Consider the following 101,386-nt stretch of genomic DNA (forward strand, 5'->3'; position numbering starts at 1 on the left):
CACAGTCACTCAAGTTAGAAAACAGGCCGTGCATGTCTATTTGCAGTTTATTTGCTGGCTTAACTTGGGTGGGTGCCTGTTAGCCTTGGGATACTGCAAAATTAACAGAATTACAATAGCGGACACCAGTAACTGTTCTGCTTCTTCAGGGTGCAGCCACCCTCTTGAATCCAGAATTTAGAGAACTACCACTCAGGGAACCACTTGGCAAACCTATACCTTGAATCACTAACTGCAGTGAGCTCTCCGTAAGAGTGACAGGGCAGGCTTTGGGATTCTTAGGGCTAGTACGCGCTGTACCCTGGGTACTGTAATGCTTCTTGTAGTATCAGACAGTTTCTGGATGCCTCTGGCTTTGATCCTATGCAAAACTTCCTGCACTGCTCCAGGGGGCTCTGGATGTGGTTCCCCAAGCTCCTTTAGCTGAAGCTGGGACCACAAAAATATTTTTTTCTGCTCTATAGCTGATGCCCCCTGGAGCATAAGACTGCTGTTCTAAACTCCAGACTATTTATACACCTCACATACCCCTGTTGGTCACTCTCATGACCAAGGATTGGCTTAGGCTGTATGAATATTCAGGCCAGGGTCTGCCTCTCCCACCCTCTATATTCCAGAACTCATTGGAATGCAGGGGGGAGTAGTTGAACCTGCGCCAGCAGCAATCAGAACAACCAAACTAAACTGAGTACTGATCCTCTATGGGTAAGCCAATAACTGAATTTACTTCAACCATAGCAACTGAACTAGGAGGGTGCTATATACTGTATATATATATATATATTGGCAGAACCTGGAACACGCTGTCTTATACGCCGATCCAGAACATGTTAAACATGCTTAATGGTGACATGTCCGGTGAGCATGCTGGCCATGCAAGAAATTGGATGTTTTCAGCTTCCAGGAAATGTGTACAGATCCTTGCAACATGGGGCCGTGCATTATCATGCTGCAACATGAGGTGATGGTCGTGGATGAATGGCACAACAATGGGCCTCAGGATCTCGTCACGGTATCTCTGTACATTCAAAATGCCATCAATAAAATGCACCTATGTTCGTTGTCCATAACATACGTCCACCCATACCATAACCCCAGCACCACCATGGGCCACTTGATCCACAACGTTGACATCAGCAAATCGCTCACCTACACAACGCCATACATGCTGTCAGCCATCTGCCCTGTACAGTGAAAACTGGGATTCATCCGTGAAGAGAACACCTCTCCAAAGTTCTAGATGCCGATCAAATGTGAGCATTTGCCCACTCAAGTGGGTTACGACGACAAACTGCAGTCAGGTCGAGACCCCGATGAGGATGACGAGCATGCAGATGAGCGTCCCTGAGACAGTTTCTGACAGTTTGTGCAGAAATTCTTTGGGTATGCAAACCGATTGTTGCAGCAGCTGTCCGGGTGGCTGGTCTCAGACGATCTTGGAGGTGAAGATGCTGGATGTGGAGGTCCTGGGCTGGTGTGGTTACACGTGGTCTGCGGTTGTGAGGCCAGTTGGATGTACTACAAAATTCTTTGGAGATGGCTTATGGTAGAGAAATGAACATTCAATTCACGGGCAACAGTTTTGGTGGGCATTCCTGCAGTCAGCATGCCAATTGCATGCTCCCTCAAAACGTGCGACATCCGTGGCATTGTGCTGTGTGATAAAAATGCACATTTTAGAGGGGCCTTTATTGTGGCCAGTCTAAGGCACACCTGTGCAATAATCATGCTGTCTAATCAGCAGATTTGTGAACAATATTTGAGAGAAATAGGCCTTTTGCTTACGTAGAAAAAGTCTTAGATCTTTGAGTTCAGCTCATAAAAAATGGGGCCAAAAACAAAAGTGTTGCCTTTATAATTTTGTTCAGTGTAGTTAGACATCTGCACATTCTTGATTGCTCAAAGCATCCTGTGACTCAATCAGTGGATTTAAGTGCAGGAATACATCCATTTTTCCAGTGCGAAGAGGGAGAGGTTGACAAAGGGTCAGACCTGTCACAATCAAAGAGATTGTGCAACAAGCTGTAGAATTTTTGTGTGCAATGATGGGCACTTCCTACACAGCCAGCTGTTCATTCAGGCATCATATTTGAGAGAAAAAAAAAATCACTTTTAACTAGCCTTCCAGGGGTGGACTGTTTCCGGTGATTGGGTGACAAGAGACAACTGCCCTAAAATGGCCTGTTCTTTATCACGGTTTGGCAAGGTGCACAGATTGTACCCCGCTGATAGACATTGGGATGACATTACTAAGACAGCTAGGGTCATCTATTATCAACCTGTCCCCGCATGCCAAGGTGCTAGGTGTTATTTTGGACTGAACTGTTCTTTCAGCCCCACATTTAAGCACTGTCCAAAGCTTGCGGCCTCAACCTCCACAACAAAAATACGCCCTTTCCTGACCAATGATTTCACAAAGCTTCTAATTCACTCCCTGGTTACCTCCTGCCTGGACTACTGCAACTTCCTCCTCACGGGATTACCTTTACATAGGCTATCCCCCCCTTCAGTCCATCATGAATGCTGCTACCAGACTCATCCACCTTATCCACTGTTCACTGTCTGCTACTTCTCTCTGCCAATCCCTTCACTGGCTTCTGCTCAACCAACAAAATAAATTAAAAAATACTAACAACTTGCAAAGACATCCACAACTCTGCCCTTAGCTACATCACTAGCCTAGTCTCAAAATACCAACCTAATAGTTCACTTCGTTCCTCCCAAGACCTCCTGCTCTCTACCTCCCTTGCCACCTCATCCCATGCTAACCTCCAAGACCTCTCCCGAGTCTCTCCCATCCTATGGAATTCCCTACCCCAATCTGTCCAACTATCTCCTACTCTGTCCACATTTAGGCGATCCCTGAAAACCCATCTCTTCAGAGAAGGCTATTCTGCCCCCACCTAATAACTGTACTTTATTTTCTCCATCAGCTCATCCCCCCCAGTTATTATCTTTTGTATCACTTAACCCACCCTTTTATGTTGTAAACTCTAATGAGCAGGGCCCTCTGATTCCTTCTGAATTAAATCGATCCCATAAGGAGACCATCAGACAGACGCACTGTTGAATAGGAGCCATATACTGTATACCACAAACAACCAGCAGGTCCAAGTCAGGCCAACTTGTGGAATAACTTCACGTGTGAGGCCCCTCCCAACGCACGTGTTTTTTTGTAACCAGCATAATTTGGGGATATGAGGCTCACTCAAGGTGAGGTCATAGCCCCAGACACTGCCAATAAGTGCCCACCAGGTCTGCCAATCAATGACCATCAATGATACTAATCAGTGCCCATCACAGTGCTGCCTGTCAGTGCCGTATATTAGTGCCCATCTGTGCTGCATATCAGTGCAGCCTCATCAGTGCCCATCAATGCCGCTTTATCAGTGCAGCATATCAGTGCCCATCAGTGCAGTTTATCTGTGCAGCATATCAGTGCCTATAAGTGCAGCCTCATCAACGCACATCAGTGAAGGAGAAAAATGACTTATTTACCAAATTTTAGAACAATTTTTTTTTTCAAAATTTTCGTTTTTTTTTTTTTTTTTTTTACTTGTTTAGCAAAAAATAAAAATCCAAGTGGTGATTAAATACCACCAAAAGAAAGCTCTATCTATCTAAAAAAATGATAAAAATTTCATTTGGGTACAGTGTTGTATGACCACGCAATTGTCATTCAAAGTGCAACAGCGTTGAAAGCTGAAAATTGGCCTGGGCAGGAAGGGGGTAAAAAAATTCCCAATAAACTAATATCATACGATCTGATATCATACAAGTACATTTTTTGTGCTTGTCTCATCTGATAATTTCGCATGCATTTTCCTGATCAGCTCTCGAAAGCTTTGTACTAAGGATCAGATTATTGTATGATCGCATCGAAAGCGGTATTTTTTCTGACAATTTTCTGATTGTGTTTTCGGGCCTTAAGTGTCATTTCTTTACGTTGCTTCTTTCCTCTTCTATCAGCATGATTCACTTCTGGCAAGTTTTCCTGACACCAAGAGAAAAAAGGTGACATGGGAGTTTCCTCCAGATGATTGACAGCCTCAGCTCTGTTCCTATGTGCTGTGTGAAGGGGTGGGTGTCTCTTCTTTTTCCTCCAATAAACTCTCAGAGCTCTCCACACTGAGCTCTGCAGAGTGTAACTTAAACTCTCTGCCCCCTTTTTTGACAGCGCAGACAAGTTTTATAAATTCTGTACTTTGAACAGAGTTAGAGAAGAGAAGACAATGACAAACAGGTACAACTTATGTAGGAGGATTTGTTTAATCTCTGTATATTACCTGAGGCCATGTATGTAAAGTTTCACAACCACATAAGGCACTTGTGCTTTGCATCATAGTTTAGTGATACTTCATTTTGCACCAATAGGTGGGCTGAGCCAGAGTTATAAAGGCTAGAAGGTTAGGACTGCCTCAAGTCCAATGTTCCCAGTCCCCTTCGGCAGCAACCCAATCCAACTTGAAGTCTCTTCTCTTGAGTTTTTATGTAGAGTTCTGTTTTTACCCAGAGCCACAGGGTTCGATGATGTGCTCTGCTGATTCATTCTGAAGAAGTGTGAGCAAGTTTGGGCAATGGACATTACTCCCTGGATATCACTGCCTGGCACCTACAAATATATATAGCCTAGATTATGCCCATTGCACTGCAATCTCCATGGCCATGAAAGGAAATGGCTAGCACTGAATGTACAAAATGTTAAACATTTGGGAGCACAGGTGAAACATTGAGAGTTTAGAACAGTTTTTCAAAGGAGAGAAAAATAAATGCAGGTTATATGGAGATTTAAAGAAAGGATAAAGTGATATATATTTTCTACTATTTTATCTTTGATCCTATTTTAATGTCGTTTTAATGTTTATAAATTCAATCTTCTCCAAAAAAACTGTTGCACAGGAAATGTAACAGTATGTGTCAGTGACAGATTAGAATCTGTCACTTCCTTTAACTAGTACTGTCATATACCAAAACATTTTATTAAGCCCCATTTGAAAAACATAAAAATGACATTTAGCAGAAATAAGATGGCAATAGGATAAATCTTTTGCTATTCGTGGGTCCCCCTTTAACTGGTATACGGTGTAATCATTCCCACGCCCTTATTAGTGATGATACTTTATACCATAGGTTTTCATAGTGACCTCATGAGAGCTTCAGTGAAACTGTCAGAATGACTTAATACTCTAAACAGAGCACCTGTGCTCACTGATCCTGAAAGCCAACACTGTTGTGAGTCCTGAGGCAGAGCCTGGAAACCCCCTACCTAAGGCTATATGAACGCTGGCTATGACGCTGAAAAGTCCACCTGCATGTTTGTGGAGTAAGGAGAGGCGATTTATCATCTAATGCAGCTTTTCTCAGCCCTGTCCTCAGGCCTTAGGATCCCTTTCCAGGTGGATGGATGAAGTTGGCTAAACTATTAGTCCACCTGTGCTTCTTTAGGGGAGACCAGACAGCTAACAATTGGGCTACAAAACAGATTTATTGTTTATAGAAATTCACTGCTAAATGATTGTGAAATCTACAGTAAATAGGAAAAACGTATTCTCTTTATTTTAGGAAAGCATTTTTTTTCCAGAACCACAAAATCCTATATTTAAAACCACTAGCAAAAAAGCACTATGGGCTACAGCAAAATGTCTTTATTTGAAAACTACAACGGGTATGCAGCTACATACTACAACATTGCTTTCTCAAGAAGGAAAGACTGCCATACACAGCTCAAAGTTTAAGTGATTCATGCTTGATAAGCCAAAATTCAAGCCGTGGGTGCCCCTGTTGCTACCATTCAACTAAACAGAAGTCAGTTGTTCAATCAAATTTTGTCAAAAGAGCCAGGTAGAGAAATTGTTGACCAAACAGCTCCTGCATCCAGTTAGATGCAGGCACTGTTCAGGTATCCTAACAGCCAGTGAAGCTGGCCAGGAAAAATTCCTCCATTGAAGGAATTGATTGAACAAGAAAAATGTAATAATATACAGTATGTCTACCTTAAAGCTTACCATATGGAGATTATGAAGGAATCGTTCATCAGAACATTCGATCTTGCTGTCATTGAGTCATAGAATTTTGTTCAAAAGTCCTTTGAATTTTGTGTTGACCTTCTACTTAAAACAAACATTGATTTGATCCCACTAACCGTCAAAAAATGTAACAAATACAAAAAAATTGGATTTTTAACTTACCATAAGATCCATTTCTCTGATGTTCATTGACGGACACAGCTCCTTATATTCTTGACCAATGGGTTATACTGCCCCTACAGGAGTAGGACACTAGACAGGAAAAAGCTTGACTATGCCTATGGGGCAGTCCCAGGGGTTATACTCCCACCCACTCTCATGTTTATTACAAGCAGTGTCAGAAGAAAGCCAACTCCACAGAGGGGTGGGTGCTGTGTCCATCAATGATCATCAGAGAAATTGGTTTTACGGTAAGTCAAAAATCCCATTTTCTCTTTCGTTCATTGACGGACACAGCTCCTTATCTTTTTGACCATTGGGCCGTCTCAAAGCAGTGTAAAAAAATGAGGGGTGGGAACAGCAAGAAAAAAATACTCAAGGCTAAACCATAGCCAACCAGGTAACATGTAGCTCAACCATAAACAACTTGAGTTCACCTGAAAAAAACAATACACCCTCAAAGTTGACCAGCTCCTCTAAACAGCAGCCTGCAAAAACTTGCGGCCAAAAGAAGCATCCGCAGATGCCAACACATCCACCTTATAAAACTTTGTGAAAGTGTGCACAGACGACCCGGTGGCTGTCTTGCAAACCTGCAACACTAACGCCTGATGGCGGAAGGCCCAGGAGGCACTAAGCTCCCAAGTAGAGTGCGCCTAAACAGGGAAAGTAGGAACCTGACCCGTAATTGAATAGGCATGAATAACTGTCTGTCTGATCCATCTGGAAATGGTCGCAGCAGAAACGGCCAACCCTTTCCGAGGTCCATTCGTGAGTACAAATAGTGAGTCTGACTTCCTAAAAGACTCCATAGCTGCCAGGTATACCCTGATTGCCTGAACCACATTCAGGGAATGCAAGGCAATTTCCTTAGGATGTTTAGGCCTGGGACATAGGAAAGGCAACACAATGTCTTCATTCAAATGGAATTTAGAGATGACCTTAGGAAGGAACGACGGACAGGGATGAAGAACCACCTTATCTCAGTGAACCACCAGGAAAGATGAACGACAAGACAACGCCGCCATCTCTGACACCCTGCACGTAGCAGTAATAGCCACAAAAAAGCACCACCTTCTGGGACAAAGTAAGCAGGGGAACCTCCCGAATAATTTTGAAGGGAGGTTTCTGGAGAACTAACAACCAAACTGAGGTCCCACTATGGCAATGAAGACCGCACTGGAGGATCCAAGTGTCGAACTCCCTTGGAAGAAAAGGGGGAACCCCCAGAGACTCACACCACGCAATGTACTTCTTCCAAGTACGATGGTAGATCTTCCTAGAGATAGATTTTCTAGCCTTTAACGGCATGGGAATCACAGACCTCTATCTTTCAGCACCTGGCTTTAAACAGCCAAGCCGTTAAAGCCAGCAACTGTAATGCAGGGTGGAAGATTGATCCTTCGGAACAGCAGACCTTCCCTGAGAGGAAGTCTTCAAGGAGTATCGGCGACCAGCCGTACCAGACTGGCGTACAAAGACCGGCGAGACCAGTCCGGAGCCACTAGAATGCGTCTGTGGCATCGGCCAGAGGATCCCGAGACTGTGCCAAAAACCTCTGTACCATCCTTGGAATGTGTACAGCAGAAAGGGCTGGAACTAATCGGTCTGCCAATTTTAGAATAACGGCTACTTCCCAAGCCGTCAGGACACTTCTTGTGCCCCCTTAGTGATTGACATGGATAATGCCTCTGCCGTGGTCTGATTGAATTCATACCAGACACCCCTGAAAACAAATTGTCCATAGATACAGACAAAGTCTGATCGCTTCGAGTTCCAGTACATTAACCGGCAGTCTGGACTCTTCCAGATTCCAGACCCCCTGAGCACAATCTGTGTCGAGGTCCCCACCCAGACAAGCTGGCATCTGTGGTGACAACTGTCCAGTACAGGGGAAGAAAGGATTTTCCCTGTCGAAGTGCCGGAGAACGAAGCCACCTCTAGAGACCGTGGATTCTTGTCCCATTTCACCAGAATCTCTTTTTCCAGAGATCTCGTGTGGAACTGTGCAAACGGAACCGCCTCGAAGGTGAACACCATCAGGCCCAGCACCCACATGCAGCCCGGAGGGATGACTGTCTACTGGACAACAGAAGCTGAATAGCCTCCTGCAATGTCTGGAATTTTTCCAGAGGAAGAAACACTCTGGCTAAGGCCGAGTCCTGAGTCCTGAGTCAGATCCAGATAGTCCAGTTTTGTGGACGGAACCAGAGCAGACTTCTGAAGATTCAGAATCCAAGCGAACTCCCTCAGAGTTTGCAGAGTAATCTCCAAGTTGTCCATCAGAGCAGTCGGAGGCTCTGCTCACAGAAGAAGAATGTCTAGGTACCCCAGTACTGCTATCCCCTGCTGGCGCAACAATGCTAGCACCAGGGCCAAAACTTTTGTGAAGATCCGAAGAACAGAGGTGAGACCAAAGGGTAATGCCACAAACTGATAATGCTCCTCGCCCATGACTAAGCGGAGGAAGCGCTGGAGACCAGCACATATTGGAATGTGAAGCTAAGCATCCTTAATGTTGATCCAAGGAAGCTCCAAACAGGTGATTACCTACAAGGGGAAGATCAGATAAGGCCTTCTTAAAAGTCTGGTCTGCCGACCAGCAGTTCAGCCAGATAATACGCTGAAGGACCACTGATGATACAGACAGCCTAGAATCAAAAGAGCTGCATTCAAAGAGGCATCACAGATAAACTGTAGCTCCTGGACAAACTGATCCGCCAGCTCCGCAAAGGCAGGGGGAAATTATTTCCCCTCCATGTCCTGGCGTAAAAGTTTAGTCCACTCGGTCAGAGTTTGTGACACCAGGGCAGCAGAAAATACCAGCCTAAGTGCTGAACCAGCCCCAGTGAACATATGGTGGGTAAGAGCCTTCAACCTCCTATCTGCCAGATCTTTAAAGGCTGGGGACTCCTTGACCGGAATTAAGGTAGCTTTATTTAACCTGGAAACCGGCGAGTCCACCACAGGTGGGACCGTCCACTTTTTAAGCAGGGAATCCTCATAAGGATACCGCATAGCAAAACGCTTAGGGACCACAAGAGTGCGTTTTGGACAACCCCACTGTTTTGTGACAGTGTTGTCAAAGTAAGCAGAAAAGGGGCAACACCCTCGCCGCTTTGAAGGGCCTATGGGTATCAAAAGGGACCGGAGCATCCGACGCAGCATCAGCCACATCCTTCATTTTTAAAGTTTTAGTCACTGACACAATCAGTGCATCCACCAGCGCCTTTTCATGCATGCTAGAGGGGCAGTGGAATCATTCTCACCATCTGAGAACTCAGGGTGCCTGGACGCAGACCCAGTAGGGCGACTCGCATCCGCGGCAGCCGAAACAGATTCAGGATCTGATGAGACAGATGAGGGCGGAGGGTACTATATACTAAGCTCCCCCGGAAAACATGACAATCAGGGGAGGGCCGCCAACTGCGATCCCACAAAGGGGACACCGACCAAAGGCCCATAAATGGACAACCTACCAGACCTTGCAAAAAAACAAGGGGTCGCCCTCCGAGCCCTTCATAGAGGCCCACATAATAGGAAATAGCCCCCTTAAAAGGGTGCCACCCACCCTGACGCGCAGGTCCCGCAGCACAAAAACGGGCAGGTGCCCTACACAATAATGGCGGCATGGCTGCCATCAAAAAATAAACAGCCCCCACAGCGTCAACCCTTCCAAGGGAGGCGCCAAGTTGGCCGCATGGCCTGGTAGGCCGCAAGCCGCGGCCTAAATTTTTGCACAAATCCCAGCCAGGCAGATGCCCAAAAGAAGAGCGGGGGCTTCAGCTAACCTCATTGGGGCTGCCCCCCCCCAATGGAGGCACCTGACTCGACCGCAAGCCGTGGCATAAATTTTTGTGGATGCCCAGCTGCTTGGGCGCGAGCCCCAGCGGAGCTGACCACCCAAGGGCAGCAGAGGGGAGGGCGGATGCCAAAACGGAAGGTAGTGGCTTCAGCCACCCTCACTGGGGTCGCCCCACATACCTCCCGACCCCAAGGCTGCAAAGCCGCGGCCTAAATTTTCGACCGGACCCGCCTGCGTGAGGCTCAGACTCGTGGATGCTAAACCATCCGCCCCCCTCAGCCCAGCAACTGCAGTAGGGAGCCCAGAGGACATCCCTGCCCTAGTCACCAAACTCCCAGGGTGGCTAGAAACCCTGCTAAACCCCCTGTTGCGCACCAGGAAAAACCCAGTCAGGAGCAACTCCAACAAGCCCCCCTTAAAAGCATGTAGCAAAAGCCAACTCATAACCTCACCCAGGAAGGGGGGGGGGGGAACCCACAGTGACCACCGAAATTTTAGAGGGGCTGGGAGGAAGGAGGGGAACCCGAGGGTCCCACCGTCCCAGGGTGGGGCCCACATCTGCCCCAAAACCCTCCAGGGGAAGTGGGGAGATAGCTACTTACCATACCAGGAACAGGGTGGGCACCGCTCCTGAGAAACCACCATTCCATCAGAATTGGGGGAGTCTGTTGGCCAGGAGAAATGATACAACTCAGGCGGAGGCCAGATCGTATATCGCCAGACATTTAACTCGCAGGCCAGTGGGGCTATGTCGCAGCTGACCAGACTGGGGAGACCTTCTGGATCTAGATTATCCAGTCCATCACCCAGTCCGGCAATTTATTGTAGATTCTCACAGGAACCAAATAACAAAGATAGGAAAAGTTCCATTCAAAGGGAAAATTGCCAGGACCAGTGGTCCCGGCAAGGAACTAGGTCCTTACTCCTGACTAGGCAGAAAAAACTGAGTGACTATAGCTGAGAGTGGGAGTATACCCCCTGGGACTGCCCCATAGGCGTAGTCAAGCTTTTTCCTGCCTAGTGTCCTACTCCTGTAGGGGGCAGTATAACCCAATAGTCAAGAAGATAAGAAGCTGTGTCCATCAATGAACAAAAGAGAACTTCATTTTCAAACTTTTTATTCTGGGAAAAACACCTTTTCCTATTCCTGCTGCTTTGCTCTCACTTTCATTGTTATGTTCAGTGAGGGTAGAAAATCTATAGTCTGTACAGGTTAATCTAATGGGGTGATTGGATGGAATAAAGCAAGAATCAGTACCCACCCATTTTGAATAAGTATGATAAGGCCAAATCAATGAAACACTTAAATCCCTGGGAAGAACCCTAGTTCAGCACCATATCAGAACTAGCATAAAAGAATAGACTTTTGTATCATCCTCCAAATATGAGCTGACCAATCTAAAGACGAGAGGTGGATAAGAAGCTACATCGTATCAAAAGACGAGAGGTGGACATGAAGCTACTTGTGCCTACAGTGTGGCTAGCTTACCCACTGCTATTTTTTTAAGATTAGGTGACAGTATTCTTCTTTTCCATCCATTGATCATAGCATTGGCAGTGTAGTGCTAGTAGTTTTTGACTTGAACTTGCTGGTGGCCAGAAAAAGCCTGGATATACTCTATGACTAAACAATTGTCTCTTACTCTAAAGCACCCCCTAATGCTTAACAAAGGGTCTTATCTCTTAACCTCCCCCAAACACTTAACCCAATCATTTAATCTCATCCCCAGCATGCTTACCTTTCCTTCATTTACCCTCTGCTGTTTCAGCTGCTGTGAGCAAAAAAAGCTACCTGTGTAAGCTTCAAGTGACCCAGTGTTGTCACATGAAGGAATCAGATGCTTTTCTATCCCCGGAACTACTGAGTGTATAATTTTGTTCCTGGCAGATAAACAGTGGTGGGGAACTGAAAGAAAACTTTGTGCTGCTTTGTCCCATATCACAAATGAAACCCCAATACCTAATGCTAAAAAACTGACTGTAACACCCCCCCCCCCCCCCATCCCTAATACTAAGAATTAGCTAATTCCTAAAGTATTGTCTAACACTAAAGCAACTCCCTCACTGCTTCTTCAATAAAGAAGCAGTGTACTTTTTCAATCCACTGGCTAGGCCAGCTATGTCAAAACCATCCGACATATACCTGACTGGAGGACCAAGAAGACCAAATCAAGACCAAGAAGAACAAATCTGAGATTTTTTAAAAGGTTTACTGAATACGATCCCTACTGCATTGGTATGGCCTATCTACAAAAATGAAATTTTTCGTTTACCCATAAAATCCTTTTTTTTGGAGTACATCTCAAGCCACAGGACATCCTTATATCCATTACGACTGGTGATTTGACATTAGCAAACAAAAACTATGAACCACAAAAGAGAGGTGGGATCCCTCGGTCCTGTGATGTACTGCAATCATATAATCTTCCAAAGCATGACCAAATAAATGTTCCTCTTGAAAAAGTAAACTTTACACATGCTTGTTACAGGGAAATTCTGATGACCAACACTTCAGTAATAACAACCTGTGGATACTGACAGTACTCCTAGACCAGAAAGTTGTTGAAAGCAATCCTTCAAGACTTCCACAGAGAAGCTAAGAGCATGTAGGAAATCCTCTAGGTTTCTGCTTGTTTTGTTATCTCCACTAGATGGGTCTATTTCTCTTGTCATGCGATGTACCCAGTTCTTAAGACACACACCTATAGCCACAATTGCTGGTTGTAGAGCTGCTCCCACCAGAGTAAATGATGCTTTAAATAGGGCCTCCAGGCATTTGTTCGAAGCATCTTGCAATACCAGGACATTGTCCACTGGTACAATTAAACGTCTTGTTGAGCTAGGAGACCACGGATCCAACAAAGGAATAACGGAATTTTTGTAAAATCTTACCTGTAAAATTCCTTTCTCTGAGTCCTCCGACAGTCGCCGCCTCTTCATATTCGTCACATATGGGGTATTAGACTTTGCTCCGAAGGAGTAGCTAGGCAACAGAATATGTTAACAATAAAGCTTTTAACATATCCCACCCTCAAGGGGTGGTCCCCTCAGTCAATACCCTCCTACTTCCTGCAACCATATCTCAGTTTTAGTGGAATAGCAGTAGAGTATACAACCAAACCCCAAAAGAGGGGCGGGGGCGGCGACTGTCGGAGGACTCAGAGAAAGGAATTTTACAGGTAAGATTTTACAAAAATTCAGTTTTCTCTTACGTCCTCCGACAGTCGCCGCCTCTTCATATTCGTCACATATGGGGACGTCCCAAAGCAGTGCAAACATGAGGGGTGGGAAACGCATCCGCGCCGAAAGGCAATGCAGTCTCCGCATCAAAGAAAGGAACCTTACCAAAGGAAGGAAACCAGCTGGGCAACAGCAAAAAACAAGTGCTCAACAGGAGCAACAACCCAGGAAAAGACAAAAAACCAGGGGATACAAAACTTATCCCAACAGCCAGGAGTCCCCAACAAGGGACCCTAGGGAACAGCCGCACTAAGAACCTTGCGGCCAAAGGAAGCATCCGCCGATGCCTGAACATCTACTTTGTAGAATTTTGTGAAAGTGTGCACGGTCGACCAAGTCGCCGCCTTACACACCTGGGCTACAGAAGCCCCATGACGACAGGCCCAAGACGTACTCAGAAATCTAGTAGAGTGCGCCTTCACAGGTACAGGGGGAACCTTCCCCTGCAAAGCATAGGCCTGTTCAATGGTCTGCCTGATCCATTTGGCGATGGTAGAGGCCGAAGCCGCCATGCCCTTCCGAGGACCCTCTGGAAGAACAAACAAGGAGTCCGTCTTTCGAAAAGACTCAGTCGAGTTAAGGTAAACCCTTATCGCCCGAACAACATCCAGAGAATGCAATCTCACCTCCTTTGGATGTTTAGGCTTCGCGCACAACGAAGGCAAGACAATATCCTCATTAAGATGGAATTCCGAAACTCGTTTCGGAAGAAACGAAGGATTAGGTCGCAAGACCACCTTATCCAAATGAATAACCAGGTACGGAGACTTGCAGGACAAAGCTGCCAGCTCCGACACTCTGCGAGCCGAAGTGATCGCCACCAAAAAGGCGACCTTTTTGGACAACATAGACAACGAGATCTCCCTGATCTGTTCAAAAGGAGCACGTTGTAACACAGATAGAACGAGATTCAAGTCCCAAGGGGGCAGAGGATCCCGCCTAGGGGGGACCAGATGCCGCACACCCTGAACAAAAGTGCCAACCAAGGAGTTGGAAGCCACGGGACGTTGAAACAGAACGGCCAGTGCAGACACCTGACCCTTTATCGTAGCCAGCGCCAAACGCTGATCAACACCCGTTTGAAGGAAAGACAGCACACGGGAAACAGAGTACGTGCGGGGTGAAAACCCCCTGGACTCACACCAGGCAAAATAGGCCTTCCAAGTACGGTAATAAACCTTCCCTGAGGAAGACTTCCTCACGTTGATTAAAGTATGAACGACCTCTGGAGAGAGACCCCTCTCCTTCAGGACCTCGGTCTCAACAGCCAGGCCGTCAAAGTCAGCGACTGTAAAGCAGGATGGTATATCGGTCCTTGAGACAGTAGATCGTCTCGAAGAGGCAGACGCCACGGGGCGTCGACCGCCAGATTCACGAGGTCTGCGTACCAGGACCGGCGAGGCCAGTCCGGTGCCACAAGAATCACCGTGCTGCTTTCCGAGTGTAACCTGCGAAGGAACCTGGACAGCAACTGAATCGGTGGAAACGCGTACATCAGCCTGTACTGATGCCACGGGGCCACTAACGCGTCCGACGCGTCTGCCCGAGGGTCGCGCGTCCTTGCCACGAACCTCTTCACCTTGTTGTTGAGACGAGACGCGAACAGGTCCACATCTGGAAGACCCCACTTCGCGCACAACATCTGGAACACAGCCGGGTGGAGAGACCATTCCCCCTGATCCAGGGTCTGGCGACTCAGATAGTCCGCCTGCCAGTTCTCCACCCCCGGAATGTGAACCGCCGTTATCGCCGGGACATGAGTCTCGGCCCAAGACAGAATGTCGGCCACTTCTCGAGCCGCACGGGCACTCCTGGTGCCCCCTTGGTGGTTGATGTAGGCCACCGCCGTGGCATTGTCCGTCTGCACCCGAACCGGGCAACCCTGCAGCCGGTCCGTCCAGCGATGAAGACAGAGACTTATCGCACGCAATTCCAGAATGTTGATCGGAAGGGAAGACTCCCCCTCCGACCAAGTCCCCTGGGCGGACAGAACGCCCAGAACTCCACCCCAGCCCGACAGGCTGGCATCCGTGGTGATTACCGTCCACGAGATCGGACGAAACGACTTGCCCCCGGACACCAACGGGGACTGGAGCCACCACAGAAGGTTTCCTCTGGTGCGATGACTCAACGAGATTTGAAGATCCAGAGATTGAGTTCGCCCGTCCCACCTGGACAGGATCTCCGCTTGGAGACCCCGCGTGTGAAACTGGGCGAATGGAATCGCCTCGAAGGCCGAGACCATCAATCCCAGACATCTCATACACGTCCGCAGAGACGAGTGCGGAACGTCCCTGAGGGACCTGACTTCCTCCTGGAGAGTCCTGAGTTTGTCTTCCGGCAGGAAGACCTTCGCCTGCACTGAGTCCAGAATCATTCCCAGATAGGGAAGACGAACCGACGGACTCAGTGTCGACTTTGGAAAATTTATCGTCCAACCAAACTCCTGCAGAGTTTGCATCGTGACAGACAGGTCCTTCTCCAGACCCTGGCTGGTCGCAGACCGAACCAGAATGTCGTCCAGATACCCCAGGACAGAAACGCCCTGGGCCCTCAATAATGCCAGAACCGGTGCAAGCACCTTGGTGAAGACCCGCGGAGCCGAGGCGAGACCAAAGGGCAACGCCACGAACTGGTAGTGATCCTCCGCAATGGCAAATCGAAGGTATCTCTGGTGACCCTCGAAAATGGGGATGTGAAGATACGCATCCTTCAAATCGATGGAGGCCATGAATTCCCCCGGAACCAGGGCAGCCACCACCGACCGCAGGGATTCCATGCGGAACTTGCGAACCCGCACAGAGCGGTTCAGAGCCTTCAAGTCCAGAATTGGACGAACCTTGCCCTCCTTTCTGGGCACGGTGAACAGATTGGAATAAAACCCCCGAAACCTGTCCCGATGAGGCACCGGAACCACCACTCCCTGAGCCCTCAGGTCCCGCACCGCCAGGTGCAGGTCCCGCAAGCGCTCTGGAGACAGTTGAAGATTTGAGGGAAAAAATCTGCTCTCCGGCCGAGAGAGAAACTCGATCTTGTAACCAGATCGAACGATTTCCTGAACCCATCTGTCCCGCACACGGGCCAACCAGGGCTGAAGAAAACCGAGCAAGCGTCCCCCCACCCCAAAACTGGGTGAGGGCGCCCCTTCAGGCCGAACTGTTATGGGCTGCAGATCCGGATTGGCCGGACTTCTGTTTACCAGACCAGGGCTTCTTCTGAGAGCCTTGACCTTTGAACGGTTTGCCCTTGTAGTGCGGCCGAAAGGCACGAAAAGACCCCTGAGGGGGCCGAAAATTAGCATGCTTCTTCCCAGAAGCCCCCTTAGCCTTGGGGAAATGGGGCAAGAGAGTGCTCTTACCCCCGGTGATCCCCTTAATCAACACATCCAGGGACTCCCCAAAAAGGCGAGACCCATCATAAGGTAGATTGGCTAAGGTCTTACGTGAAGATTGGTCCACCGACCAACATTTTAACCAAACCAGGCGGCGAGACAACACCGCCACGCTGTGCACACGTGCAGTCAACGGAACCAGGTCCAGGTCCGCATTCACACAGATACATGACACCCTGGTGGATTTGATCCACCATATCCAGGGTCGCCGGCGAGGCCGAGTCGGCCACTAGGACGCGCCTAAGCATCTGCGTCCAACTTGCGATCTCCTGGGCCGCCATGAGAGAAGCAAACAGAGCCTTAAGCATAGAACCCGTAACAGAATAAGTATGACGGGCAAGAGACTCCAGTCTCCTATCCGTGGGTGGCATCACGGAACACAGGGGAATCCTCTGCAGGAATCGCAGTGGCTTTGTTCAAAACCGCAATTGCGTGATCCACTGGGGGAGGCACACACCACCTTTCATCAGTGGAAGGCAAAAAAGGATAACGCAGCTTGAATCTACTTGGTACCGCAAAAGGTTTGCGCAGATTGCGCCATTGATCCTTAACAGCGCGCTGAAAATCATCATTGCAGGGAAAAACCTGCGGCGTCCTGCGTTTTCTCTGCGTCCCATAAGCCGCCAAGGCAGCGGGGGGACACACTTCGTCCTGCAAACGCAGCGTTTGCTTAATGGAAGCAATCAACTCATCCATGATTGCAAGCTCTTCAGGCGAGCCAGGGGGAGAATTATCAACCCCCTCAACTTCAGCCTCCACCTCAGACCCCACTAGATCAAGAGAGGAGCGGGACCCCGATAAGGAGGCCCCCGCCATAACAGCCCCATCACCTTCACCCTCAGAATCAGAGGAAAGAGCAGCTCTGGGCCTTTTAGTAGATTGAGCAGCCACCAGCATCTGCACCTGAGCAGCAAGGCCAGCCACAATAGTGGCTAAATCCCCCCCTGGGGGGGAAACAGCGGTCCCCTGGCTTTCCACCAATGCTGTAGGAAATTTGCCCTCCTGAGAATCCATTGCCCCTGTAATGCCAGACAACAAAGGGTTAACTGCCCCTTTTAAGCAAGCGCGGCAAGCGCAGCCCACCGCACCACACTCAAGCACAATAAGACCCCCACAGGGAATATGCAAACTGAACACAGGCAATGGATAGCAAGAACAGAAGGATAAAACCTGAGGAGACCCTCGCCGCTGCTGCTGCCTCGATCGGTGTTCCTGGAAAGAGGAAGTGATGCTGCCAGGGCGCTCTATGTAAGCCTATGGAGGCTACAAGAAAATGGCCGCCATGCATGTAAAACATGCGGCCGGAGCGAGTGTAGGCAAAATGGCGTCGTTTGGCGCCGAAACCGCCGCTCCACAGTGCATTAAAACACACATTACATTCCAAAATCAGAATACATGTCAGATCGCCGCAGCGATCGCTGTATATGCCCAAACATGCCAAAAAAAACATGCCCCACAGCACACAGCTTCTCACACTGACCAGCCTGACACACACAGTGTCATACAGCTCCCCCCCCCCCCTTGCAGCCCACAGCATGCAGCCGAGAGATAGGGAGACAAGCAGTGTGAATAGAGGCAGGTTACACAGTCCCAGACTGACACCCCCCCAGACAGACAGGTCCCCACATAAATACACTTACCTCACATGGCGTGGGGGACCCGCACAGGCGAACAAGCCGCTGCACATGAGGCAGGGAGAGTCGCATTCAAGACGCACACAATGGAGGTTAAGAAACCGCACAGCGTCCAGTGAGGTAGCCACCTCACCAATCATCCCTGCACCGAACAGGGATGGGTCGTTCACTGTGCCAGGAGCGTTACCTGGCTGAACGCTCGATGGCAGACTGGGAAGCCACTGACCCACGACCTGCGACCAGGGGGATCAGCCCGAGACCCAGTCCGCATGATCCTCTTCATCCGAAGAACTAACTAACGCTGACAAAATAACAGCTAAGTAAAGGTAGAGAAAAAACTCAAACAAAATTTTAAAAAGAAGAAAGAGTCTGGGGCAGAAAGTCCCAGCACAGAGAGAGCCAGCCACTCCTGACAAGCTAGACATTAAAACTGAGATATGGTTGCAGGAAGTAGGAGGGTATTGACTGAGGGGACCACCCCTTGAGGGTGGGATATGTTAAAAGCTTTATTGTTAACATATTCTGTTGCCTAGCTACTCCTTCGGAGCAAAGTCTAATACCCCATATGTGACGAATATGAAGAGGCGGCGACTGTCGGAGGACGTAAGAGAAATTCAGTTTCTTAGTGAACTCACTTTCCGTGGCGTTATGCTGAGCAAACCTCTTTGGCGCAACAAACACCTTGTCAGGGTGAGTCCAGTCCACATACAGTACAAAACATTCTTTAAATGAGGATGTACAAGAAAGGATTGAGGATGTTGCGGCAGACGCCATGATCCAAAGTGACCTTTGGGGTATAGGACTCAGAAAGCTGTAGCTTCAGATTAGTCTGAGCCACTTCTGAAAGAAAACTCACAAAGGCCTTTGGGGTCTGAGATAAACTCTGACCCTGGGGTTCTTCTGGAATAGATTCTTCAGATATAGATTCTTCAGAGTTCCCTTCTTGTCCTCCTCTACCTCCACTGGTTAATATAGAAGGGAAGGAGAGGTGGAACGCTTTTGCTTGCGAACAAGATGGTCCAAGCCAGCAGATATTCTGAAAGGCTGATGTGTTAAACCAGCAATAGCAGATGAGAATTTATTCCTTGACACAAATGAACGAAAGTTGCTCCAGAAGTAGTGGAAACACCAGATAGGTGGAAGGAGTCAGAACCGCAGAGAACAAACTTACCCCCAGGGGTTTATGTTGCATGGAGGACTAAGCCCAGGTTCTTCCCTACCTCAAGAAGGTATTCTGGGTCCCTTCTGTCATAACCTTATCTCTTTAATGCAGTAAAAAGTGTCCTCCCCTTACATCCATTCATCTCTACTGTCAATGGGACATGGCTCATTGAAAAATATAAAAGGGACCCTTGCTGGGAACCGCAGCCTGAGTCAGCCAAGAGGGCACTGTGCCACTGTGCACCAGTGTGCTGGTTGCCCCAGAAGATTTGACCACTTCTAATCCTGCCAGTGCTCCCACAAAGAAACCTTGTGTTGCCTCTTTAATAATTGCTGCAAAATTTAGCCTCACAAAGGCAATCGCTCTGCTGCAAACTGTAGTCCCACAAGGGCAATCACTCCGTTGCGACCTGTTGTCCTACCAGAAGAATGTTCTGCTGCGACCTGTTCTCCTACAAACAGCCCACTCTGCCACCTCACTTGTGATGTCACTGGCTGTACTGCGCATGCCGTGTGGCCTAGCTAGTCTAAAGTGAATGCAGGGGGCAGAGAAAAAATATCCACCTCCTGCATTTGGTACCCTGAGCCTGCCAAGCCACCTCTAAGCTCTGCTGCTGCTATGTAGTATTTAGGCTGGGTGGGGGGGCCTTATAGTAAAAAGCACACACCAAATCAAAGTAAAACATTTTAGTGCCACGTGAATTTTTCTTGTCCTGCTTGGACACCAGAGAAGGGTAAGGGTATCAGCAGAACTACCCCAGAGCATTCATCATTCCATGCCCACCTGGGGGGTCCAATCTTTACCCACTATGGCAAGCAATTCCACAAGGACCTTTAAGAACTTGACCCTCCAGCTGGGGATCATCGTTCTACAGCTGTATAGCACCTGTATATATCATTGCGCAGGGTTCCATTCCACAGGGTTCAGTGTTAAATTTGAAAAATTACAGACCATGCCTGTGTGTCCAGTGTGGCATCTAGGAACCATTCCTCTAACCATAGAAAAGCCGTAAAAAAATAGATCCAAAAAAAGCCAGTCTCGTAATTCCAGATGGAAATGTTAAGAAACTTTTTTTGCAGAGACTATGCAAGCATGGACTGAAGAAACTAGCAAAAGAACTGATGCATTCTCTGGATGGGAGGGGTTATGCCTTATTCTTGTAGTTTTCACCAATGTCCAAACACCCGAAGGTAGCAGCATAACCCCTAATGGATATGAAGATGCTCTGTGTCCTGGGATGTACAATATAAAAAGTATTGTCTGACAAAACTCAATGTGACATAAGTGAAAAGGCAGCCAAAAGTTCTATAGGAAAAATAAATGAAAGTAGAAAACTAATTTTTTTGCTGCAGTTTTTTTACCACCAGAATCTACTGCCATTACACTGATGCATATTCCATAATGTGAAATAGAAGTGAGGTTGAGACCCCAATTTAAGTGTTACTAACCCCGCAATAGTGTGTATTTGCAGTAAAGCATGCTTGTTTTACTCACTGTGGAATCTAAGGGGTTAATCCTCTGCATTGTGTAAAAAGGCTGTTTGATCCTAATCCTGTCTTCTCTGATTCTCCCCTTCTTTTACTGTCCCAAATCCATCTCCTGATAGTACAGAGCCTTGGAAGCACTCTGCACATGCTCAGTTCTGTGTGTATTGCTAGAGAGTTGCTTTTTGTCTCGGAAGGGTGCAAGTGATCAGCACAGGGCCAATCTGCACTGTCCAAACAGAAGGTCAGGAGTCATGCAGCTTCATAGGACAGTCAAAGGAGAATGAAAACTCCTCCTACAAGTTTTAATCCGACACTGATAGAAGTCATATGTATGTACTGGTATATACTGCTGATGAGAAAAGGTATTTAGAAGTTTATATTTACTAATAAAATTGCATTTCCATGTTCTGTGTACTGTGGGAGACCAGATATAGTGAATGCAGGGTTTTAGTCCTGGGTTTAGTAACACTTTAATGGCCATGGCAGGCACTGGGAAGTTAGGAAACAGTGGAGAGATAGAAGAAGTGGGTGTTTCAGCCAACCAGCATCTACTCCATAACATGTTTATACAAGTACGTACACAGATTTTTATAAATTGAGTTTTATTTACGAACATGTATAAAATATATTGCAAATATAAAACATTTTCAAAGGTCAAAATTTAATTCTTAAAAACATGCTCAATAATTTAGTGTTTCACCTAATATTCTAACTAACAAAGGCTGATAAATCATCTAATTTGGCACAATAACAAAGAAAGAAAAATGACATTGTACTGTATATAAATCTTTTTGTTCCTTTCAGGAAGATAAATAAAGTTACTTAGTTTTAAAAACAGATGAAAGCATCCTAAAGGTGGAGACAGGGTCATTTATATTTTCTCTCCTACATTGCAAGACCTGTAAGACTGGTGCTAAGGATTTTGCATAGTATGCACAGTAAACACCAAACACTATATTGGCACATGACCAACTGGCTTGCCGAGTTTGTGATGTATATATTTATGTTTATCTATACACTGCGTCTCTATGCTGGTGACAAAAATAATAATTAATTGTCAAAGCAGATGGCATTTAGAGTGTTTGTTGTTACAGTGATCAGCATGTGAGTAAATGTGACTGAAGTGCCAAGGGTAAGGTGACCGTGGACACTGAGATAAAACTGCCTGGCTGAACCACAGCTGCAGACCAGTTGTCCTGATGTTTGGCCTTACATTATCCATTATTCTGTGCATATTACTAAATCTAAAGCCCAGTACACACGTAAAGTTTTTTTTATTGTTCAACCCAGCAGGCTAAACAACAAAAAAAACAAAAAAACTGACAGGTGGAGTACTAACAAATGCAATGTTAGCATGGCAATCTCCCCTGCTGTGCTTTTGTGTTAATAGGGGGGTCATAACACACACTCTTAAGCAATGCTTACAGGGGGACACACTGATCAGCCATACTTTTTTCTTACTACCCCATTCACGTGTATGCAATGACCAGTTGACCAACAGACAAACCTCTAGGCAGTCAGATCATGCCTGCATGTCTAACTGTCCCTCTTTGGTTTATGACCGCTTTAATGTAGAAAAAGAAATACAGGAATCGCAATGGTTTTACAGTACAACATTTTTAGAACTGAGGTCATGTCCATAAGACATAAAGTGGTGCATAGTAACATACTCCAGACACACAGATCCATTTAGATGAATCCTACAAATGTTAATCTGCTGGATAAGCCTTTTTGATGACAATTTCTTGTATTAAAAAAGACCATTACTATCAATAAATGTTTGTTTTGTAAACTGGTGAAAAATGCCAGTAGGTATTAAACCTAAATGAATATGTATTGTTTATGGAATAAAGCCAAATATTAGTGGTATTGGTATACAACTTACCTATTTAAAATGTTTAATATAATGCAGCTTACCAGTCCTTAGATATTGTGACTGCATTAGTCTTCATTTATCATGCTTTTTTATTTATTTTCACCTGGTGATCTTTCTAGTAACACTTCCTGCGACAGTGACAACTATTATTCACTGCACTGTATCTATGAAAGAGCAATGTTGTCAAACTAAGCTGATCTGGTCTATTGGACTACAAATCTTCATTACGGGGTTTGGTGTATGTGTTTGTTTTTTTTTTGGGGGGAGGTCTGGGGTGGAATAAATTAGTCTGGGGTGGAATAAATAAGAAAACGAATACAGCCACCACATCTGAGGACTTGTAAACTGCAGTATATACAATTTTTGCTCTTGGCTTTAGTTATACTTCGTCCAATTTGACAAGCAATATTTTTAATTTTCTTAACCAAGGTCTTGTCATTGAAAAGTAATCATTATAAAGCAGTATACCTGTATGAAGTTGTTTTTCCTGTTTTCACTATTTTTTACACACTAACCGTATAGTGCAAACTTATGCTTTTTAAAACTTTGTTTTAAAGAATGTTGAATTTGTTGGCTTATTTCTATATTTACAGGACAATGACTATGTATAGTTCTTGTTTCCTGTTATTTATTCAAAGTTTGGGCCCCTTATTGCAGAAACAAACTTATTACAAAGCCCAGTGAAAATACAAATTGACTTATGCAAAAAACTTCAGTCCTATTTTGTGCCTTCAGTAAGTGCCACTTTCACTTTGTAATACTTAAGCCTAAATCATAAAAATGGTGCAAGGGAAATTGGATACAGTACATTGTCCACAGCAGCCTGTAATATGTCTCCTTTCATTTTATACTATTAAGTCAATGAAAGTGATTGTTTGCTATGAAGAAGTGTACTTTTTCATAGATGTTTATACATTTTGGTAAAAGCAACAACAACAGCAAAAACTAACTCAAACAGCTCAAACTTGGGCTGATTCATGTTGAATCATCAGAAATTCAAACTGTAGGTGGAATTGTCACACACCGCCTAGATCAGTGATGGTAAACCCTACATTTTCCATGATGCTCATGCTTTCTGCAGTGTAGTTGAGCATAATGGGAAATGTAGTTCCAAAACATCTGAGGTGCCAAGGTTCGCCATTGACAGAAGTTGATTGTTCAATTGACTTTTGCTTTAGAAGCTGTGTAAAAAAGTTTTGGCCAAACAGAGACTGCATCTGATCAGATGCAGACACTGTTTGGGTATGCTGACAGATTCGGGTGCTGGCTTTTAGAATATAATGGCTGTCAGGGACGATTTGTCCATCTGTGCTGTTTAGCATTATTAGAAGAATGTGTTAGATTTTTTTTTCTGCCCACAGGCTAAACAAAAAAATGTATGCCTGTAAGGCTATCTTAAAGTGGTTATAAAGCCTAAATATTTTTTACTTTAATGCATTCCTTGCATTAAGTTCAAAAATGCTTAGGCATCAGTATCCCCCCCCCCCACCCTTTTATTTAGCTGAGCCCTCATTTGATCCAGCACTATGCTTATCAGCAGTACTTTTCTCCCCTCACTCCCTGGTCTCACAGGCTTTGCTGAGGCAGCGGGAGGCATTGGCACCCTCACTGCTGTCAAAAAAAGCCAGTGACAAGGGAGCAGGGTGAGAGGGCTAAGACCCGCTCTCTGTATCTATGCCAAAGAAAGCGAGGCTCTGCAATAAACCAGCACAAGTGCCCCCCATAAAAAGAGAAGCCAGAAGAACCGACGGGGGACCCAAAAAAAGGAGGTTCAGGGCCGCTCTGTGCAATTCCATTGCACAGAGCAGGTAAAAATAAACCTGTTATTTAAAAAAAAAAAAAAACATTTACAGTCATTTTACATCAGGCAAATCTCCTATTTGTATAACATTCTGGGTCTGGTGTGAAGAAAGTGCTCATTAGTTTTCCTTCTTCAGGTGGTTGTAGTTACGGTCACAAGGTGTCCCTGCATAGCTTTCTTTTACAGAGACAGATCTTTTTCTTTGAGGTAAAACCATGATTAGAAAGATAGGAAGAATGTGCAAGCAGAAGAACAAAGACCTGCAAGGAGAGAGAGAGAGTCATAAGTCTGCATCACCTATTATAACATAAACAAAGAAATCCAATTAGGTCCTCAAGAAGGCATTATCTCATTTTACCATGATTTAGTGGAAGGCATTGAAATTAATATGTTAGCAGGTTCTCTGTAAGGTATTACTATAGGACAACGTGAGAGAAAACAAAGAGCAGGGACATAAATCAGATGGAATATTTCCATAACAGAAAACAAAAGCAATAAATATAAAGGGGAAATTTGTAGATTGTAGAACCTTTATAATGAACCTGATCTGCAGCAGCTTGGTTCATTGGTTGACTGGTTTCAGAATAATCTACCTTATTCCCACCTGTTTATAAAGCAGCAATCTTTAGGTCAGCAAAATACAGTGCACTGAAGTGGCCTCTGAAAGTTAAAAGCCACAGTGCCAAATTTCTGGAAACGTTGGCAAACTAAAACTAAACAGGACAATGTCCACAGGAAATGGGGACACCTTGTATTACAATCAATTATTTAGGCCACTGTTCTACTGATGTCCTAAAGTTGCAATTGGAATTTTTTTTAAATTCCAGTACAGCAGTATTTAAACGTAAATAAAACAATAAAATACTAGAAAAGTGGTTAGAAAACTATGGAGTAGGTAATTAATGAATGGTTGTAAGGAATAAGCTTGCAATAAAACAGAATGAACTGGAAATAGGAAAAAAGAGAAGTAAAAACAAGCAAACTAAACATGCTTAAAGAAGAATTACAGCCAAAGCTCATTTGGCTTTGCTTCTCCATGAGATAACAGAAGTGCAGTTCATTCTACACTCCTGTGATCCATTTTCAGCAGACCGAGGGCTGAAGCCTGCTGTCGGCTGATGTCACAGAGCCAGTCAAGGCTGGGGCAAGATCGTGACAATAAAGTCAGGATCCCGCCCACAACCCTGAACCGGAACGTGGCTCAGCCTGAGAGCTTGTGCCAGCCGCTCCTGCCCCCTCCACAGCCCAGTGCTCCAGTGGGGTGGTGGTGGGGGGCAGAAATCAGTGACTAACAGCCACCAGCTCTCTGCTAACTGAGCTCTGAGAACCGAGCGACCAGTAGTCTTTGATCGCTCGGTTCTCAGTTTTAGAGCCCGCAGGTGACACGTTCAGCATTGGACTAATGCTGCATCCACCTAGGTAAGTAGGATTTTTAAAAAACCTTATCTTTTAAAGTGGTTGTAAACCTTGAATATGAACAAAGCATATGCCTCCATAGTGTGCACGGGTCTCAATCCAGAGCACTGTCATTTCTGTCTGCTGCTTTGTTCCTCTGCTATCAGCATGAGTTACTTCTGACAAGTTCTCCAACACCCAGCCTGTGATTGACAGGTCAGCTATGTTTCTGTGTGCTGAATGAAGGGGGTGTGCTCCTTCCCTCCAATTAGCTTTTAATTAGTCAGAGTTCTCCTCATTGAGCTCTGCAGGGTGTCATTTCTGATCTCTGCCCCGTTTTTTTGACATTTCATACAAGCTTTATAAATCCTGGACTTTGAATATATGTAGAGAAGAGAATACTTCAGATAAACAGGTACATCTTATTTAGGAGAATTAGTTTCATCTCAAAGTACTGCCTGAGGCCAGTCACTTCACTGAGTATATGTAAATGTTTACAACCGCTTTAAAGGGAACTCATGCTTTGCCTCTACATGGCAACTGCTGGCCACTGTCAAGCTTAGACCCTGAGCAGTCTATACTCACCTCTCCTTCACTTCTTTTTACTCTCTTCAGCCCCCAGGAGTGAGGAAGTCAAGCCCTAGTTGTACCTCTAGTCGGAGCTTACACAGGGCTAACTGTCTCTTTGTACTTATTAGACAGAGCTGAGCCATTCAGCAATGCTGTTAAATAAGATAAAGGGCAGTGAGTCACATGCTCCAACATGCCCAGAAGTACAGATGAGCAGAGAGAACAGAAGAAAGCTTTCACCCTCACCAAATCAGTAGCTAAGCAGCCATGATAAAGGCATTCACTACTCAGCAGCCACGTGCAAAAAAGGGCAATGTTAGGTCAATGATGTCACAACCATCCCTGCCCCTTTATTACATGTAGCTACTGTGCCGAGGAATTCTCTGGTCATGGCTGATTGGGTGCTGATTTAGGTTATAGCTTGCTTCCAGATTTGGTCCAAACTTAAGTTTTGACCATACTAATGCCTATCTCTACCCAGATGTATCTCTACCCAGATGTAACAAATATTTTCAACGATCTTGGCAGATGAACAAAGCAGTCAGAGCGAAGAAAAGACAAGTTTATTTTCCTGGGGGCTTTAAAGCGGACCTGTTGCATTACATAGCATCAAGCACAGGTTTGCTTTAACCTTTATAAACAGCCCTGATAGTGAACTTTCAGATTTACACATTCAATACCAAATACACTTTTTCCACACTCCGTCTATTACCTGTACAGCTGCAGTGATGGTCCAAGCTCTAGTAGTATGAAGGGAGCCACAGTGTAACTCATTGTTATTTGTGTAGAAGCCCAAGTTATTACAGCATAAACAAATCGGTGTAATGCTGTATGCTGAAACAATGGACGTATGTTTTGCCTCACCTAGTGGTAGAAAAAAAATAGCATATGTATTTTTCACACATTCTTTACATAACTGACAAATGTGTGGATTAATTATACTTCTGCTTAGCACATATGGAATCCCTGTCAATTTTTAAAAAAAAAAAGAAGTTCAGGGTTTAAAAAAAACAAACATTTATACTCACCTAAGTGGATGCAGCATCGATCCGATGCTGCATCTGTCCCCCCGCGGGCTCTGCAGTGAGACCTGAGCAATCACACACCTCTGAATGCTCAGTTCTCCCCTCCAGTGCTCACTGTGGAGGGGATGGGAGGAGCTGGCTCAAGCTCTCAGTGAATCACTGAGAGGCTGAGGCAGGTGCCAGTCTAGGTCTCTGGTGGATCCTGACCATATGGCTGATCACTATCTGAAAACGAGTCAGAGGAGTGCAGAACAAACTGCACTACTGTGATCCAGAGGAGAAGTACAGACAAAAAAACTCTGGCTATACTTCTCCTTTAAGTTTTTGATGGAGTGGACAATAGTTAGACGTTCTGTCAGGTCAATAAAAACTACACAGAGGTTTTATCCTCCCCCAATCTATTCAAAGAAATAAAGGTTTGGGTGGTAGATTACCCCTTTATGTTTAAACCCAGAAACAGTTTATGAAATAATAATAATTGCATGTTGTGTCAATATTACATATCCTTGAATATTGCATAAAGACTTGCAAAGTTTTTATTCTCTTAAAACAAAGAAAATTCACGTTTAATTAGCAGCATGTATGGGCAACTTTTATAAATTGGGGGAATGTAACTAGAATTGAATTATACAGAATATGTAGCAGCTGTGCTTAGTAACCAGTCAGCATTTACCTTCAGCCTGTTCAGATAAAGAGGAACTTTACCTAAAATGTGAAGTTCTGCTCATCCTCCTCCCCACCCACCTTCTGCCATTGTAGTGAACATTTTGTCCTCTGGTAGCTGGTACCTATTTCTGACAGGTATCCACTCTCACTTCTGCTCTGCTTGCCTAGGTGAGCAGAGTGTAGGTTGAGTTGGAGCTAGGAAGCAGAAAGTGCAGGCTCTGGAGGAGGACCAGAGGTGGGTAAGAGTCTGCTGAATGCTGAGACCAGGAGAGATGGAGAGGAAAGGCTGCTGTGGCTGCACAGAGAGGTGCAAGATCTGTAGGAGGAGTTCTGTCCTTCTCTCTGCTGCCCATTGTTTAAAGGGGAGGGACTGCAAATACCAGCCTCTCTGTGGCTGCATGGAGAAGTGTAGGATCTGGTGGAGGAGTTCTGTCCTCCTCTCTGCTCCTGATTGCTGATACAATGTGAGGGCAATGATAAGGGGGTTGGTGCAGCTGCAGTAGAAGTGCGAGGGTCACATAAAATGGCCTGGAGGGCTGGATTCGGCCCCCAGGCCTTGTGATTGACACATGTGCCATAAAGTTGCACTTTCTTCCTGACCATCGTATCATCAGACCTGATTGTTATCACACAGTGAAGAGCATGTTTAATGTGCCATGCAGATATTGACTTTCAGGAAAGCCATTATGCACTTAGCGAATTTGGGGGCTGTAGCGATCAAGGTGGTAGGCAGAAGCGTAAAGCCACTATGTTGTACTAGAGGGTTCCTGTTCTGCACTGCAGCTACAGTTTGCGTTATCTGAATCACACAAAATGTTACCTTTAAATGCTTTTCTCCTGTCTGTAATATATCCCTCCAGCCTCTGCTTCACACTAATCACATGGTATCAGGCCAGACTATCTAGAAACCTTGTGACTTCCTTTCAGATTGCCTTTGGCCTCACTATATGCAGTTATCTTAGCATGTTATTTGCGTTCACACACAACCTCACTATATAGCATGCTATCTCTTCATCTTTTATTTACAGGTGGCAAAGGCTTGGAATGTAGGTGAAACTAGCATGTACATAATTTCCCTTTTTAAATGATGCCTGTAAACTTTTATATATTATGTACACTAGAAGCAGCAAGTTACCATTCCCCAGTTTTTTGTAGAGATGGATCATATGGAGTGGAAGTATATTTGGGGCCTCTACTGTGCTTTTAAACTTTTTTTTCTTTGCTTTTTTCTAGGAATGCATTGTGTTGAACTATAATGTCCAAACAGCCCCAAAGTTAGTAAAGCAAAAAACTTCATAGGATCACAAGTGAGGTCCATTAGTGGTCCATATAGTCTACCGACCACTGATACTTTTCTGTTATGAGAAACTACTGCATCTGTTTTTTGCAGCAGAGGACAATTCAAATTATAGTGAACCCTTAAAGCAACCCAAGAAATGGGGGTGGGGATAAGCTACTTCTAATTTCAAATGTACAGCATTTTTACAAAAAATGGACTGTTCAGTGCATATTTAATGAATTCCAAATTTTCAACCCTAAGTGCTTGCCATGGTCAACACCATCAAAAGAACTGCTTTGAGAAATGCCATCCTGTCATTGATGGAATGCATGTATATGGACAGAAAGGGGCTGCAACAGATAAGATGAAGCAAAGGATGAAAAATGGTAAAAAAAAAAATATATATATATATATATATATATATATATATATATATATATATATATATATAAAATAAAAATGGCAATTGTTTATAATACACAGTGCTTTCGGAAACCAAATGTCATTTAGTTAGGGTTTTCATTTACTTTGTAACTGTCACCTTCATAATCTATCAAGCTAATATATGACTTACCCTACGGGCTACTAACGTGATTGGCACAGCAGTGAGGAATGTGCAGTAATATCCTGGGTGTACACCATGCCAAGCAGCTGACAGCACAAAAGTGGACAACAGTGGGTTGTATGGACTTCGGTCATAACACACCCTAAATGAGAAAATTTAGTAAAAAATGTGGATGATTAGGTCAGCCAAACACAAGCTAGACTGTAATTAAGGAATGACAGGAGTTAAGAAATCTACACAAATGAACCTTGCTAGTAACCACTGAAAACAAAATAAAAATATTCTCCTTTCAAGAGAGAAAACCAACCATCCTATACAAGCAAGTTCTTATTAGTGCTTACAATTTAGCCTTTTTTGAAAGGGGGTCCTTTTTTTGGGGGGATTTCTGTTTAAAGCATTTACCTGATAATATGGAACATATGAACAATACTATACGAGTCCTACATAATCCTTTCCCTGCATCTAAGAGGATACCAGCCCATATGGCTAGAGTGCCCAATAATGGGGAGCAGGCTAGGTTTTTATTTTGCTACTAAATGAGACGATGACTCAATGACCTTCCTCGGACTGGCCTGAGGGTCTGGTTTACATATGTGTTGCCCATCAACATTGGGCAGTTTTTTAGAGGGCATTTGACAGGCGGTGAGGAGGCATTATATTGCCTCATCACTGCCTGTCATAATCCCTAAACCCTCACAGCACTACATACATTGCATGAGGCTGCAGGGCACCCCCATGTGCTTGACAGGCGGTACTGCCCACTGAGCTTGACAGCAGGGTTAATTTGCTACGCCATGATGCAAAGTATTGTGGCCGTGGCATATGTACACCCTCTTCGCTGCAGCTTATGAGGGAATGGTTGGAGGCAGTAAAAATGCATCTCAACCGCACATTTTTGCCACCCTCCAATAACATGTGTAAACTAGGCCTTAGATATCCAATCAGCCTGAGACGGTTCTCTCATATAGAATCACTTAATAGCATAGGAATAACCTTTTAAAAAAATGTCCTCATTTGTTGAAAACAAATCAATTGTCACCTGCTAATTCTTGTAGTGCCACTCTAAACAAAGAAGGCGAGTGTAAATAAACCCACTAGTACTCTGGAATAGGGTGCTGGCTGAAATATCACCATCCAGTAGTGTGTGGCATATTTACAAAAATCGCCGCTCAACCCTATCCAGTCTATGTGGTTAACATGTGTAAATTGGCCTCAGCCTTGCACGTATCCACAAGCCACACCCTCTGACATGTTTCACCCCACCCACTTACATATAGTAACCACATAGACTGGATATGGTTGAGCGGCGATTTTTCTAAGTGTACAAATCAATTGTCAGAGACAGAATTTAGTCCAATAAGGCCCCTTTCACACGGGCCAGTCGGTTTTGATGGACTCCGCTAGCTCAGCGTGGATCACTCCGTTGATCCCCGCTGAGCAGGCAGGTGACAGGTCCGTCTCTGCTCACTGTGCGGAGACATACCTGTGAGAGTCCCGCTCTCCTCTATGGGGAGATTGGATGAAAACGGACAGCATCCTATCCGATCGTATCACTATCCATCTGTTTTCAGTGTATCTTGTCAAATCGGATGCCAGACGGATGTTAGCGGACCCATGTCCACTGACATCGGCCTCCCCATAGAGTAGAATAGGTGGCCCGATCAGGTCCGCCTGAAAAATGGACAGGCCGACTGGATCGGTCTGATGGTGTGAAAGGGGCCTTATGGTTAAGCAATCTTACAAAGCAAAGATTCTCAGCATTTTAATCTTTCTATCCAAATTCTGATTAGAAAATAACACCTGACACCGAGTCATTTAGAAGGGCTATTTCTAAATTAGATGGTGGTATATGGTGTGTTATTTCCCTAAAATAGGAAGTCAGGCTGCTTAGAAAATCAGAAGTATCTGTAAGTCTCACTTTCAACATAAATCCCCCCATAAAAGGTTTTTATTCTACATTTTAGGAAAGTGGGCAGAGCCATACAACTGTGCATGCAGAACTGCTGGGTTATACCAGCACCAGACTTATTTTCCTCTCAGCTACAAGAATCTATAATCAGAAAGACACTCATTACTCTATAGGCCTTGTGTATCAAAAGGACGTCTTTAAAGACATTTGCAGGATTATTACAGCGCTTTTGGTGAGCTGTATATCAGTGGGTAATGGTGCTTACTGTACAAATTATCCTATATAACTCACAACACACACATTTATTCTGCACAGAAGGCAGGCTATATTGGTGAATAATTGCATTTTTAATTCAACAATTCGATTCTTACTGATGGACACTCACTGTCCATAATGCTAAGCCTGTTTTTACATATTTTCTTTTTTTTTTTTGCATGAAACATGCCCACATTCCCAATATTACCAGTCTAGTACATAAAACATTAAAACATTTGGCAACCCTAGCAACTGTGAAGAAAAAGTCAGCAAAACGAGAAGGGGAATAAGAACAACCTTTGGACACCAGGTTGGCACCCTATACCTGGTGAACTGGTCCTTTGGACTCCTTACCTGTTCACCAGTGTGTGTGGGTCTGTACATAGCTGAAAACAATGCTGCATAAATTAAGAATTGCATTTTTTAATCTGATGTTTAGATTTATTTTTATCTATTAAATGGCAGGGAGGTCTTAGGACTGTCAGCTCAGCTGACCATGAGGAGTTAGAAAATTACTTGCAACCCACAGGGAGTAAGTAATATGTAAATAAATAACCTCTTATATTAAAGTGGTATTAAACCCAAACCCCAAAATGTAATATATAGCAGCCTACTAATCCTTAGATGTGGTGGCTGCATTCGTTTTCTTTTCTTAGGATTTTTTCTCCTCTGTTTTCCCCTGGTGATTTGGCCAGTAATACACCTCCTGTATTAGAGTGCCTTCTTTTTGGATTAAGCTACACAGGGACACCTTTGGACAGCAGCATTGTTAATTTTGAGGGAGGGGGGTGTTAGATGTATTAGCATATTTAGATTCACTAACAAATTGAAGCCAAACTCCAGCTCACACTTTTCAAGCAACATTTTTATTTTCTTTTTGGGATAAAGGTTTTACATAGACATACAAACTGGCCATTGTAAGTGCCCCTGTTGGTGTTGAATGGTTTGACTCACCCCTCTAAGTGCTACATCTGTAGAACAGCTTGTCCTGTTGAAAGGCAAAGGAAGAAAGCTAATGCAGCCATCACACTTAAGATTTGCTAAGCTAGCTGCAATATACTAAACGTTTTCTTTTGGGTTTAATACCACTTTAATACCCCTCCTAAAACTAGAGGTGCCCAACTTTCCTCACCATCAGGCACCAAGGGAACACATTTTTTCAGTTGTACTTAAAACATTTGCTAGGTTGAGCAGTCCCTGGAAGCATGTTTGCCAATTACAAATGTGATAAATGTTGCAGACAGATATCCAGATTGATGAATGTGTTTGGATTTTCTAGGGCTTTAATAAATATCAGTCACCAACGATATACATATAAAAAATGACACTTGGAATCAAAGAGTACTTTTTTGCTGATACAAGCCAAGATTTCAAAGCTGATCGACTGAACTAAGTTCACATAATTCTAAAAGTAATGTATTACTCTGTAGGAACTGGGAGTTTTGGAATAACCCACTGATCTATTAGAACCTTGTTTCCACTGTACCTATCAACAGAATTCATTTTGAGGCCAATACTTAACTCTTTTAGCCACACTGCTGTTTGAATGTTCCAGTTGTCAATAAACATCTTAAAGCTAGTAGCTGTCTACAATGAAAAACATAGAAAGAACACAATTGAATGTAATGTATAAAGTAACTATAACCACAGTATATAAGTTTACAAAACAGTACTTATTGTCCTTAGCAAAATGTAATTATACATACACTGTACAAACAACATATTCATATAAAGAGGCACTGTCACTATGACATTTAAGATAAAAGTGACTGTGTCTTTGAATATAAAGCCAACCTAATGATTCTCTCTGCGAACACCACCACTTCTTCCTCCATGGCAGCTGGCACCACATTGCTTGGGGTCATCTCCTCGTCACCCCTCCGTCATGTGACAGTGTTCGTGCCGTGTGACTAGCCACTAAACCCAAACACTAATTAAACAAAAATAACTTATAAAGATTAAACTTCACATCAAGGGCCAGTTCACGGCAGATACAGTCCAGTGCATTTTTTTGTCTGCATCAAAAATGCATAGACAGTAGATTATGTGGGTTTTAATGGCATAGTTCACAACAGTCCGGTCAGTTTCAGTAAATTCCAGTGCAGAAAAAAAGAACACGCTGCATTTTTTCTGCACAGAACTGTACTGGAATGCGGCAAAACGTATCAAAAATGCACCAGAACGCATCACATGAAACCCCCAAGAAACCTTGGGAAAAACGCACTGGAACACATTGGAAAAGTATCAAAAACACATTGAAATCATGTATGCAGAAATGCATCTGGAGTGAGTTTTTGTGGTGTGAACTGTAAGCAAAAATACACCCGGAAAACATATTAAATGTGTGTTTTTGTGGTGTGAACCAGCCCTAAAAGTAATCACATCAATATCCCAACCTCCCTACTGTATTAAAAAAATATATTGCCCAGTTCTGCTTAGCCTCTCCACACTTCAAGCCAGCGTCAGCCAGTCCATTAGGGGCGCTGTTCCCCTAATTTCCATGCATGGTGCCGGACTTATAGGTTTATATACGTTTTATTTATTTTTTTTGGAACCACATGATTAGAGCCTGAGGCTCAAATTGGCTTATAAAAGGTTGGGCTCCAAACCCACCCAACTGTGACATTAGCGAATCAATATGTGCTTTTGTCTTCCAGCCAATCAGGACAGGAGGCAGATCTTAAGACCGGATTAGCCGGGTGGAGAAGCTGGGGAAGCCACGACCGTGGATGAGGTGAGTGCGGACCTAGAGGGGTGTTTGTCCCCCCCCAAAAAAAAAAAATTGAGCACTAGCTGCCATAGCTGGTCTTCTTGGGACAGAATGACACTCACTTCACTCTATCCATTTCCTCTGAGCTCAGTCTGTCCTATACATGCTGCTTAGGAGTTGCATCATCATGCAAAATGGGCTAATGTTATTACATGATGCTCAGAATGCCCACCCTCTACCACCAAATAAGAAGAGAAAGCTTCTGTGATGTCACTGGACTTGCTAGAAGACTGCAGGAAAAAGTTATGTATGGCAAAAAATGCCAGGGGGAAGGGGTGTGTGAAAGTGAGCACACAATGAAAACACATGCATGTAATCCCAAGCTTAAATTTACAGTCCACCTTTACCAAAAAAACATGTTAAGAGACACGTGTAGATAAAAACAGGCTGTGCAGCTTTGACCAAAGTTGAATAATGGCCTTACTATAGTTGTAGGCCACTTACATAATTCATGAAGCCTGACTAGAAAACCCCCTAGGACGTTGCTAAGAAAAGCCTACCCGTCTTGTTCACCTCCACTATCACAAAATTTAGCTCTCAATCACTGAAATCAGAGCTACTGGATCATTAGAAATGAAGCGCATTTGAGGGGGTTTGAATCAGGGAAAGAGCTAACTCCTGTGATGGTGGAGGTGAGCAATAACAGCTAGGTGTCTCTAAGAGTTTTCCAGCCAGGCATCATGAGGCATGAAAGTGGCCTAAAACTATAGCAAGGGCAATATTCAACATTGGTCAGAGCTGAACAGTTTTTTTTTTTATCTACAGACACCCCTTATCTGCACAGGAAGTGTTTTGTGAACTAATCTCCTTCAAGGGAAAATGCCATGTAAGAATGATAAGTTACGTGCTTCCATATTTATTTAGTTAGTTTTATAGAAAGAAAAATACATATATCCAACAAGTTAAACAAAATGACAACTAAAACCTCATATCCTTAGAACCATAATCTCACAGTTGATTCAGAGGAAGGCAAAACCCTCATAAAGCATGGTCAGATTTGCTCTTAAGAGGGAAAAAAATCCTGTGAATGTAAAAATCTACGATGTTATTTGATTTATAAATATTAATAGCCAGTTTATCTTCGTGCATTTTTTTAGGGAGTGGGTACCTATTTCTGGCAGGTACCCACTCTGACTTCCACAGTTCAACACCCCCCCCCCATCCACAACCTCCTGGGACATGTCACCTGTCCCAGGAGGCTGTGGGTCTATTCATAAAGCACAGTGGGGAGCAGGATGTGAAACATTAGGAAGTCACAGCTAATTTCCGGGAATCCGAAGACTGAAGATGGGCCAGACCCGGTGAAGACAGCCCTGGAAGTTGTGGCTGAGAAGTGTCTGTATATTAAAAGCCATCAACTACAATATTTTAAGCTGCTGATTTTTAATTTTTTGTTAAACTGAAGTTCCCCTTTAAACCTTTATATATAGTAAATGCATCACTACATCCATAGATATACAGTATAGGTAGATAAAGTTTTTTGCAAAGTCGGCGTCACACTGATTTGAACAGTTCCATTGCTGACAAAAGGGTGCGATTTGTCATGTGATTTGGACCTGTCAAATTGCATGACAAATTGCACTGGTGTAAACGTAGGCTAAAGGACCAATAGGCAAAGGGAAGGGCCAATATGACTTTTATAAAAATAAAAAACAAAACTCCACATTTGCATAGAAGTTGGTGGTTTTCACTAAAGATTAGCTCTGCTTATGCATTTGTTTTATCAGATGCTTAGTTTGAATTGCCTAGTTTTATGGAAAATTTACTTTAAAGCAAACATCATAGTTACAGTATTCTTACATGAAAAAGATTTCCTAATTTCAGAAAAACAATAAAGAATAAAGCTTTTTCAACAAATTGCAAACGTTTCCAATTGCACACTCATCTTGACTTTCTAGCTACTCATGAATAGTCCATGAATCTCCAAGGAGACTAACAACATATAGAAAGGTATGTTATTGATAGAAGAAAAATTGTCAATAAATAATAAATAAAAATGAACCATCATTTTGTTTAACACGTTTAAATGTTAATACTTTCCCTATTGTAGATGTTTAAGATATTCTCACCTCAATTCTTAAAATATTTAGGTTGGTCAACAGATCCCATCTCTCCTTTCCATCTTCAGAGATTCCATTAAACCCAAAGCCAGCTGCATTATTTATGGCATCCGCTAAAGGCAAACAAAAATAATTAAATAATTTATATATATATATATATATATATATATATATATACACACACACACACACACATACTATATTTATAGACTTAAATTCCAAAATTGTAGGAAAAAAAGAAATGAGACCAGTCATCCTTTAGCTAGAGCAATACAGGTGGGTTGCTGCTGCTGAAAAGTGCCAGTCTCCTATTGCTGTATTTTGTATTCCAAAAAAGGGGAGACGGAAAGCTTTACTTGGTCTAAAGCCATATGACACAATAATGGTTCTACTATGACATTGTGGCACTCCCTGAAACCTCAACAGGAAAATTTCCCACAGAAACATAAAAGGGACAGGTGTATCATCCCACTAAACTGGCATATATTAGGTATTTAAGTCTTCCATTACTCACCTAGGGTCCAGGCAAAATAGTACTTGGGTCTTCTTGAGGCTGCTGTTAGATAGAGATTTGAGAACTGACCAAATAATGAACGTTCTGGATCACTAGATATAGAAAACTGATCCGACACTGAAACATGGATAGCGAGCAGAACACAGCATAGGGTCAACTTCTTACATACTGCCACCTAGTGCCAGAAAATATTTAGGTATCATGTTAAAATCACTCTCTGTGTAAATACTCAACCTCAGCCAGCATTACTTTATATTGTATACAATACATCACATACTGTTGATATATATTCGGATCTACCACCAAGTATTGACTTTATGGTTAAAGGAAACCTGTCCCAATAGAAATATGGAAACTGTCATTAATTACTGCTTCAAAAAATGCTACTTGCCTGGTTGTCAAGCTGACTCATTAGCTTCAGAATGTCCTGGGGTTCTGGTCTAAAAAAATATGCCGAGTTAAGAGCTCTGATTTAATTCTGACCCAATTTGCCTTTATGTTCCAGTCCAGTGATTAATGAAGTAGTTAAGCCAGGGATGGTCAGGCAACTAGCATTTTTAGAAGTAGGTCAGCAATGACAGCATTTACATTTCTATCAGTACAGGTTTTCTTAAAAGTAATATACTCATCAATCCACTTGATAAACATTGTTCAGCATTTACAAGATATTACACAGATCCATGAAATATATCTGAGGTGGTATCCAAAAGTTTCGAGACCAGTTCTGTAACACGCCAACAGATGGTGGCACAAGGCTGCATGCACAGTCACAGGGAGCATTGACCTTCATAAGTCAGTGTGCCAAAAGACATCATCCTGTGTACATCGGGAGCTGTGCAACTGGTGCTATTCTGTCCACGTGCGTTACCACTTCTGTTATTTCATCATGGACAGCAAGTTAAAACAAAGATCAAATGTGAAATTCTGAATGAAACAGGGGAAATTTGCCACAGAGGTGTTTGATATGATTTGGCAAGTTTACTGCAATGCTGCAATGATCCAGCTCAATGATCCAGTTCAAAGGTCGCCGTTTTGACACCATTACGTAGATCCAGCGAGAATAGCAGAAGATGCTCCACACACTTCAAAATGAAGACTTCCAGGATGCATTTCAGATGTGGCAGCAATGCTGGGACTACTGTATTGCTGTGCAAAGGGACTATTTTAAAGGTGATCGTGTGTAAACGTAGATAAATAAAGTACTTTTCCTGTAAACAGACCTAGTCTCGAAACATTTTGATACCACCTCGTAATATATCAATATTCTCTACAGTATATATAATATGCTAAATTCCAAACATAACAAACCACTGGTTTAAAAAGAATTGCATGGCTTTAACTGAAGGGAAAGAGTTGCATGTACTGTAAATATACTGTACAAGCCACCCTTATCATTCCTATATTCCATAAACAAATGTTATTTTATGGGGTAGAAACTGTCACTTCCACAACAGAAAAACTTCTTGTAGGAAGTGTGGACTCTCTCCTGTGCAGCTGTATCTTTGCACTTTCCTATCCTTTCACTCTCTTGTGCAGTTGTGTCTTTGCAGCTTCTCACCCCTCATCTCTCCTTGGAAGCGGTGTCTCTGTAGATTCTCACCCCTCCTCTCTCCTTGGAAGCGGTGTCTCTGTAGATTCTCACCCCTCCACTCCCCTTGGAAGCGGTGTCTCTGTAGATTCTCACCCCTCCTCTCTCCTTGGAAGCAGTGTCTCTGTAGATTCTAACCCCTCCACTCCCCTTGGAACCGGTGTCTCTGTAGATTCTCACCCCTCCACTCCCCTTGGAAGCGGTGTCTCTGTAGATTCTCACCCCTCCTCTCTCCTTGGAAGCGGTGTCTCTGTAGATTCTCACCCCTCCACTCCCCTTGGAAGCGGTGTCTCTGTAGATTCTCACCTCTCCTCTCTCCTTGGAAGCGGTGTCTCTGTAGATTCTCACCCCTCCTCTCTCCTTGGAAGCGGTGTCTCTGTAGATTCTCACCCCTCCTCTCTCCTTGGAAGCGGTGTCTCTGTAGATTCTCACCCCTCCACTCCCCTTGGAACCGGTGTCTCTGTAGATTCTCACCCCTCCACTCCCCTTGGAAGCGGTGTCTCTGTAGATTCTCACCCCTCCTCTCTCCTTGGAAGCGGTGTCTCTGTAGATTCTCACCCCTCCACTCCCCTTGGAAGCGGTGTCTCTGTAGATTCTCACCCCTCCTCTCTCCTTGGAAGCGGTGTCTCTGTAGATTCTCACCCCTCCACTCCCCTTGGAACTGGTGTCTCTGTAGATTCTCACCCCTCCACTCCCCTTGGAAGCGGTGTCTCTGTAGATTCTCACCCCTCCTCTCTCCTTGGAAGCGGTGTCTCTGTAGATTCTCACCCCTCCACTCCCCTTGGAAGCGGTGTCTCTGTAGATTCTCACCCCTCCTCTCTCCTTGGAAGCGGTGTCTCTGTAGATTCTCACCCCTTCACTCCCCTTGGAACCGGTGTCTCTGTAGATTCTCACCCCTCCACTCCCCTTGGAAGCGGTGTCTCTGTAGATTCTCACCCCTCCTCTCTCCTTGGAAGCGGTGTCTCTGTAGATTCTCACCTCTCCTTGGAAGCGGTGTCTCTGTAGATTCTCACCCCTCCTCTCTCCTTGGAAGTGGTGTCTCTGTAGATTCTCACCTCTCCTCTCTCCTTGGAAGCGGTGTCTCTGTAGATTCTCACCCCTCCTCTCTCCTTGGAAGTGGTGTCTCTGTAGATTCTCACCTCTCCTTGGAAGCGGTGTCTCTGTAGATTCTCACCTCTCCTCTCTCCTTGGAAGCGGTGTCTCTGTAGATTCTCACCTCTCCTCTCTCTTTGGAAGTGGTGTCTCTGTAGATTCTCACCTCTCCTCTCTCCTTGGAAGCGGTGTCTCTGTAGATTCTCACCTCTCCTCTCTCCTTGGAATCGGTGTCTCTGTAGATTCTCACCTCTCCTCTCTCCTTTGAAGCGGTGTCTCTGTAGATTCTCACCTCTCCTTGGAAGCGGTGTCTCTGTAGATTCTCACCCCTCCTCTCTCCTTGGAAGTGGTGTCTCTGTAGATTCTCACCTCTCCTCTCTCCTTGGAAGCGGTGTCTCTGTAGATTCTCACCCCTCCTCTCTCCTTGGAAGTGGTGTCTCTGTAGATTCTCACCTCTCCTCTCTCCTTGGAAGCGGTGTCTCTGTAGATTCTCACCTCTCCTCTCTCCTTGGAATCGGTGTCTCTGTAGATTCTCACCTCTCCTCTCTCCTTTGAAGCGGTGTCTCTGTAGATTCTCACCTCTCCTTGGAAGCGGTGTCTCTGTAGATTCTCACCTCTCCTCTCTCCTTGGAAGCGGTGTCTCTGTAGATTCTCACCTCTCCTCTCTCCTTGGAAGTGGTGTCTCTGTAGATTCTCACCTCTCCTCTCTCCTTGGAAGTGGTGTCTCTGTAGATTCTCACCCCTCCTCTCCCCTTGGAAGCGATGTCTCTGTAGATTCTCACCACTCCTCTCTACTTGGAAGCGGTGTCTCTGTAGATTGTCACCCCTCCTCTCTCCTGTGCAGGTGTATCTTTGCACTTTCCTATCCTTTCACTCTTTTGTGCGGGTGTGTCTTTGCAGCTTCTCACTCCTCCTCTCCCCTTGGAAGCAGTGTCTCTGTAGATTCTCACCTCTCCTCTCGTGTGCTTCTGTCTCCACTTTTCTTTTTTCAACCTTTTTCTCTTTTTTACACAGGCTGCATATTATGAAATTTTCTTTCATTCAACCAGGGGTTGAAGGAAAGAACATTGCTTGATTCCCCCATCAACACAGTCCGTGTAGTTGGGGAAATTCCTTACACAGCTCTATTGTGTTCTGCTGGAGGGGAGAGCAGGGAGCCTTCCTCACTGGCAAAATACAATAATCACTTCTTACAGCTATAGCCACCGACAGTAATCTGCCGAAAAAAACCCGAAAGGCTGGTTGTACTGAAGTTGATTGATGGACTGACTTCAGTACAACCAGCTTGCCCATAGACCGATCGAAATTCTTCAGGTTTCTGCTGAACCAGACGAATTGTAATCCCTCAATGGCCGGTTTTATTACTAGTTATCCTGTGAAAAACATGTTTCCTGCCCCAGCCATCAATATTTGCCTTTGTTCATCTACATTATATGGGGGCGATGTGATTACATTATAAGATAATATTGTTTTTCCTTCCAGTTCACTTCAGAGGAGCATTTCTAGAACAATCAATAGGTAATCAATGAAAACATCCATAGCCTGAATAAGGAAAGAAATGCACTTCCATTTTTTAAGGACTGGTAATCTGCAATATGTTATCATTTTTGTTCTTGGTTTTAGTTATACTTTTTACTGAGTTTCTTCAGAAATATGGCTTTCACTGATGTAGTTTGGATAAATGGTATAGTTTAAAAAAATATTTTATGATTGTAGTACTCCACAATATCCCATGTGCCCAAACAAGCAGACTTGCTAGTACAGTATATCATATGGTGAATGCTTAATATGTCATCAAATAAATGGAGAGTCCATCATATAAATATATAGAAATGCTCCACCCAAAAGGTCTCTATAGTATGCAAACAAAGTGCTTTTTTCATATCATACATTCGTATATTCATATCATATTCAATTTCATTTTAAAAAATGGGCTGCAATTCTCTACCTTGTGTTACTCACATTTGGGTTTCCTATCTTCTCATTACCATGTATAAAAATTTGGTAGTCATTGAAGGAACAAAGAGGACCAGCAAGAAGTCCTAAAAATCCCACAGTGTAACTGAAGTATGGGAGGAGTCCAGGTGAAGACCTAGAGACAAGGGCAGTATATGGGAGAACAAAATGAGTATTTAAAAACAAGTATTATGAATACAGTGTATGCTATATAATAGGTCTATTTTTGTAAATATTTCATTTTTTAGTGCTGGAGTTTTCTATACAGAATGCAGCTCATTTTTTTGCTTAGCTGAGCATAGAAAGCCAGAAAACAAAGTAGAGGAAAGAGAGATTAGAGACAGAAACTCAGGGTGTACACACACTAGTGTGGCCAGTGCTAAGACAAGGTCCTTTAGTGCCCAAGTCAAAAAGGCCTAAGTGCACTACCTCATGAGCTGTGAACTACCTTAGCAGCATAGGTTGCAGGTCCTGTCCTATTTGTGGCCTCATCTCCTTCTGAAGCTCCCAGGGCAGCTGCCTCTTCTGCCTACTTAATGCAGACTGACCCTGTGTGGCAGATACAGTGTGTTTATAGCACATAGACCATATCTAATTATTCTCATAGTGCCACTAATAAGCTTTAGTGGCAATGTAGTGTATAATCAGTACACATTCAATGCGCATTGTTCAGGAAAGCAGAGCAAACCAAGAACCTGTCTGGACAGCTCTGAAGTGCAAACTGCTTACCTGACTATATAAATGTTTACTAGCCATGTAGCTAGGATGCACATATTAAGCCAAAGGACAGAGATAGTGAGGTTGGGAAAACTAAGAGCAGAATGCTTAACTGTTACGGTAGCAAACAAATGAACTGATTAGGACTTGAAGTATATCCTCAGCCAAAACCTTTTTACCATTTTGGATAGGGAATGATTAAAACCCCCTTCTAGTTTTTGTCATCGGTTTCCATTCTCTTGCTGCCATGCAGTCACAACAGTAAGTGAGAGGAAATTTCTTCACAGAAATCACCTCTTCGATAATTCTCACAGAAACAAGTGCCCTCATTGGAAGATTTCCAATCTACTCCTGTTCTGATAACACCTCAAACATCGTTTACTACTGCTTTCAGTCATGGTAATCAGAATTAATAGAGAGTAAATCTCCTTAATGAGGACACAGCAATACCAATTTGACTGGGTTTCTAAACCCTCACCACTCCACCAAAAACTACAAAAAACATTGGCTTTAGACAGAAAACGGCTGGGATATTTTGCAGTTATAAAAATGTTGTAGATTAGGAATGTTTTTTAGAAATAGAAGTGTTAGTCCCCGTTCACACTGGGGCGACCTGTGAGGCGACCTGGTCGCCTCACAGGTCGCCGTAGGTCGCCTTCCATAGGGAAGCTGCGGACCCGTACTAATAGGAGCGACACAAGTCGCTCCGACTTAGAAAAAGGGTCCGGAGCTTCTTTGGGGCGACCCGGAGCGACCGTCATAGACTTCAATGTTATGAAGTCCTTGCCGGCCGCTCCGAGGTCGCGGCGCGCTGCTCGCACCGCGACCTCGGAGGTCGCCCCGGGAAGTCGGATCGCCCCAGTGTGAACGGGGCCTTAAAAGTTTATTTTTATCACTTAACAAAATTAAACGTATACAGTGCCTTGCGAAAGTATTCGGCCCCTTTGAACTTTGCGACCTTTTGCCACATTTCAGGCTTCTAACAAAGATATAAAACTGTAATTTTTTGTGAAGAATCAACAACAAGTGGGACACAATCATGAAGTGGAACGAAATTTATTGGATATTTCAAACTTTGTTAACAAATAAAAAACTGAAAAATTGGGCGTGCAAAATTATTCAGCCCCTTTACTTTCAGTGCAGCAAACTCTCTCCAGAAGTTCAGTGAGGATCTCTGAATGATCCAATGTTGACCTAAATGACTAATGATGATAAATAGAATCCACCTGTATGTAATCAAGTCTCTGTATAAATGCACCTGCACTGTGATAGTCTCAGAGGTCCGTTTAAAGCACAGAGAGCATCATGAAGAACAAGGAACACACCAGGCAGGTCCGAGATACTGTTGTGGAGAAGTTTAAAGCCGGATTTGGATACAAAAAGATTTCCCAAGCTTTAAACATCCCAAGGAGCACTGTGCAAGTGATAATATTGAAATGGAAGGAGTATCAGACCACTGCAAATCTACGAAGACCTGGCCGTCCCTCTAAACTTTCAGCTCATACAAGGAGAAGACTGATCAGAGATGCAGCCACAAGGCCCATGAACACTCTGGATGAACTGCAGAGATTTACAGCTGAGGTGGGAGACTCTGTCCATAGGACAACAATCAGTCGTATACTGCACAAATCTGGCCTTTATGGAAGAGTGGCAATAAGAAAGCCAATTCTTAAAGATATCAATAAAAAGTGTCATTTAAAGTTTGCCACAAGCCACCTGGGAGACACACCAAACATGTGGAAGAAGGTGCTCTGGTCAGATAAAACCAAAATCGAACTTTTTGGCAACAATGAAAAACGTTACGTTTGGCGTAAAAGCAACACAGCTCATCACCCTGAACACACCATGCCCACTGTCAAACATGGTGGTGGCAGCATCATGGTTTGGGCCTGCTTTTCTTCAGCAGGGACAGGGAAGATGGTTAAAATTGATGGGAAGATGGATGGAGCCAAATACAGGACCATTCTTGAAGAAAACCTGATGGAGTCTGCAAAAGACCTGAGACAGGGACGGAGATTTGTCTTCCAACAAGACAATGATCGAAAACATAAAGCAAAATCTACAATGGAATGGTTCACAAATAAACATATCCAGGTGTTAGAATGGCCAAGTGAAAGTCCAGAGCTGAATCCAATCGAGAATCTGTGGAAAGAACTGAAAACTGCTGTTCACAAACGCTCTCCATCCAACCTCACTGAGCTCGAGCTGTTTTGCAAGGAGGAATGGGCAAAAATTTCAGTCTCTCAATGTGCAAAACTGATAGAGACATACCCCAAGCGACTTTCAGCTGTAATTGCAGCAAAAGGTGGCACTACAAAGTATTAACTTAAGGGGGCTGAATCATTTTGCACGCCCAATGTTTCAGTTTTTTATTTGTTAAAAAAGTTTGAAATATCCAATAAATTTCGTTCCACTTCATGATTGTGTCCCACTTGTTGTTGATTCTTCACAAAAAATTACAGTTTTATATCTTTATGTTTGAAGCCTGAAATGTGGCAAAAGGTCACAAAGTTCAAGGGGGCCAAATACTTTCGCAAGGCACTGTATGAACAAAAGAAATTAAACCAACTACGCTTTGCCTTAAAGTGTTACTAAACCCAGGATCCTGCATTCACTATATCCGGTCTCCCACAGTACACAGAACATGGAAATTATTTTAGTAAATATAAACTGCTAAATACCTTTTCTCATCAGCAGTATATAGTAGTGTTGTCACTTCTATCAGTTCCTTGTAAAGCTTGTAGGAGGGGTTTTCATACTGCACTAAGCTGTCCTATCAGGATTCAGGACCCCTAACCCTCTGTCTGGACAGTGCTGATTGGCCCTGTGCTAATCGCATGAAAAAAAAAATCTCTAGCAATACACACCAAACTGAGCATGGGCTGCCTGACTCCAAAGAAGAGGAGGATCAGAGGATACAGGATTAAGCAGCCTTTTTACACAATGCAGAGGAATAACTCCTTAGGTTCCACATTGAGTATAACAAGCATGCTGTACTGCATATACAGAATGATTTTACTGTTGTGGGTTTAGTAACACTTTAAAAATAGCATCAATTCTTTTAGGTACACTTCCACACAGTTTTTGAATAAACTAGGCTGGTAGGTCATTCCAAACATCTTGGAGAACTAAGCACAGATCTTCTGTGGATGTAGGCTGCCTCAAATCCATCAGTGTCTTCATGTATTCCCAGACAGACTCGATGTTGAGATCAGGGCTCTGTGGGGGCCAAACCTTCCAGGACTCCTTGTTCTTCTGTACAGTAAAAATAGTTCTTGATGACATTGGCTGTATGTTTGGGGATTGTAATCCTGCTGCAGAATACATTTGGGGCCAATCACACTTCTCCATGTTGGTATGGCACGATGGATAAGTATCTGCCTATATATCTCAGCAATGAGGACACCATTAATCCTGACCAAATCTCCAACTCCATTTGCAGAAATGCAGCCCCAAGCTTGCAAGGAATCTCCACCTTGCAAGCTAGTCACTCATTATTCTTCTGGTCTCTAGCCCTTCAGCAAATAAACTGCCTCCTGCTACAGCCAAATATTTAACATTTTGACTCATCAGTCCAGAGCACCTGCTGCCATTTTATGCACCCCAGTTACTATGTTTTCATGCATAAGACATGGCTAAGCGATGCATGAAAACATGGTTTTGCTCCCACAGAGTGCAAGTATACCTAGAAGAATTGATGCAAAGGGTGGTCACCAAATATTGATTTGATTTGGATTTCTCTTCTGTTCATTTACTGTCCATTATGTTAATTAATCAAAATAAACTATTAAACACTTTTTATTTCTAAAAGCATTCTTCGTTTACAGCATTTTTGTCACACATGCCTAAGACTTTTGCACAGTACTATATGTGGTACTTATATGTCATCAATGCATCAAATACTCATTGTGCAGAAAGCAGACATACAACAAAAGTATGCATATACTATTAAACTGGTCATAAGCCCCGGTTCACATTAGTGCGATCACGGAGATCGCATGTAATTCGGAGCGTACTGCTCCTAAATTACATGTGATCTCATGTGCGGTGAAAATTTCAGCCATACACTTTGTATGGCTGAATTCGCACTGCATCCGCACTAAACTCGCACATGAGGCTTTTTTTTATCCGCAGCAGAATCGGATCGCATAGTGGTTCACACTAGTGCAATCTGATTCTGTGCGAACTTGCAGATCGCACTGCGATATGCGATCGCAACTGGGGGTGTCGTTAACTTTTAATTGACACCCCCTGTGTATCGCATATGGCAGTGTGAACTGCCAGAGGTGCGGACGCGATGCGGGATCACGCTGCATATTCGCAGCGTTCCCACATCGCACAAATGTGAACCGGCACTAAATGTAAAGACTTGATAATCTGTCCCAGAGGAAACAAAAGATCAAAGTAAAATAGTATTCTTTAAAGTATATTTGTGATCCAAAAACAAACAAAAACAATAAATTGTTAGAGTATAAGATACAAACACCAAAGACCATTGGGTGACAACTTTGGCACTAAAATTGCCAGTAGGGTTGTCACCTGTACAGACACAAAACTTTGCTGCACTACAGGCAGAGTAGAATTCATAGTAGGAAAGGAAGGGGCAGCACTTTAAGGCACCATGCACACTAACGTTTTTTTCTTTAAGCTCCTAGAAGCTGTTATTAGCATTTTGTTTCTGCTCCTAAAAGCTAAATAGTGTTATCCTTTGTATTTAGGCACACTACTTAAGGGTCCTTTCACACGGGCGGTCTGTATGTCCGTTTTTCCTCCCATCCCTTTGCGAATGTATGTCTATAGGATTGCAGACGTTAGCGGATCACAATCCGCTGACATCCGTTTTGCGTCCATTCCGTTCAGTTCCGTTTTTTGAGATGGAAGAGAACCATATTTTTCTTCCATTTAAATAACGTAATGGACGCAAAAACAGATGTCAGCTGTGTCATCCACTAACGTCCGCAATCCCATGGACATACGGAACGGACCCTACAAAAGTGTCATCCGTGTCCGTTTAAAAAAAAAAAAAGTGCCTGAGCGGAAAGGACGAAAAACGGATGGGATGAAAAACGGACATACGAAACGCCCGTGTGAAAGAGCCCTAAGGCTATTAGCATTTTTTGAACTTCAGCATCTAAGAGCAGAAGAGTAGAGTTTTTTTGGAGCATTTTTACAGCAAAAAAAAAAAAAAAACGCTCGATGCTCCTAAATGCTTTTTTTTTAGCTTTTTTTCCTAATGTACTGCAAAAAAGCTAATAAAATGTTAATGCTTCTAAAAGCTACTAAAATGCTACTAGAAACTGGGAAAAAAAAGCTATGATCAGCATTTTTCATCCAGCTTTTTTGAGCTTATTAAAAATGCTAGTGTGCATTGAGCCTAAGCCTCTCATGTTTTACTACTTTGCATAGGTAGCAGGCTGATAGGAGGGAGGAAACAAGGATGAACATATCAGTGTAAGGAGTAGTAACAAAATTATAAATTCATCCTTGTCCACTATCCAATCACAGGCTTAGGCAATCATTAACCAAGCGTGAAGAAAAAGTGAGGTCAGAACCTGTCAGTGCTGTCTGACAGGAATTTTTGGATTAGAAATAGAATGACATATTTTTTGGCAGCTAGAACTGTTCATAGTTGTGTATCAGGACGGTGAATATACCGTAGCTATTAACCTACATTTACACTTTAAATGTCTAGCACACATGCTGTTTGGTCCACACTGCACAAGAACATCTAAAACTTGGACTTTGCCTCTGATTTTCCTCTGGGCCCAAGTAGCACTTACATTTTAGAAGAATCACAACATTTCCAGACTGCCCGATTTTGTATTTTTTTCTGTAGAGTAAGACCCCGTTCACACTGGGGCGATCCGACTTGCCGGGGCGACCTCACAGGTCGCGGCGCGCAGCTCACACCGCGACCTCGGAGCGGCCGGCACGGACTTCATAACATTGAAGTCAATGCAGGTCGCTCCGGGTCGCCCCAAAGAAGCTCCGGACCCTTTTTCTAAGTCGGAGCGACTTGTGTCGCTCCTATTAGAACAGGTCCACAGCTTCTCTATGGCAGGCGACCTACGGCGACCTGTCAGGCGACCAGGTCGCCCCAGTGTGTACGGGGTCTGAAGCTTCTACAACTGTTATCTGTAAACTCACTATACAGCTGTTTTACAATGAACACAAATCTTTATTCTTGTGCAGCCACCCAAAGCTGGCAGCAAATGAGCAGACCTGGCAAAAATGAGTTATACTGCTGAACACCTAAGGCTGTCCATATATTACACAATTTTCACATTCAATTGCCTTTAGATTTACCTTTTACTATGTAGTGCAAAGGTCCACCTGACTGCATACAAATTGAAAGTGTTAAGGTCTGACCTCATATATGGTTTTGGTAAATCAAAAGCTGGCCATAGACAGTTTGAATCTTGGCCAGTTCAGCAGGGACCGACTGACGTTCGAACTGTGCATGGGCAGGCTAATTGTACCCAAGTTGATTGATTGATCAACTTGGGTAAAACCAGCCTGTCTGATTTATTAATGCAATTATTGTTAGCAATAATCACTGTGTTCTCTAGGTAGGGATGGCCCCCACACCCTTCTGCCGGGAGAACACAATGGCTCCGCGCAAGGGATTTCCCCATCAACACTGACTGCGCCGATAGGGGCAAATCGAGTGATTTTCATTTCTGCAACCCGTGGTTACCGTCTATGGCCGGCTTAAAGGAAAATTGTACAATGTATGGCCAGCCTAAGACACATTCACACAGTGAAAATTCCCTTTGCAAAGTGAACAGTCTAATTGCCTTCAATAAATCAACCCTCCAAGGCTTTAATTACAAAATATAGATGTATTTCTCAAAGGAAGTGGCGTTAAGTGTGGTAAATTTGTAAATGACCAATATACAGTATGAATACAAGAAAGATTACCTTTCTCACGTCAAAGTATCCTTAAAAAATAGGATTGATTTTTATGCCAATGTATAACCATGGACCTTGGCAGGCAATACCATCAGACCAATCTTTTGAAAAAAAGTAAATGGGTTGGGTAGGTTATTCCTTGCTCAACATTAAAGAGGAGCCACATCTGTCAAGTGCCAGCATAATTTTGAATATGCATTTAGGATAATATGAACGTTTACACTTCCTTCAGCCCAAAATCTGAACATTTTCTAAGAAAAACGCCATTTTCTGTGGGACAAACGCTTCACCCTAAAAACCTATACACATTTTTCCTCTGTGCTTATCATGAGAAAGCTATAAAATTTCAATAATATTGATCATGTAGATAAGAAGGGCATGACAAGGAAAGAAGGTAAAGGAAGACAAAGTGAGGACAAAACCATACCAGATCGCAAGGCGTCTCTGTGAGGGGCTTAGGGATTGGTCATTGTGGATAGCACCTGTAACACGGTATATAATATCTGAGATATACTGTATGGAAACATTTCTAATCAACAGAAAAAAACAATAAATACTTGTAAAGCAATTTCTCAGTGGCTGCTCTGGTAGAACAGGATTACAATTGTACTGTATCCTACACAGGATTGCAACAGAACCTGACAAGGGTTGGGGGAAACCCTCTCCTACTGTAGTATTTGCACAGTGATGGTGAAAAAAAGTGCGTGTCACCGTACCATTACATTAGTCTTAACAATGTGCACAGAAGGAGATAATGGCTTATAATTCAACTTCAATAAGAAAAGCCCAATATAATGTAATATTTCATACATCATCACAGCTAAGTCATCGTCTCTGGTATCTAAGTGACAATTTTCAAAGGAAATCATTTTACAGAAGTTAAAGTGTTACTAAACCCACAACAGTAAAATCAGTCTGTATATGCAGTAAAGCATGCTTATTATATTCACTCTGGAACCTAAGTGGTTAAAGTGGTCCTAAAGGCAGAAGGATTTTTATCCTAATGTATTCTATGTGTGCAGCAGCCCCCCTAATACTTACCTGAGCCCCATCTCGATCCAGCTATGTAGCATGAGAGTCTTAGCTGTCCGGGACTCTCCCTTCTCAATGGCTGAGACGCAGCAGCGGGCACCACTGGCTCACGCTGCTGTCAATCAAAGTTAGGGAGCCAATGAGGAGAGAGAGGGTGTGGGGCCAAGCCATGGCTCAGTGTCTGAATGGACACACAGAGCAGCGGCTTGGCTCAGGTGCCCCATAGTAAGCTGTTTGCTGTGGGGGAACTCTGCAGTAGGGATGGTCCAGGAGTGTCAACTGGGGACCCGGGGAAAAGAGGCTCTGGGCTGCTCTGTGCAAAACCACTGCACAAAGAAGGTAAGTATAACATGTTTGTTATTTTTAACCAAAAACCCCCCAAGAATTTAATATCACTTTAGTGCTCTGCATTGTGTAAAAAAGTTGTTTGAACCTGTCTTCTCTGATCCTCTTCTTTTTTTTACTGTCCCCAATCCATTTGCTGATAGAACGGAGCCCTAGGAGACACTCTGCACATGCTCAGTTTGGTGTGTTTTGTTACAGAGTTTTCTTCTTTTTGGGAGGGGGGGTGTGCTTGTAATCAGCACAGGGCCAATCAGCCCTGTGCAACCTCATAGGACAGTCAGAGGAGAATAAAAACTCCTCCTACAAGTTTTAACCAGTGCTTGGCCGGACTCCGATAGCAGTTTATATTTACTAAACTATTTCCATTTCCATGTTCTGTGTACAGTGGGAGACCAGATATAGTAAATGCAGGCTCCTGGGTTTAGTAACACTTTAACACAATGAAAATTCATTTGATTAGTTGCTATGCATTACAGTATTTTGCATCCTGACATATTAGTAGATCTTGCATTACAAGCATTATCAGCATTCTATACTCAGTGCCCCCTCCACTATGCCAAAATGCAGCATACATAAAAAAAAGCTGACAATTATATCGACCTTACTTCAGCCTTTGGAACAGCAGGAGGTAATCAGCAATGACAAGTAGTCCAAATCTTGCAAGATGATGCTCCTGCACAGAAGACAAACGTCTTTCTTGCAAGATTTGGGCTATTCAACCTTCCGTGATACATCATCTGAAGGATGGATTGTGATGTCATCCTTGACTAGGTGCAGTGAGCAGAAACTGGATGTAAAGTATGTATATTAGTAGTTAGTATATACTAACTTTTTTTAAACAGTTTTTTTCCCCTTTTTTTAGTGCAGTGCTTTAGCATGGGGAAGGAGGAGTTGGGTAAAAAATGGAACCTGCTTGGTCAGCTTTAATTAAAAATAGGCTGATATCCTCAATCGTAACTGGGGTGTGCACGTATGTCCTCACTGCTGCTGATCAGCCTCCACCCTTTGCATCCTTTACATAATTTCTCACATACTTTTGTCCACAAAGGAAAACCATTCATTACATATAGGAAGTCAATGCATAGATCTGCAAGTGTTAGCGTGATCAGGAACACTGTTATTATTAGCATGGAAGTGAAGAGTTCCTGTTCTTGGTCAAGCTTTATTTTCCATAATAAGGAAGAATGCTTGTTGGCTTACCATCATGGTATTCAAAAGCCACCCTGCTTAATTTTTGGGTCAGCGTCATTAAAGTCCTGAAAGAAACACACACGGATTGATTTAGATAAACAACACAGTAAAATAAATATAATGTGGAACATAATAGGTCCATTTTTGACATAATACTTACACAGTGAAGTCCAGTTCATCTACAAAGGGGTTTGCAAATCGTCGTATGTGGAAAAATGTGAGATATGCCATGGTCAGGAACAAGGTATATCTGAAGAAAAGCAGCATATATGTTGTTATGTTCTTTTAAATCACAGTACAAATTATCTTTTTTCCCCTTAAAGTAGAACTATAGGCAAAACTTTTTTTTTTCATTTTGGATAAAGGGGGGGGGGGGGTTATAACTAGAGATCAACCGATTATCGGCAACACTGATATATCGGGGGCCGATATGCACTTTCCCTTGATATATCGGAATCGGCCCCTAAGGTTCCCGATATTGCCGATATTTAGGGAAAGTGCTTGTCCTGGGGTGATGCCTGAAGCTAGAGGTGTCCATAGTCGATGGTTGGCTGACTTGTAATGACAACCGATGCGGCTGAGAAGACGCGGTGTAGCATGAAGATGTGTCCCCGTGAAAGCCGGTATCCCTGCCACAAGTGCGCATGCGCCGGTCTCCGTGTAAAAAACCCGGAAGTGATGTCATGACATCACTTCCGGGTACTCGGCGCCAAATTCAAAAAACTGACAGCATTCAAAACAGCCAAACTTGGCGTTTTGAATGCTTTTCAGTGCCGAGGAGGGGTTTGGGGTCTTTTAGACCCCCAGATCCCTCCACAAGGAGTACCTAAAAAAAAAAAAAAAATAATAATTTTTTAATGTCTGAAAATATCTGCAGATATCGGCCGATACCGATATCCGATGCCCAAAATATCGATATCGGCATTAAAAAAACGATATCGGTCGATCACTAGTTATAACCCCTGTCAGGTTAATTTTTGCCAACTGTGTCCCATTGGGAAGACTTTCCCTTCACTTCCTGTCCCATAGCCAAAACAGGGAGTGAGGGGAAATCCCTGCAAATTAAGGGAATTCATTGGGGCCCCCAGGACACCAGAACCAGTGTCCCTATAGGAAGATTTTCCTTCTATTATTGTTCTGGAGACAACCCAAAATGTGGGATTTTCTTTTACATTCACTTTTGTTTTTTAATGGTAAACAGGACAAATAGAGAGGGTAAATCTCCCTAACGGGGGCAGAGGTAGTAATAAAAACCATTGTGTTCTAATCCATCTCCAATCTGTCCAAAACTACAATACTAAAAAGAAATGTTGCTTCTAGTTATACTTTAGGGCTGCATTTTAAGCATATATAATGAACCATGTTTAAAGCAAACCATTATGCATACAAAAAAAAAAAACAGTTTATTTCATGCAACACTATACAGTAATCTATCTATCTGTACTTAGTTTAAATTTTGCCCTACCTGCCGTAAAAAGTACCTTTAAAGCCTGCAGTATGTAAATAGTATAAGTCGCACCTTAGTGACATGTAGTGACATGACAAGTATAACAATATATATAAGTATAGTATAAAAGGAGTATTTAGAAATCAACAGGCCAGTCGTTGGCAGGTAATCACTGCATTATTTATCCAGGTAGAGAAATATGATAAGGTCTCTAAAGCCCCATACACACTAGCAGTTTTTTTTTTTTTTTCGTTTAACTCAGCAGGCTGAAAATAAAATGAAGAATTGAGGAGCTGCTATACTAACTATCCCATGTTAGTACAGCGATCTCCCTGTTGAGCTTTTGGGTTCTGATAGGGGGACGCCGGCACCCCCCCCTGCCAGAACACACCAGTCAACGTTCTCCGCCATTGGCTGAGAACACTGATCAGATGCTGATTGGCAGTCCCATTTTGGTCATGCTCCTTCAACAGAACCCGGACGTTTGGCTGGCTTCCGTTCACACTGGCTGAATTTCAGGCCGGTTTATACTGCCCTGCCTGATTTTCAGCTTGTGTGTACGGGCTTTAGATTGTAAGCTCTAATGAGCAGGGCCCTTTGATTCCTATTGTATTAAATTGTATTGTAATTGTACTGTCTGCCCTCATGTTGTAAAGCGCTGCACAAACTGTTGGTGCTCTATACACTCACCAGCCACTTTATTAGGCACACCTGTTCAATTGCTTGGTAACACAAATTGCTAATCATGTAAACACGTGGCAGCAAATCAATGCATTTAGGTATCTAGACGTAATAAAGATGACTTTCTGAAGGTCAAACCGATCATCAGAATAGTGAAGAAAGGGAATTTCAGTGACTTTGAACATGGCATAGTTGTTGGTGTCAGACAGTATTTCAAAACCTGCTGATCTAATGGGATTTTCACCCACAACCATGTCTAGGTTTTACAGAGAATGGTCCAAAAAAAAATAAAATATCCAGTGAGCGGCAGTTGTGTGGACGAAAATGCATTGTTGATGTCATCGGTCAGAGGAGAATGGGCAGATTGGTTTGAGATGATGGAAAGGCAGTATTGAGTATTGTTGCTGACCATGTCCATCCCTTTATGACTACAGTGTACCCATCTTCTGATGGCCCCTTCCAGCAGGATGATGCACCATGTCACAAAGCTCAAATCATCTCACCACTGCTTTCTTGCACATGACAATGAGGTCACCGTTCTCCTATGGCTTCCACTGTCACCAGATCTCAATCCAATAGAGCACCTTTGGGATGTGGTGGAACAGGAAATTCGCATCATGAATGTGCAGCCGACAAATCTGCAGCAACTGCGTGATGCTATCATGTCAATATGGACCAAAATCTCTGAGGAATGTTTCCAACACCTTGTTGAATCCATGTCACGAAGAATTAAAGGCAGTTCTGAAGGCAAAAGGGGTCCAACCTGGAACTAGCAAGATGTACCAAATAAAGTGGTCAGTGAGCGTATATCCTGTATTATAATAATAATAATAATAGTATACCTATGGAATATATTTGCCTCTGGCTGGTAGTCCCTGATTTACCTTAATTGTGCTTAATCATATAGGTCACATTGGAGTTTTGAGTGGCGCTTGTCTCTGGGATTTTTTTAACAGCTGTGTATATTTTACGAGAATTTGCTGCCTAATTATTTTTTAATAACAGAAAAACAGGATTACACTTGGGGGTATATTTATAAAAAACAAATGTATAGTATAGGAATTTCCTATGATACTCGGCTCCATCTAGTGGCCAATTGTGGTATTATCTGGTTTAAACCAATGGAAAACGTTTGACCATCACAGGAAATAGCCTAATAACATTTGTTTTTTCACACATTCATTTATTTGCATACAAGAAATGTACATGAACTTTTATTGGGCAAATTCATATGCAAATCTTTTTATAAATACACCCCTGCGTGTTGTCTTTGATGTTGTATAACTGGAACTCCTGCCTGGAAAACCCTGAGAAAAGAGTGGAACGTCTATTGTACTTCCTAAGAAAAGTGAGTATTTAGGGGCATTTGATCTTCTCCTTTGCTCAAAGGTCCAGCTAAGAAGGTAAATATATGAGCCCTATAAGGGTTAAAGTGAGTGATTTTGAAGTGGAGTACAAAGTTTATCAGGTACTCCAACATTACATTTCTTTTTGAAGAACTGGCTTACACATTTTAGGATTTCTTAGATGCTTTATCATTTCTTACATGCTGCACTTTGCACTGGTTTTAAACATTTGTGAAGGTTATGGAATGGGTTTATTGAGTATATAAAGTTAAATACAATTAGTTTTTTTTAATCTAATTGTACTTTTGATTTAACATTAAAAAAGTCAGATTTGCATTATGTTATTTCGCACATATTTATTAAGTATCGCAGTGATAGTGTAAAGATGTGAGCTATTTACAGTATCTCACAAAAGCGAGTACACCCCTCACATTTTTGTAAATATTTTATTATATCTTTTCATGTGACAACACTGAAGAAATGACACTTTGCTACAATGTAAAGTAGTGAGTGTACAGCTTGTATAACAGTGTAAATTTGCTGTCCCTCAAAATAACTCAACACACAGCTTTTAATGTCTAAACCGCTGGCAACAAAAGTGAGTACACTCCTAAGAGAAAGTGTCCAAATTGGGCCCAATTAGACATTTTTGCTCCCCGGTGTCATGTGACTCGTTAGTGTTACAAGGTGTGAATGGGGAGCAGGTGTGTTAAATTTGGTGTTATCGCTCTCACTGTCTCATACTGGTCACTGGAATTTCAACATGGCATCTCATGGCAAAGAATTAGCTGACTATTGGAAGAAAGAATCGTTGCTCTACATAAAGATGGCCTAGGCTATAAGAAGATTGCCAAGACCCTGAAACTGAGCTGCAGCACGGTGGCCAAGACCATAGAGCAGTTTAACAGGACAGGTTTCACTCAGAACAGGCCTCGCCATGGTCGACCAAAGAAGTTGAGTGCACATGCTCAGCGTCATATCCAGAGATTGTCTTTGGGAAATAGACATATGAGTGCTGCCAGCATTGCTGCAGAGGTTAAAGGGGTTGGGGGTCAGCCTGTCAGTGCTCAGACCATACACCGCACACTGCATCAAATTGGTCTGCATGGCTGGCGTCCCAGAAGGAAGCCTCTTCTAAAGATGATGCACAAGAAAGCCCACAAACAGTTTGCTAAAGACATGCAGACTAAGGACATGGATTACTGGAAACATGTCCTGTGGTCTGTGAGACCAAGATAAACTTATTTGGTTCAGATGGTGTCAAGCGTGTGTGGCGGCAAGTGAGGAGTAGAAAGACAAGTGTGTCTTGCCTACAGTCAAGCAGGGTGGTGGGAGTGTCATGGTCTGGGGCAGCATGCGTGCGGCTGGCACTGGGGAGCTACAATTTATTGAGGGAACCATAAATGCCAGTATGTACTGTGACATACTGAAGCAGAGCATGATCCCCTCCCTTCGGAGACTGTGTCACAGGGCAGTATTGCAACATGATAATGACCCCAAACACACCTCCAAGATGACCACTGCCTTACTAAAGAAGCTGAGGGTAAAGGTGATGGACTGGCCAAGCATGTCTCCAGACAAAAACTCTGTAGGGCATCCTCAAATGGAAGGTGGAGGAGCGCAAGGTCTTTAACATCCACCAGCTCCATGATGTCGTCATGGAGGAGTGGAAGAGAACTCCAGTGGCATCCTGTGAAGTTCTGGTGAACCCCATGCCCAAGAGGGTTAGGGCAATGCTGGAAAAAAATAGTGACCACACAAAATATTGACACTTTGAGCCCAATTTGGACATTTTAACTTAGGGGTGTACTCACTTTTGTTGCCAGCAGTTTAGACAATAATGGCCGTGTGTTGAGTTATTTTGAGGGGACAGCAAATTTACACTGTTATACAAGCTGTACACTCACTACTTTACATTGTAGCAAAGTGTAATTTCTTCAGTGTTGTCACATGAAAAGATATAAAAAAATATTTTTATATACAGCTGCAAGAAAAAGTATGTGAACCCTTTGGAATGATATGGATTTCTGCACAAATTGGTCATAAAATGTGATCTGATCATCATCATCTAAGTCACAACAATAGACAATCACAGTCTGCTTAAACCAGGGGTGTCCAAACTTTTTTCAAAGAGGGCCAGATTTGATGAAGTGAACATGCGTGAGGGCTGACCATTTTACCTGACATTTTTTGGACCATTCAAATTAAATACAAACTAACTATTTTATGCAAAGTTTATTGCAAACGGCATACTTTTCCTTCCATCACATGGATGACAAATCTAAACGGATAAAAATAAGGGGGAATAGGGGGGAGCAATAGGGGGCGTTGGGACTTTAAGTGAGGTCAGTTTATGACTGACCTCACTTAAAGTCCCAACGCCCCCTATTGCTCCCCCCTATTCCCCCTTTTTTTTTATATGTATATCAGGGATGGAGGTCTAGTCATTATTACACCTAAGATCATGTCCCCTTTTTTATCCAAATCTAAATGGATGTTAAATCGCTCTGCCTTTCATATCTGAAGGCTAGATAAAAAAAAGAATCCAGGAAGCTGAAATATATGTCAGGAACATTGTAAAGTACATTACATATTATTGGTAATAAAGGTTGTCTGTCAACTTTTAAGTTAAAAAAAAATATGAACAAGAACATAACACCAAGTATACATGTTGTGTTCAAATATATTGATAACTGATTTAGACCAACTGACATTAACTGAGATTTTACAATGTATTCATCTCAATCCGGAGCATGCGGGTTAACCACATATAAGCGCTATATGAACCCACCGATGATGATTAATGATGGCAGAAAAAAAAGTCATGAATGATGCCGATGTATTTCTCCAAATTACCTGTGAGGCTGTTTTAAAGCAGCCCGGGGGCCGCATTTGGCCCGCGGGCCGGACTTTGGACATGCCTGGCTTAAACTAATAACACACAAAGAATGAAATATTGCCATGTTTTTATTGAACACACCATGTAAACATTCACAGTGCAGGTGGAAAAAGTATGTGAACCCAGTGGTGGGATTCAAAGATTTTAGTAACCAGTTCCGACTTTCCCAGCAGAATGACCAGCGTGCCCCCTTTAAATGCACAGAGACCAGCGTACCCCCTTTCAATGCACAGTGACCAGCGTGCCCCCCTTTCAAAGCAGAGAGACCAGCATGCCCCCTTTCAATGCATTGCCCCCAATGATTGCAGAGTGCCAGCCACACATTGCCCCCAATGATTGCAGAGTGCCAGCCACACATTGCCCCCAATTGCAGAGTGCCAGCCACAGCATTGCTCCCAATGATTGCAGAGTGCCAGCCACACATTGCCCCCAATGATTGCAGAGTGCCAGAACACAGCATTGCCCCCAATGATTGCAGAGTGCCAGCCACAGCATTGCCCCCAATGATTGCAGAGTGCCAGCCACACATTGCCCCTAATGATTGCAGAGTGCCAGCCACACATTGCCCCCAATTGCAGAGTGCCAGCCACACATTGCCCCCAATGATTGCAGAGTGCCAGCCACACATTGCCCCCAATGATTGCAGAGTGCCAGCCACACATTGCCCCCAATGATTGCAGAGTGCCAGCCACACATTGACCCCAATGATTGCAGAGTGCCAGCCACACATTGCCCCTAATGATTGCAGAGTGCCAGCCACACATTGCCCCTAATGATTGCAGAGTGCCAGCCACACATTGCCCCCAATGATTGCAGAGTGCCAGCCACACATTGCCCCCAATTGCAGAGTGCCAGCCACACATTGCCCCCAATGATTGCAGAGTGCCAGCCACACATTGCCCCCAATGATTGCAGAGTGCCAGCAACAGCATTGCCCCCAATGATTGTAGAGTGCCAGCCACACATTGCCCCTAATGATTGCAGAGTGCCAGCCACACATTGCCCCCAATGATTGCAGAGTGCCAGCCACACATTGCCCCCAATTGCAGAGTGCCAGCCACAGCATTGCCCCCAATGATTGCAGAGTGCCAGCCACACATTGCCCCCAATGATTGCAGAGTGCCAGAACACAGCATTGCCCCCAATGATTGCAGAGTGCCAGCCACAGCATTGCCCCTAATGATTGCAGCGTGCCAGCCACACATTGCCCCCAATGATTGCAGAGTGCCAGACACACATTGCCCCCAATTGCAGAGTGCCAGCCACACATTGCCCCCAATGATTGCAGAGTGCCAGACACACATTGCCCCCAATGATTGCAGAGTGCCAGCCACACATTGCCCCTAATGATTGCAGAGTGCCAGCCACACATTGCCCCTAATGATTGCAGAGTGCCAGCCACACATTGCCCCCAATGATTGCAGAGTGCCAGCGATCCCCCCGCACTTACTTCTCTCGCAGCTTCTCTTCAGTCCCCGGCTCCCCGCATCTCCGAGTCTTCAGTCCTGAGTCCTCCCGCGGCGCCTCCTCCTCGTCCAATGGCACGGTGTTTGCCTTTCGGCCAATCAGGAAGCGGGAGGACCCGCTCCCTGATTGGCCAGGAGGAGGATCCGTGTGACAATAGCGAATTCTCATTCGCTATTGTCACAGAATGGGCGGGTCGGGGGGCGCACTGCTCCGCTCCTTGGCCGCCACGTCTGCGACTGCGCGGTCCGAGCGCGGGACATTCAATTGTACTGCGCTCGGACGCGCAGAGGGATTCAGCTGGTTCTGCGAACTCGCAGAATGTTAGTAACCGGTTCTATGGAACCGGTGCGAACCGGCTGAATCCCACCACTGTGTGAACCCCTAGACTAATGACATCTCCAAGAGCTAATTGGAGTGAGATGTCAGCCAACTGGAGTCCAATCAATGAGATGAGATTGGAGGTGTTGGTTAAAGCTGCCCTGCCCTATAAAAAACACACACACCAGTTCTGGGTTTGCTTTTCACAAGAAGCAATGATTCCTCGCACAAAAGAGCTCTCAGAAGACCTACGATTAAGAATTGTTGACTTGCATAAAGCTGGAAAGGGTTATAAAAGTATCTCCAAAAGCCTTGCTGTTCATCAGTCCACAGTAAGACAAATTGTCTATAAATGGAGAAAGTTCAGCACTGCTGCTACTCTCCCTAGGAGTGGCCGTCCTGTAAAGATGACTGCGCAGACTCCTCAATGAGGTGAAGAAGAATCCTAGAGTGTCAGCTAAAGACTTACAAAAGTCACTGGAAAATGCTAACATCCCTGTTAGCGAATCTACAATAAGTAAAACACTAAACAAGAATGGATTTCATTGGAGGATACCACAGAGGAAGCCAATGCTGTCCAAACAAAACATTGCTGCACATTTACAGTTTGCACAAGAGCACCTGGATGTTCCAAAGCAGTACTGGCAAAATATTCTGTGGACAGATGAAACCAAAGTTGAGTTGTTTGGAGGAAACACACAACACTATGTGTGGGGAAAAAGAGGCACAGCACACCAATATCAAAACTTCATCCCAACTGTGAAGTATGGTGGTGGGGGCATCATAGTTTGGGGCTGCTTTGCTGCATCAGGGCCTGGGAGGATTGCTATAATCGAAGGAAAAATGAATTCCCAAGTTTATCAAGACATTTTGCAGGAGAACTTAAGGCCATCTGTCTACCAGCTGAAGCTCAACAGAAGATGGTTGTTGCAACAGGACAATGACCCAAAGCATAGAAGTAATTCAACAACAGAATGGCTTAAACAGAAGAAAATACGCCTTCTGAAGTGGTCCAGTCAGAGTCCTGACCTCAATCCGATTGAGATGCTGTGGCATTACCTCAAGAAAGCGATTCACACCAGACATCCCAAGAATATTGCTGAACTGAAACAGTTCTGTAAAGAGGAATGGTCAAGAATTACTCCTGACCGTTGTGCACGTCTGATCTTCAACTATAGGAAACGTTTGGTTGAAGTTATTGCTGCCAAAGGAGGTTCAACCAGTTATTAAATCCAAGGGTTCACATACATTTTCCACCTGCACTGTGAATGTTTACATGGTGTGTTCAATAAAAACATGGCAACATTTCATTCTTTGTGTGTTTATTAGTTTAAGCAGACTGTGATCGTCTATTGCTGTGACTTAGATGATGATCAGATCACATTTTATGACCAATTTGTGCAGAAATCCATATCATTCCAAAGGGTTCACATACTTTTTCTTGCAGCTGTATAGTTCATCAGACTATTGTTCTCTCCTCAGTAGCACCCCCAGGTCTCTGTTCTGCACATATATTTGGTATCATATGTGGGCATTTGTCTTTAGCACAAAAGAGGCTTATAGTTGTCAGGTCACCACTACATCCTGCATAGGTAAATGTTATACTCAATGCACTGAAATATCTGATATGAAAACTCATTGAACCGGTGTATCATCTTATCACTATTACTTATCAGACATGTAAAGATAATAATGTACTTATACTAATCTTTTTAGAAAAAAAAAAGATTTTCCCTGCTTCTATTCACATGGTCTCTGTCATGCTATAGATCAGCTGAAGCAGACAATTGTCAGTAACATTATCAACTTCCCCTTGTCACATGGGGTGTCATCTAAAATTATTTATAAGTGTTTACAGAGCTCCATGGCAACACAGTAAACTGTGCACAATAGCTTTATAACTAAAGAATCTGGCAAACAGTCCCTTAAAACAGAAGACTCCTATTTTCAATGTAGTACTGCCACTTCATCATAGCGATTCACTAGCAAAGGATGGGAAACGTGCAATCCTCTAGGGAGTTTAGGGTTTTGATCAGCACTTCCTTTTTATTTCAGATGTAAAGATAAAGCCCCGTACACACGTACCGATTGTCGCCCGTAAATATTTGGCCGCCGACCGATCGGCCGATTGTAGGCTTGTTAGTATGATGCTTCCGACAGCGCATTTTCGGCCGAACAGAATCTGTCGTGCAGACTTTAAAATATTTGTTGGCCGTCACCAGAACAGCCGATTGTTCGCCAGTCAGTACAGAATTCGGCCGACAAACAGCAGATTAGCAAGACTGGGCATGCTCAGAGAAGAAAAAACACACGGAAAGTTAACCATCACATGACATCACTTCTGCAGTCGGCTGTTGTTGGCTGACAAAATTCGTGTGCAGTCTTTAGCACTTTTCAGCCGACAGGACAGCACCGGACAAAAGACGGCCGATCGTTCGGCCGACATTCGGTACGTGTGTACGGGGCTTTAGACTCTAAGAGCCGGTTCACACTAATCCGACTGAAAGTCGCCCCGACTTTGGGCGACTTTGAAGTCGCCCGTGCAGCTTGACTTCATCGCGGCTTGCAAACGACTTCTCATAATAGAAGTCAATGCAAGTCGCTCCGACTTCGCCAAAAAATAGTGCATGAACCTTTTTCAAAGTCGGAGCGACTTGAGTCTCTCTGATTAGAAGGGTTCCATTGCACAGCATTGGGAGCTACTTGGTCGCCTGACAAGTCGGAGTAGTGTGAACCAGCTCTAAGTGTACCTTATTATTTATTTATTTTTAAAGGTGATTTTTACATTATTTTGCAAGGTAATAGTTATGGTTTGGAAGCCAGTACTGGCGACTCATAGGAAATTCACACATAAAAGAAAACCAACTATGGCCCCTTTCACACCGTCCGCATTCCGTTGCTGACCGTGCTCTGATCAGCGGGGATCGATCCGTCGATCCCCGCTGACCCGGCAGATGACAGCTCTGTCTCCGCACTGTGTGCGGAGAGGGATGGGTCAGAGCCCCGCTGCTCTCTATGGGGGAATCGGATGAGAGCGGACCGCCTGTCTGCTCTCATCCGATCCCCAGGACGGATGGAAAATAGGGTTTCCATCCGTCCGGATTTCACGGACAGGATCGGATGCGGATGGCAGCGGGTGTCAGCGTATGTAAGTAGAAAAGAGAGTGGCACTTCCAGACCCAGGAACTTGGAAACTTGAGTTTTATTCTTCAAATCAAAGGTACAACATCAGACAGGAACACAAGACAAACTGGACAGCAGACGCGTTTCACACCTTGTGCTTATTCATTCATGAATAAGCACAAGGTGTGAAACGCGTCTGCTGTCCAGTTTGTCTTGTGTTCCTGTCTGATGTTGTACCTTTGATTTGAAAAATAAAACTCAAGTTTCCAAGTTCCTGGGTCTGGAAGTGCCACTCTCTTTTCTACTTACATGGACTTCTCAGGTTACGGACCTTGGTGAGCACCCATTCCTGCAGGACTGCCACAGTTGCTCGGGACCCATCCGGCTCAGCTGGCTGCTTTCAGAGCGGTGATTTGTTTCTAGCGGGTGTCAGCGGACATGTCACCGCTGACATCCGCTGCTCCATAGAGCTGCATGGAGGATCCGATTAGATCCGCCTAAAAAACTGACAGGCGGATCTGATCGGAACGCCCGTGTGAAAGAGCCCTTAATCTAAAAAAGTAAAATGATCACACCTGAAAGAAACATCACAAACAAAATCATTAAAACCTTAAACTCTATGGGAACTTTTCATTTAAATTAGCTAAATACATTCAAGGTGCATCAAAACAAAAGGTGTGCAAAGTCTTATAATTCATTTATTCTAAAAAGCAACTACATCCTAGGTAGAAGGGTTTGTCTCTGACCAACCTGCTGTAGAAAAGGTCCCTTGCTCTATGCATAAAAGCAGTGGCCTCTCTGCGAAGGATCTGGCATTTCTCCTATGTTGAGTCAAGGATAGAGCGCTACAATCAACAGGAAGCATGATCTTTGATGATTGCAAAGCTACAGGTCTGACTCAGCAGGGTCATGTCAGACCTCTGCAGAGTGGATTCTGCTTTCACACTGAGAGCAGCATTTTTTCTCTACAGCATGGAATGTATGTTATCTAAAGAAAATGTTTTGCTGCACCTGGATCACATATACTTAAAGTTCAATTGAGCTTTAGCCCCCGTTACATCTGCGTGATGTGACATGCAATTTGAAGGGTCACAGGTTTGCAAAATGTTACCTGTACCCTGAAGGTGAGGGATAATTTCCCCTAGTCTCTTATTGGCAAAATCAATGTAATCAAGATAAAAATTCTCCCTGTCTTTCTTCATATTCTACGGCACTCCCCAGTGTGGATCCCTAAGACATTCTTAAAACAATTTGATTCCCTTTTTTCTAAATTATTATGGAAATCCAGCCCTCCTAGATTTAGTAGGAGGACTCTCTAGGCCTTGGACTCAGAGGGGATGGCAGGCCCTGATTTACATACTTACTTCCTTGCTGCTCTCCTTACACGTTCTCACAATCGGTTAGTTTCGGACGATTCCAATTCAGCCGTGATGCTTAAAGCAGCACATCTGGGATCCTATGAGGCCCTCATGAATCTCCTGTATCATGGCCTCCATGCCCCCTTCAGCCTCACGCTTTCTATGCAAGCTGTACTCAAAGCCCCGACTCAAAGTGGGTCCCCTTATACCCCTCTTTGGTTTAATCCAATGTTAACTGTGTTCCAGTTGCTCCCTGATCCGATTGCCTGGGATTACAAGGGCATCAAATCTCTAGGTCAAATTAGTGTCCAGTGATCCTTATTGCCACTTGATAACCTTTGGGCTTCCTAATTCCCACTTCTTTCGCTATATGCAACTCTGCCATTCCTACAACTGCCTTACCTTGGATCTTATTCCTTCTGATCTTGAAACCTTGCTGCGGGATACTTCCTAACCATATCACTTTCTGAAATATATAAGACACTCCACCATGCCTTCTGTTCATTTTGGCATGGAGAGTCTTCGCTCCAAATGGCAGGTGAGTTTTTCTAAATATGGATGACGAGCATTGGGAAGATGTGGGAATACCCCTTCTCAAAGTTGGTTGCCAATAGGGATAGCTTGATCCAATTCGAAATACTACATAGAATATATTTGACACCACAGAGGCTCCATAAGATCTACCCAGGAACTTCTCCTCAATGCTGGAGATGCGAGAGTGACTGCTGAATTTGATCATATTTTTTGGTCTTGTCCCCAGATCTCTGCATTTTGGTCTGAAATGACGCAATTTATTACCCAATTAACTACAGTCTCCATTCTGTTGAAAACTGACATTTGCTGGCTTGGACTAGTGGATTCTCTGGCCATTTGACAAAGGAGGCTCCTATTTTGACTGGTTGGAAATCCTTGATAAATACAGTCATAACTCTTTACAAGTCCACCTATCTCTCTCGTGGTTGCCCTGTAGGTTTAATAAAGTGTAGGATTTGTGGTTAAATTCCCCTGCCACTAATGATTATGCCTATTTGTTGACTTCCTGGAATTGGTCCTACCCACCAGCTCCTTAGATACAGGGGGTGGGCTTATCTACTTCTGTAGTTCGATATTTGCATTTGGAGTGCATGTCGGGACTGCCTTGTATCCTATCCTAAATTGCATTCTTATTGTGGGCAACTTGGAGACTTTTTTGCTGTTTGCACTTATGAGTCCTGATTATCTTCTGAGTAGACACTGGATTACTAGTTCTTAGGTTTTTAATTTTGTTATTGTAATTTTGAGCCCGGGAATGCCCCAGAGGCTTTCTTCTGTATCTATTCATAAAGAAATTAATAATAACAGTCTTTATTAAAAAAAATAAAGTACATAACTACTCTGGTTGACCACACTGGGACATAGTGGTAGCTTTTCCTACATCTTATGTCTAACTTACTTTTCTATTGATCAGGTCCTCCCTCCTTTTAATTTTTTTTCAGTTGCATATGTACATTTGTTTCAGTATGTTCTGATTAACCTCTGCATAGATGTGTTGTATTTGGCATTTGGCCATCCAATAATTAATTTTGTATGCTATGTTTCTGGTTCCTATCCATGTATGTGCCATATTGTTTTCTCTTTATTAAAATCTATGCTAAAGAAAAATATATAACTGTGCAAATAGGCATGTATTTCGTAGTGGACTCCAGCAAACTTCAATGCTAGAATGCAGCATGCAGGGCTTTTTCACAATGCGTTGTAATGCATTGAGAATAGTGTGGTAGAGGGAATAGTGTGATAGTGAGAATCCTACAGAAACAAAATACATTCTCTTTTGTCTGTGCAATTTGTACTGCACAATATATGGCACTTATGTGCCTGTGGTAAACGAGCCCCAGGATCCACCATACAGACAGCGATACTGATGTAATAAATGTAGAATAATGTAAAACTATAACACTGTTCCAAATCATTTGGTGGAGAGCGGATTATGGTATGGGGTTGTTTTTCAGGGATTGGCTAGACCCCTTAGTTCCAGTGAAGGGAACTCAAGACGTCAGCATACCAAATAATTTTGGACAATTTCATGCTCCCAACTTTGTGGGAACAGTTAGGGGGTGGGGCCCCTTCCTGTTCCAACATGACTGCACACCAGCGTGCAAAGCAAGGTCCAAAAAGACATGGAAGAGACAGTTTGGGGTGGAGGAACTTGACTGGCCTGCACAAAGTCCTGAGCTCAACCTGATAGAACACCTTTGGGCCTTCTTGTCCAACATCAGTGCCTGACCTCACAAATGTGCTTCTGAAAGAATGGTCAAACATTCCCATAGACACACTCCTAGACCTTGTGGACAGCCTTCCCAGAAGAGTTGAAGCTGTTATTGTTGCAAAGGGTGGACCAACTCAATATTAAACCCTACGGACTAAAACTGGGATGCCATTAAAGTTCATGTGCGTGTTAAGGCAGGTGTACATACATTTGACAATAAAGTGTACATAATAAACAAGCAAAAAATTGGGGGAGCAAACCCCAATAGACACCAATAGAGTACAGGTGTGTGTGGGGGATGGGAAGTTGCTTGGTCCATAGCTGCACCGGCTTTAGATATACATGTTCAGGGTTTGCTCCCCCAATTTTTTGGTTGTTTATTATGTATTCGGTCTGACCAGACTTATGGGGTTGAGCATCCCATCCCCCACACACACCTGTACTCTATTGGTGTCCTCTATCAAGTAGATATAGGAGGAGTCCCCTGCAGTGCATTAGCACACCTTCCCAGCAAGGAGTGTTGTCTCCAAGGGTAAGAGAGGCTGGATTCACCCCTTTTTTATGGATAGTGTAGGACCCGATAATGGGGTACTTTGACGCAGTGGTGGGCTTGAGCACGATATGGCCATATGGTGGAACTAAATCCCCATTTTTATTTATGGATTGTCTCCATATTTGATAGTCATTTCTTTTGCATGGTTGCACTATTCTTTTTTAATAAAGTGTACATACATACTAGAATATTATGGCATAAACCAGCAGGGGCATTTAAAAAATAAATAAGTAAAATTTCAAAGTGTATGTGAACCTTAACTAATAACTTTTCTTTTACTGCCGTTTGTTCTGTAAACTGTACTATTTAAATCGTTTTATTATATTTATTCAATGAGTACAAAAGAACCTGTTGATACTTCCAGAAATCTTGTGAGCTTATAACTTCCTGTTCTCTCTGCTTTTACTAAACTTTTATTAGTTAGCATTGCTTCCAGCTCTCTCGGTGGATGACAGAAAACAGACAGAACACCTTCCCCATGTTATGAAGATGAAAAGAGGGAGGCATTCTATGGTCACATCCTTGAGTGACAACGCTGCTCCTCCACTGATACAGTATGTGAGAAATCTTTGTCATCCTAGAATATGAAGTGTGTTACTGGCGGGATTATTTGGTTAAAATAAGGATAAAAATGCCTAACAAATAAAACGAATGCAGCCACCACATCTAAGGACTGATAAGCTGCAATATATAATACATTTCTGTTCCTGGGTTTAGATATGTTTTAAGGACCAATCACATAAAACTTACACATGTACTTTCCTGGGATCAATAAAAAGAAGCATGAGGTAGCATAAGAAAACTTCTCCTATCAGGAATAAGGTAAGCCTGGAATATAAACAGAAAAAAAGCATATAAAAGTTACAATCTTGCATCTTTTCATGTGTTCTGAGCTAGACAAAAGCAGGTGTGTTTTCTATTCCTTTTAAAGAGAGGAGTTTGTTAAAGTGATTCTAAAGTCAAATCATTTTTTACCTTAATGCATTCCTTGCTGGCAGGAAGAAGATGCGGACAACACTGGAGAGGGACTACTTATGAAGAGTAAAGGGATCGCTCTGTGCAAAACTGTTGCACAGAGCAGCTAAGTATAAAACACTTTTTTGTTTCAAGAAAAAAAACACTTTAAGGTATGCCCTTAGTCGTACAGTGTCCTATACTGATGTCTTGACATCCCCCCCCCCCTTTATTTCAGCTTTGTTTTAAAAGTGCAAAGCATAACTTAGTGTACTACTATAAATAAATCCAGACACAGCACAGCAAAGTCATAATGACAAGTACCAGCTTTCCATTACTCAGAGCATTGCTGGAAACTACAGCAACTCTGTTGGACACATAAATCCCTCTGTTTTAGAAATACTTTTGCCAATAAATAGGTTCAAATCTAAGGCAGAACAGTACTTGTTTGCCAGGGAGATCCCAAGATTCAGTTGTACAGCTAAAACAATTTAGAAAAAAAAAAATATTACTTCATGCATACACAGAATAATGAAATGCAATTGAGAAACATTTCTAAACTGAATGGAGCTGTTACAAAGTCAGAAGCAGTGCTATCAGCTAGCTATCAATTGAAATCATTCTGCATAATCTTTAATATGGATTTATACTACTTTTTATTGTTCTCTGAGCCCTACTAGGTAGATTTTCCTTCACTTCCTGTCCTATGATCACCTGTCACCAGCACAGGAAGTGAGGAGAAATCCTTCCAATCTACACACGATAACAATAATAACCCATGTATGCGGTAAAAAGAAGAGGGCTTCACAAGTAGGTTGAAAGTTCTGTAGTTTTATTAATATTCAAAGCGACAGCAAACACTTGGGGTGCAGAAGCCTCTGAATTAACCTGGCTATTTGCTCTTTTTCTTTACTATATATATATACATAGCTTGCATCTTAGGGCCCTATGTGAGCCTGTCCGTCTCTAGAAAGCTGACTCTGCTCTCAAATCCAAACTTATATAGAGAACTTTATACTGGGGCTTGATGTTCTACCCACACTGTTTTTTGAACAGTAAAAACCTGACTGAAATTCTTACCCTTCCCATCTCTACTAAAAGGCAGCTTTTCTTTCCTTTTTAAAATAACAAACATGTCATACTTATTTGCTCTGTGCAGTTGTTTTGCACAGAGCAGCTCGGTCCTCCTTTTTTTTGGTCCCCCACTGGCTCTCCTGGCCCCTCTCTCCTGCTGAGTACCCCCATAGCAAGCAGCTTGCTATGGGGGCACCCGAGCAAACTCATTCCCAAGTCGCTGCTCTGTGTGTCCATTCACACACAGAACACGGCTCGGCACGTCCCCGCTCTCCCCTCATTGGCTCACTGGCTGATTGACAACCAATGGCTCCTGCTGCTGTCTTAGTTAATGAGAAGGGAGAGACCTGGCAGAGCCGAGGCTCCCGTGCACTATAGCGGGATTGCGATATTGCGGCAGACATTCTGACACTAACTGACACTTTGTGGGCACCAGTGACACTAATACAGTGATCAGCGCTAAAAAATATGCACTGTCACTGTACTAATTACACTGGCTGGGAAGGGGTTAACCTTAGGGGTGATCAAAGGGGTAACTGTGTGCCTAACTAGTGTTTTACTACACTGTGGGAGGTGCTTTTACTAGAAGAGATTACATTTATTACCTGCTTTGCAGGGACACAAATTTAATCTCTTCTCTCCTGTCAGAACGGCGATCTGCCTTGTTTACATAGGCAGACCACTTTTCTGCCTTTGTGCCTGATGATTGGCAACATCGTGTCCGTGGTACCCGCTGCTCGGCTCACGCTGTTTGTAAGCGGAGCAGAGAGCCGGTGACTGACAATCACTTCTCTCTGCTCAGTGAAGACCAAGAGTTGAGCGATTAACAGCGTTTGATCGCTCTGTTCTTGGTGTAGAGGTGGCCGAGGACAGATGCAGCATCGGACCAAGGCTGAATCCACCTAGATGAGTATAAATGTTTGGTTTTATTTTAATCCTGAACATCTATTTTAAGGATAATGAAGTAATACAGAGGTGTCCAACCGCTGGCCAGATTGTGGGTTCCCGACTCGCCGCCCCAGAGTCAAGAATGGAGCTGGTGCTATAGGAAGCATTTGGCTTCAGTAGATAGCAGACCTGATGATTCCGGTATAGCGCCGGCTCCTGCAACAGTCAAAATTATACCAAATGCACTCCACCTGGGACCACAGCCACCAGCGATACCTGCCCCGGGGGACAGCCAGCACCAGCTGCCAGCCATACCCATGAAAAACAGAAAATTAGTGTGCTAACCGTGAAGTAAGCTGCTTGCACAAACCAACTGACAAAAAAGTTGAACAATGTAAACAATATAAAAAGTGCAGTGCTAATTACACAATATATACGTATAAGCATATATGATAGAATGAAAATCAAACATAATAATCAGTCCCAAGTGAAGTTGAAAGGAAAATCCAACATAATTATCAGTCCCAAGTGAAAATGGTGAAAGGGAGATGTCCAAAATACAATTGCACGTCAGATCCCAACACCAACAGGGATGATATATGGCTGACCAGAAAAATAGGACCCAGAGTATCGTATAGTACCTGGGTCAAACCGGATTATATGGTGCATTGTGGGTTATCCGGACCGGTGTGATGTCCTCGAATGTTCCAGTGTGAACTTGTAACGGGTATATATATACACACAAAAGAGGCTCCAACTCAACCGATGTTTAGAAATAAACCGAAAAGGAGCAAAATATAGTGTAATACCGCTAAAAAATTATTAATTAAAATAAAGCAAGTACACTTACAGACATCCCAGGAATATGCACACATCAAGAATACATAAATAGGCTGTGTCAGCGGTGTGGCCTTGACGTATTTCAGCAGAAATGCCTTTACCAAAAGATACAGCCATTCCCACCCTGGCATACAGCCAGCAGTAGCTGCCAACCATATCTACCCTGGGGGATAGCCAGCAGCAGCCATACCCACCCTGGGGGACAGCAGCAGCTGCCAGCCATTCTTGCCTGGGGGACAGCAGTAGCTGCCAGCCATACCAGCCTGGGGGACAGCAGTATATGCCAGTCATACCAGCCTGGTGGACAGCAGCAGCTGCTAGCCATAACCACCTGAGAGACAGCAGCAGCCGCTAGCCATACTCACCTGGGGGACAGCAGCTGCCAGCCATACTCGCCCTGGGGGACAGCAGCAGCCACTAGCCATGCCCACCTGGGGCCAGCAGCAGCCACCAGCCATACCCACCTGGGGGACAGCAGCAGCCAGAGATACCTGCAGAATTCCTGAGCAAGAAGTGAAGACTGAGGTCAATTTATTAATTAAAATTAAACAGCAATGGGCATATCTGTTCTCTACAATAGTGCACAAGCTACACTGGGCTGTTTTCAAACTGAAAGGTCTTAGACTTCTGTTATTATCTGTTTGGTACGCTTTCAGAAAGTTCCCCACACCTGCAAGAAATAATAGAATTCTATGGCAAAGTGCAGCTAACCCACAGGAAAGCCACAGGTGCACTGCGCTACACCTGTGGTGCAGGTAAACCACAGCCCATTAGTGTGAAAGCAGCCTTAGGCCCCTTTCACATGATCAGTCCAATCAGGTTCCCCTCTCTGTCTTTAGGAGGACTCAATCGGACCCTCCATTCACCTCTATGAAGCGGCAGATGTAAACGGATTTATGTCCGCTTCCACCAGCCTACTTCCAATCCGATCTGCTTAAAAAAAGAACAGAAGGGGATCCGTTCCTTTCTGTCTGGGCAGATTGGATTGCAGGGCCCATAGAGTAGAGTGGGCTGTGTCTGTGTCCACTCTGCATATGCGGAGTGGACACAGACCTGTCATCTGCCTGCTCCGCTCACTGTGGCTCACAACCGGTTAACCAAGTCGCTTTAAGTGGCCGTCGCTCTTTAAAAGGTTGGGCACCCCTGAAGTAATACCCCTGTAGTAGTTTTTAATGAAAAAAAACAAGGCTTACCTTTAGTAATATTGCCCTATTAAAAATTTGATTTTTGTCTTACAGTAAAATCCACTTCTCAGACGCAGCTCTTCATCTTCTTGACCGTAGGGTTATACTGCCCCCTACAGGAGTAGGACACTAGGCAGAGAAAAAGCTTGAACACGCCTTTGGGGCAGTCGCTGGGGGTATACTCCCACTTTCTGCTATAGGTATTCAGTTTTGTAACAAGGAGCGTCACAAGGAAAAAACCCAACTCCATAGAGAGTTGGGTGCTGTGTCTGTCAATGAACATCAGAGAAATGGATTTTACAGTAAGACAAAAATCACATTTTCTCTTTCGTTCATTGACAGACACAGCTCTTCATCTTATTGACCGTTGGGATGTCCCAGAGCAGTGTCAAATATAAGGGATGGGAACAACAGAAAAAACAAGACTAGACTAAACATAGCCAACCAGGTAACTTGGAGCTCAACTGTCAACAATTGGAGCTCACCTGAAAAAAACACCCTCAAAAAAGACAGGTCCTCTAAACAGCAGCCTGCAAAACTTTACGGCCATAAGAAGCATCCACAGATGCCAACACATCCACTTTATAAAATTTTGTGAATATGTGTACAAACGACCAGGTAGCCACCTGCAAACCGGTATCACTGACGCCTGATGACGGAAGGCCCAGGAGGCACTAAGTGCCTGAGTAGAGTGCACCTTGACAGGGAAAGGAGGAACCTGACCCTTAATAGAATAAGCCTGAACCACATCCTGACTAGGCAGAAAAAAACTGAATACCTATAGCAGGAAGCGGGAGTATACCCCCAGGGACTGCCCCGTAGGCGTGTTCAAGCTTTTTCTCTGCCTAGTATCTTACTTCTGTAGGGGGCAGTATAACCCTATGGTCAAGAAAATGAAGAGCTGTGTCCATCAATGAACAAAAGAGAAAATTCCTTTTCTGTTCAATATACAAAGAAAAAGATGTAACAAAACTAATAATGCTTCCATTTAGACCGCATTCACACTAGTTCGACTTGGACCGTGACTTGTCAGTCTGACAAGTCGCGGTCCGTCACGCTCCCATTGTGCGGTACAGGAGCCGTTCTAATAGGAGCGGCACAAGTCGCTCTGACTTAGAAAAAGGGTCCTGTAGTACTTCGGGGCGACCTGGAGGCGACTTGCATAGACATTAATTTTATGAAGTCCGTGCAAGTCGCGCCGAAGTCGCTCTGCACGAGACTTCACAGGTCGCCCCCTAAGTCGGAGCGACCTAGTGTGAACCAAGACTTAAAATTTTTTGTTTAAAAAATCCACGGAGCCAGTGAAAACACTGGCCAAACAGCAGCTGCATCCAATCAGTAGTCCAGATTTGTTCATCTGTACTGTATAGCATTACTGGAACAATCTGTTAGATTTCCTAAATTCAGCATACAGGCTGTATTGAAACGATCTAATAGTGTATGGTCAGCTTTAACCCACAACTATTTAACCTTTGTTTGTATTTATTTGGGGAGATTTCTAATCACTTCCTGTTCCTTGATCCCTGGATCCACAACGTGAAATAATAGTAAATCTCCTCAACAAGAGTGCAATAAAACAAAAATGAGAGAAGTTCTAACCCTTTGCTTCTATCCCAACATAAACATACGGGGCTAGTGTTTTATTTCAAATTGAAGGCAAAAAAAATATTCCAATAAAGAAACGAAGGCAATCAAGTCAGGTCTCTTCAGTAATATAATTTTTAATTTGTAGTATCTCTTGGTAATAAAAAAGAAAATTAGTTTTCTTAAAGGGTCTCTCACCATCCAAAACAGTAGATTGACAAGCAGATTCCCAGCAAGGAGGCCATGCCGTGTCGGATTCTTGGTCCATATTGTGAGGGAGGTAGGTAATATCGGAACAAGAAGGCAAGAATCAACGCAGAGAGTTGCCCTACAAGGAAAATGCGCTAAAGAAGAAGATAAAAAGGGATATATAAACATCTGACTGTTACTGTTAGACTATTATATCAGTATATACAAGTATGGAAAGCAGGATCAGCTATTGTCACACTACATAAAGGTCATCCAGATGGCAGAGTAGAAAGCCATAAACAATGTGTAGCTTAACTGGAATGTTGCTGTATTTATTGATCCTTTCCATACAAATGTGACATATATTGCATATACACTGATAAACCTGTTTTTTATTAGAAACAAAACTGTCAATCTTACACCTGCTAGTTTGTATATTGAATTATGTGAAGATTTTATGCTTCTGGGTGAAATGATATTGAAAAGAACAAAAAACAGCTTTAAAAGACATTACTGATCCTTGTATGGATTATGAAGGCCTCATTCAGACAGGTGCTTGTTTTTGCACTGGCATCCTCTCCCTGAGCTGCGTGCAGGTACAGCTGTCATATTTTGACATGTAGCTGTGTCCATGAGGTTTCTACATGACAAACTGGAGGATGCAGTGAACCAGCCCACTGGGATAACCCGAGAGTGTGTGGCCTCCTGGAAAAATTATGATCACTTTCAAACCAATTTATTTCTGTGGTGTATGGAGCAATCAATCCTAAACATTCCTAAACAATCAGTTCTGATTTTCACTCATTGATTTCTGTAAGTGTTTGATGCCAAAATTGATAGGATTGAGGCTGACATATGGGCCATCTGTGTCTAAACAATCATTTCAGACATTCAGCCAATCAAAATGAATGTACAGAAAAATTGATTGCTTGAAAAACCAATGCATGTATGGGCAGTATTAGTGAATTATCACAGCCAATATGAAATGCTAAAATTTGCCTGTGAGCTCAGGCTTAAAGTAGAACAAAAGGCAAAACATGTTTTTTTAATTGAGGAAAGAGTAAGGGAGGGTTATAACCCCTGTCAGTTTTTTTTTTTTTGCCATTTGTGTCTTATTGCAGAGATTTCCCTTTACTTCCTGTCCCATAGCCAAAAAAGGAAGTGAGAGCAAATCCCTACAAATGAACCACTTTACCACCAGAGCATTTTGCTGTCTTACGTCTGGGCCACTTTTTGCGATTCGGCGCTGTGCGACTTTAACTGACAATTGCGTGGTCGTGTGACGCCGTACCCAAACGAAATTGACGTCCTTTTTTTCCCACAAACAGAGCTTTCTTTTGGTGGTATTTGATCACCTGTGCGATTTTTACTTTTTGTGCTATAAACAAAAAAAGAGCGTTTATTTTGAAAAAATAACAATATTTTTAACATTTTTTTATATGAAATTCCCCCCAAAAAAGATGTAAAAAACAATTTTTAAATTTTTGGCCAATTTGTTTTCTGCTACCCATGTTTGGTAAAAAAAAATCGCAATAAGCGTATTTTGATTGGTTTGCGCAAAAGTTATTGCGTTTACTAACAAAGGGAAAGATTTATGTAATTTTTGGTGTTTTTTTTTTTAACGAGTAATGGCGGCGATCTGCGATTTTTTTTGCGGGACTGCGACATTGCGGCGGACAGATCGGACCCTTGACTGACATTTTTGACACTTTTGGGGGTACCAGTGACATTACTGCAGTAATCAGTGCTATAAATATGCACTGTTACTGTAAAAATGACACTGGCAGGGAAGGGGTTAATTTTATTGGAGAGGGAGGGGTTAATGTATGCCTGGTGCTTACTGACGTGTGGGGGGGGGAGGTGACTGTGTGAGACAGGGACAGATCGGATGTCCAGCTATGCTGAACACTCCGATCTGTAACTCCCTGTCACTGAGGAGATCCGCCCGCTTGTGTTTACACAGGCGGGCGGATCTCCACACTAGATCCCCGACGATCGGGGCAGAGCAGCGGCGATCGCCGCTGCTCCTCCCCTGGCCCGACTCCCGCTGTGAATGAAAATAGTGGGAGCGCGTCTCCGGCGGCGCGCGAGCGCCGCCTACAGGGGAGGAGTCTGGCGACGTAGGTCTACGTCGTCAGATGGGATCGTGCCACTTTGCCGCAGTACTATTCCAGTACTCAGCGGTAAAGTGGTTAAGGGAATTTTTGGGGACCCCCTAGGTCACCAAAACTAGTGTCCCCATTGGAAGATATCCCTTCTATTACTTTTCTTGGGATTTGGGATTTTCTTTTACTTCAAATAATAATGGTAAACAGGACAAATAGAGAGGGACAATCCCTCTACCAGGCAGCAATATAAAACTGTCAGGTTTTCTAATCCATTTGCACTCTATCCAATACTAGAAACAAGTTTTGTCCTTTGTTATACTTTAAATTAACAAAATAATTGTATAATTACAAACTTCAAATGAAGGGTGTCTCTTTGTTTTAAGACCATAACTAGAAGATAAGCAGGCAGGATCTATTCCATTTAGATGATTCCAGGTATTAAGCCAACTACACATGGGCAGTTCCAGTCCTGCGACCTAATCACATAACTACCTTTTGTTTTTTTCTGGTTCAGAATGCATAGGGTGTGATATACTAAGGAAGTTTTTTTTTACATTGGACAGAAAACCTGCATTCATCGACAAGTCATGCTCAGGCGATTTTTTTTTTGTAACTATTCCAATTAATTAATTAATTAATTAAGATGCAGGTGTATTTGAAACAGTTACTTGTTTCCCAAGTCAGGTTACAAAAATACCTTTTTATGTTTTTAACCCCAGGTGGCCAAGCCAGTTTTCCCAAGTATAAGGCCTCATGCACACTCAATGTTTTTTGCAGTCTTTCCTAGGCGCCTTTCCTCCTGGCAGCGGTGTTTTGGCATAAAAAACACTTGATGCTTGTCAAGCGCATCAATCCCTTGGGCGTTAATTAATTTCATTGCCCATATGTTATTCTATATATAAATAATGCCTGAGCATTAAGGTACGTTTTGACGCGTTAGGAGGCATCAAGTGTTTTTTCTACCAAAATGCCTCTGCTACTGGACGTGCTGGCTTTGGGATTTTTTTATGCCTCTAAACATCCCTTCCTCTTAAACTCCTCTAAACACCTATGTAAATAATGCTCAGCATTAAGGTACGTTTCGATGCGTTAGGAGGCATCAAGTGTTTTTTCTACCAAAATGCCTCTGCTACTGGACGTGCTGGCTTTGGGATTTTTTTATGCCTCTAAACACTTATGTGTGCATGGAGACCTAGGCTAACATGCAGGGGTGTTTAGAGGCAGAAAATAAATGTCAAACAACCCTAAGAGCAGAAGAAAAAACATCCAGTCTGAATGAGGCTCATCACTGGCTGTGGAAACTTCACACTGGACCTCATGCAACTTGAATTCTGTGCCTCTCCACTCTTCCTCCAGACCCTGGGACCCTGATTTCCAAACGAAATGGAAAATTTTCCACATTCCATAATAATTTGGTGAGCCATGTCATCTGCTGATGTTGGTCCACTTTGTATTATCAAGTCCAAGGTCAGTGCAGCCCTCTACCAGGAAAATTTAGAGCACTTCCCTCTGCTGACCAGCTTTATGGAGATGATGATTTCATTTTCCAGCAGGACTTGGCACCTGCCCACACTGCCAAAAGTACCAATACCTGGTTTAATGATCATGGTATCACTGTGCTTGATTGGCAAGCAAACTCGCCTGACCTAAACCCCATGGAGAATCTGTGGGGTATTGTCAAGAGGAAGATGAGAGACACCAGACCTAACAATGCAGATGAGCTGAAGGCATCTATCAAAGCAACCTGGGCCTCCATACCACCTCAGTAGTGCCACAAGCTGATCACCTCCATGCCACGCCACATTGATGCAGTAATTCATGCAAAAGGAGCCCAGACGAAGTATTGAGTGCATACTATACTGTACATGGACATACTTTTCAGTAAGCCAACATTTCTATATTAAAAGTCCTTTTTTTATTGGTCTTATGTAATATTCTAATTTTCTTAAATACTGAATCATGGGTTTTGCTAGCTGAAAGCCATATTCATCAAAAGTAAAAGAAAGAAATGCTTTACATCAGTGGCGGCCTGTGCATAGGGGGAGCCAGGGTGCCGCCCCCCCCCCCCTAAAAAAAAGGAAAGAAAAGAAAAAAGAACAATATAGTTTAAAAAAAAAAAACGCGTTCGCCGGCCTATGTGGTGGCTATGGGGGGGGGGGGGGTTTACAACCCAGCAGAGGCGCTGATTGGCTGCCTTCTGGGGCGTAACCTGGGCGCAGGTCATAGCGCTAGGACACCCCCACTTTCGTGATATCCTGGCTGTGATTGGTCCAGTCTCCAGCCTGGACCAATCATCATCCAGGACATCCGATTGCTGACCCCGCTGACGTCGCAATGGGGGCGGTGCCGGTGCATGCGTCAGTCACGCACCGTCACCGCCCGATCTCCTTCCCATCGGACCAATCGGAAGACCCAGAGAGCCGCCGCCATCAAAGAAGACTGAAGAGGACGAGACGAGCAGCGCCGTGGACGGTTCCCGGAATCCCGCCGCCGTCAGAAGAAGAGGACTCGAGGAGAGGAGCAGCGCCGTGGACGTCTCGCAGGCAGCCCAGGAGGAGAGCAAGTAAGTGATTGAAGCCGACCTGTGACCTCACCTGTGCCATGCCTATACCATCACCTGTGCCATGCCTGTACCATCACCTGTGCCATGCCTGTACCATCACCTGTGCCATGCCTATACCATCACCTGGGCCATGCCTGTACCATCACCTGTGCCATGCCTATATCATCACCTGTGCCATGCCTGTACCATGCCTATACCATCACCTGTGCCATGCCTATACCATCACCTGTGCCATGCCTATACCATCACCTGTGCCATCACCTGTGCCATGCCTGTACCATCACCTGTGCCATGCCTATACCATCACCTGTGCCATGCCTATACCATCACCTGTGCCATGCCTGTACCATGCCTATACCATCACATGTGCCACGCCTATACCATCACCTGTGCCATGCCTGTACCATCACCTGTGCCATGCCTGTACCATCACCTGTGCCATGCCTATACCATCACCTGTGCCATGCCTATACCATCACCTGTGTCATGCCTGTGCTATGCCTATACCATCACCTGTGCTATACCTATACCATCACCTGTGCCATGCCTATCCAATCACCTGTGACATGCCTGTGCCATGCCTGTACCATCACCTGTGCCATGCCTATACCATCACCTGTGCCATGCCTGTACCATCACATGTGCTATGCCTGTACCATCACCTGTGCCATGCCTGTACCATGATCTCAAAGTCACGCAATTTTTTTACCGCGTTTTTTGCCGCAAAGCAATACCTATTAAATTTTTTCTTTTTGCGCCCCCCCAAAAATTTTGAGCACCAGCCGCCACTGCTTTGTGTAATGCATCTATAAAAAATATGAGTTTTACTTTTTGAATTTAATTACTAAAATAAATTAACTTTTTGATGATATTCTATTTTTTTGAGATGCACATACATATATATATATATATATATATATATATATATATATATATATATATATATATATGTAGCAGGTTTTCCAGGCATTGGGCCTGATGTGGGTCTGCCATTGTTACCGGTTACCTCTCAAGCTCATGTGAGCTGCGACCCTGGGTGTGAGAACTGTCACATTGACAACTCTGGCATCTTGGTTTTTGTGGTTTTATTGTAAATAAAGGGGATGGGAGAAGGGAATGAGCGGGATACTCCTTTAGGCTTAACTAAATACAATTCGGGACTTTATCTAGAAAATGTCTGTTAACACTGCCTTGACGCCAGTCGACGCTAGCCAGCATTCACTGATGTTTAGAACACACTGTATCTTGACAGAAGTGCTGAATCCTCGACTCTAGGTCCAGAAGAGTTAGGACTGTGGAGCATAGAACTACTGACACTGCTGCACTGCGAAGTCACCCTCTCCAGCCTGGCACTGGCTAGAGGTAGCTTGCTGTGAATTACTGTATAGCTGCAACTGGTACTCTGCACAATTCAGGGCCCAAACCGCAGGCACCCCCTTTACACTTTAAGCTCGTCAGGGTTAACTGACTATGTACCCCCTTTGCTACTACAGGGTCCTCAACCTAGGTACCCCCTTTACAGCTAGCTGACACTGGATCCCAGAACCTCCTCCGGAGTGGTCTCCTCTAACACTTCAGGCAGACCCCAGGAGCAATCCTCAGTACTCACGTCCTGTGTAGGCTTTCGTGGGACTGAACCCCTCTCGCTCTCCGCTGGTTCTCTGCACACTGGATCCCCTCAGCTCAGCTCAGCACTCTCTGGATTCTCGGGCAACACCCCGAGACATCCTCTTCCTCAGACAGGAGGAGAAACAGCCGTTCTCTCTCTCCTGGGACTCTGCTGCCGCCAAAGACGCCAGGTCACGCGCTTCCCCCAAACTTATACCCACTCCCAGAATCCTTTGCAGCATAATCTGCCTTCTGGGTTAGTTACAAGCTTGAATGTGTCCCCTGATTGGGCTTCCTCCACTACCCTATGAGAAACCTCTCACAGGAGCCAGTGGGGAGACTTCCCCTTCAGCAGGCACACCTGGAAACCATGACACCCTAACCAAAAGAAACCATTGCCATGCCGTTAGGCAGACACGGCCCACTATACATTTACCTAGCACCTACCTGTAGGGTGCTATATATATATATATATATTACACACACATTTACATTTACTAGGCTACGTTTATACTTGTATATTCTATGAATAGTGATCTACAATGGCCTGATTTCCAGTGTCCAGCGAAGCAGCTTCTTTCAGGCATCCTGCTGCTTCCTGAATGCATGATGTCCGAAAACACCCAATGGGAAACAAGCTCATTACAGCTTCTCCCCAGGATCCTCTCTACACCAGTCCAATACATGTTACAGGTTTGAGAGGTGTGTAATCAGCTCCTGGGGTTATCAGCTCCTGTTAGGACCAGTGGTGGGATTCAGCCATTTCGCACCGGTTCCATAGAACCAGTTACTAACTTTCTGCAAGTTCGCAGAACCGGCTGATCCCTCTGCGCGTCTAAGGAAGCGCAGTACAATTGGGAATGTCCCGCACTCGGACCGCACAGCTGCAGACATGGCAGCCGGGGAGCAGAGCAGTGAGCCCCGACCCGCCCATTCTGTGACAATAGCGAATGAAAATTTGCTATTGTCACACGGATCCTCCTCCTGGCCAATCAGAGAGCGGGTCCTCCCGCTTCCTGATAGGCCGAAAGGCAAACCCCGTGCCATTGGACAAGGAGGCGGGAGGACTGAGGTCTCGGAGACGCGGGGAGCCGGGGACCGAAGAGAAGCCTCGTGACCGTCCATGAGGTAAGTGCATGGGTCTCGCCGGGGGATCGCTGGCACTCTGCAATTATTTGGGGCAATGCTGTGGCACTCTGCAATTATTTGGGGCAATGCTGTGGCACTCTGCAATTATTTGGGGCAATGCTGTGGCGCTCTGCAATTATTGGGGGCAATGCTGTGGCACTCTGCAATTATTGGGGGCAATGCTGTGGCACTCTGCAATTATTGGGGGCAATGCTGTGGCACTCTGCAATTATTGGGAGCAATGCTGTGGCGCTCTGCAATTATTTGGGGGCAATGCTGTGGCGCTCTGCAATTATTGGGGGCAAAGCTGTGGCGCTCTGGAATTATTGGGGGCAATGCTGTGGCGCTCTGGAATTATTGGGGGCAATGCTGTGGCACTCTGCAATTATTGGGGGCATTGCTGTGGGCCCTCTGCAATTATTGGGGGCAATGCTGTGGGCACTCTGCAATTATTGGGGGCAATGCTGTGGGCACTCTGCAATCATTGGGGGCAATGCTGTGGGCACTCTGCAATCATTGGGGGCAATGCTGTTGGCACTCTGCAATTATTGGGGCAATCCTGTGGCACTCTGCAATTATTGGGGGCATGCTGTGGGCACTCTGCAATTATTGGGGGCAATGCTGTGGCACTCTGCAATCATTGGGGGCAATGCTGTGGGCACTCTGCAATTATTGGGGGCAATGCTGTGGGCACTCTGCATTGATTGGGGGCAATGCTGTGGGCACTCTGCAATTATTGGGGGCAATGCTGTGGGCACTCTGCAATTATTGGGGGCAATGCTGTGGGCACTCTGCATTGAATGGGGGCAATGCTGTGGGCACTCTGCATTGATTGGGCGTAATGCTGTGGGCACTCTGCAATTATTGGGGGCAGTGCTGTGGGCACTCTGCAATGATCATTGGGGGCAATGCTGTGGCACTCTGCAATGATCATTGGGGGCAATGCTGTGGGCACTCTGCAATCATTGGGGGCAATGCTGTGGGCACTCTGCAATGATTGGGGGCAATGCTGTGGTACTCTGCAATGATTGGGGGCAATGCTGTGGCACTCTGCAATCATTGAGGGCAATGCTGTGGCACTCTGCAATCATTGAGGGCAATGCTGTGGTCACTGTGCATTGAAAGGGGGAACGCTGGTCTCTCTGCATTTAAAGGGGGGCATGCTGGTCACTGTGCATTGAAAGGGGGGCATGCTGGTCACTGTGCATTGAAAGGGGGGCACGCTGGTCACTGTGCATTGAAAGGGGGGCATGCTGGTCACTGTGCATTGAAAGGGGGCACGCTGGTCATTCTGCTGGGAAAGTCGGAACTGGTTACTAAAATTTTTGAATCCCACCACTGGTTAGGACCCCACTAACATGGGCGATTTGTGTCTTTCCATTCCTGCGAAATATGATGGATGCTACTCCTTGCTTTTAATCAGGCTGTTGTATTCATAATATTCATCAATTACACATGCTTATGGTTACATAGTTTGTGAGGCTGAAAAAAGACATCAGTCCATCCAGTTCAACCTATGATGTGTGTGCGTGTTTGCTGTTAACCGTACATTGTATACCCCTGTATGTTGTGGTCTTTAAGGTGCCCATCTAATAGTTTTTTGAAACCATCGATGCTCCCTGCTGATACGACTGCCTGTGGAAGAGAATTCCACATCCTTACTGCTCTGACAGTGAAGAACCCCTTACGTATTTTAAGGTTAAACCGTTTTTCTTCTAGTTTTAGTGAGTGGCCACGTGTCTTATTGTATTCCCTTTCTCTAAAAAGTTTTTTCCTTATGCTAGGGTCGCCAGTACAGTATTTGTACATTGATATCATATCCCCCCTCAATCGTCTCTTCTCCAGAGAGAATAAGTTCAGACCTTGTATTCTTTCCTCATAGCCGATGCCCTCCATTCCCCTAATTATTTTTGTTGCCCTTCTCTCGACTCTCTCCAGTTCCAGCACATCCTTCCTGAGGACCGGTGCCCAGAACTGGACAGCATACTCCAGATGTGGCCAGACCAGAGTCTTGTAGAGTGGGAGAATAATCTCTTTATTTCTGGAGTGAATCCCCTTTTTTATACATGCCAGTATTCTGTTGGCTTTGCTTGCAGTGGCTTGGCATTGCATGCCACTGCCAAGCCTGTTGTCCACTAGTACTCCCAGGTCCTTTTCCAACTTAGATTCACCTAGAGGTTTCCCCCCTAGTGAGTAGCTTGCTTTCGTGTTTCTGACGCCCAAGTGCATTATTTCACATTTTTCAACATTAAACCTCATCTGCCATGTAGTTGCCCACCCCATTATTTTGTTCAGGTCCGCTTGTAAGGTTTCCACATCCTGCATAGAAGATATTGGCATGCTTAGTTTAGTATCATCCGCAAATACTGAGATTGTACTAGATATCCCCTCCTCTAGATAATTTATGAATAGATTAAACAGGATTGGTCCCAGGACAGAACCTTGGGGGACCCCACTTTCCACACCCGCCAATCCGAGTACTCCTCATTAATCACCACCCTCTGGACTCTCCCCTGGAGCCAGTTCTCTATCCAGGTACTCACCTTATGGTCCATACCTACATTCCTTAGTTTGTACAGTAAGCGTTTGTGGGGAATGGTGTTGTTCTACATATATATATATATATATATATATATATATATATATATATATATATATATGTATATATACTCCTGAAGAAAGAATTTTGTTTCTGAAATGCATCAAGTGGAATTGTGGCACACCTTTTGGGGCACTACAAGTGTTCTTGATGCTATACCTTCACAGCAGCCGAAATCTGTTTTTATCAATGTATTGGTCATGTAAATAACGTTTTTAGCTATTTTTTTACCTTATCGATTCTCTATTTTGGTTATTTGAGTATTATGGGCCCTTAAAGTCATTAGGGGGATCTGTATTTTCTAATTTTTTAGAGTAATTTGGTATGTGGCCCTATCCATTTTCTGTCTATACTCCTACCTTATGATGTTCAATAGTGTGTATAGACCACAATTACATTTCTAAGTCATCAGTGATCAATATATTGTACATCTAGTCACAAATATGAGATCTATGACCATGGGGATGAGGATGAGGATGAAGATACCTAAAGGCAGGCAGGAATGAGTGCGAGTTTGTGGATGCGCTCCACACTAGTATGACATTCAGCACAGCTTGTACCAATGTAACAGGTGAAACATATGCTTACATTTAGGCACACCTGTGCCTGTGAGAAAAACATAGGATGCTATTGCAGACGCTCCATGTAGGAGAGCAATGCCAGAATTGGGCTGGACTGGAAGTGGTTAAAAGAAACGCATAAAATGCGTCCCTTTTACGCATTTTTAGACACCCATAAATGTCTATAAAACCCCCCCACCTGTACAATTCTTCTTCCATTCCTTTAGCCGTTTGCGGACCGCCCTAAATCACTTTCATTGCTACAGGGCAGCAGCTGTACACAGGATCACGTATAAATACATGATCCTGAACTTCCACCCGCAGAAGGCGCATGCGCATGATAATTTACAGCAGAAGCCGATCTGCAGGTTCTGAGCACTCAATGTCCTCCAGGCACCTGCTGATCGTCGGCAATACACAGAGATATGCCTATGTAAACAAGGTGACAGGGGGAAAGCGATTGATTCTGTGTTCTGTCAAAATAGCCAACTCGTCAAAATCTCCAATCATGTCACTTCCGGTGACTCTCCAGCATCAGTAATTGGAATTTTCGACAGGGTTGGCTGTTTTGACAGAACACCGGGTAAGGAGGAAAAAATTTGTCGCTGCCTTGGAGGTGTCCATGTTGTTGGTTACTAGCGGGTGGACTAAAAGTGTCCACCCATTATATTGTGTACTATAGTGTTTATGCTGCCGGTGGTCTGTGGAAAAAAACAGCCCAATCGTCAAAATCTGTAATTACTGATGCTGGAGAGTCACTGGAAGTGACGTGGTTGGAGATTTTGATGGGTTGGAGTTTTCGACAGAACACTTGCAAAGCAGGGACTAGAATCTGTTTCTTCCCTTAGTGAACTCAGCTCACTGTGTACACAAAAACACTGGCTAGGCACACAGTTAACCCTTTGATTGCCCTAGATGTTTAGCCCCTTCCCAGCCAGTGTCATTAGTACAGTGACAGTGCATATTTTTAGCACTGATTACTGTATTAGTGTCATTGGCTCCCACAAAGTGTCAGTTAGTGTCCGATTGCCCGACTCAATATCGCAGTCCTGCTATAAGTCGCCGATTGCCACCATTACTAGTTTAAAAAAATTAATTCTTTGTTTTTTTTTTCTTTTTCTTGTTCTATATTTCATTGTAGATCTTCTATACAGATTAATTGCTTATATTACCAGTGAAATCCAAATTGCTCATACCACTATAAATTAATAATTTGGTAATAGTTACCTATTTACATATATGTTAATGTGATTAAAATTGCATGATGTCATTGCAGTAAAACATAGTGGGTTAGATACAAGCTATGTAAATCGACATCTTTCAGTTTCTGTTTGAGGCTTGTAAATTGCAAATTTTCAATAAAAATATTTGAGGAAAAAAAAAAAAAATTCCATAAATACCGTACATGCCATTGTTTGTAGATGGTAAAACGCTTGCATAAACCAATCAATATACGCTTATTAGGATTTCTTTTAACCAAAAACATTTAGCAGAATACATATTTTCCTACATTTTAGAAGACATTTTTTTATTGGATGTGTTTTTATAGCAGAATGTAAAATACGTTTTGTTTTTCAAAATTGCCGGCCTGTTTTGCTTATAGTGATAAAAATAAAAAATGAGACGTGATCAAATACCATCAAAAGAAAGCACTATTTGTGGGGAAAAAAGGAAATGAATTGTGTTTGGGTACAGCGTTGCACGACTGCGCAATTGTAAGTTAAAGTAACGCAGTGCCATATTGCAAAAATGGCCTGGTCATGAAGGGGAGTAAACCTTCCGGGGCTGAAGTGGTTAAAGTAGAATGTCATGCAAATAGACTGCCCTGGACAGAGACTAATGTGCAGTACATACTATATGAAAATCGGGCGAACGATCGTCCGATTTTCCTCGTTGTTTCACAGCAAATCAAAACCAATGAGCGAAAATGCGTACGAAAATTCTCGTATGACAGTCTTTTTTTGTTTATTGTTTCTGATCATGCGCAGTCTTTCTTTTCCGGTTTTACTTGTACGAAAATGGTACACATTAAACGAAAAACATTTCGGAGTTTGTCTCTTCCGAAATTTTTGTTTGAAAAGTTGGAAAATTGTGTACACACTATACAAAATCGTACTAAAGTCCTTTGGATGAAAATTCTCGCCCAATTTTCTTATAGTGTGTACAAGCCTTAACTTGGAGTGAAACAGTTCTGGACAGAAACTGTCATTGAGAGACTCTAGTATTTTTTGCAGAGAAGACCAAATGCAACCATAGCAATGACATAAAAAGAAAGATCTAGGTCCCTTTCACACGGGCTTTCCGATCAGGTTCATCTATCAGTTTTTCATGCGGACCTAATTGGATGCTCCATGCACTCCTATGGAGTGGAGGATGTCAGTGGAGACATGCCCACTGACACCCGCTGCTATCCGATCCGATCCTGTAAGTGAAATCCATACGGATGGAAACCCTGTTTTCCATCTGTCTGGAGGATTGGATGAAAACGGACAGGCAGTCCATTTTCATCCGATCTCCCATAGAGGTGAGCGGATATCTGTCAGCTCTGTCTCTGCAAAGTAAGTGGAGATGGACCTGTCACCCACCTGCTCAGCAGGGAATGGCAAAACGAAGGCCTTTTCACGGGCTTTCTGATCAGGTTCCCCTGTCAGTTTTGTCAGGCGGACCTGATCAGACGCTTTATGCACCTCTATGGAGCAGCGGATGTCAACGGTGACATGTCCATTGACAGCCGCTGCTTTCTGATCCGATCTCGTCTGTAAAAACCCTATTTTCCATCCGTCTGGAGGATCGGATCGGATGAAAACTGACAGGCGGTCCTTTTTTATCCGATTTCCAATAAAGGAGAGCGGGGATATGACAGGTCTGTCTCTGCAAAGTAAGCGGAGACGGACCTGTCACCCGCCTGCTCAGCGGGGATCGGCAGATCGATCCCCACTGAGCAAAATGGAGTCCGCCGGGCGGAAAGCACATGTGAAAGGACCCTTAGGCCCATTTCACACATGCAGACTGTTCATTTCATCAGTTCCGTCACGTCAAAATGGATGAAGGATTCATCAGCTTTGCATCAGTTTTTCATACGTTTTTTTTACATCCACTACCAATGCAATAACAGATGAAAAACTGACCATTTGTCAGTTTGCATCCGTTTTTCCTCCGATCCGTTTTTTTAACGGAAGAAAAATAGAGCTTTGATTAAAAAAATAGATGATGACGGATGCAAGGGTAAACTGATGTAAATGGATGATCATCCATTTACATCTGTTTTTCCATAGAGATGCATTGATGTCTGTTTTTTATTCATCAACGGATGGATGAAAAACGGACAAACCGACAGCATGTGTGAAAGGGGCCTGAAAGTTATACACAGACCTAATTATGACCTGTTCTAGAGAGTTAAGGCTCGTACACACTTGATGAAAATCGGACGGAATATCCTCCGATTTTTCTCTCTCATGCTCAGCGGTCATAACCGTTTTTAGTTGACAGTGCATAATGTTCACGAAATTTCTCATCCGATTTTTTTTTTTTTTTTTTGGGACATTTGTTCCTAGACTTCCAGGTCGTCAGCAACTTCAGATCAAGAGCAGTCTTTCGTATTCCGATTTTTCGCGGACGTACTGCATACACATTAAACGAAAATTGATCGTCTGGGGACGGACGATAAAAATTTTGGTGTTTGTCACTCTGTTTTTTTTCCGTTGAAAATGTCGGCATCGGCTGCTGAAAGTTGTGTACACACTAGCCGAAAATCGTACGATTTTACCACGGACTGGAATTTTCGCTGAGCAGGCGGATGACAGCTCCGTCTACGCTCTGTGTGCAGAGACAAAGCTGTCAGATCCCCGCTGTCCTCTATGGGGAGATCGGATGAGAATGGACCGCCTGTCTGTTCTCATCCGATCCGATCCTCCAGACGGATGGAAAATAGGGTTTCCATCCGTCCGGATTTCACGGATAGGATCGGAATCGGCTAGCGGACACCCGCTGCCCCATAAGGATGCATGGAGCATCGATCAGGTCCGCCTGAAAAACTGACAAGTGGATCGGATCAGAACGCGTGTGAAAGGGGCCTTATATTTTTTTTGTTTATAGTGTAAAAAACAAAAACCGCAGAGGTGATCAAATAGCACCAAAAGAAAGCTCTATTTGTTCTTAAAAAAAAAAAAAAAGGACATCAATTTTATTTGGGTACAGTGTCGCACGGCCGCGCAATTGTCAGTTAAATGCAGAGCCGTGTCGCAAAACCTGGTCATAGGAGGGGGTAAATCTTTCTAAAGTCAAGTGGCTCAGTTTTCAATCCCAGCATGTAGACATGTGCATGCGTTTCCATACCTACACATGCATGATGCACATTATACAGTGACGATGCAGAGCTTTCTACTTTCATTTTGCGCCACTAAACGCAAGAGCGCAACGCAGCTGTGCGCACAGTCCCATATAATACAATACTGCCCTTGGTGACTGGAAAGTGGTGCTTGGCATGTCTGTGTACTATTGTCCTTCATCTGATATCAGCTATCAGGGCTGTTCTTAGCACCCTGCCTGCTCACTACTCCCGCAGATAACAATGAGAGCACATGGACCGCCCTGTTCTGCTCAGACATTTCCTTTATCGCCAGTGACGTCAGCACGTGCTGTCATCCCCTCACACACACTGGAGACCCCATGGTGTCATTCTACAACTGGCTGCTGGTCACACCGACCACCTTCTCCTGCAGCCCAGAAAACTGTCCTTTAGCAGAAAAGTCTAACAACTTCCCTGCAGGGATAACTGTAGGTCGTGCTGTGCGATGAATAGTCGTTTAGAGGCAGTCTAGCCATCACCCTCCCACACCCATATATAAATATATATGTATACACACCTGCTCTACAGGAAGGGTGGTGACCAGGTGCCACAGAGCCAGCAGGGGTGCCCCTTCTTCAGATACCCCCGCTCCTTTCATGTCTTCCCCTTGTCCGAGTCCTCCGTGATCTGCACTGACAATCCACCCCCGGCCCAGACTGAGACTTTCCTAATACTACCTACTATGACACCCGCCCCTACCCTACCACACCCGCACACCACACATCACACACACACACTACCGTGACAAGTCTGTTGCTAGGAGGGCACCCCACAAGATGTGAATGAAGGGAGGAACTTGGGGAGGGAGAGACAGAGGGAAGGAGCGGCTCATCTAGTCAGGAAGGAGCGGCACAGGACACTATAGGAATGTATTCTGTAGGAGGCGAGCCTGTACCAGCAGAATGATACTAATGTAACCACACAATGATACACTGTATAAAAGTACTGGAAGACCCACATTGCTACATAATAGTGGATACTGAGGAGAAATCTTCACTTCACTGTACAATAGTGTACCAATACCATGGGGAAAATCCTCACATCACTATATAAATAGAGTATACCATGAGAAAGAAATCTTTTCATTGCTGTATAAGAGTGTATACTATAAGGAAACGATCCTCACATAACTGTGTAATATTGTATACCAGGGATTTGCAAACTGGCCCTCCAGCTGCTGCAAAACTACAAGTCCCATAATGCCTCTGCCTCTGGGTGTCATGTTTTTGGCTGTCAGAGTCTTGCTATGCCTCATGGGACTTGTCGTTCTGCAACATCTGGATGGCCACAGTTTGCATATTCCTGATGTATACCATGAGAAAGAAATCTTCTCATTGCTGTAAAATAGTGTATACTATAAGGAAAAAAATCCTCTCATAACTGTATAATAGTGTATATATCATGAGGAAAAATCTTTTCATCACTGTATAATACTATACCATGAGGAGAAATCTTCACATCACTGTATAATACTATACTATGAGGAGAAATCCTCACATCACTGTATAATACTATACTATGAGGAGAAATCCTCACATCACTGTATAATACTATACCATGAGGAGAAATCTTCACATCACCATATAATAGTGTATACCATGAGGAGAAATCTTCACATCACTGTATAATACTATACCATGAGGAGAAATCTTCACATCACTGTATAATACTATACTATGAGGAGAAATCTTCACATCACTGTATAATACTATACCATGAGGAGAAATCCTCACATCACTGTATAATACTATACCATGAGGAGAAATCCTCACATCACTGTATAATACTATACCATGAGGAGAAATCTTCACATCACTGTATAATACTATACTATGAGGAGAAATCTTCACATCACTGTATAATACTATACTATGAGGAGAAATCTTCACATCAGTGTATAATACTATACTATGAGGAGAAATCTTCACATCACTGTATAATACTATACCATGAGGAGAAATCCTCACATCACTGTATAATACTATACCACGAGGAGAAATCTTCACATCACTGTATAATACTATACCATGAGGAGAAATCTTCACATCACTGTATAATACTATACCATGAGGAGAAATCTTCACATCACCATATAATAGTGTATACTATGAGGAAAAATCCTCACATCACTGTATAATACTATACCATGAGGAAAAATCCTCACATCACTGTCTAATACTGTACCATCAGGAAAAATCTTCACATCACCATATAATAGTGTATACTATGAGGAAAAATCCTAACATCACTGTATAATACCATACTATGAGGAGAAATCTTCACATCAGTGTATAATACTGTAGCAGGTTTTCCAGCCATTTTGCTGGATAGGGGTTCACCTGGGTTACCGCTAGCAACAACAGCACATTTAAGCATGTTCTCCAAGTGTGAGTATTGAGACAATGACCAGTCCGGTATCTTTGTGTTTTTGTATTTATTGAGAACTTGGATGGGAGAAGGGAATGAGTGGGATACTCCTTTGGCTCAACTATGCACATATTGCTAGGGACAACTGAAAAATGCCGAGTGGCACTGACTTGACGCTGGCTAGATGCCGGTCAAGGCTGGTTAATGCTGGCTTGCTGCCAGGGCCGGTTTTAGACAAAGTGTGGCCCTGGGCAAACCTAAAAGTGGGGCCCCAAATTTTTTTATATTCTACCAAAAATATAGGCGCATTTAATCAATTTAGCCAAATAAAACATACAACTACATGAAAATATGCTTTAATTAAATAACATTAAATAGAATAAATAAGAAATCAAGTGAGCTTTGCACCTTCACACATCAGATCACCCCAATTTCTGCACCTTCACACCTCAGACCACCCCAATTTCTGCACCTTCACACCTCAGACCACCCCAATTTCTGCACCTTCACAAATCAGATCACCCCAATTTCTGCACCTTCACAAATCAGATCACCCCAATTTCTGCACCTTCACACCTCAGACCACCCCAATTCAAGCACCTTCACACCTCAGATCACCCCAATTCAAGCACCTTCACACCTCAGACCACCCCAATTCCTGCACCTTCACACCTCAGACCACCCCAATTTCTGCACCTTCACAAATCAGATCACCCCAATTCCTGCACCTTCACACCTCAGATCAGCCCCAATTCCTGCACCTTCACACCTCAGATCACCCCAAATCCTGCTCCTTCACACCTCAGACCACCCCAATTTCTGCACCTTCACAAATCAGATCAGCCTCAATTCCTGCAACTTCACACCTCAGATCAGCCCCAATTTCTACACCTTCACACCTCAGACCACCCCAATTCCTGCACCTTCACACCTCAGACCACCCCAATTCCTGCACCTTCACACCTCAGACCACCCCAATTTCTGCACCTTCACACCTCAGACCACCCCAATTCCTGCACCTTCACACCTCAGGCCACCCCAATTTCTGCACCTTCACACCTCAGACCACCCCAATTCCTGCACCTTCACACCTCAGGCCACCCCAATTTCTGCACCTTCACACCTCAGACCACCCCAATTCCTGCACCTTCACACCTCAGGCCACCCCAATTTCTGCACCTTCACACCTCAGACCACCCCAATTCCTGCACCTTCACACCTCAGGCCACCCCAATTTCTGCACCTTCACACCTCAGATCACCCCAATTCCTGCACCTTCACACCTCAGATCACCCCAATTCCTGCACCTTCACACCTCAGATCACCCCAATTTCTGCACCTTCACACCTCAGACCACCCCAATTCCTGCACCTTCACACCTCAGATCACCCCAATTTCTGCACCTTCACACCTCAGATCAGCCCCTGGTAGGCTGGCACTGGCAGCAACAATTTTATCCAAATCAGGATTTCTTCTGCAAATAGCCTGGTAGGCTGGCACTGGCAGCAAATATTTTATTCAAATCAGGATTTCTTCTGCAAATAGGCTGGCATCAGAGTCAGACAATTACCAAAACCAATGTCATCATGACACATGATCAAAAAATGAGGAAAAATAAGGATTTTTTCTGCAAATAGCCTGGCAGTGACATCATCAGATCAGACAAGGCACTGGCAGGCATTGTACTAGACTAGTACTATGCCTGGCTGCCAGTGCCAGGCCAGCCTATTTGCAAAAGAAATCCTGATTTGAATTAAATTGTTGCTGCCAGTGCCAGTATATTTGCAGAAGAAATCCTGATTTCTTTGAATAAAATTGTTGCTGCCAGTGCCAGCCCAGCCTATCTGCAAAATAGATCCCTAAGTAGAAGTCACTACTCTCTCCAGTCCTCCACTTACCTTGGGTGTGCTGTGCGGTGTGGCTGCAGAGTGTTTCCACTAGACATAGTACAGGAGATGGTCAGAGACAGCAAACATGATACAAGAGATGGTCAGAGACTACGGACCTGATACAAGAGATGGTCAGAGACCACGGACATGATACAGGAGATGGTCAGAGACCGAGGACATGATACAAGAGATGGTCAGAGACTGAGGACATGATACAGGAGATGGTCAGAGACTGAGGACATGATACAGGAGATGGTCAGAGACTGAGGACATGATACAGGAGATGGTCAGAGACTGAGGACATGATACAGTAGATGGTCAGAGACTGAGGACATGATACAGTAGATTGTCAGAGACTGAGGACATGATACAGGAGATGGTCAGAGACTGAAGACATGATACAGGAGATGGTCAGAGACTGAGGACATGATACAAGAGATGGTCAGAGACTACAGACGTGATACAGTAGATGGTCAGAGAGTGCAGACGTGATACAAGAGATGGTCAGAGACCACGGACATGATACAGAAGATGGTCAGAGACTGAAGACATGATACAGGAGATGGTCAGAGACTGAGGACATGATACAGGAGATGGTCAGAGACTGAGGACATGATACAGGAGATGGTCAGAGACTGAGGACATGATACAAGAGATGGTCAGAGACTACAGACGTGATACAGTAGATGGTCAGAGAGTGCAGACGTGATACAAGAGCTGGTCAGAGAGTGCAGACGTGATACAAGAGCTGGTCAGAGACTGCAGACGTGATACAAGAGCTGGTCAGAGACTGCAGACGTAATACAAGAGATGGTCAGAGACTGCAGACATGATACAGGAGATGGTCAGAGGTTGCAGACATGATACAAGAGATGGTCAGAGGTTGCAGACATGATACAAGAGATGGTCAGAGACTGCAGACATGATACAAGAGATGGTCAGAGACTGCAGACACGATACAGGAGATGGTCAGAGACTGCAGACATAGTACAGGAGATGGTCCAGAGACTGCAGATGTGATACAAGAGAAGGTCAGAGACTGCAGACATGATAGAAGATAGGACACTAGGGGGGCCGGAGAGCACAGGGAAAGCAGATAGCACTGGAGGAGCTGAAGGGCAAGGGGGGAGGGAATTGGAGAGAATTAAGGGGGGGGGGGGTTTGGAAAGCATTGCAGGGGGGTTGGAAGGCGCAGGGTGTGGATAGCACTGGGGGGGGGTGGCGGGCAGGGAAAACCAGGGGGATGGAGAGCATGGGGGGGAGACTGGAGAGCACTTAGGGGGAGCCAGGGAGCACGGGGGGGTGGAGAGCACTGGGGGAGCCAGAGAGCATAGGGGGAGATGAAAAGGACTGTGGGGACTTGAAGAGCATGGGGGGGCTAAGGAGCACAGGGCGGGGGGGGGGGGGGGTAAAAAATACAGGGGGTTTAAGATCACTGGGGTGGCTAAGATCACGGGGGGGGGGCTAAGATCACTGGGGTGGCTAAGATCACTGGGGTGGCTAAGATCACTGGGGGGGGGGGCTAAGATCACTAGGGGGGGCTAAGATCACTGGGGGGGGGCTAAGATCACTAGGGGGGCTAAGATCACTGGGGGGCAGTAAAAGAAGTTGAATAGGAGGGGGATGGGACAGCTCAGCTGCATATAGAGAAATTGATATTTCCATATTTCTCCTGCAGCCGGAGAATGCCTGCAGAAGGGAGGAGAAGAATCCATCCATCCATCCAGCGGCATAAGGAAACATCAAATCTTCTATATGCAGCTGAGCTGTCCCATCCCCCTCCTATTCAGCACACACGGCCGGGGGGTGCACAGGCAGTCTCTTACCTTCCCTCTCCCCGCCGCCCGCCGCCCACCCCCCCCCCCCCCCCCCCCCGCGCGAGCAGCCCGGAGTCGGGCTGAAGGAGCTCCCATCTGCAGCGGCTGCTTCAGTGATCATCGGCGGCCGCGGGAAGGAACACACACACCTTGACTTCCGGACCGGCTCCGCGGCCAATCAGCCTTCTGCTCAAGGGGGTGTGACTCACACCCCCCCCTGAGCAGAAGGTTGATTGGCCGCGGAGCCTGTGTAGTTGGCAAGTACACCGGCCGGCGGCCGCCCGCAGTGAGGGATCGTCTTCTTCTAGTGTCTGTATCTGATGACTCTGAGCGCCGTGGCCCACCGGGAGTCGGGACACTGCCCGGTCTGCCCGGTCCGGCCCTGACTGACAGTGACACGGGGCCCCTGGACATTCGGGGCCCTGGGCAGTTTCCCAGTTTGCCCCCCCCCAACGCCGGCCCTGCTTGCTGCCTGTTAACTCCAAACTGACTTTGGACTGCTTTCTTGCATAAAGAAGTCCTCTTTGAGCTCCCTTAAGCACTCCTGCTGAGGTAGCTACTTGAACTACTGCTGTGCTGCTGAACACTTCAGGGCCCCACCGGCGCCCCCTTTCACTCACTTATCTTCAGGGCTTAGACACTGGCACCCCCTTTCCTAAGCCTTCCTCTACTGGTTAGCTGGCTCCTGGATCCCTCTGACCTACTGGAGTGGCCCCCTCTCCTAGGCAGACCCCTGGGCAGTTTCAAGTACTTACGACACTGTTTTTTCCCAGCAGCTTCACTCGGTCCACAGCACTCTGTATCCCTCTCTGCAGCCCAGCTTAACCTTCGTCCTCCAGGCTGACTGCCCAGGACACCCTCACTAGTGCTGACAGGAGGAGAGACAGCCATCACCCTCCTCCTGGGACTATGCTTCCCGCCAAAGATGCCCTGTCACATGCTCTCCTCAGACTTATAACTCATTCCAGGGTGCATTGCGGCAGACTCCGCCCACTGAGATAGCCATAAGCCCTGGTGTGCTATTGGCTGGGTTTCCTCCACTGTCCAATAAGAGCCCTTAATGGAAACAGTGGGGAGACTCCCCAGGCTCAACAGGTCACACCTGGAAACATGTGACAGCCTAACTAAATGATCAGGCCCCCCTGATATGCAGACAGGGCCACTTATATACTCTTTCCTAGCACCTACCTAGGAGGGTGCTACAATACTATACCATGAGGTAAAATCTTCACATCACCATATAATAGTGTATAATATGAGGAAAAATCCTCATATCACTGTATAATAGTGTATATCATGAGGAAAAATCCTCACATCACCATATAACTGTGTATACTATGAGGAAAAATCCTCATATCACTGTATAATAGTGTATACTACAGTGCCTTGCGAAAGTATTCCGCCACCTTGAACTTTGTGACCTTTTGCCACATTTCAGGCTTTAAAAATAAAGATATAAAACTGTAATTTTTTGTGAAGAATCAACAACGAGTGGGACACAATCATGAAGTGGAAAAAAATTTATTGGATATTTCAAACTTTTTTACCAAATAAAAAACTGAAAAATTGGGCGTGCAAAATTATTCAGCCCCTTTACTTAAGTGCAGCAAGCTCACTCCAGAAGCTCAGTGAGGATCTCTGAATGATCCAATGTTGACCTAAATGACTAATGATGATAAATAGAATCCACCTGTGTGTAATCAAGTCTCTGTATAAATGCACCTGCACTGTGATAGTGTCAGAGGTCCTTTTAAAGCGCAGAGAGCATCATGAAGAACAAGAAACACACCAGGCAGGTCCGAGATACTGTTGTGGAGAAGTTTAAAGCTGGATTTGGATACAAAAAGATTTCCCAAGCTTTAAACATCCCAAGGAGCACTGTGCAAGTGATAATATTGAAATGGAAGGAGTATCAGACCACTGCAAATCTACGAAGACCTGGCCGTCCCTCTAAACTTTCAGCTCATGCAAGGAGAAGACTGATCAGAGATGCAGCCAAGAGGCCCATGATCACTCTGGATGAACTGCAGAGATCTACAGCTGAGGTGGGAGACTCTTTCCATAGGACAACAATCAGTCGTATACTGCACAAATCTGGCCTTTATGGAAGAGTGGCAAGAAGAAAGCCATTTCTTAAAGATACGTATCCATAAAAAAGTGTCGTTTAAAGTTTGCCACAAGCCACCTGGAAGACACACCAAACATGTGGAAGAAGGTGCTCTGGTCAGATGAAACTAAAATCGAACTTTTTGGCAACAATGCAAAACGTTATGTTTGCGTAAAAGCAACACAGCTCATAACCCTCAACACACCATCCCCACTGTCAAACAAGGTGGTGGCACCATCATGGTTTGGGCCTGCTTTTCTTCAGCAGGGACAGGGAAGATGGTTAAAATTGATGGGAAGATGGATGGAGCCAAATACAGGACCATTCTGGAAGAAAACCTGATGGAGTCTGCAAAAGACCTGAGACTGGGACGGAGATTTGTCTTCCAACAAGACAATGATCCAAAACATAAAGCAAAATCTACAATGGAATGGTTCACAAATAAACATATCCAGGTGTTAGAATGGCCAAGTCAAAGTCCAGACCTGAATCCAAAGAAAGCTCTACAGCCCTGGTAGCGTGGTAGCAGCTGCGGCGTGCGCTTCAAGCAGGAAGGATATGACGTCGCTGGATCTCTGTGTTTCCGGGTATCAGTAAGGACCACAATGCATTTCGCGTCTCAATCTCACATCATCAGGTGGGGTGGTATATATATACTTTCATTATAGTGTATTTTTTTTCTGTTTTGCTGCGTTGTCTCTGCTACACACAGTGACAAACGTTACTGGAAAAAAGTATTATAACTGGTGTGATATACCAGTGGCCCCCCAAAACGACAGATTGAAGCGGGGTGTTCTATAACAATATACATTCATAATAGTGTATTTGGGTACTGCAGAAATTTTGTGTCAGGGAACTACCAACAGTTTGGCCAATCAGCGGATTCGCGCATTCGCGCGAATGCGCATGCGCGGCCAATTCCGGGCAAACCCCGTCAGGAATGTGCGGGCGCCAGTGCGCACGCGCGTGCGCCGTGCGTAATGGCGCTTGGCACCAAACAGCCTATTTAACCACTTGCCGACCGCCGCACGACTATCTACGGCGGCGGTCAGCCCCTCACAGGCAAAGTGACGTAGGGCTACGTCACTAGCTTGTGAGGGTCTAGGGAGCGAGCGCGCACCGCCGGAGGCGCGCTCCCGCTCCCGCGTGGTCACAGACCCCTCCGCGCGTGTGACCGGCGGACCTGATGTCCGCCGGCCACTCTGCGATCGGAGGGGGAGAGGGAGAAAGTCAGGCAGCTTGTGTAAACAAGCTGCCTGTCATTCTTCCCTCTGTATGAGAGATGATCATATGGATCTACTATGTAGATCCGTTGATCACTCTGCATACAGCTGAAGCCACAGCCAATCACAGTTAGAATCACGCCCCTAGGGACACACACAGCCCCTCCCTCTCAAATAAAGTTAACCCCTTCACTACCAGTGTATTTTTACAGTAACAGTGCATATATATAGCACTGATTACTGTAGAAATGTCACTGGTAACCCCAAAAGTGTCAAAAATGTCAGTCAAGGGTCCGATCTGTCCGCCGCAATGTCACAGTACCGCAAAAAAAATCGCAGATCGCCGCCATTACGCGTTAAAAAAAAAACAACAAAAATGACAAAAATCTTTCCCTTAGTTAGTAAACGCAATAACTTTTGCGCAAACCAATCAAAATATGCTTTTTGCGATTTTTTTTACCAAACATAGGTAGCATAAAACAAATTGGCCGAAAATGTTAAAAAATTTTGATTTTTACATTTTTTTTGGGGGGAATTTCATATAAAAAAAAGGGAAAAATATTGCTATTTTTGCAAAATTTACGCTCTTTTTTTGTTTATAGCGCGTGATCAAAAAATCGCACAGGTGATCAAATACCGCCAAAGGAAAGCTCTGTTTGTGGGAAAAAAAGGACGCCAAATTCATTTAGGTACAGCGTCGCACGACCGCGCAATTGTCCGTTAAAGTTACGCAGTGCCGAATCGCAAAATACCCCCTGGTCAGGAAGGGGGTAAAATCTTCCGGGGCTTAAGTGGTTAAAGCCAGCAGCTACAGTTACTAGCTGCTGGATGATCGTCAGCCTCCTGTGTTCCCTGTGCCTTGTTTGCTTACTGATCTTTGACTTCCTGCTGCCGACCCGGATTGCTTGACCTTGACTCTCTTGAACCCCTGGCTCCTGACCTTTTGGCGTGTTTCTGGACTCTCTCCTGCCTTCTCCAGTGTCTGACCCGGCTTGGCTCCTGACTTCGCTTTACCAGTGTTCCCGTGCATTACCCGGCTTACTTTTGTTCCTGCAGCACGTCTGCCTGGCTTGCCAAGTGTTCCAGATCTGCCTTGGACTTTACCACCAACCGGTTCCTGCCTCTATCTGGCCATCCCAACCGGCAACCCGTGCTACTTCGGGCACAGCACTCTCTGTCCCACTTCCAGGGATGCTCTGCACCTAGCCGCAAGGGGAGCCCTCTCTACACTCCGGCTTCGGATCAGGTACCGTTCCCTCTGCTACACACAGTGACAAACGTTACTGGAAAAAAGTATTATAACTGGTGTGATAGACCAGTGGCCCCCCAAAACGACAGATTGAAGCGGAGTGTTATATACCTTCTTCCACATATACTGCTCTTCTCTAGAGACTTTTGTCACAGGGTCATTTAAAAAATGACTGACAGAGGAAGAGGCAGGCCCTTCTGCAGGGGTGGTAGGGGTAAGGCAGGAGCACCAGGCCGGAGCACCAGGCCGGAGCCAAAGTGGGAAGTTGCAGAAGGTGCGTTCAATTACTTCAAAGGATGCACCAGACTTGGTTGAGTGGCTCACTCAGCCTTCCTCTTCTGCACCCTCCTCATCCTCTCTATCTACACCTTCTTCACTCTCTGCTGTGTGCACCCCCAAAGATACCACCACCAACACCACCACATACCCTCCGCTTGAGTCACAGGAATTATTTTCCGATCCATCACAAGACATTTCTGATTCGCAGCCATTCTTGGCATCGGATCAGGAAGAGGAGGTAGCAACAGCCGCCACTCAGCAGTCTGACGACAGTACCCAGATCAGCCCAAGGAGGTTGGTCCCCGCTGTTGCTGCCTACTCCGAGATCTCTAAGGTTAGTGGTGGGAAAGGTGTCGTCGATGATGACGCGTCTATGGACGTCACGTGGGTGCCCACAGGAGAGGAAGAGGAGGGGAGTTTAGAGGGAGAGATGGACCAGCAGATACAGAGGAGAAGCAGGCCGAACTTACATTGCACAGGAGGGACAAACCAGACTGCTAATGTATCAGGAGTGAGCCATCAACCATGTACAGTCACATCTGGCGCTCCCAGGATGCCGGCACATGGCTCCGCAGTGTGGGCTTTTATTAATGTGTCCGCTGCTGACAAGAGTGTTGCCATCTGCAGCCTTTGCAGTCAACGCATAAGTCGCAGTAAGCCCAACACTCACCTAGGGACGATCGCCTTAAGAAGGCACCTGGACTCCCATCACCGAGCCCAGTGGGAGCAACGCCATCAGAACCCACAAAGCCACACTCCACGCTCTCACCATCCAGCCTCTTCTCCCTCTCCTTCTCCTCTCTCCTCACAATTGTCCTCCACTCCACCTTCCATCATCCTCATGTTTTTCTGGAAAAAGGCAGGCTTCCGTGGCCCAAATGTTCGAGCTTTAAAAAATTATGACGCCGGATAACCCTCTTGCCCAATGGTTGACCGCTGGCTTGTCGGAACTGATAGCCCGCCAACTAC

General features: G+C 44.3%; 1 protein-coding gene across 1 annotated transcript; it reads right to left on the reverse strand.

Annotated features, from left to right (window-relative positions):
* Window positions 1-24,622: 24,622 nt before the first annotated feature.
* LOC309546213 (lysophospholipid acyltransferase 2-like) lies at window positions 24,623-90,167 on the reverse strand. Its single transcript, XM_082245770.1, has 13 exons — window positions 90,004-90,167; window positions 74,582-74,727; window positions 68,610-68,687; window positions 52,583-52,672; window positions 52,432-52,487; window positions 50,282-50,336; window positions 42,232-42,361; window positions 37,590-37,764; window positions 37,085-37,188; window positions 33,768-33,832; window positions 30,091-30,223; window positions 27,259-27,410; window positions 24,623-24,841 (listed from the first exon to the last, which is right to left on the reverse strand). The coding sequence occupies exons 1-13, from the start codon at window positions 90,082-90,084 to the stop codon at window positions 24,700-24,702; spliced, it is 1,407 nt and encodes a 468-aa protein (XP_082101896.1). The 5' UTR covers window positions 90,085-90,167; the 3' UTR covers window positions 24,623-24,699.
* Between the last annotated feature and the right edge of the window lie 11,219 nt (window positions 90,168-101,386).

The sequence above is a fragment of the Pelophylax lessonae genome (genome assembly GCF_965119305.1).
Source record: "Pelophylax lessonae genome assembly, chromosome: 2".
Classification (NCBI taxonomy): Eukaryota; Metazoa; Chordata; class Amphibia; order Anura; family Ranidae; genus Pelophylax; species Pelophylax lessonae.

Excerpts from the sequence above, each read along its gene's own strand:
- LOC309546213 (XM_082245770.1), bottom strand. The coding sequence starts at position 90,084 with ATGAAAGGAGCGGGGGTATCTGAAGAAGGGGCACCCCTGCTGGCTCTG. Across the intron at positions 37,189-37,589 it reads CTATTTTGCCTGGACCCTAG|CGGATGCCATAAATAATGCA; the intron begins GTGAGTAATGGA and ends GTTTGCCTTTAG. Across the intron at positions 30,224-33,767 it reads ACAGCAGTGTGGCTAAAAGA|GGTGTGTTATGACCGAAGTC; the intron begins GTTAAGTATTGG and ends TTTCTCATTTAG.